Source organism: Bombina bombina, chromosome 1 (genome assembly GCF_027579735.1).
Source record: "Bombina bombina isolate aBomBom1 chromosome 1, aBomBom1.pri, whole genome shotgun sequence".
Classification (NCBI taxonomy): Eukaryota; Metazoa; Chordata; class Amphibia; order Anura; family Bombinatoridae; genus Bombina; species Bombina bombina.
In genome coordinates this window covers 1170628082-1170772260 of record NC_069499.1, presented here as the reverse complement: position 1 = coordinate 1170772260, position 144179 = coordinate 1170628082, and positions in this window count along the sequence as shown.

Below are 144179 nucleotides of genomic sequence, written 5' to 3'. Positions count from 1 at the left end.
GTCCAATATGATATTAGGACTTAAACCAATACATAGGTGTACAATATGTATATATATATGTAGATATATATAGGTAGAGTTATATATTGTACCAAAATACCATCAGAAATGTGTAGAAATATGTATTTATTAATAAATAGAACAGTGCCTGCTATGTGAAGAACATTGGAATGTGAAATAATCATATTTTCATATCAGGTTAGCACACTTGAGAACATGCAATCAGGTTTATGAGCGAGTAGGGTGTGTGCTTGTTAATGAGTGCCCGGTTTCATGTGTGTTGTGTTATAATTTTTTTTGTAATTTTCCCTTTGTACCTGTCACTCAGGTTGCTCAGGGGTTAACTGCCTGGGTTGCTGGGGACTGTACAGCTGTATGTAATTATTCAGGGCTGTGGGGTTCACATTAACTTGGGATGTGTACCCTGTCCAGTCTGAGAGTACGGTTTACTTCTGTGTTTTGTATTTACTTAAGGGAAATTACAAAGGTCTGTGACACCCTGAGGTTGGTTCTCAGTTTGAAAAATATGCATGGTCCTGGAATTACACATTTTGGCACTAAATGCAACTGACTCTCCAATTTTTGCTTTTAAATATTACTTTGAGCTTAACCAGTATTTCTGGGGTTTATACCTATATATCTATAAGAATAGATAGACAGACAGACAGCCATAGTATATACAGATACATATAAAAATAGAAATATAAATTTTAAAATAAAAATAATATTTTCTTCTTAGTGAAGTGAAGAACATAGGAATTTAAAGCATTTCTAATAAAGAAAAACATTAAAATATTAAAATTGTTTAAAATGTATATGTGTGTACTGTGTATGTGTTGCTTTGTATGTATGCACATACATATTGACTCATATTAACCAGATATACACATACACATGTATATATATGTATTTGAGAGCTTGCATTGTGTGGCTGTTTTAGAGTCCCAGGTATTGGATAGGACCTTGACGTGGTACCTGGGCTTGTCCCATTTGGCCAGATGCGGTAACTAACCTTTCCATTTTTGCTTTTAAATCTTAGCTGTGAGCTTGCTAGTGAGTGCAGGGTTTTCTCTGTGTGTTGTATTAATTTGTTTTGTAATTTCCCTTATGGTTCTTGCACCCAGACCTGTCTGGGGTTAACTGCATGGGACTCTGGTGACAGCACAGGTTCTTGTGAGTGCCACTCAGCACCCAGGGCTGAGCATGTTGCAGGGTCATGGGATGTGTACCCGGTCCGGTCTAGGAGTGGAGTCCCCTTCCGTGTTTTGTATATTTTTATATATATATATATATATATATATATATACAGTGTCCCAGAAAAGTGAGTACACCCCTCACATGTTTTTTAATATTTTATTATACCTTTTCATGTGACAACACTGAAGAAATAACACATTGCTACAATGTAAAGTAGTGAGTGTACAGTCTGTATAACAGTGTAAATTTGTTGTCCCTTCAAAATAACTCAATACACAGCCATTAATGTCTAAACCATTGGCAACAAAAGTGAGTATGCCCCTAAGTGAAAATGTACAAATTGGGCCCAATAAGTAATTTTCCCTCCCCAGTGTCATGTGACTCGTTAGTGTTACAAGGTCTCAGGTGTGAATGGGGAGCAGGTGTGTTAAATTTGGTGCTATCGCTCTCACACTCTCTCATACTGGTCACTGAAAGTTCAACATGGCACCTCATGGCAAAGAACTCTCTGAGGATCTGAAAAAAACATGTACTGTGACATACTGAAGCAGAGCATGATCCCCTCCCTTCAGAGACTGGGCCGCAGGGCAGTATTCCAACATGATTATGACCCAAACATACCTCGAAGATGACCACTGCCTTGCTAAAGAAGCTGAGGGTAAAGGTGATGGACTGGCCAAGCATGTCTCCAAACCTACACCGTATTGAGCATCTGTAGGGCATCCTCAAATGGAAAGTGGGGGAGCGCAAGGTCTCTAACATCCACCAGCTCCATGATATTGTCATGGAGGAGTGGAAGAGGACTCCAGAGGTAACCTGTGAAGCTCTGGTGAACTCCATGCCCAAGAGGGCTAAGGCAGTGCCGGAAAATATATTGGTGGCCACACAAAATATTGACACAATGGGCTCAATTTGGACATTTCCACTTAGGGGTGTACTCACTTTTGTTGCCAATGGTTTAGACATTAATGGCTGTGTGTTGAGGTATTTTGAGGGGACAGCAAATTTACACTGTTATACAGGCTGTACACTCACTACTTTACATTGTAGCAAAATAACATTTCTTTAGTGTTGTCACATGAAAAGATATAATGAAATATTTTCGAAAATGTGAGGGGTATACTCACTTTTGTGGGATACTATATATATATATATATATATATATATATATATATATATATAAATATATATATATATATATATATATATATACATACATACAGTAAACTCTCAGTTAACCAGAACTCAAGCAACCGGCACTCTCAAGCAACCAGAAAAAAAATATCAAATAAACTGTACATTAAAATGAACACTAACTTTGCTCCACAGCTTCCTTTCTTTATAGTGGGCTTTCGAAGGTGAAAACAAGCCCTTTTTATGCCACCAGACCCTACACAACTGCTCTTGAAAATTGTGAGCACAAGGCAGTCTGAGAATTAGACATGACGCTGCCACTGGGTGCCCGGGACTGAACGGAGGCGGCATTAATATTAATTAATAATTTGCTTTTTATTTACTGACTTTAAATATTAATATCAAGTAAATACAGCGTTTATAGTATAGTATTGGTTTTAAAACTAGTTAGGCCTATTTTTAATAGTAACTCTCAACCAGAAACTACAGTTATCCGGAATCTAACAATCCCCATGGGTGCCGGTTAACTGGCAGTTTACTGTGCATATATATATATATATATATATATATATATTCCAAATAGATGCACTCCATATAAAAATGTTCATCAGTGCCACGGTGCTGTATAATCAATCCAAATAGTTTAGCAAAAATAAGCACTTATTGGTCTTTGTAATAAAACTTCACATTTAATATATCAAGATTAAAAGTAGAGCATAACGTTTCAAGACCACATTGGTCCCTTTGTCAAATGCAAATAAAATCAAACAATCTTACCTTTTAAAATCCAGTACACACCCACCTTATATACCCAACAGTGCATAATTAACGAAATCCCCTTCAGCTGAACTAAGCTGAAATGTTCTTTGCATTCCACAGGAGCACATTGCGTTCCAGTGACGTCACACTCATGTGTCCGTCACTTCCTTATTACATATCAATAATCACAAGCTGCTTCTGACAGCTGTCGGAATTAACCAACGAAACAGAGAAATCATGCTCGACAGAACCATACAGTGGTGTAGTGCATGAACAGAATCTTTTGTGGCATCAATATATATAGTAAGCAAAGGGGAATGTAAGTAAAATAAAGCAATCAAAATTAAAAAACACTAGAGGAGCTATACTACGTATATATACACTCATGTCATGGATACTAAATAAATTGAAATTGAAACAATGTTACTTCATGACTAGTCAGAGGCATGGTAGAAAACTTATATAGAAACTGAGGTGCCGTATAAGTCCAGAAGTTGAACACAGGACACTTATTATGCCAACTCGTGGCCAGTTTACAGTCCATCAGGTCACATTGACATAGACACATCTAGATCCAATCGATTTATTGTGGACACTCCATATTCACATATCATTGCACAAGAGTTTCGACTGTGTATTTTATAGTGAAGAGAGCAGGATGATGGAAATCCACAGGCCAAAAGACATACTCCATTATTTGCCAAAGAATGGAGTAAAATCCAATATAGTACTCAATCCCTTAGGGGCCATTGTATCCAATGTATATATCCACCTTGATTCTAGACATAGCAATTTTTGTTCTCTATTCCCCCCCCCCCCCCTTAGAAGGGGTGGTATATGATCGATCAGCATCGTCTTAAGGCTTGATAGATTGTGTTTATACTTTGCAAAGTGGCGGGCTACAGGTTGTTCCGAGTCCCCTTTATCAATTGCTTCTCATATGGCAAATCTATTATTAGCTATGCGTTCACGGAAAGTGGTGGTCGTTTTACCGACATAAACCAATGCACATGGGCAAATGAGTATATAAATGACGTAAGAGCTCATGCATGTCAATCTGTGGTTGATTTTGTACCTCTTGTTAGAATGTGGATTTTGGAATGTAAATCCACTCTGCATGCTGTGGCACGTAGTGCAATCACCACATCTGAAGCATCCCAGCTTAGTGGGTTTAAGCCAACAGGGCTTTTGATAAAAGCGTACCGGGTCTGTCTCAACCAAAAGATCTCTTAGATTACTTGCACGACGATATGCCATCCTAGGTGGTTGCATTCTTTGGAATGGAAGGCCCTTATCATTCTGTATCAACTCCCAACGTTTCCTGTAATTCAACTGTAATTCAAAATGACAATGCCATCATCATACATCCGGCAGACAAGGGTGGTGGCATTGTCATTTTGAATTACAGTGACTACAGAATGGAGGCTATTAGACAGTTAAGTGATAATGGAGTATAATTAAAATTGAGGGGCAACCCCACAAATGTATTTAAAACTAGAATTGACCGATCCCTGAGGTCTGCATTTGAAGCAGGATACATCAATGAAACAGAACTACAATTTTTGACTACCCCTTATCCAAAAATACAGTTTTTTTATTTATTACCCAAGGTTCATAAAACCCTTATAAACCCTCCATGGAGACCAATAGTCTCTGCCCGTGACTCTATTTGCTCCAACATAGCAATTTTTGTGGATTTTTTCTTACAACCAAGTGTGAAAAAACTTTTGCTTATTTAAAAGATTCTGCAACTCTAATTAAAACTTTAAAAAGAGCAGATTGGTTACAGCCCAATGATATACTCGTCACTATACTGTAGATGTGGAGAGTCTTTACACTTGTATACCCCACATTAGTGGCATTCAGGCAGTGAGAACTATGTTATCTAAATCAGAAGTATACACAGGTCCCCCTATAGAATTTATTTTGGAGCTTATGGATTATTGTTTAAATCACAATTATTTCAGATTCGAGTCCAACTTCTATTTGCAGACCTCAGGGACCGCTATGGGCTCTAATTTGGCCCCGGCGTATGCCAATTTGTTTATGGCGTGGTATGAAGAGTTTATTATGGAACCACACTTGAATCATAATGTGATACATTATACACACTATATCGATGATATCTTCCTGGTATGGCGTGGCACAAGATTAGATCTAGACAACTGCGTAGACCATCTGAATAAAATTGACCAGCCCATTAAGTTTAAGATGGAATGTTCTACTGATGAAATACATTTTCTTGACCTCAATATATTTAAGGTGAAATCTCATTCTATGTGTCATTTTGGGACATCTCTGTTTTCAAAACCGACAGATAGGAATTCCCTTTTAGAATCCCATAGTTGTCACCCTGAACACCAAAAGAGAGGGGTGATATCCTCTCAACTCAATTGGGTAGTCAGGAATAATACTGAGGTGCCATTGATGTTAGATCAGATGGACAATATGGAAGAAAAACTTACTGCCCGAGGATATGATCCAGGAGTGATCCAAGACATAAGGACTAAGGTTCTTGACAAATCCCAGGAAGAATTATTGAGTGATAGCAACATTGTACCTACTAAGGACAATAGGTTGAATTTTATCACAACTTTTGACATGACACATACTAAGATGAACTCAGCATTAAGGAAATGTTGGGAGTTGATACAGAATGATAAGGGCCTTCCATTCCAAAGAATGCAACCACCTAGGATGGCATATCACCGTGCAAGTAATCTAAGAGATCTTTTGGTTGAGACAGACCCTGTACGCTGTTATCAAAAGCCCTGTTGGCTTAAACACACTAAGCTGGGTTGCTTCAGATGTGGTGATTGCACTACGTGCCTCAGCCTGAAGAGTGGATCTACATTCCAAAATCCACATTCTAACAAGAGGTACAAAATCAACCACAGATTGACATGCACAAGCTCTTACGTCATTTATATACTCATTTGCCTGTGTGCATTGGTTTATGTTGGTAAATCGACCACCACTTTCCATGAATGCATGGCTAATCATAAATTTGCCATACGGGAAGCCATTGATAAAGGGGACTCGGAACAACCTGTAGCCCGCCACTTCGCAAAGTATAAACACAATCTATCAAGCCTTAAGATGATGCTGATCGATCATATACCACCCCTTTCGAAGGGGGGGGAAATAGAGCACAAAAATTGCTACGTCTAGAATCAAGGTGGATATATACATTGGATACAGTGGCCCCTAAGGTATTGAATACTATATTGGATTTTACTTCATTTTTTGGCAAATAACGGAGTATGTCTTTTGGCCTGTGGATTTCCATCATCCTGCTACCTTCACTATAAAATACACAGTCAAAACTCTTGTGCAATGATATGTGAATATGGAGTGTCCACAATAAATCGATTGGATCTAGATGTGTCTATGTCAATGTGACCTGATGGATGGTAAACTGGCCACGAGTTGGCATAAGTGTCCTGTGCTCAACTTCTGGACTTATATAGCACCTCAGTTTCTATATAAGTTTTCTACCATGCCTCGGACTAGTCATGAAGTAACATTGTTTCAATTTCAATTTAGTTAGTATCCATGATATGAGTGTATATATACGTAGTATAGGTCCTCTAGTGTTTTTAATTTTGATTGCCTTTTTTTTACTTACATTCCCGCTGTTTACTATATATATTGATGCCACAAGAGATTCTGTTCATGCACTACACTACTGTATGGTTCTGTTTTGCATGCTTTCTCTGTTTCGTTGGTTAACTCTGACAGCTGTCAAAAATAGCGTGTGATTATTGATATGTAATAAGGAAGCGACGGACACATGAGTGTGACGTCACTGGAACGCAATGTGCTCTTGTGAAACGCAAACAACATTTCAGCTTAGTTCAGCTGAAGGGGATTTCGTTAATTATGCACTGTTGGGTATATAAGGTGGGTGTGCACTGGGTTTTAGTAGGTAAGATTGTTTGATTGTATTTGCATTTGACAAAGGGACCAATGTGGTCTCAAAACGTTATGCTCTACTTTTAATCTTGATATATTAAATGTGAAGTTTTATTACAAAGACCAATGAGTGCTTATTTTTGCTAAACTATATTTCTTTCATGTAATTGGCAAGAGTCCATGAGCTAGTGACGTATGGGATATACAATCCTACCAGGAGGGGAAAAGTTTCCCAAACCTCAAAATGCCTATAAATACACCACTCACCACACCCACAATTCAGTTTTACAAACTTTGCCTCCTATGGAGGTGGTGAAGTAAGTTTGTGCTAAGATTTCTACGTTGATAATGCACTTCTCAGCATTTTGAATCCCGATTCCTCTCAGAGTACAGCGAATGTCAGAGGGACGTGGAGAGTATCACCTATTGAATGCAATGATTTTCCTAATGGGGGTCTTTTTCATAGGTTCTCTTTTATCGGTCGTAGAGATTCATCTCCTACCTCCCTTTTCAGACAATATACTCTCATATACCATTACCTCTACTGATAACTGTTTCACTACTGGTTTGGCTATCTGCTATATGTGGATGGGTGTCTTTTGGTAAGTATGTTTTTATTACTTAAGACACCTCAGCTATGGTTTTACATTTATATAAAGTTCTAAATATATGTATTGTACTTATATTTGCCATGAATCAGGTTCATGTATTTCCTTTTGCAGACTGTCAGTTTCATATTTGGGGAAAGTTAATATTAAGAAATATTTTTCTTACCTGGGGTTTAGTCTTTTTTTCAATTGACTAGTTGTTTAAAAATTGCGGTGTGACTTAGGCTCGCGGGTGCGCTAAATGCTACACATTATTGCGTCATTCTTAGGGTAATAATTTTTGGCGCGAAAGGCACGTCCGTTGACGCGTTTGTCATTTCTGGTGTTGTAATTGACGCACAGGTTCACACAGGGTTGCGTTGTTAGTGACGCGAGTGTGTCATTTCCGGACATGGTTGGCGCCAACATTTTTTTCAGTTACGTTGTGCGTGATACTTGGCGATAAATTTTGTCATTATTTATTTGCCCCATTGCTTTTGCCTCTTGACGTTTTCTATGTCAGAGGGCTATGCTATTTGCATTTTTTCCCATTCCTGAAACTGTCATGTAAGGAAATTGACAAATTTTGCATTATATGTTGTTTTTTATTTAACATTTGTCTCAATCTGATCCTGCCTCAGAAGTGTCTGTTGGAACTTTGCTGCCTGATGTCGTTGGAACTTTGCTGCCTGATGTCGGTTCTACTAAAGCTAAGTGCATTATATTTCTGAATGTCATTGTATTAGTTATCATGATAAACTTTTTACATGCAGATATTGTGTCCATCAGTTAATAGTACATTTTCTGTTGTTGTTTCTTAAACTTATAATGTACATGTTATACCTATGAAATTTAAAGAATTTGTTACTGATTCTATTCAGAAGGCTTTGTCTGCTATTCTGCCTTCTAATTAATATAAAACATAATTTATGTAAGAACTTACCTGATAATTTCATTTCTTTCATATTGGCAAGAGTCCATGAGCTAGTGACGTATGGGATATACATGCCGACCAGGAGGGCAAAGTTTTTCAAACCTCAAAATGCTATAAATACACCCCCACCACACCCACAATTCAGTTTAACAAATAGCCAAGAAGTGGTGTGATAAGAAAGGAGCGAAAGCATCAACAAGGAATTGGAATAATTGTGCTTTATACAAAAAAATCATAACCACCACAAAAAGGGTGGGCCTCATGGACTCTTGCCAATATGAAAGAAATTAATTTATCAGGTAAGTTCTTACATAAGTTATGTTTTCTTTCATGTAATTGGCAAGAGTCCATGAGCTAGTGACGTATGGGATAGCAAATACCCAAGATGTGGAACTTTATAAAAATAAAAACAGCCAATTCCGCTGAAAAAAGAATCCACAACCCAAATAAAAAAGTTTTAATCTGATAAAGAAAAAAACTAAAATTATAAGCAGAAGAATCAAACTGAAACAGCTGCCTGAAGAACTTTTCTACCAAAAACTGCTTTTGAAGAAGAAAAAACATCAAAATGGTAGAATTTAGTAAAACTATGCAAAGAAGACCAAGTTGCTGCTTTGCAAATCTGATCAACAGAAGCTTCATTCTTAAAAGCCCAGGAAGTAGAAACTGACCTAGTAGAATGAGCCATAATCCTCTGAGGCGGGGTTTTACCCGATTCCACATAAGCATGATGAATCAAAAGCTTTAACCAGGAAACCAAAGAAATAGCAGTAGCTTTCTGACCTTTCCTAGGACCAGAAAAGATAACAAATAGACTAGAAGTCTTCCTGAAATCTTTATTAGCTTCAACATAATATTTCAAAGCTCTTACCACATCCAAAGAATGCAAAGATTTTTCCAAAAAATTCTTATCATTAGGACACAATGCAGGGACAACAATTTCTCTACTAATGTTGTTGGAATTCACAACCATAGGTAAAAATTGAAATGAAGTCTGCAAAACCGCCTTATCCTGATGAAAAATCAGAAAAGGAGACTCACAAGAAAGAGAAGATAATTCAGAAACTCTTCTAGCAGAAGAGATAGCCAAAAGAAACAATACTTTCCAAGAAAGTAACTTAATATCCAAAGAATGCATAGGCTCAAACAGAGGAGCATGTAAAGCTCTCAAAACCAAATTAAGACTCCAAGGAGGAGAGATTGACTTAATGACAGGCTTGATACGAACCAAAGCCTGTACAAAACAACAAATGTCAGGAAGATTAGCAATTTTCCTGTGAAACAGAACAGAAAGAGCAGAGATTTGTCCTTTCAAGGAACTTGCAGACAAACCCTTATCCAAACCATCCTGAAGAAACTGTAAAATTCTAGGAATTCTAAAAGAATGCCAAGAGAACTTATGAGAGGAAGACCATGAAATGTAAGTCTTCCAAACTCGGTAATAAATCTTTCTAGACACAGATTTACGAGCCTGCAACATAGTATTGATCAATGAGTCAGAGAAACCTCTATGACTAAGCACTAAGCGTTCAATCTCCATACCTTCAAATTTAATGATTTGAGATCCTGATGGAAAAACGGACCTTGAGATAGAAGGTCTGACCTTAACGGAAGTGGCCAAGGTTGGCAACTGGACATCCGAACAAGATCCGCATACCAAAACCTGTAAGGCCATGCTGGAGCCACCAGCAGTACCAACGAACGTTCCATTATGATTTTGGAAATCACTCTTGGAAGAAGAACTAGAGGCGGAAAGATATAAGCAGGTTGATAATTCCAAGGAAGTGACAACGCATCCACTGCTTCCGCCTGAGGATCCCTGGATCTGGACAGATACCTGGGAAGTTTCCTGTTTAGATGAGAAGCCATCAGATCTATTTCTGGAAGCCCCCATATCTGAACAATCTGAAGAAACACATCTGGGTGAAGAGACCATTCTCCGTATGTAAAGTCTGGCGACTGAGATAATCCGCTTCCCAATTGTCTATACCTTGGATATGAACCGCAGAGATTAGACAGGAGCTGGATTCCGCCCATGCAAGTATCCAAGATACTTCTTCCATAGCTTGAGGACTGTGAGTCCCACCTTGATGATTGACATACGCCATGGTTGTGACATTGTCTGTCTGAAGAAGAGGCCAGAACTGAAGAGCTCTGAAAATATTGATTGGTAATCTCGCCTCTTGAGATTTCCAAACCCCCTGCGCTGTCAGAGACCCCCAGACAGCTCCCCAACCTGAAAGACTCGCATCTGTTGAAATCACAGTCCAGGTTGGAAGAAGAAAAGAGGCCCCTTGAACTAAACGGTGGTGATTTAACCACCAAGTCAGAGATAGTCGAGTATTGCGATATCTTTGTATAATCCCTGCACCATTGGTTCAGCATACAAAGCTGAAGAGGTCTCATGTGAAAACGAGCAAAGGGGATCGCGTCCGATGCTGCAGTCATGAGACCTAAAACCTCCATGCACATAGCTACTGAAGGGAATGATTGAGACTGAAGGTTCCGACAAGCTGAAACCAATTTCAGACGTCTTTTGTCTGTTAGAGACAAAGTCATGGATACTGAATCTATTTGGAATCCTAAAAAGGCTACCCTTGTCTGAGGAATCAAAGAACTTTTTGGTAAATTGATCCTCCAACCATGTTCTTGAAGAAACAACACAAGTTGATTTGTGTGAGATTCTGCAGAATGTAAAGACTGAGCAAGTACCAAGATATCGTCCATATAAGGAAACACTGCAATACCCCGCTCTCTGATTACAGAGAGAAGGGCACCGAGAACCTTTGAGAAGATCCTTTTAGCTGTTGCTAGGCCAAAAGGAAGAGCAACAAATTGGTAATGCTTGTCTAGAAAAGAGAATCTCAGGAGCTGATAGTGACCTGGATGAATTGGAATATGAAGATAAGCATCCTGTAAGTTTATTGTGGACATATAATGCCCTTGCAGAACAAAAGGCAGAATAGTCCTTATAGTCACCATCTTGAATGTTGGTTTTCTTACGTAATGATTAAAAAAATTTAGATCCAGAACTGGTCTGAAAGAATTCTCTTTCTTTGGTACAATGAACAGATTTGAATAAAAACCCAGACCCCATTCCCTATATGGAACTGGCACAATTACCCCAGATGACTCCACGTCTGAAACACATTTCAGGAAAGCCTGAGCCTTTACTGGGTTCACTGGAATGCGTGAGAGAAAGAACCTTCTCACAGGCGGTCTTATCTTGAAACCTATTCTGTACCCTTGAGAAACAATGTTCTGAATCCAATGATTTTGGACTGAATTGATCCAAACATCTTTGAAAAATCGTAGCCTGCCCCCTACCAGCTGTGCTGGAATGAGGGGCGCACCTTCATGTGGACTTGGGAGCTGGTTTTGATTTTCTAAAAGGCTTGGATTTATTCCAGACTGGAGAAGGCTTCCAATTGGAAACCATTCCTTTAGTGGAAGGGTCAGGCTTCTGTTCCTTATTCTGGCAAAAGGAACGAAAAACGGTTAGCAGCCCTAAATTTACCCTTAGATTTTTTATCCTGAGGCCAAAAAGGTCCCTTCCCCCCAGTGAGAGTTGAAATGATAGAATCCAACTGAGAACCAAATCATTTATTACCTTGGAAAGAAATTGACTTAAAAGTCATATCTGCATTCCAAGATTTAAGCCATAAAGCTCTTCTAGCTAAAATAGCTAAAGACATATACCTGACATTGATTCTAATGATATAAAAAATGGCATCACAAATGAAATTATTAGCATGTTGAAGAAGCTTAACAATGCTATACACATTATACACATTATGATCTGGCACAAAGTTGAAGCCGCAACAACATCAGCTAAAGAAATAGTAGGCCTGAGAAGATGACCTGAACATAAATAAGCCTTCCTTGGAAAAGATTCAAGCTTCTTATCTAAAGGATCTTTAATAGAAGTACTATCTGCCTTAGCAATAGTAGTACGTTTAGCAAGAGTAGAGATAGCCCCATCAACTTTGGGGATTTTTTCCCAAAACTCCAATCTATCAGTCGGCAAAGGGTACAGTCTTTTAAACCTTAAAGAAGGAGTAAATGACCCAAACTATTCCATTCCCTAGAAATTACATCTGAAATAGCATCAGGAACTGGAAAAACATCTGGAATAACTACATGAGTTTTAAAAACCGAATTGAATGAAGATTTGTCAGTGTCAATATCTGAGGCAGAATCTTCTGAACCAGATAAATCCTCATCAGAGATAGATAAATCAGACTGCTGGCGGTCATTTAAAAATTCATCTAATTTTTTTTAAAAGACCTTTTACGTTTATTAGAAGGTGGTATAACAGACAGGGCCTTCTGAATAGAATTAGAAACACATTCTCTTACATTAACAGGAATATACTGAACATTAGATGTTGAAGGAACAACAACAGGTAATGGACTACTACTAATGGAAATATTGTCTGCTTTTGAAAGTTTATCATGACAACTAACACAAACTACAGCCGGAGGAACAGTTACCACAAGTTTACAACAAATGCACTTAGCTTTGGTAGAACCGACATCAGGCAGCAGCATTCCAGAAGTAGATTCTGATACAGGGTCAGCTTGAGACATCTTGCAATATGTAATAGAAAAAACAACATATAAAGCAAAATTATCAAATTTCTTAAATGACAGTTTCAGGAATGGGAAAAAATGCAAACAGAATAAGCCTCTGGGAACCAGAAGCAAAAAGAAACAAAGACTTAAATAATGTCAAAAAAACTGGCACCAAGTATGACGCCCACATTGACAAAAAATTTTGGCGCCAAAAATGTCTGCAACAAACACGAGCGTCATAGATGACGCAAGTACGTGAAAACTCTCGGCGTCAACTACGACGCTGGAAATGACGACATTAACGTCAACAAACGTAATTCTCGAGCCAAAAAAGTCTCGCGCCAAAAATGACACAATAAATTCTAGCATTTTTTGCACCTGTGAGCCTAACAGCCCGCAATTTAGAAAGAAAAGTCATTTTGACAAATTTTCAGGCAAGAAAATTTTTTATTCATATGCATTTCCCAAAAATGAAACTGACAGTCTGTTAAGAAGGAAATATACTGATTAACCTGAATCATGGCAAATAGAAGTATAAAACATATATTTAGAACTTTACATATAAAGTGCCAAACCATAGCTGAGAGTGTCATAAATAAAATAAGACTTACTTACCAAAAGATAGTAGTAGTAGATGGCGCTGGTCTATTGAGTGATTTTCTCTAGTAAGTGAAGAGAAAAAAGGCTTGATGCATATATTGAAGCCAATTAATATGGGTGCAGTATACTCACTCCATAAGATGAATCTTTACAGCTGAAAGGGAACGTAGCGTCAGATGGCAAGAGTCCACAGGTTCCTGGAGTCAAATACTGAATTTTCAGGTTTATCCAAAAGTGGACTATAAATGAATAGAGACCCAAATGACAAAAGTATCCAGTGTATAATTGAAAAAAATGTAGTAACTTACTCCATAAATAAGGAGATTCCAGCTCAGCACAGCAAAACAAGATCTTGACAATCTTTCAACAAAGGATAAAAGGTTTTATTTGCTCAACGCGTTTCAGCGTATTACACGTCTTTATCAAGAGCATACATTAAAACAAGTAAAACAGGTAAGTAAAACCAAGTATTGAGTGTGTTTGCTGTGGTTACAGGGCTGGTTTATATACAGGTGAACAATTAGTTCCAATTTCCTGTTAAGCACAGGAAATTGGACTCACAAAAACTTCATAAAATGTTTAATACTATATATATGCATCAATAGTAAACTATTCCTGAGAATAAAAATGAAGAAAAATATATTTTAAAGAAAATCATTAAAAAACCATCAAAGTTTAAAAATAGAGGCTTAGTTTAGTATTGATACGTTATTTAACCAATCAAAAAATTTCTTGAATATTTAGACCAATGAACAGACAGTCCTCAATCAAGTAGTCCGTTGTTTAACAGTTCCTTTTCAGGTCCGATCTGTGGTCATATGCTTCTCTTGTCCAACAGAGGACGGCTGTAATCCAAGGATGAAAGCATCAATCCGGAAGAGTCAAAATTCTGTGTACTAATAGAGGGAGTGTCCTGAATGACATCAGACATACATCTCAGCCAATAAAACAAGATAAATAATTCTGAAACAAAAGCAGGAAAAAAGTGACCAGTATTTGCTCTTCAGAATGGATCTGAAACATTTGTGACACACTACATTCATATTTCAAAAAGGGAATCCTTACTGCAAATATTTTGTTTAAGGAAATTTCATGGTGAGAGCCCACAGATCTAGTAACATGATTATAAATAAATATTTTGTTTAAGGAAATTTCATGGTGAGAGCCCACAGATCTAGTAACATGATTATAAATAAATATTTTGTTTAAGAAAATTTCATGGTGAGAGCCCACAAATCTAGTAACATGGTTGTGAATAAATATTTTGTTTAAGGAAATTTCATGGTGAGAGCCCACAGATCTAGTAACATGATTATAAATAAATATTTTGTTTAAGGAAATTTTAAATATTGTCTCTAACATAAGAAATAATAAAAATAAATAGATATGTGCAACATTTGAATAGTGAAAATTTAATTGTGCTTATTTACTATAGAAATTCCCTATGCTAATACATAATTATTAATAATGAAATGAATAAATAAAAATGAATGAATAAAAAGAAATAAAAATGTGATATCTTGAAAGTGAATGTGATGTCTTAAATATTAATTTAATCCTAAAGTATAACATAAGTTTGAATGGTATGTGTGAAGTGTTGATGAGATACCTAAATGTACCTAATAGTTTATAAGTGTGGCATTAATTTAATAATGTGTCAAGAATAGTGTATAAAATTAATAGTAATATATTTGATATGTTAGATAAAGGCTGCTATCCTAATGTCCTTGTTTAGACCCCATTGGTTGTAGGTTCTCATAGTGTGAATCCACCAAAGTTCCCTTCTGTCTAGTTCTTTTTCCAGTGTGTAGACACTCTTTCTATACCCAACCAGAGGAAATTATTTTTGTTGAAATCTTGACAGGAATTATAATGTAGGGGTACACCGTGATCTTTGTGCTTTTTCTCTATTTTATTGAGATGTTCTAGTATACGTGTTTTTAAAAACCTGGTTGTTTGGCCTAAGTATTGGATCTTACAATTGCACTGTAGAAGGTAAATGACTTTAGTGGTTTTGCATGTTATGAAATGTTTAATAATAAATGTCTGTCCTGTAGTGGATGAAGTAAATGACTTGTGTACCCTTTTTGTGTAGTTACAACCCTTACACCGACCACAGGTATAGAAGCCTTGTAGGTTCGCGATGGACAAAGGAATTTTTGGGGTCATCCCTTTAATTAATGAAGGTGCTAATTTATGTTTGAAATTGTGGCCTTTTCGGAATGTAATTTGTGGTTTGGAGGGAATAATTTTATCTAATACTTCATCACTCTTTAACACATGCCAGTGTTTGGTTATGATGTTTTTAATTTGATTATGTCCTGAATTAAATGTTGTTATAAACCTAGGGAAGGAGCTTTCTTGTGATTGTATACGTTTATGTCCTTTAAGTATCTCCCTTCTATCTAGATTTTTGGCATACTGTCTATCTAGTTCTAATGTCTCTGACTTGTATCCTTTTTGTAAAAATCTTTTTTTTAGCATGATGGACTGTTCCTCATAATCGTCTAATTGGTCACAATTTCGTCTGAGGCGTTGAAATTGGCCTTTAGGGATGGCTTTAAGCCAACTGGGGTGGTGTTGGCTGTCGTGTCTGATATATGTGTTAGTATCACATTTTTTAAAATGTGTTTTAGTGTGTATAACTCCCTCTCTGATGGAAATGGACAGATCTAAAAATGTTGCCTCTGTTTTATGAATTTCAGGGGTAAGTGTAATGTTCATATTATTGCTGTTCAAGTGAGTAAGAATTGGACTCATCCAAACAGATACTCACCATTGAGGACAGGCACACAGATGCATCACAATGTAAATCAATCAGAAAGATCAAACCAAAGGAAAAGAGAGAGAACACCCCATCATACAGGGGGGGGGAGAGGAGGTAGAAGAAAGACACATAAGGAGGAGACAGATGGAATAGGTATATATAATATATCCACTAAAGTAATTACAGAACAGGTGCAGAAGGTATTAATGAAAGGTCTCAAGTTCATACCAACACAAGGAGTCAATACATTTCAGCTATTTGTGGATGCACAAAAATTTATTAGAAATCTTACCATTAAACGTTTTTTTGCCAAAAAAGATACTATTAGCTATATTGCACCAGAACCCAGATCCAAATTTAAAAATCCATCTAACTTTTATCCTAGTCATTGTAAGGGATCTAGCATAGATGTTTTTGGTAAGTTAATCCTTAAGGATATAGAAAATATAAAACAACAACCTAAGTTTCATAATTTAACTAAATCTGAAACTTTAAAAAATCTGAATAAAAGAGAAGACATAGTGATCAAAGAGGCTGACAAGGGCGGGGGAGTAGTAATAATGGACAGAGAATTTTATTTACAGGAGGCCAACAATATATTATCTGATGTTAATACCTACAAAATTCTCGATAGGTCACCAAAAAAAGTATTTTGTGAAGAATTACATAAGGTTCTTACTCAAGCCCTTGATAGAGAGATTATATCTGAACAGGAATTTGATTTTCTATACCAGAATAATTCTAAAACAGCTATTTTTTATTTTCTACCCAAGTTACACAAAAACCCAATCCACCCCCCAGGGTGCCCCATTATTAGCGGCATTGATTCATTGACAGCGAACTTATCTTCCTTTATTGATTTTTTATTACAGCCATTTGCCCAAAACTCCAAATCTTATTTAAAAGATACTACACATATTTTGAATATAATCAATCAGATTAAATGGAAACCAAATTATTATTGGGTTACCATGGACGTTACTTCATTGTACTCTATTATAGATCATCAAAAGGGTATTGCAGCTGTGAAATGGAAATTAGAACAAGACCCCAATTTGTCTAATAAACTTTTGGAGTTCATTATTACAGCCATTGATTTTATGCTTAGCCATAATTTTTTTTGGTTTAACAATCAATATTATTTACAAATTTGTGGAACCGCCATGGGCACCAGGTTTGCCCCGAGTTATGCCAATATCTATATGGACCATTTTGAACATCTTTATGTACCGGCCAGTGGCATGCTTGGGGCGAGCCTGGTGACATCGCGGAGATATATTGATGATGTTATTTGTATCTGGAATGGATACCTAGAAACCTTATATCTTTTCATTTCCCACTTGAACAGCAATAATATGAACATTACACTTACCCCTGAAATTCATAAAACAGAGGCAACATTTTTAGATCTGTCCATTTCCATCAGAGAGGGAGTTATACACACTAAAACACATTTTAAAAAATGTGATACTAACACATATATCAGACACGACAGCCAACACCACCCCAGTTGGCTTAAAGCCATCCTTAAAGGCCAATTTCAACGCCTCAGACGAAATTGTGACCAATTAGACGATTATGAAGAACAGTCCATCATGCTAAAAAAAAGATTTTTACAAAAAGGATACAAGTCAGAGACATTAGAACTAGATAGACAGTATGTCAAAAATCTAGATAGAAGGGAGATACTTAAAGGACATAAACGTATACAATCACAAGAAAGCTCCTTCCCTAGGTTTATAACAACATTTAATTCAGGACATAATCAAATTAAAAACATCATAACCAAACACTGGCACGTGTTAAAGAGTGATGAAGTATTAGATAAAATTATTCCCTCCAAACCACAAATTACATTCCGAAAAGGCCACAATTTCAAACATAAATTAGCACCTTCATTAATTAAAGGGATGACCCCAAAAATTCCTTTGTCCATCGCGAACCTACAAGGCTTCTATACCTGTGGTCGGTGTAAGGGTTGTAACTACACAAAAAGGGTACACAAGTCATTTACTTCATCCACTACAGGACAGACATTTATTATTAAACATTTCATAACATGCAAAACCACTAACGTCATTTACCTTCTACAGTGCAGTTGTAAGATCCAATACTTAGGCCAAACAACCAGGTTTTTAAAAACACGTATACTAGAACATCTCAATAAAATAGAGAAAAAGCACGAAGATCACGGTGTACCCCTACATTGTAATTCCTGTCAAGATTTCAACAAAAATCATTTCCTCTGGTTGGGTATAGAAAGAGTGTCTACCCACTGGAGGGGGGGGGGGGAAGCTGGAAAAAGAACTAGACAGAAGGGAACTTTGGTGGATTCACACTATGAGAACCTACAACCAATGGGGTATAAACAAGGACATTAGGATAGCAGCCTCTATCTAACATATCAAATATATTACTATTAATTTAATACACTATTCTTGACACATTATTAAATTAATGCCACACTTATAAACTATTAGGTACATTTAGGTATCTCATCAACACTTCACACATACCATTCACACTTATGTTATACTTTAGGATTAAATTAATATTTAAGACATCACATTCACTTTCAAGATATCACATTTTTATTTCTTTTTATTCATTCATTTTTATTTATTCATTTCATTATTAATAATAATGTATTAGCATAGGGACTTTCTATAGTAAATAAGCACAATTAAATTTTCACTATTCAAATGTTGCACATATCCATTTATTTTTATTATTTCTTATGTTAGAGACAATATTTAAAATTTCCTTAAACAAAATATTTATTTATAATCATGTTACTAGATCTGTGGGATCTCACCATGAAATTTCCTTAAACAAAATATTTATTCACAACCATGTTACTAGATTTGTGGGCTCTGACCATGAAATTTCCTTAAACAAAATATTTAATTATAATCATGTTACTAGATCTGTGGGCTCTCACCATGAAATTTCCTTAAACAAAATATTTATTTATAATCATGTTACTAGATCTGTGGGCTCTCACCATGAAATTTCCTTAAACAAAATATTTATTTATAATCATGTTACTAGATCTGTGGGCTCTCACCATGAAATTTCCTTAAACAAAATATTTATTCACAACCATGTTACTAGATTTGTGGGCTCTCACCATGAAATTTCCTTAAACAAAATATTTATTTATAATCATGTTACTAGATCTGTGGGCTCTCACCATGAAATTTCCTTAAACAAAATATTTATTTATAATCATGTTACTAGATCTGTGGGCTCTCACCATGAAATTTCTTTAAACAAAATATTTATTTATAATCATGTTACTAGATCTGTGGGCTCTCACCATGAAATTTCCTTAAACAAAATATTTATTTATAATCATGTTACTAGATCTGTGGGCTCTCACCATGAAATTTCCTTGAACAAAATATTTGCAGTAAGGATTCCCTTTTTGAAATATGAATGTAGTGTGTCACAAATGTTTCAGATCCATTCTGAAGAGCAAATACTGGTCACTTTTTTCCTGCTTTTGTTTCAGAATTATTTATCTTGTTTTATTGGCTGAGATGTATGTCTGATGTCATTCAGGACACTCCCTCTATTAGTACACAGAATTTTGACTCTTCCGGATTGATGCTTTCACCCTTGGATTACAGCCGTCCTCTGATTGGACAAGAGAAGCATATGACCACAGATTGGACCTGAAAAGGAACTGTTACACAACGGACTACTTGATTGAGGACTTTATACTACTGTCTGTTCATTGGCCTAAATATTCAAGAAGTGTTTTGATTGGTTAAATAACGTATCAATACTAAACTAAGCCTCTATTTTTAAACTTTGATGGTTTTTTAATGATTTTCTTTAAAATATATTTTTCTTCATTTTTATTCTCAGGAATAGTTTACTATTGATGCATATATATAGTATTAAACATTTTATGAAGTTTTTGTGAGTCCAATTTCCTGTGCTCAACAGGAAATTGGAACTAATTGTTCACCTATATATAAACCAGCCCTGTAGCCACAGCAAACACACTCAATACTTGGTTTTACTTACCTGTTTTACTTGTTTTAATGTATGCTCTTGATAAAGACGTGTAATACGCTGAAACGCGTTGAGCAAATAAAACCTTTTATCCTTTGTTGAAAGATTGTCAAGATCTTGTTTTGCTGTGCTGAGCTGGAATCTCCTTATTTACGGAGTAAGTTACTACATTTTTTTCAATTATACACTGGATACTTTTGTCATTTGGGTCTCTATTCATTTATAGTCCACTTTTGGATAAACCTGAAAATTCAGTATTTGACTCCAGGAACCTGTGGACTCTTGCCATCTGACGCTACGTTCCCTTTCAGCTGTAAAGATTCATCTTATGGAGTGAGTATACTGCACCCATATTAATTGGCTTCAATATATGCATCAAGCCTTTTTTCTCTTCACTTACTAGAGAAAATCACTCAATAGACCAGCGCCATCTACTACTACTATCTATCAATACACAGTCACAAGGGAGAGACTGCAAGAAGGCTGCGGTCTGACCTAAAGGAGAGTATCAGCTCTTAGTTCATTTGTACAGAATATTGTGTGTTTTTTTCCATCTTGCACCTCTGTATATTGTTTTCCTTTTTATACTTACCAAAAGACAATCATCTACATATAGTAGATAGCCAAACCAGTACTGAAACCAGAATCAGCAGAGGTAATGGTATATAAGAGCATATCGTCGATCTGAAAAGGGAGGTAGGAGAAGAATCTCTATGATCGATAACAGAGAACCTATGAAATAGATCCCAGATAGGATGACCATAGCATTCAATAGGCAATACTCCCTTCACATCCCTTTGTCATTCACTGCACTCTGAGAGGAAAACCGGGCTTCAGCATGCTGTGAAGCGCATATCAACGTAGAAATCTAGCACAAACTTACTTCACCACCTCCATAGGAGGCAAAGTTTGTAAAACTGAATTGTGGGTGTGGTGAGGGGTGTATTTATAGGCATTTTGAGGTTTGGGAAACTTTGCCCTTCCTGGTAGGAATGTATATCCCATTCGTCACTAGCTCATGGACTCTTGCCAATTACATGAAAGAAAGTTCTTTTAAAAATTCTCATAAGGTTGATGAAATTTCAAATGACCGACAACATAATGAATTATCCTCTTCTGATGAGGATCTATCTGATTCAGAAGATCTTTCCTCAGATATTGACACTAACAAATCTTCTTATTTATTTAAAATGAAGTATTTTCGTTGTTTGTTAAAGAAGTGTTGATTATTTTGGATATTATGGAAACTAGTCCTCTTGTTATTAGAACTAGTAAATTCTGTTTTAAAACCTCTTGTGGTTACTCCAGAGGTTTTTTTCCATTCCTGATGCTATTTCTCTTATGATTTCTAAGGAATGGAATTAGCCGTAGACTTATTTTATTTCTTCTTTAAGGTTTAAAAAATTGTATCCTTTTACCAGCAATTTCTATAGAGTTTTGGGAAAAGATCCTCAACTTGATGGGGCTATTTCTACTCTTGCTGAACGTACCTCTATTTCTATGGAAGATAGTACTTAAGTTCTTTTAGATAGGAAACTTGAATCTTATCTAAGGAAAGCTTATTTATATTCAGGTCGTCTCAGGCCTGCATTTTCTTTGGCTGATGTTGCAGCTGCATCAACTTTTTTGTTGGAGATTTAGCGCAACAAGAATTGGATTCTGATTTATCTAGTATTGTTCGCTTTCTGCAACATACTAATCAGTTCTGATGCCATTTTTTTTATATCATCAAGATTGATGTTAGATCTATGTCTTTAGCTATTTTTAGCTACAAGAGTTTTGAGGCTTAAATCTTGGAATGCTGATATGACTTTTTAAGTCTAGATTGCTGTCTCTTTCTTTCCAAGGTAATAAGAGACCTAAGGGTAAATATTAAGCTTCTAAATCGTTTTCGTTCTTTTTTTCAAATAAGGAACAAAAACCTAATCCTTCCCTATGGAATCTGTTTCAAATTGGAAACCTTCATTAAATGGAATAAATCCAACCCATTTAAGAAACCAAAAAGCCAGCCCCTAAGTCTGCATGAAGGTGCGACTCTCATTCCAGCTCAGCTGATAGGGGGCAGATTAAGGTTTTTTTCAAGAATGTTTTGGATAAATTCGGTCCAAATCAATGGTTTCAGAGTATTGTCTCTCAGGGGTTTCGAATAGGATTCTGAGTAAAATCTCCTGTGAGAAGATTTTTTTTCTCTGACGCATCCCAGCAAATCCAGGTAAAGCTCAGGCTTTCCTGAAGTGTGTTTCAGACCTGGAGTTTCAGGGGTAGTCATGCCAATTCCTTTTCAGGGACAAGGTCTGGGGTTTTATTCAAAACTATGCATTGGGGGGTAGTTATCAAGCCGTCAACCTCAAATACGCTGGAATTCCGCAGCATATTTGTGGCGAGGCTGATTCGCCTTAGTTATCAAAGGCTACAGACCGGCAAAAGTAAAATTTTGTGACGTAAACATCGATCCGCCGGACTCAGTCCGACACAGATCGATTCTTACGTCACTCCAGATGTTCCGCACACAAGTGCGGCACAATCTGACTACTTTTGCTAGTTATCAAAAAACTAGCAGGTACGCTAGGCACTTTTCCGGCCCAGCGTACCTGGTTTTCAAACCGCCACCCTGGAGGCGGCGGATCCCATAGGAATCAATGGGAGTCTGACCATAGCGAAAGTACAAGTTCGCTGCTGCCAGACATCCCATTGATTCCTATGGGAGATGTCTGCACCTAACACCCTAACATGTACCCCGAGTCTAAACACCACTAATCTGTCCCCCCTACACCGCCGCAACTAAATAAAGTTATTACCCCCTAAACCGCCTCTCCCGGAGCCCACCGACACTATAATAAATATGTTAACCCCTAAACCGCCGCTCCCGGAGCCCACCGCAAGCTACTCTATACATATTAACCCCTAAACCGCCACTCCCGGAGCCCACCGCCACCTACATTATACCTAGTAACCCCTATCCTGCCCCCCCTACACCGTCGCCACCTATAATAAATTTATTAACCCCTATCCTGCCCCCCACTACCCTGCCGCCACTGTAATAAAATTATTAACCCCTAAACCTAAGTCTAACACTAACCCTAACACCCCCCTAACTTAAATATTAATTAAATAAATCTAAATAATATTTCTCTTATTAACTAAGTTAATCCTATTTAAAACTAAATACTTACCTTTAAAATAAACCCTAATATAGCTACAATATAAATAATAATTATATTGTAGCTATCTTAGGATTTATTTTTATTTTACAGGTACCTTTCAATTTATTTTAACTAGGTACAATAGCTATTAAATAGTTATTAACTATTTAATAGCTTACCTAGCTAAAATAAAGAGAAATTTACCTGTAAACTAAAAACTAACCTAAGTTACAATTACAACACTTAACATTACACTATACTTTAATAAATTATTCCTATTTAAAATAAATACTTACCTGTAAAATAAACCCTAAGATAGCTACAATGTAATTAATAATTACAGTGTAGCTATCTTAGGATTTATATTTATTTTACAGGTAACCTTGTATTTATTTTAGCTAGTTAGAATAGTTATTAAATAGTTATTAACTATTTAATAACTACCTAGCTAAAAGAAATACAAAATTACCTGTAAAATAAATCCTAACCTAAGTAACAATTAAACCTAACACTACACTATCATTACATTAATTAAATAAATTAACTACAAATAACTACAATTAAATACAATTACATAAACTAACTAAAGTACAAAAAATAAAAAAGCTAAGTTACAAAAAATAAAAAAAATAAGTTACAAACATTTAAACAAATATTACAACAATGTTAAGCTACTTACACCTAATCTAAGCCCCCTAATAAAATAACAAACCCCCCCCAAATAAAAAAATGCCCTACCCTATTCTACATTAAAAAAGTTCAAAGCTCTTTTACCTTACCAGCCCTTAAAAGGGCCTTTTGTGGGGGCATGCCCCAAAAAATTCAGCTCTTTTGCCTGTAAAAGAAAAATACAACCCCCCCAACATTAAAACCCACCACCCACATACCCCTAATCTAACCCAAACCCCCCTTAAAATAACCTAACACTAATCCCCTGAAGATCATCCTACCTTGAGTTGTCTTCACTCAACCGAGCAGCGATGGAACCGAAGAGGACATCCGGAGCGGCAGAATTGATCCTCCAAGCGGCGCTGAAGAAATCTTCCATCCGGGCGAGGTCATCTTCCAAGAGGCGCTGAAGAAGTCTTCTATCTGGGTGAGGTCATCTTTCAAGCCGGGTCTTGAATCTTCATCCCGCCGACGCGGAACATCCTTCTTTCCCGACGGACTACCGACGAATGAAGGCTCCTTTAAGGGACGTCATCCAAGATGGCGTCCCTTCAATTCCGATTGGCTGATAGGATTCTATCAGCCAATCAGAATTAAGGTAGGAAAAATCTGATTGGCTGATTGAATCAGCCAATCAGATTCAAGTTCAATAAGAAAAAGAAGCACAGAGGCGCCATATACATATGGCGCCTCTGTGCTTCTTTTTCTTATAGATCACGCCACACCAGGATGACCGTCCTATGACAGAGAGCTGCCTTCTTTCTTTTGGATTATTCTTTGTGCGGACATTTTGTTATTTGATTATACCAATATCATCTGGGTCCACTTGTGAGCATATCATCTCTAATAATCTGATATGTGTGCTAGGTTTATTGTATATTCTCTTAATTATCTATATATATCTGCTTACTGTTTGTTGCTTATTGTTAGCGCCCCCTAGGAGTGTGGTGTATGTTCTATATGCACCACCTTCCTTATATCTTTTGTTATTAGATTCAAGTTCAATCCGATTGGCTGATCCAATCAGCCAATCAGATTGAGCTCGCATTCTATTGGCTGTTCCGATCAGCCAATAGAATGCAAGCCCAATCTGATTCGCTGATTGGATCAGCCAATCGGATTGAACTTGAATCTGATTGGCTGATTCAATCAGCCAATCAGATTTTTCCTACCTTAATTCCGATTGGCTGATAGAATCCTATCAGCCAATCGGAATTGAAGGGACGCCATCTTGGATGACGTCCCTTAAAGGAGCCTTCATTCGTCGGTAGTCCGTCGGGAAAGAAGGATGTTCCGCGTCGGCGGGATGAAGATTCAAGACCCGGCTTGAAAGATGACCTCGCCAGGATAGAAGACTTCTTCAGCGCCTCTTGGAAGATGACCTTGCCCGGATGGAAGATTTCTTCAGCGTCGCTTGGAGGATCACTTCATCGGATGGAAGATTTCTTCAGCGCCCCTTGGTTGATCATTTCTGCCGCTCCGGATGTCCTCTTCGGTTCCATCGCTGCTCGGTTGAGTGAAGACGACTTAAGGTAGGATGATCTTCAGGGGATTAGTGTTAGGTTATTTTAAGGGGGGTTTGGGTTAGATTAGGGGTATGTGGGTGGTGGGTTTTAATGTTGGGGGGGTTGTATTTTTCTTTTACAGGCAAAAGAGCTGAAGTTTTTGGGGCATGCCCCCACAAAAGGCACTTTTAAGGGCTGGTAAGGTAAAAGAGCTTTGAACTTTTTTAATGTAGAATAGGGTAGGGCATTTTTTTATTTTGGGGGGGTTTGTTATTTTATTAAGGGGCTTAGATTAGGTGTAAGTAGCTTAAAATTGTTGTAATATTTTTTTAAATGTTTGTAACTTATTTTTTTAATTTTTTGTAACTTAGCTTTTTTCCATTTTTTGTACTTTAGTTAGTTTATGTAATTGTATTTAATTGTAGTTATTTGTAGTTAATTTATTTAATTTATGTAATGATAGTGTAGTGTTAGGTTTAATTGTAACTTAGGTTAGGATTTATTTTACAGGTAATTTTGTATTTCTTTTAGCTAGGTAGTTATTAAATAGTTAATAACTATTTAATAACTATTCTAACTAGCCAAAATTAATACAAGGTTACCTGTAAAATAAATATAAATCCTTAGATAGCTACAATGTAATTATTATTTATATTGTAGCTATCTTAGGGTTAATTTTACAGGTAAGTATTTATTTTAAATAGGAATAATTTATTAAAGTATAGTGTAGTTAGGTGTAATTGTAATTTAGGTTAGTTTTTAGTTTACAGGTAAATTTCTCTTTATTTTAGCTAGGTAAGCTATTAAATAGTTAATAACTATTTAATAGCTATTGTACCTAGTTAAAATAAATTGAAAGATGCCTGTAAAATAAAAATAAATCCTAAGATAGCTACAATATAATTATTATTTATATTGTAGCTATATTATGGTTTATTTTAAAGGTAAGTATTTAGTTTTAAATACGATTAACTTAGTTAATAATAGAAATATTATTTAGATTTATTTAATTAATATTTAAGTTAGGGGGGTGTTAGGGTTAGTGTTAGACTTAGGTTTAGGGGTTAATAATTTTATTACAGTGGCGGCGGCGTAGTGGGGGGCAGGATAGGGGTTAATAAATTTATTATAGGTGGCGACGGTGTAGGGGGTGCAGGATAGGGGTTACTAAATTTAATATAGGTTGCGGCGGGTTCAGGGAGTTGCGGTTTAGGGGCTAAACTATTTATTTATTTGCGGCGAGGTGCGGGATCAGCAGGATAGGGGTTAATAACTTTATTATAGAGGGCGATGGTATAGGGGGGCAGGATAGGGGTTACTAGGTATAATGTAGGTGGCAGCGGTGTCCGGGAGCGGCGGTTTAGGGGTTAATACATTTATAAGAGTTGCGGTGGGGTCTAGGAGCGGCGGTTTAGGGGTTAATACATTTATAAGACTTGCGGCGGGGTCTAGGAGCAGCGGTTTAGGGATTAATAACTTTATTTAGTTGCGGGGGGCTCCGGGGGCGCCGGTATAGGGGGTAGAACAGTGTAGTTTAGTGTGAGTGCTTAGTGACAGGCTAGCAAGAAAGCTGTCAAACAGCCGAAGAGCAGCGAGATCGGATATGTGATAACTCTCACAGTCCGCTGTTCATCGCCCCGTGGCTTTTTGACAGCTTTACTTGATAACTTAGGCGAATTTTTTCAGGTCCGCGGCGGCGATGTGAGGCGAGCTTAGGCGGGCGTATTGGGCCGGCGAAGGCAGGAAAATTGACACGTTGATAACTACCCCCCTTCGTCTCAAAGAAGGAAATTTCATTCAGAACAATTCTGGATCTGAAAATTTTGAATCATTATGTAAGAGTACCAATTTTCAAATGATGACTTTAAGGACCGTTCTGCCTTTTATTCAGTAAGGACATTTTAGGTCCATAATGGATTGCAGGATGTATACCTTCATATTCCGATTCATTCAGATCATTATCAGTTCCTGAGATTCTCTTTTCTAGACAAGCATTACCAATTTGTTGCTTTTCCATTTTGGACTAGCAACCACTCAAAGAATCTTTGTTAAAGGTTCTTGGTGACCTGCTTTATGAAAATCAGAGAGCAGGGTATTGCGGTGTTTCCTTATTTGGACGATATATTGGTACTAGCTCAGTCCTTTCATTCTGCAGAATCTCACACCAATCACCTAGCGTTGTTTCTTCGAAAACATGGTTGGAGGATCAATTTTCCAAAAAACGTTTCTTGATTCCTCAGACAAGGGTCACCTTTTTTAGGTTTCCAGATAGTTTCAGTGTCCATGACTCTGTCTCTAACAGACAAGAGATGTTTGAAAGTGGTTGCAGCCTGTCGGCACCCTCAGTCTCAATCATTCCCTTCAGTGGTTATGTGCATGGAAAATTTAGGTCTCATGACTGCAGCATTGGACGCAATTCCCTTTGCTCGTTCTCACATGAGACATCTCCAGCTGTGTTTGCTGAATCCATGTTGCAGGGATTATAATAAGATATCACAATTAATATCCTTAAATCCCAATGTTTTGACACTCTCTAACGTGGTGGTAAATCACCAGCGTTTAGTTCAAGGGGCTTCTTGTTCGGCTAACCTGGACTATGATCTCTACAGATGCAAGTCTTTCAGGTTGGGAGCTGTTTGGGGATCTCTGACAGCAAAAGGGGTTTGGAAATCTCAAGAGGGGAGATTACCAATCAATATTTTAGATCTCTAAGCAATTCTCAGAGCTCTTCAGTTTTGGCCTTTGTTGAAGAGAGAACTGTTAATTTATTTTCAAACAGACAATATCATATACAGTGGCATTTGTCAATCAGCAGGGTGGGACTCACAGTCCACAAGCTATGAAGAAGTATTTTGGATCCAGATGTGTTTTCTCAGATCGTTAAGATATGGGCTCTTCTACAGATAGATCTGATGGCCTCTCATCTAAACAAGAGACTTCCCAGATACCAGTCCAGGTCCAGGGATTTTCAGGCGGAAGCAGTGGGTGGCGCTGACACATCCTTGGTGTTATCAACCTGCTTATATTTTGCCGCCTCTAGTTCTTCTTCCAAGAGTGATCTCCAGAATCATCATGGAACAATTGTTTGTGTTGCTGGTAGCTCCAGCATTGCCTCACAGAGTTTGGTATGCGGGTCTTGTTTGGATGTCCAGCCGCCAACCTTGGCCACTTCCGTTAAGGCCACTGTCTCAAGGTCCGTTTTTCCATCAGATTTTCAAATCATTAAATTTGAAGGTATGGGAATTGATCGCTTAATGCTAAGTCATAATACTATGTTACAAGCTCGTAAATCTGTCTCTTGAAAGATTTATTATCGAGTTTGGAAGACTTACATTTCATGGTGTTCTTCTCATAAATTCTCCTGGCATTCTTTTAGAGTGCAAGAATTTTACAGTTTCTTCAGGATGGTTTGGATAAGGTTTTGTCTGCAAGTTTCTTGAAGGGACAAATCTCTGCTCTTTCTGTTTTATTTCACAGAAAGATTGCTAACTTCATGATATTCACTGTTTTGTACAGGCTTTCGTACGTATTTAAGCCTGTCATTAAATCAATCACTCCTCCTTGGAGTCTTAATTTGGTTTGGAGGGCTTTACATGCATTCTTTGGACATTTAACTACTTTCTTGGAAAGTATTGTTCCTTTTGGCCATCTCTTCTGCTAGAAGACTTTCTGAGCTATCTGCTCTTTCTTATGAATCTCCTTTTCTGATTTTTCATCAGGATAAGGTGGTTTTGCAGACTTCATTTCAATTTTTTTTTCTAAGGTTGTGAATTCTAACACCATTAGTAGAGAAATTGTTGTCCCTTCCTTGTGTCCTAATCCTAAGAATTCTTTGGAAAGATTCTTACATTCTTTGGATGTGGTGAGAGCTTTGAAATATTACATTGAAGCTACTAAAGATTTCAGGAAGACTTCTAGCCTATTAGTTATATTTTCTGGTCCTAGGGAAGGTCAGGAAGACTTCTGCCATTTCCTTGGTTTCTTGGTTAAAGCTTTTTCCAGCTTATTGGAGTTGGGTTAGGTCCTGCCTAAGAGAATTACAGCTCATTATACTAGATCAGTCTCCACTTCGTGGGCTTTTAACAATGAAGCTTCAGTTGATCAAATTTGCAAGCAGCAACTTGGTCTTCTTTACATACATTTACTTAATTCTACCATTTTGATGTATTTGCTTCTTCAGAATCAGTTTTTGGTAGAAAAGTTCTTCAGGCAGCTGGTTCAGTTTGATTCTTCTGCAGATGTTTTAAGTTTTTCTTTTCTTTATGAGAATAACTTATATTTTGGGTTGTGGATTAATTTTTCAGCATATGGCTGTTGTTTATTTTTATCCCTCCCTCTCTAGTGACTCTTGCGTGCAGTTCCACATCTTGGGTATTTGATATTAAATACGTCACTAGCTCATGGACTCTTGCCAATTACATGAAAGAAAACATAATTTATGTAAGAACTTACCCTATAAATTATAAATTAATTTCTTTCATATTGGCAAGAGTCCATGAGACCCACTCTTTTTTTACGGCGGTTATGATTTTTTGTATAAAGTACAATTATTTCCAGATTCCTTTGTTGATGCTTTTTACTCCTTTCTTTATCACCCCACTACTTGGCTATTCGTTAAACTGAATTGTGGGTGTGGTGAGGGGTGTATTTATAGGCATTTTGAGGTTTGGGAAATTTTGCCCCTCCTGGTAGGATTGTATATCCCATACGTCACTAGCTCATGGACTCTTGCCAATATGAAAGAAATAAATTTATCAGGTAAGTTCTTACATAAATTATGTTATATATACACACACACATACACATTGGAGAATTTTCCAGTCAAACACCTTGACATATACCACATCCCCTTTTAACCCTTTTAAAACCTTTTTTAAACAAAACAAATATTTTTATTACAAATATATTTATCTGAGTGTAATATTTTTATTTTAATGTAATTTACGTGTTTTGTGAAAAAAAAAATATTCCTTACACTTTCCTTAAATAATTATAAAACCCAAAAATGAACGTACCATTTAAAAAAAAAAAAAATTTCTTTTATTATCAAATTTGCTTATTTCCCGTGATGTGTTGAAGAGATACCTACATAGGCATCTGGAGCATGCAGCAAGTAGTGCTGCCAAATAGTGCTCCAGAAATGGGCCAGCTCTTAAAGGGACACAAAACCAATCAGCAGGCACTACCCATGTGCTGAACGAAAAATGGGCTGGCTCTTATGGTTATATTCCTGCTTTTTCAAATAAAGATAGCAAGAGAACGTAGAAAAATTGATAATAGGAATAAATTAGAAAATTGCTTAAAATTGCATGCTCCATCTAAATCATGAAAGAAAAAATGTGGGTTTTGTGTCCCTTTCGGCATATGTCTCTGCTTTTCAACCAAAGATGCCAAGAGAATGAAGAAAAAATAGATAATAGAAGTACATTAGAAAGTTGTTTTTAAATCGCATGCTCTATACAATCAAAGGTTTTATATCCCTTTAAGGTCTCAGGTCACACTAAATCTTTTTGCACTTTTTGTGCTTTCACTCAAGTGCAAGTCATAACTTTTAACTTGCAATATGACTGATGTTTAGCGTAGTCACAATATCAATTGAAACTAATGGGTGTGCTACAGCAATGTCGGCCACGCTAAACCTTCTCTGGTAAATCTGTTGCGCAATGGACTTGTAATATCAATTTGTGAGCTAATATTAGTACAGTATATATATATATATATATATATATATATATATATATATATATATACTGTATATATATCTGTTTATATATGTGTACATATGTATTTATGTATTTATATGTGTATATATGTATTTACAGATATATACAAAAATAAACAAATAAATACATATGTACACATATATAGACATATATAAAAGTGGATTGGAGTCTTTTGCCATCAAGTAACTGAAAACATGAAAAATCATATTTATACAATTTTCATATTTAATAAACAGCTAGATTACGAGTTTTGAGTGCTATAGGGTTTTTAATGACCGCCACAAAAGCAGCGTTATTTCAACCTCCTATAGTGCTGGTATTACGAGTTTAAAAAAGCAGGCTTGTGCAGGCGATATGGTGACGTTGAGCACCATGCCGCACCGAAAACAAGCGCTGCTGTTACATGCTCGGGCGCGATTTCCCAATAGATACCAATGGGGAGAGCCGGACAAAAAAAAGTTCTAACACCTGCGATCGCAGAATGAAAAGCTCCGTAACGTAGCCCATTGATGTCTATGGGGAAAATACATTTAATGTAAAACCCTAACACCCTAACATAAGCCCCATGTCTAAACACCCCTAATCTGCTGCCCCTAACATCGCCGCCACCTACATACAGTTATTAACCCCTAATCTGCTGCCCCTAACATCGCCGCTGCCTACATAATACTATTAACCCCTAAACCTCTGGCCTCCCACATAACTACAACTAAATAAATATATTAACCCCTAAACCTAACCCTAACGTAACCCTAAGCCTAACACCACCCCCTAACTTTAACATAATTTAAATACAACTAAATTAAAGTTACAATTATTAACTAAATAATAACTATTTTAAATTAAATACATACTTAGCTGTGAAATAAAACCTAAGCTAGCTAAAATATAACTGATAGTTATATTGTAGCTAGCTTAGGTTTTATTTTTATTTCACAGGTAAGTTTGTATTTATTTGAACTAGGTAGACTAGTTAATAAATAGTTTAGGGGTTAATAGTTTATTTAAGTATATTTAGTTGTGGGGGGCTTGCGCTTTAGGGTTAATACATTTATTATAGCGGCGGTGTGGACGGACTGCAGATTAGGGGTTAATAATATTTTAATAGTGTTTGCGATGCAGGAGGGCGGTGGTTTAGGGGATAATTGGTTTATTATAGTGGCGACGATGTTGGGGAGCGGAGGAATAGGGGTTAATAAATTTTAATAGTGGTGTCAATGTCCAGAGCGGCAGATTAGGGGTTAAAAAGTATATTATAGTGTTTGCAATGGGGAAGGGCCTTGGTTTAGGGGTTAATAGGTAGTTTATGGGTGTTAGTGTACTTAACACTTTAGTTATGAGTTTTATGTTACAGCTTTGTAACATATAACTCATAACTACTGACTTTTAGATGGCGGTATGAATCTTGTTGGTATAGGGTGTTCTGCTCACTTTTTAGCCTCCCATGCAAACTCTTAATACCGGCGCTATGAGAGTCCCATTGAAAAAGGACATTTTTAAAAGTGCGGTACTGACATTGCGTGACTGGCTAAAAGGTGTGCGGTACACCTATACCGACAAGACTTGTATTAGGAGCGTTAGGGAAAATTAAGCGTTATGGGCCATAGCGCTGCTTTTTCACTAATAACGCTAAACTCGTAATCTAGGTGAAAGTGTTTAATTGTGTATGTACTGTAAATATTTCACATTTCAATGAATATGTTCTAAGTATTTTTAAATAGATATGTCTATATATACAGTATATATATATATACAAATATATCTAATATATATATATATATATATATATACACATATACAGTATACATATGGCTCTGGCTCTCACCTATGGCGTTTCCTCAGCGTCGACACTTGTAAAAGGGGCTGGTCATGTGAACGGTGCAGGAGAACCGCCTCTGTCTTGGCAGTAAATACAATAAGTGAAATACAGATAATCTCCGCACTCAACCATCAAGGATATCCAGACTCCATAGCATAAAACTCCAAAATGTATTCATATATTTAAAAATACAGGATCCACAAAAAGTGCTTCATGTAAAAATCACTACAGGTAGCAAACTGATGTACGCGTTTCGGGCTCCTCCCAGCCCTTGCTCACTAGCTGTATGCTACTCTCTCAAGAGAACACCTTTATACCGGTGTACCATTTCCGTTAACCCTTAAATATACAATATCAAATAAACACCTTTGGAAAGTCATATGTACTATGCGCTTGAAAAAAATCTATACATACTTTTGTTTCTAAATCCTAAATGTACACTTTATATTTTATGGTATATACACTATTCATAATAAATAAATAAATAAATATATATATATATATATATATATATATAGTTACAAACATAGTACCGCAAAATTGCATGTAAAATAATGAGTGGTAATAATTCATTTATGCAATATTTTATCTACATTCTTGATTCTGAATCAATGTTATTTTACATGCAATTTTGCGGTACTATGTTTGTAACTATACTATATATATATTATGAATAGTGTATATACCATAAAATGAAAAGTGTACATTTAGGATTTAGAAACAAAAGTATGTATAGATTTTTTCAAGCGCATAGTACATACGACTTTCCAAAGGTGTTTATTTGATATTTTAGATTTAAGGGTTTATGGAAATGGTACACCGGTATAAAGGTGTTCACTTGAGAGAGTAGCATACAGCTGGTGAGCCAGGGCTGGGAGGAGCCCGAAACGCGTACATCAGTTTGCTACCTGTAGTGATTTTTACATGAAGCACTTTTTGTGGATCCTGTATTTTTAAATGTACGAAATTTTTTTGGAGTTTTATACTACGAAGTCTGGATATCCTTGATGGTTGAGTGCGGAGATTATATGTATTTCACTTATTATATATATATATATATATATATTACCAAAAAATAATCATATATATATATATATATATATATATATATTTAAGAATAAATAGAACATATTCTTCTATGGGAAGAACAATGGAATGTGAAATATTGATAATTCATGTTAGGTTTAGCGGACTTGAATAAAAGCAATCGAGTCAGCATGGGTGGGGGTTTTTCTTCATTTTTTGTGTTCAATTGAAGTCTATGGGAGAATACGTTTACACGCTCATGATATTCGAAGCTCGACTATTTGCGCATGTCAGTTTTTCGCTCGCAAGTTAACTTTTGACTTTCAACTTGTAATACAAGCACAACCCGACATGCACAAAAACCCTCCACCTAGCAAAGTTTGCCCTGTATGTGTTTCCCTCATGCAAAAAATAGTATTTGTCTAAATCTGTTACAGTGGTAACGAAACATGGGAAACCTTGTGGATATCCTTGGTCATTTACTTGGATTAGGTTCCAAATCCCACAATTCTTTATATACTATATAATATACATATTAAACTGTTAGGGCTGGGATTACAATAAGGCAGAGTAGGCATGTGCCTACAGGCACCACCCATAGAGGGTCGCATGTCTCTCTGTTTTTTCTTCTCAACTCTACTGTTTGTCCTCACTCCCCATAGTAGATTGATAGCTTTGCCCTAAAGAAAGATGGCCGCTGCGCAGCCTGCTCAGAGAGTAATGGTCCTTTAATCAGTAAATACGGACAGAGCAGCCTGACAGACAAACAGTGTTTATTTTTGATAATTTCTTTTTTTATTTTGTGTAATTTAGTGTTTATTTTTTTGTAATTTAGATCATTGTATTTTGTTAATTTAATTGATTTAATTCTATAGTAATGTTAGGTGTTAGTGTAACTCAGGTTAGGTTTTATTTTACAGGTAAATTTGTATTTATTTTAACTAGGTAACTAGTAAATAGTTAATAACTATTTACTAACTAGTCTACCTAGTTAAAATATATACAAACTTAGCTGTGAAATAAAAATAAAACCTAAGATAGATACAATGTAACTATTAGTTATATTGTAGCTAGTTTAGGGTTTATTTTATAGGTAAGTATTTAGTTTTAAATAGGAATTATTTAGGTAATAATAGTAGGTTTTTGTTTAGAATTATTTTAATTATGTTAAAGTTAGGGGATGTTAGGGTTATGTTAGGATTTAGGATAGACTTAGACTTAGGGTTACGTTAGGGGTTAATATATTTGTTTAGTGTTAGTGATGTTGGAGGCTAGAGGTTTAGGAGTTAATAGCTTTAGTATAGTGGTGGTAGCGACATTGGGGGCAGCAGATTAGGGGTTAATAAGTGTAATGTAGGTGTCGGCGATGTTAGGAGCAGCAGATTAGCGGTTAATAAGTGTAATGTAGGTGTGGGCGATGTTAGGGGCAGCAGATTAGTAGTGTTTAGACTCGGGGTTTATGTAAGGGTGTTAGGTTTAAACGTACATTTTTTTTCCCATAGACATCAATGGGGCTGCGTTATGGAGTTTTACGCTCCGCGATTGCAGGTGTTAGGCCTTTTTTTGCCAGCTCTCCCCATTGATGTCTATGGGGAAATCATGCACAAGCACGTCAAAACACTGCTTGTATTTTGGTGAGGTATGGAGCTCAATGGAATCCTATCACCCGCACAAGCTGTTTTTTTGCAAACCTGTAATAGCAGCGCTATGAAAGGTGAACGGTGAAAATAACGTACAAGTTATTAGCGAGCCAGCCATAATGCAAAACTAGTAATCTGGCTGTTTATTTCTTAATCAAGGTCCATGGGTGCAAACATACAAAGAACGTTTCAGGCCTGCAATAGGCTCTTAGTCATGTCCTCTAAATCACATACAGGTTTGTCGCTTTTATACCTGTGCAACTTTCACCAATCAATCACTATTTGAATTCTACTGCCATCATGTGGTCATTCAGTGATGTACAAGTACAAACTTTCTTACCTTGGATTTTAAATCAGCTGCAGCAGCGCCTGTCAAAAAAAATGTACAGACTTAGGCTGAGCTAAATAATCTGTGAATGTCGGAAATACATCCAATTTCTGAAGCTGTCTGTGGCTGCGCATTACCAGAGCAGCCGTTAGAGGTTGGCAGTATACCAAATAGAGAAATAGATCTGTGTATTTGTGATAAGTTAATCCAAACTCAGCTAACTTGATAAAGGCTTTACAGCCGAAATGCGTAGATTGCTGAATCTGATCATTGGAAATTTTATTTTTACCATAGCATATAGTTGCACACTGACTGATAAGGATCTGCAAAGAGGAGGGTGCTTACCTCCGTGGGCACTTTATTTAAAAAACGGCTCAGTTACATAAGACGGGACACCAATCACTAGCTAAATTGTACGGAGATCTCCGCATACTCAAGAACTCCAACAAAGCACACCCTAGATCCCAGATAGCTCATTAAATAGGGCTTATTAGAGAGGAAATCTCCAGACGAGATACCCAGAGAGTACAAGAAAACCTACACCGACTTAAACAAACATACTATTATAAAGAAAACAGGGCAGGTAGGCATTTGGCCAATAGGCTTCGTAAACGTACACAACAGAGGAGGATAGCTCTAATCAAAACTTACAGTGGGTCAGTTCATTCACCCAAGGAAATAGGAGCAGCATTCTTAAGCTACTACTCTTCCCTCTATAACATTGAAGCCTCAGAGGCAACAGATAGAGCCAGCCCTGATGACATCAGTAAGTTCCTAGAGGAACTATCCCTACCCACCCTATCTGAGTAAGCTAAAAGAGAGTTAGAGAAGCAATTCACACTAGAGGAAGTTAAAGTAGCTATAGCTAACCTCATGCCCCGCAAAGCCCCAGGCCCGGATGGGTTCACAGTCACTTTCTCTCAAACTCTCAGCTCCACTCTGTCTCAGATTCTGCTTCGATTATTTGCAAGAGTAGCTGCCCGAGGCAGCTTCATGCCAGAATTCTTAGAAGCTAACATCATTACAATACACAAAGAGGGCAAAGACCCAGCACTCTGCTCCAGCTATATGCCCATTTCGCTCATCAATGTGGATGCCAAAATATATGCCAAAGTTTTAGCAAATAGGCTAAACAGACATCTGCAGACACTCATACATTTAGATAATTTAGGATTCATCCTTAATAGACAGCGGTCAGGTAACACTCAACACCTCTTAAACATATTTACCGAGGCCGCTGATCTGGGGCTCCCCATGCTCGTCCTGTTCCTTGACGCTGAGAAAGCATTTGACAGGGTGAGGTGGGAGTACCTGTTCCAGACTCTCTCAGCATTTGTTATACCAGACTTTTTTTGTGTGGTGATTGGAGCACTGTATTCAACCCCTACAACAGTTGTGAGGAGCCTAGGGTTCTGTTCTCCCAAAATAGAGATAAAAAATGGAACTAGACAGGGATGCCCCCTTTCCCCACTCCTGTTTGTCCTGGCAATTGAGCCTCTGGGGGCTGCCATCAGGAAATGTACAGCTGTACAGGGACTCCAGATACATGACACTATACAGAAATTGGCACTGTTTGCAGAAGACCTTACAGTCTTCCTCACAGAACCCCTGGACTCCCTCCCCCAATTGCTGCTCCTGCTGAAGCGATTCAGTGAAATTTCTTACTACAAGATTAATGTAGGTAAAACGGAGGCATACTTCATTAACATTCCATCAAATGGACGAGATAAGATTCAATTTCTCCATTCCTTTAAATGGTCCACCAGAGGAGTTCGACATTTGGGTGTCTTCCTCTCTCATGTAAATCTATAACTATCAAAGAAAATTATAAGACCCTACTGAAAGAGATTACCTCTGAACTTAATTCCAAGAGGTACGGAGAGATATCTTGGATGGGCAGAGTTGCGGCCCTCAAGATGATGATTCTCCCCAAACTTACCTATTTATTCTGCTGCATACCCGTCTCGGTCCCAGCAGCCTTAAATCGGAAATTCCAAGCCCTATTCAACTCTTATACCTGGCACAATAAAAGACTTCGGGTAGCTGCCCAAATTCTTCAAGCCCCAATCGAGAGAGGGGGTATAGGCCTCCCTAATATTAGGATGTATCATGAGGCTGCGATGATAACCCATGTTTCAGCATGGGGAAACGACCTCCCCCCAACTAGATGGAAAGACCTGGTGCAGGCTTCATTGTCAGCATATGTCACCTTGGAAGATCTGCTCTGGCTTCCCCCGCACTGGCAATCTAAAATCCACATTGCCAACAGCATGATTAAGGGATGTCAAGAGAATTGGGTTAAATTGCGGCACAACGAGCTTATTGCTTCACACCCCTCACCCATACATTCCATACAAGGACTGCTACTAGGACTACCTGACACACACCTCAACACATGGGCCAGTACAGAAGTAGTCTCCTTACAAGACTTTTACTGTAACAAACAGTTTAGACCACTCACAGAAATGCTAACGCTGCCTACGCTGACCCCAAGGTTTCAGTTTGATCTACTGAGAATATGGACCTTAATGAAGTCCTGGGGTCTCTTAGAGAACACACTATGAGACCTCACCCCCTGGGGGTCATGATGGGAGACGAATCTCCAACTGTACAAACCTCTTTCAGTGCACTATAAGTGCTTACTTGAGGAATTGATCCCCCCCCAAAATGATACACATGGAGGCCTGGGAGAGAGACATACAACTGACATGCACGCCAGAAACATGGAACAGGGCAATTAACCTCACAAAAAAAACTACTCACTGCATTACCCTCTATGAGCTGTATTTTAAAATAATCACAAGATGGCAGCTAGTACCAACAAAACTACAGAAAATCTTCCCAGATCACTCATCAATGTGCTGGAGGGCGTGCGGAGAACTAGGGACTTCCCTTCACGTCTGGTGGACATGTCCAAAACTAGGAAAAAGCCTGTAATGATTTAGACTTACTGGAAACACTAACCCTGGCCCTTGCAATATTACACTTATGGATAGATAAATTACCCAAACCCAAACAAAACTTACTCCTTTGCATCCTCACCTCCCCCAAATTACTTATCGCTAGAAATTGGAAAAAGAGCCAACCCCCTAGATGGCAGGGAGTAGTGGACTGTGTAAATCATATTAAAAACATGGAAAACTATGTCTTTAGAGAACGCAGACAACTGACTGATTATTGTCTTATATGGGAACTGTGGGAATCACTTTGAATGCGCAAACATCCATAGCCAGATCGACCAAATAGACTGAAATAGTAGCCAAGGGATGTGGCCCCCTTATTCCCTATTTCCCAAGCAGTTTCAGAATTTAGTTATCCCTTGATATATGACCTTTAAATCCCCCTCCCCGCATAGACGAGCCAGGTTCGGAGGCAGCTAGACAGCCTCTCTAAGGCCTAGATTTAGAGTTCGGCGGTAAAAGGGCTGTTAACGCTCCGCGGGCTTTTTTCTGGCCGCACCATAAATTTAACTCTGGTATCGAGAGTTCAAACAAATGCTGCGTTAGGCTCCAAAAAAGGAGCGTAGGGCATTTTTACCGCAAATGCAACTCTCGATACCAGAGTTGCTTACGGACGCGGCCAGCCTCAAAAACGTGCTCGTGCACGATTCTCCCATAGGAAACAATGGGACTGTTTGAGCTGAAAAAAAACCTAACACCTGCAAAAAAGCAGCGTTCAGCTCCTAACGCAGCCCCATTGTTTCCTATGGGGAAACACTTCCTACGTCTGCACCTAACACCCTAACATGAACCCCAAGTCTAAACACCCCTAACCTTACACTTATTAACCCCTAATCTTCCGCCCCCGCTATCGCTGACCCCTGCATTACAGTTTTAACCCCTAATCTTCCGCTCCGTAAACCGCCGCCACCTACGTTATCCCTATGTACCCCTAATCTGCTGCCCTAACATCGCCGACCCCTATGTTATATTTATTAACCCCTAATCTGCCCCCCACAACGTCGCCTCCCCCTGCCTACACTTATTAACCCCTAATCTGCCGAGCGGACCTGAGCGCTACTATAATAAAGTTATTAACCCCTAACCCGCCTCACTAACCCTATCATAAATAGTATTAACCCCTAATCTGCCCTCCCTAACATCGCCGACACCTACCTTCAATTATTAACCCCTAATCTTCCGATCGGAGCTCACCGCTATTCTAATAAATGTATTAACCCCTAAAGCTAAGTCTAACCCTAACACTAACACCCCCCTAACTTAAATATAATTTACATATAACGAAATAAATTAACTCTTATTAAATAAATGATTCCTATTTAAAGCTAAATACTTACCTATAAAATAAACCCTAATATAGCTACAATATAAATTATAATTATATTTTAGCTATTTTAGGATTAATATTTATTTTACAGGCAACTTGGTATTTATTTTAACCAGGTACAATAGCTATTAAATAGTTAAGAACTATTTAATAGCTACCTAGTTAAAATAATAACAAAATTACCTGTAAAATAAATCCTAACCTAAGATATAATTAAACCTAACACTACCCTATCAATAAAATAATTAAATAAACTACCTACAATTACCTACAATTAACCTAACACTACACTATCAATAAATAAATTAAACACAATTGCTACAAATAAATACAATTAAATAAACTAGCTAAAGTACAAAAAATAAAAAAGAACTAAGTTACAGAAAATAAAAAAATATTTACAAACATAAGAAAAATATTACAACAATTTTAAACTAATTACACCTACTCTAAGCCCCCTAATAAAATAACAAAGCCCCCCAAAATAATAAATTCCCTACCCTATTCTAAATTTAAAAAGTTACAAGCTCTTTTACCTTACCAGCCCTGAACAGGGCCCTTTGCGGGGCATGCCCCAAGAAGTTCAGCTCTTTTGCCTGTAAAAGAAAACATACAATACCCCCCCCCCCCCCAACATTACAACCCACCACCCACATACCCCTAATCTAACCCAAACCCCCCTTAAATAAACCTAACACTAAGCCCCTGATGATCTTCCTACCTTGTCTTCACCATGCCAGGTTCACCGATCCGTCCTGGCTCCAAGATCTTCATCCAACCCAAGCGGGGGCTAGACATCCACTGAAGAAGTCCAGAAGAGGGTCCAAAGTCTTCCTCCTATCCGGCAAGAAGAGGACATCCGGACCGCCAAACATCTTCTCCAAGCGGCATCTTCGATCTTCTTCCATCCGGTGCGGAGCGGGTCCATCTTGAAGCAGGCGACGCGGATCCATCCTCTTCTTCAGCCAATCAGATTGAGCTCGCATTCCGATCAGCCAATAGAATGCGAGCTCAATCTGATTGGCTGATTGGATCGGCCAATCGGATTGAACTAGATTCTGATTGGCTGATTCCATCAGCCAATCAGAAAATTCCTACCTTAATTCCGATTGGCTGATAGAATCCTATCAGCCAATCGGAATTCGAGGGACGCCATCTTGGATGACGTCCCTTAAAGGAACCGTCATTCGTCGGGAGACATCGGAAGAAGAGGATGGATCCGCGTCGCCTGCTTCAAGATGGACCCGCTCCGCACCGGATGGAAGAAGATCGAAGATGCCGCTTGGAGAAGATGTTTGCCGGTCCGGATGTCCTCTTCTTGCCGGATAGGAGGAAGACTTTGGACCCTCTTCTGGACTTCTTCAGTGGATGTCTAGCCCCCGCTTGGGTTGGATGAAGATCTTGGAGCCAGGACGGATCGGTGAACCTGGCATGGTGAAGACAAGGTAGGAAGATCATCAGGGGCTTAGTGTTAGGTTTATTTAAGGGGGGTTTGGGTTAGATTAGGGGTATGTGGGTGGTGGGTTGTAATGTTGGGGGGGGGGGGTATTGTATGTTTTCTTTTACAGGCAAAAGAGCTGAACTTCTTGGGGCATGCCCCGCAAAGGGCCCTGTTCAGGGCTGGTAAGGTAAAAGAGCTTGTAACTTTTTAAATTTAGAATAGGGTAGGGAATTTATTATTTTGGGGGGCTTTGTTATTTTATTAGGGGGCTTAGAGTAGGTGTAATTAGTTTAAAATTGTTGTAATATTTTTCTTATGTTTTTAAATATTTTTTTATTTTCTGTAACTTAGTTCTTTTTTATTTTTTGTACTTTAGCTAGTTTATTTAATTGTATTTATTTGTAGCAATTGTGTTTATTTAATTTATTGATAGTGTAGTGTTAGGTTAATTGTAGGTAATTGTAGGTAGTTTATTTAATTATTTTATTGATAGGGTAGTGTTAGGTTTAATTATATCTTAGGTTAGGATTTATTTTACAGGTAATTTTGTTATTATTTTAACTAGGTAACTATTAAATAGTTCTTAACTATTTAATAGCTATTGTACCTAGTTAAAATAAATACCAAGTTGCCTGTAAAATAAATATTAATCCTAAAATAGCTATAATATAATTATAATTTATATTGTAGCTATATTAGGATTTATTTTACAGGTAAGTATTTAGCTTTAAATAGGATTAATTTATTTAATAAGAGTTAATTTATTTCGTTAGATTAAAATTATATTTAAGTTAGGGGGGTGTTAGTGTTAGGGTTAGACTTAGCTTTAGGGGTTAATACATTTATTAGAATAGCGGTGAGCTCCGATCGGAAGATTAGGGGTTAATAATTGAAGTTAGGTGTCGGCGATGTTAGGGAGGGCAGATTAGGGGTTAATACTATTTATGATAGGGTTAGTGAGGCGGGTTAGGGGTTAATAACTTTATTATAGTAGCGGTGCGGTCCGCTCGGCAGATTAGGGGTTAATAAGTGTAGGTAGGTGTCGGCGACGTTGAGGGGGGCAGATTAGGGGATAATAAATATAATATAGGGGTCGGCGGTGTTAGGGGTAGCAGATTAGGGGTACATAGGGATAACGTAGGTGGCGGCGCTTTGCGGTCGGAAGATTAGGGGTTAATTATTTTAAGTAGCTGGCGGCGATGTTGTGGGGGGCAGATTAGGGGTTAATAAATGTAATATAGGGGTCGGCGGGGTTAGGGGCAGCAGATTAGGGGTACATAAGTATAACGTAGGTGGCAGTCGGAAGATTAGGGGTTAAAATTTTTAATCGAGTTGCGCCGATGTGGGGGGACCTCGGTTTAGGGGTACATAGGTAGTTTATGGGTGTTAGTGTACTTTAGGGTACAGTAGTTAAGAGCTTTATAAACCGGCGTTAGCCAGAAAGCTCTTAACTCCTGCTATTTTCAGGCGGCTGGAATCTTGTCGTTAGAGCTCTAACGCTCACTGCAGAAACGACTCTAAATACCAGCGTTAGAAAGATCCCATTGAAAAGATAGGCTACGCAAATGGCGTAGGGGGATCTGCGGTATAGAAAAGTCGCGGCTGTAAAGTGAGCGTTAGACCCTTTAATCACTGACTCCAAATACCAGCGGGCGGCCAAAACCAGCGTTAGGAGCCTCTAACGCTGGTTTTGACGGCTACCGCCGAACTCTAAATCTAGGCCTAAGTTAATACATTTAAGCAAAAGAGAGATTTGTCATCTCCCTCCATTAGAGTTTGTAATACTGAATTGACGAGGTACTCTAGTAGACTAAATTGTTAATTCAAAGGTCTTACCTTTAATGTTTATTATAGAACAGTCAGAAGGTCCAGCGACAGAAAATATGTAAACAAAAGGTGACCTCTGTAAAAATTAGGTATTAAGAAAGGAGGTACTTCTCAACCCCCTCTTGCAAAGTTTATGTTTATCTGATTGCAGCACTATGTTTCGATATTGATAATTCTGTTTGCGTTGCATAAGATGTATAACATTTTTACAAATATCTACACCCAAATAGGAAACCTAGAAAATAATTGTACTGTCTAAAAGAGACCTTTTGGGTCTATTAACGGATACCTATGAGATACAATTGTTGAATATTTGAATGTTGATCATAGATCATAGAATTTTTTTTACACAGAGCTCAGTGGTAACATATATTTAGAAATAATGAATGGTGTATGATGTGTGTTCCATTAGTAATTTTTTAAGGATCCATTTTTATTATTTATCTTATCATTATTTTCTGCAGTCTACTTTATTGCCCAAACCTGCATATTCGTGCTATCTGAATATTTGCTCTACCTCAAATTGTTTTAATAATATTACAGCCATTAGAGGTTGGTCACATGCACCTAACACGGCTGAGAAAACTGCTCACACACTGAACTTTCTAAAGGAAGCCAGGTCAGTAAGACTGTCATTACATGGTATTACTAAGGAGGATTTATTCCTATCATGAATGAGAGGAGCCAGGTGTGCTAATAATGCCAACAATATTAATGTTGGCAATATTAGGACAATCCAATGAAGTATTATCACCAGTAAAATTAAAGGTCACATGTACAAAGGTATAAGACTCACAAGACTACTCCAGGGCTAATGGATTGTCAGACAGAAACTTTGGGGTAAGCATAAGCTTGCAAACGTTTCCTCATTAGATTTATTATTTGAGTATACATTGTTCTGCTACACCCAAATATCTCCTCATGTACTTAATCCTTTAACATATTTTAAGGTTTTTATTGGATAGTAAGTGTCCAAGCATGTCGTTTTTTGCTCTTGTGCATGTAATTTTAGCCCACTCATATCTATATATCTTGTATAGCTAATAAAAATCTTCAAATATGTTAAAAGATTAAGGACATGAGGAGATAGAAATATTTGGTTTTAGAAGAAATCTGGATACTCAAATAATAAATCTTTTACCGCAGATATTGCAGAGGTGGATTTCAAACTATCAATTAGGGTGTGGAGAGAAAACAGTAAAGAGTTGAGTGAGTAATATAAATAACCACTGCAGAACAGCTTGCTGGATTATTTTTTTGGTCTCTTTGGAAGTGTATGCAAACCCGGGAGTACTAATGGTCTTCACAGCAAGAAAAACACCATTCTTAAGAAATTTACCTAAATTTCATAATGAATTGCTTAATCCCCACCAGCAGGCCAATTATATACAGAACTGGTTCTCTTAATTAGTGACTGGGGTTTCAGGCTCCGGTACTCTCCTAACCCAGTTCCAGCGGTGGGTTCCTGCTTAAGCTCCGGCGTGGAATATCAAAGCCACTATTCCTTGTCTGTGACCTGTTTCTTCTTAGGGTCATGCACAAGGGCAGCTTTAGAATTTAAAGGGGCTATACCTAATTTTTAGAAAAATGCTAACCTAAGTGACCTCAGGTTTGGGAGTTTGCATATATACTCCTTTAGCTCATCGGTCTGGGCTTACTGATTGCAGTTATAACTGTGTCCTACAGTATTCTGTAGTATTCCATTGTATCTTGGTACCCTGATATCCTTCCTTGTGTCCTGGTCAACTGCCTTGTACCCTGTGTATACTGGTGTTCAAATACCCTGCCTTGTATCCTGCTTAGGTTGGAGGGCAACCTAAGGTCAACCATTCTGGAACATGCACAATTTGTAAACTGTGTATACTGGTGTCCAAATATTCTGCCTTGTATCCTGCTTAGGTTAGAGGGCAACCTAAGGTCAACCATTCTGGAACATTCACAATTTCTATACTATGCCCTCACAAGGTTGAAAATAAAAATGAAAGCAAGAGAATGTGTTCCATTTTAGTATCATAACACAAATCTCTCACAGTGTCAATATTTGTTCATCAACATTTTAATACTTTAGTATAGCAACGGGGTTAATCTGGAAACAATATAGCTCATTATCAGAATATAAATAAGCTGTGAGATGAGAGAATTGATGTACCTGTCTGATTTTATCTGAATGTAAATCTCAGCAGATTTGCTATGCCAGAATTACCAATGCAAAACAATTAAACTAAAATTAACATTCCAACTTCCTAAATTTGAAATATTATCTTGTAGAGGCAGTGATGCTGAACTATCTACAATGCCAAATATTGTCAGCAACATGGTACTTACTGATAAAATATATTTAAAATAACTGTCATAAAATATTAACAAATATAAAGAAGAATAAAGTCATTGATATTCATAAACTAAAGCATTTAAATTGACTGAAATAAAGAGCAGAGGGAAACATGGAGTTCTTGATACAAATCAGTATACTATTCAGAAGTAAGAGATTATTAACTTCTTATGCAGTACTAACTGTGCTAAATGTATTTAAGGTCCACTGCCATGGCCTATTGGGTTGAGCTTGGGGTGACATTTAGAAGCACTGTGCATATATGAACGTTTTGGAAAACGTCTCGCTCACGCAAGTCTAAAACGTTCAGTTCCCAAATCTGCATCAGTGGCTTCATAAATGGAGTCCATGGAGTAGCTTTATCAGCCACACAGACAAAATGAGCTTCCTGAAAGCAGGTTAGCTGTTCTCCATTCAGCTTCAGGCTCTAATAACCAGCCTAGCTAAGAAGGTACAGGATATATCCAGGAACCTTTTCAATTTGTTGAAGGGCCAAAGCTGACAAGTGTATTGGGGAGACAACACAGTAAATCTACAGTGTCAACTTTGATTAAATTCTGACTCAATGGCAATTGTGACTATGAGAAAACATTTCAAGCTGACATCAACGAATCCAGTGCTCTTTAAAAAGATTGATAATTCACTGAACATATGAAAAAATGAAACAAACAAATACGGCACTAAATGAGCCTGAAGGAGTAGCGATCAAGCTTTCCTTATTAATCAGTAGCCTATATATAGCTGTTATAGGTGTGTACAGGCACAAATTTGCAAATGAGATACAGAATGTAGAATGTTTAAAAAAGGTACACAAACTCTAATGAAATATATATATCTCTTTAGCTCACAACGGAGGGGTATATATCAATACCAATGTTCTTATTAAAGTCTAAACACCTTGGTAATTAATTGGACAGTCACAAAATAGCCCAAAGCAGTGTTATCCAAGTTCAATATAAATGCAATATGTTCATATATTTATAGGAGAGAACACTTAGCTGCAATCTTGCAAGAGGCTGTTAGGTTCCAATGATAGGAGCTGTGGTTCTGAATGAATCCTCGGTGTAATGAGGTAAGCTGAACGAACAGGGCAGAGCAGCCGGTTATTCACGGGACTCCCGCTATGTATGTCCCAAAGCGATCAGCTGTCCAAGAGAAAAAAAGAACACAGCGCATCCACGATTCACAGCATTGTTTTATTCACAACAAACAGCTCCACGTAAAATTGCACACTTACAAGATGAAAGATAAAAACTAGCACTTAGCCCACTGGCTGATGTGAAGACCGCCTGTAGTAGTTACCGGAAAGGATCACCTGGACGCCGACCAGCAGCACCTGGAGTCACACTGCTCCTTGTCTCACAGAGCGGTAACAGATTTTCAGTTGCATATAGCAGTCCCTTTACCCAACGCGTTTCCTCTGCTCACGGGCAGACTTTTTCCAGGGAGTTGTTCACCTGGAGTACTACACACTCCATATACTGACTGCTTTATAACACTTAACTTCCTCTGGCTTAATTACATCAGTTGTGTCCAGGTACCATATGTGCTCTAATAGAATAGCAAATGCCTAAATGCTTATAAAAGACGGACAAATTAAACCCATAGTATACACAACTGATAGAATAAATACATGGTTACAGCAATTCAGGATAAATGTTTGATATACATATTATAAATAGTTTCCACACCTAATAAATTAAATACATCTTTGCAAAAATTTAGATACATACTTCATCATCTAATTAATGGTTTTTCTACATTAATAACAGCGGACACTAAAAATAATTTCCAATTTCTAGATGTAAATTTAAAATATATATGTATATATCCATAGAATTAACTTAATCATATGGAGGTGTTATAGATAAACTGTATAATTAATTTCTATTAAAAACACACCATGATTAAAATTTCTAAAAGAAAATATATAAAAGATTTTAACAGACTCTTCTTAATACTTCATATTTAAAAAAACACATATAGAATTTGATTAAATAAATAAGACACTACCTACTGACTCAAAAAAACCTCAAACTTCCTTATTACGATTTCTTATTACTTGTTAGCTAGGAATACATCTAGTGAAATAACCATGGATGTAGTGCAAAGAATTCTACCTACACTATATTAGTGATCCATAAAGGCCTGAAGATCAATATCAATATTGAGGCCTTTGGGTTCCAAACAATCAAGACGGTGAATCCACTTAATCTCACATTTCCTAAGTAGTAAAAGCCTTCTATTCGCACATGGCCCTGGATTAATCTGTTCTAAAACTCTTATATGCAGGTCATTACAATCCCTGTTGTGAAAAATGTCAAAATTACTTGCAACACTATGTTTATCATACCCATTTTTTATATTTTCTACATGTTCTTACCACCTCCTCTTAATACTTCTTTTTGTGCGACCTACATATATTAATCCACATTTACATATTAATTGGTATACTACGTAAGTGGACTGACAGTTTGCACCTACAATCTAATTTGAACGTTTTGCTTTTGTCATAATTAGTGACTTCATTGCCCTTAATTATATGGTCACACATGATACATCCCTTCCTTTTACATTTATAAGTTCCTGTCGGTATAGATAACCAATTTGATAGAGTGTTTGTGTTCCAGGTGTTTGAACTTATTTTATTATTACATTTTAATTTTGAGGGAGCTATTAGGCTCTTTAGATTCCTATTCTTTTTAAAAATGATTTGAGGATGACTACCTATCTAGTCCTTCAGAATGGGATCACCCATGAGAATTTCCTAATGTTTCTTAAGAATATTTTTAGTTGTTCTTGCTCACTCATTGTATGTAGTAATAAACTTGACACCATTACTTTGGTAATCCTGATTCTTATTGTTTCTGCTGACACCCCCATCTCTAGGGAAAGTACGGCACTTTTCTTTAGCCCCCATAATTAATTCAGAACTGTACCCTTTAGTTAGTAATTTATTCTCTAAAATTTTGGCTTCCTTAAGATAATCGTCCTCATACGTACAGTTCCGTCTGAGACGTCTGAACTGTCCGTATGGGATATTATCCTTCCAACTCTTAAGGTGCCCACTGTTGGCATTCAGGAAACCATTTCTGTCTGATGGTTTTCTGTAATTCTTAGTGGCCACCTTATTCTCTTGAACAAAAAGAGTAATATCGAGGAAGTCAATAGATTCCCTGTTATTAACACCTGTAAATACAAGATTATGCTCATTTGTATTCATATATTCAAGGAAACTATTGGCCTCCTCTTCAGACCCTCGCCACACTATTAAAATGTCATCTATGTACCTAACGTACTTGTGTACTTTATCCTTAAATGGATTATTATTCCAAATATGTTGGTTTTCATAGTAGGCCATATAAATGTTGGCGTATGAAGGGGCCATGGTAGTGCCATTATGGATATATTTATAACTCATGCCCAAAAATTCCCACGTTCTACCACATCCCGAAAATCCATAAGGATCCAGTAAAACCTCCTGGAAGGCCCATTGTATCCGGGATTGGTTCAGTTTGAAGCAATCTATCGGTATATGTGGACTGGTACCTGCAACCTATGGTTAAAACTATAAAATCTTACATTAAGGATACTGCGGATATTATCCAAAAATTAGAGGGATTAGAGGGGGAACCCTATCTGATGTGGATGACGTGATGTTTCCTCCCTCTACACTAATATCCCACATGATTTAGGGGTTTTAGCCTTTAGGGATATGTGTAGAGGGTGGAATATGCCAGAAATACATATGGATTTTCTGATGGAGGCCATTTATTTTGTACTACAATATAATTATTTTCAATTTGAAGGAACATTTTATAAACAAATACAAGGAATGGCCATGGGCACTATAATGGCCCCTTCATACGCCAAAATTTTATGGCCTACTATGAAAACCAACATATTTAGAATAATAATCCATTTAAGGATAAAGTACACAAGTACTTTAGGTACATAGATGACATATTAATAGTGTGGCGAGGGTCTGAAGAGGAGGGCAATAGTTTCCTTGAATATATGAATACAAATGAGCATAATCTTGTTTTTACAGGTGTTAATAACAGGGAATCTATTGACTTCCTCGATATTACTCTTTTTGTTCAAGAGAATAAGGTGGCCACTAAGAATTACAGAAAACCATCAGACAGAAATGGTTTCCTGAATGCCAACAGTGGGCACCTTAAGAGTTGGAAGGATAATATCCCATACGGACAGTTCAGACGTCTCAGACGGAACTGTACGTATGAGGACGATTATCTTAAGGAAGCCAACATTTTAGAGAATAAATTACTAACTAAAGGGTACAGTTCTGAATTAATTATGGGGGCTAAAGAAAAGTGCCATACTTTCCCTAGAGATGGGGGTGTCAGCAGAAACAATAAGAATCAGGATTACCAAAGTAATGGTGTCAAGTTTATTACTACATACAATGAGGGAGCAAGAACAACTAAAAATATTCTTAAGAAACATTGGGAAATTCTGATGGGTGATACCATTCTGAAGGACCAGATAGGTAGTCATCCTCAAATCATTTTAAAAAGAATAGGAATCTAAAGAGCCTAAAGGCCCCTCAAAATTAAAATGTAATAATAAAATAAGTTCAAACACCCGGAACACAAACACTCTATCAAATTGGTTATCTATACCGACAGGAACCTATAAATGTAAAAGGAACGGATGTATCATGTGTGACCATATAATTAAGGCCAATGAATCACTAATTATGACAAAAGCAAAATAAATAGATTGTAGGGCAAACTGTCAGTCCACTTACGTAGTATACCAATTAATATGTAAATGTGGATTAATATATGTAGGTCGCACAAAAAGAAGTATTAAGAGGAGTTGGTATGAACATGTAGAAAATATAAAAAATGGGTATGATAAACATAGTGTTGCAAGTCATTTTGACATTTTTCACAATAGGGATTGTAATGACCTACATATAAGAGTTTTAGAACAGATTAATCCAGGGCCATGTGCGAATAGAAGGCTTTTACTACTTAGGAAATGTGAGAATAAGTGGATTCACCGTCTTGATTGTTTGGAACCCAAAGGCCTCAATATTGATATTGATCTTCAGGCCTTTATGGATCACTAATATAGTGTAGGTAGAATTCTTTGCACTACATCCATGGTTATTTCACTAGATGTACCCCTAGCTACCAAGTAATAAGAAATCGTAATAAGGAAGTTTGAGGTTTTTTTTGAGTCAGTAGGTAGTGTCTTATTTATTTAATCAAATTCTATATGTGTTTTTTTTTTAAATATGAAGTATTTAGAAGAGTCTGTTAAAATCTTTTATATATTTTCTTTTAGAAATGTTTAATCATGGTGTGTTGTTAATAGAAATTAAGTATGCAGTTTATCTATAACACCTCCGTATGATTAAATTAATTCTATGGATATATATAAATATATATTTTAAATTTACATCTAGAAATTGGAAATTATTTTTAGTGTCCACTGTTATTAATATTGAAAAACCATTAATTAGATGATGAAGTATGTATCTAAATTTTTGCAAAGATGTATTTAATTTATTTTATTAGGTGTGGAAACTATTTATATTATGTATATCAAACATTTATCCTGAATTGCTGTAACCATGTATTTATTCTATCAGTTGTGTATACTATGGGTTTAATTTGTCCGTCTTTTATAAGCATTTAGGCATTTGCTATTCTATTAGAGCACATATGGTACCTGGACACAACTGATGTAATTAAGCCAGAGGAAGTTAAGTGTTATAAAGCAGTCAGTATATGGAGTGTGTAGTACTCCAGGTGAACAACTCCCTTGAAAAAGTCTGCCTGTGAGCAGAGGAAACGCGTTGGGTAAAGGGACTGCTATATGCAATTGAAAATCTGTTACCGCTCTGTGAGATAAGGAGAAGTGTGACTCCAGGTACTGCTGGTCGGCGTCCAGGTGATCCTTTCCGGTAACTACTACAGGCGGTCTTCACATCAGCCAGTGGGCTAAGTGCTAGTTTTTATCTTTCATCTTGTAAGTGTGCAATTTTACGTGGAGCTGTTTGTTGTGAATAAAACGATGCTGTGAATCGTGGATGCGCTGTGTTCTTTTTTTCTGTTGTACAGCTGATCGCTTTGGGACATACATAGCGGGAGTCCCGTGAATCACCGGCTGCTCTGCCCTGTTCGTTCATCTTACCTCATTACACCGAGGATTCATTCAGAACCACAGCTCCTATCATTGGAACCTAACAGCCTCTTGCAAGATTGCAGCTAAGTGTTCTCTCCTATAAATATATGAACATATTGCATTTATATTGAACTTGGATAACACTGCTTTGGGCTATTTTGTGACTGTCCAATTAATTACCAAGGTGTTTGGACTTTAATAAGGACATTGGTATTGATATATACCCCTCCATTGTGAGCTAAAGAGATATATATATATTTCATTAGAGTTTGTGTACCTTTTTTAACATTCTACATTCTGTATCTCATTTGCAAATTTGTGCCTGTACACACCTATAACAGCTATATATAGGCTACTGATTAATAAGGAAAGCTTGATCGCTACTCCTTCAGGCTCATTTAGCGCCGTATTTGTTTGTTTCATTTTTTCTTGTAAATTCCGGTGTCTATACGGCTGCAATATGAGTCAGATGGGATACGTTGAAGCTCCACAAACAGTACAGATAGAGGCAATAAATACTATTTGTGATATTACTAACGAAGCAAGCAAAACTGTAACTGGAAATATGACTGAGACAATTTCCAATATAAGTAAACCTATTACATATGCTGGTATTATCAATTATAGAATTCGATCACATGACCTCTTAGGTGAACCAGAAGCTAGTAATGGTCAGGTTGAAGATGTGATAACTTTATTGAGAACATTAGAGAAATTTCTCATTAGTGATGTTAAGGAATGGCAGGATCTAACCCTCCTAGATAACTATGTTCTACATAATATTGTGCCAAGAGGCCTTAGAATATTCAAATATCCAGCATTCAGTTTGGATGATGTAGAATTTTCTTCTGAGTGGGATAGCATTCTACATGAATGTTCTATGAAACTTATAAAACTATTAATTAAATATAGAGAAATGAGAGTCAATAATTTAAAAACTAAGATTGATGAAATTGAGGTAAAGATCAAACCACATCTAAGAGATGATAAAATTAGTGAGCTACATAAAAATATAGTAACTCGCACTAATACACTAAATATGGAAATTAGGGCCAAAAAAGCCCTTAAATTGAAAAGAGATATTGAGGACTATAAGAAAGAAGATTTATTTCCGCTAAAAAAGAAATGCCCATATATGAATAGGAAAAACAATGAACTCAATAAAGCTAAAGGCATCAAAGACAATAGTAAGATCAATGAAGTGAGTAATAGACCTAATAGAGATCACATATCTGATAACGAAGGGACCTGGAAATTAGTAAGATCTAATAGTACTAAACAAAAGTCTTCTGAATATGGGAATACACATGTAACCCAACGTCAGTCTCCTCCAATTAAAAAACCTGATGGTAATGATTAGACTAATAAAAGTAATTATAATAGATATGAGGTCTTCAATAATATTACTGAAGATCAAATTAGCCAATGGTCCACAGAAGGGGCTAAACCCAAATATCAGGGACCTCGTGATAACCAGTACAGGCATACTAACAACTATAGAAACTATCCACCCACACCACCTCCTTATTTAGAGAGGGAGAGACAGAATTGGGTACCACTAGGAACACAGAGACTTCAACAGGGGAATTGGAGGCAGGCAGGGGATCTAAGGAGGGAGCCAATGAAAAGAGGAAGAGAACTAAGAGAGGATGTAGAGGAGGGGCAATGGTTCAGGGAAATAAAGAATGCAAGAATGAACTAGAAAGGGCCAAACAAGACATTTTTAATTTATCAGATAAAAAGTTAACTGACAATAAAATTAAACTTTTAGGCAATGGGTTAAAGTTCGCTCCCAAACACCCACCTTATAAGTTTGAAATGTATATTGACCTCCAAAAGTTCATTTGCAAACTAACACTAAAGAGATATTATCTGAAAGATCAGAGAACAAGAACTGCACTCACCCTTGACTCGAAAGATATTAAATCACTATCCATTCTAAAAATGTTAGAAAAAGAACAAAATGAAGATCATCAACAAATAAATATGGATTTAGCTAATTTAAGTGTATATGTAGAGGAAGTCAATATACAACATAGTGACCTTAAACGTAAATCGATGTTTAATCCCATACATGCCTAGGGAGAGTACATACGGGTGTTTAATGAGCTTGTTACTAGGGATTTTAATGCGGCTTTTGATAAAAAAGCTGAATGTTATGTACATAAATTTAATGATAACATTTCAGCTCAAGAGAGGGTGGCCCCTAAAGGAATTGATGAATGACACCAGTGTGGTCATCAGGCAAGCGGACAAGGGGGGGGGGGGTATCGTTGTTCAGAACCGACATGATTATGTTGCTGAGGCAGAAAGATTATTGAATGACAGGTTAACCTATTACAAATTACAAAGTGATCCCACTAATGAATACAATAGAGTATTGAGAAACATTTTAATAAGAGCAAAAGGAAATGAAATTTTAACTAATGATGAATTTGGATATATTTATAACTCATGCCCAAAAATTCCCACCTTCTACCACATCCTGAATATCCATAAGGATCCAGTAAAACCTCCTGGAAGGCCCATTGTATCCGGGATTGATTCAGTTGGAAGCAATCTATCGGTATATGTGGACTGGTACCTGCAACCTATGGTTAAAACTATAAAATCTTACATTAAGGATACTGCGGATATTATCCAAAAATTAGAGGGATTAGAGTGGGAACCCGATCTGATGTGGATGACATGTGATGTTTCCTCCCTCTACACTAATATCCCACATGATTTAGACGGAACTGTACGAATGAGAATGATATCTTAAGGAAGCCAAAATTTAGAGATTAAATTACTAACTAAAGGGTACAGTTCTGAATTAATTAAGGGGGGGGGTAAAGAAAAGTGCCGTACTTTCCCTAGAGATGGGGGGTGTCAGCAGAAACAATAAGAATCAGGAGTACCAAAGTAATGGTGTCAAGTTTATTACTACATACAATGAGAGAGCAAGAACAACTAAAAATATTCTTAAGAAACATTGGGAAATTCTCACGGGTGATCCCATTCTGAAGGACCAGATAGGTAGTCATCCTCAAATCAAACACCCGGAACACAAACACTCAATCAAATTGGTTATCTATACCGACAGGAACTTATAAATGTAAAAGGAAGGGTTGTATCATGTGTGACCATATAATTAAGGGCAATGAAGTCACTAATTATGACAAAAACAAAACGTTCAAATTAGATTGTAGGGCAAACTGTCAGTCCACTTACGTAGTATACCAATTAATATGTAGATGTGGATTAATATATGTAGGTCGCACAAAAAGAAGTATTAAGAGGAGGTGGTATGAACATGTAGAAAATATAAAAAATGGGTATGATAAACATAGTGTTGCAAGTCATTTTGACATTTATCACAACAGGGATTGTAATGACCTGCATATAAGAGTTTTAGAACAGATTAATCCAGGGCCATGTGCGAATAGAAGGCTTTTACTACTTAGGAAATGTGAGACTAAGTGGATTCACCGTCTTGATTGTTTGGAACCCAAAGGCCTCAATATTGATATTGATCTTCAGGCCTTTATGGATCACTAATATAGTGTAGGTAGAATTCTTTGCACTACATCCATGGTTATTTCACTAGATTTACCCCTAGCTAACAAGTAATAAGAAATCGTAATAAAGAAGTTTGAGTTTTTTTTGAGTCAGTAGGTAGTGTCTTATTTATTTAATCAAATTCTATATTTTGTTTCCAGGAAACACTGAAGCAACAAACGGACATCACACAGCTGAGGGTGGAATTCCAGAGTTTGCAGGGGAGAGGAGCTTAGCGGCTTTCTTCCCATCTCACACAGAGGGTTCCCAGAGCTGTTTCATGCTGGCGGTATAACTGCTACACTGGATTACAAAAACACTTGGAGCTCCTGAACAAATTAAGGTACTATTTCTTCACGGCTATAACCTGCGCAGGATTGCCGTTTTACACCAATCCTAAAACTTTGAAATTGAATTGAGCATCATTGTTGCAGCTCATTGTTATTTTGCTTAAATCACCAGGATTCGTTTTCTCTCATTAGTACTGCTTTTTTGCTTCCTTAACCCTGTCTGCAGCAGAGGCTAAGTATTTTGAAGTGTCTTTAGAGGTCTTCTCTCTACATAGATAGGTCACTTACAGAGAATCACTTATTTTATATAAACAAGTTTTTATGCATGTATTTATGTACATTTAGTATTGCCTTTTTATATTTATCTCATTGTATGAATTATTTCGCTTACAACTCTTTTAATACATTTAGTAAAGTCTAATTAAATTATATTTTAACATTCATCTCAATTGGCTGTTGTTTTTTTTCTTGATCATTTACCTATCATTTGTTAAAAGATTTTTTTCATATGTATTAGGACATAATCAACTCATATATTTTTTTGACCTGCCCTTTAAGACGCCCACAATACTTGTTTTTTCACTTCAATATTCCTTTTGCTAGTTTGTAGGGAACTAGTATCCATCTGTGGTGCTGGTCCTTGCTGTTGGATTTATAGCGCAAGAAGTTTAATCTTTTTTCCAATACAAACATATGCTCTACATGCCCTGTGCATCGTCATTCAAACACCAAGCCTGTGCAGAGATTAATCAGGGGTTTGTATAACACAAACTATTATTACTGACACAATACATGCCACTGTTGGCTCTTCGATCAGGTGTAGTTTTTGAATGAGGGTGCAGATTGTATGGGAAGCATATGTGCATATACTGCTGAGACAGTGATACCTTTTCCTAGAAGCATTTTTGCTAATACAAGAGTACTTTAAAAAAGACTATTCAAAATTGAAATCCTATTGTGGACATTTCAATTTTAGACTATTACACCACTTTATTATTAAATCAGAAACAGTATATACAAGCAACAACACTTATTAAATAAAAACATACTCCACTTGACAGGCAATATGGTTCTATGCACGCTGCCTCACCAGTTTTGATATTTATTATTAGATGGTATTTTTTCACACTGTGTCATCACAAGCTCCTGCTGTTTAATTTCAATCCCCATCTCTAGTTGCCATTCATAGTTTATTACTGCTCAGCTGATATCAAGCAGACAGGGGGCAGTTAACTTGGCCTCTACATTTCAAACTCAGCCGTACTCAGAGTAACATTGTATACCTGAGAGATTTTGAGCTTTCACAAAACTGTGAAGTGGAAAAAAAAACATAAAACAGTGCTATTAAATCATTTCTTGCAACAAAGGCCTTGCTCACAATCTATCAAATCCTATTTGAGTAACTGCTTAAGATCCTTAACCATCTTTATTTTCTCATTCGGTCATGTTCAATTGCAAAAAGACTTAATAGTGAAATAACATTTAGATTTTGTTTTTCTTTTAAAGTTGCTTGTTTTTTCCTCTTAATGGAAATGTATTGTCTGTTTGTACTGTGAATTTCATTTATATACGTAAATTTTTCGTCATCAGAGAAGCTATGATATTTAATTTTACATTTCTCAATAGGAGAAGAAGGTGCTAATTAGTGTGAAGTCTGTAACAACAACTTGAATGAAGTTTTCTTATCAGGGTATATTTATTATAGTGCAAGCAGACATGATACAATGTAGCGTATCATGTCCGCTGCACATCGATAAATGCCGACAGTATATGCTTTCGGCATTAATCATTGCACCAGCAGTTCTTGTGAACTGCTGGTGCAATGCCACCCCCTGCAGATTCGCGGCCAATCGGCCGCTAGCAGGGGGTGTCAATCAACCATATCGTGTTCGATCGGGTTGATTTCTGTCCGTGGCCTCAGAGCAGGTGGACAAGTTATGGAGCAGTGGTCTCGCTGGAAACAAGGGGCAGCAAGCTCCATACGGAACTTGATAAATCGGACCCATTGAGTGAAATTCACGTTGGCTTACAGGTCTATAAACAGCAACATACTGTTGGCATGGTACTTGGCAGTGAAAAAAAAAGTTAAAAGCTCCAAGAGAGGGGGCGGAGTTAACTGTCAATCTGAGAAGACGTGTTCTGTGTGAGCTCCTCACTTTATTCTATAAAACTCTGCAAATTTGGACAAGTTTTCTAAAAATATAGCAGCCATTCATATATAGTAAGGTCCATAAGGAGTTAAAAAGTTCAGAGCATCTATACTCGGGAGGACAATGGGAGATGAGCTTTGTGCCTTAGAATGCATAAACAGGGTAAACGGCACTTACAAGGTACCATTCCATCTACTCTGAGGCCAGAAGACAAGCAGCTGCTGAATTGTTGCACTCCGGAGGGTCGGGGCTCCGCTCCGGAGTGCTAAAGTGACACCCGGCTTTACCGTAGAGGGACTGGAGATAGGCTGGCCTTCTAAAAGCTCGGATCTACACGAGGCTATCTTGCATACCCGGCCTAAAGTCATATATCGCCTCTTCTCGGCAGGATTACTACTCCTGGCTTATTCCATCTGCCGGTGGGACCTGCTAAGAGGTGGCTTTACAAGCTGCAGTGGAGACTTTTGATCCTAACTGCGCCCAGCAGCTTTCCAGCACGAAACACCCTCCATCTTTACAGCGGCCTGCCCTGCTATAGAACTGAATCTAGAACACCCCGACACAGGAGCAAGCCTCTGATCTACGGCTAGTGAAAGAGGGTAAGATCTCTGCCACATAACCCATGACCCCTTTCTATACACAGCCTATAGGCCTGCCCTGGCTTGATTTCCCTCGTGGGCTGTGAGGCCCTTTCCACCTGCAGACCAAACCACACTATTCTTCCGTATATGCGGGCGGCCCCGTTCGAGGTCCAGCTAAAAACAATAAAATATAGCAGCAGAAGAGGATTAGAACCTCACATAAATACGCAGGCCCACAAATTTAGCTAATTTGGGCGAATATACTACTTTCCAAACGGCCGATGATTTTGGCATGAATTGCAGCCATATTGGAATTACGTCAAAAGAAAGTGAATGATATCAACCCCGGAGATTCTTCAACAGCTAATCAAGTAGTTACCATAGAGCCCTAAGGGACATCTTCCCGTAGGGGACATACACCGGCCTACACCGCCACATTTACATTTTTATATATCTGCTGATCCCTATAATTACTAAAAAACAACGGCCACTGGTATATATACTCACCAAGAATATAGCTAAGACTTCCTACACCACAAGTCTCTACATTAGGATAACCTAGAACAACTGGGACTTTTCTCCCTCCATAACTGCAGTATATCTTACTACCCTTGCCTCAGTTTGCAGCAGCTCAATTATTCACCTAACTTAATAATTCAGGAGTTATCACATTGAGTTTATTGAGCCTCTCCCTTCCCATTTCCTGCTAGGGAAATCCTAGTGGGTCATAATCCAATATCCCCTAACCCACATCGTCATTAGATGACGAGCTCTCCCCGGAGGAGGAGGTTTAACATTAGATCACTCTCTTAGATGTCACAGTTAACCATGAGTTGCTAAGTCGCGATTGACACCAGGGGGACTTTGTAATATTTACACTAATATTTTTGTATCCTTCAATGCCTCCTATTTTGAAATTGAATCTGCTTTAAGGTGATCTTCTCCTATTCTGCAATCCATCTCAGGAAATTTGCTCCTATAATAGTCTCATCTGCAAGGCACAAACTTAAACCAGCAACAACTACCTAAAAAAACAGTTGCAAATCATTTTAAAGAATACCCCTTTCTCAAAGGACCGCTCACCTAGATATTCAAGTCAAGATTTGAACTTAAGCTGTTCAGAGAGCAGTATGGATTCCCAATGGCCATTAGATAAAACTGTCTCTTACAATATTGTAGAGATTTTATCTAGGCGCATGACCACCTACAGGACACTCTAACAAAGAAATTAAAGGCTCTACTGCCGAATTGCGTAGAGATATAGCCACACTAGGAGAGTGCACGGATACCCTCGAGCGCAAACATGAAGACCTAGTGGTGGATCATGCAAACCTCCTATCCTACTCCCAAAATCTCTCTTTACAAATTTCAGATCTGGAACTTAAATTGGCAGACATGGAGGACAGATCTAGGTGGAACATTTAAGATTTCGTGGAATTTCAGAAGAAATCGGCTCCTCAAGATTTGGAAACTTATGTTTTGGAACTCTGTAAGCACTTGTTACCCTCTCTAGACCCCACTGGTCTGATTCTGGATAGGGTTCATCGAGTAGCAAGACCCAGAAATGTCTCACAGGATAAGCCTAGGGATGTCTAGCTAGAATTCACTTCTTTACCCACAAGAATGTATCCTTAGGGAGATGGCGAATAAGCCACAACTTCCGACTAAATTCTAACAAGTGGCCATTTATCCGGACATATCCAAGCTATATGCTCCCAAAAAAAAGGACATCAGATTAATCACTCAAACCCTGAGAGCTGAAAATATTAGATACCAGATGGGGATATCCCACCCAATTAATAATTACTAGAATGGAAGACACCCCACACTATCATTACCCCTACAGAGGGCCTTAGTATACTTAAAGAATGGGGGATGCCAACACTTACTACACCTTTGGCAAAAGCTCCCTCAACTTCTATACTTCAACCTGGGCGCCCTGAGTGAAACCCCTTGCCCTCAACAGGCCCCAATACTTGAAAGGGACACTCAATTTTCTATTTACTGTTATAATAGCACTCATATCTATGCTGCCTGGTTATCATGGTAATATCCCTCCCTCCTCTTCCTCCCCCCCCCACCTCTTCCTTCTCCCCCCCCAATAAACTTTATACTTAGATTCATATTATGACTTGTATATATGCTACAGATGTGTTTAAGTTACAGGTTAAATATGTTTTCTTCAACTTTCCCCTCCCTATCCTCAATTATACGCTCAACCTATATATTTAAAATTCATAATATGCCTTGTGAATATGTTCCAAGAATTATCATACCCACGTGTATATCTCAGTTCATCTTATGGTTATGTCTACTTTACAGGGTAAAATTTATTTTCCCCTTCCTCCCCCCCCTCCCCCTCTCCCCTATCCCTCTATAAACTCTATACCTGGATTTATATTACTACTTATATATGTGTTACATATGATTTCTTTTCCTTTTCTCTCCCCCTCCTTTTTCCCCTCCCCACCCTCAATAGTACACTCAACTCTATATTTAAACTCATAATGTGATTTATGATTGTGTTGTAAGGTATATCATATCCAAATGTATATTTCAGTTCATGTTATGGATTATGTCTATTTTTCAGGTTAAATCTGTTTTCCCTTTCCTATCCCCCCCTCCTCACCACCCCCTTTTTTCTCCCCCTCTCCTCAACAGAACACTTTTGTTAAATATGTTTTATTTTCATTTTCTCCCCCCCCCCTTTGTTCCCTTCCCTACCCTCAAGAGTAAACTCAACTCTATATTTAAACTCATAATGTGACTTTTGATTGTGGTGTAAGATATATCATACCCAGATGTATATTTAGGGTCATGTTGTGGATTTTGTCTATTTTTCAGGTCAATTTTGTTTTCCCTTTCCTTTTTTCCCCCCTCCCCCCCCCTCCTCAACAGAACACTTTCTCTGTGTAGATCCATAATGTGACTTATGTTTATGATATAGGCTGCCCAACCTACAAATCTAAAATCTCCACAGTCCATTAATGGGACTTATGTTCATATTGTAGGTTGAATTTTTTTCCCTTCCCCCCTTCCCCTCTCCCCTGCCCCTCCCCTCCTATACTAGTTTATACCCATAGCATTAGTTTCTAACAACCCTGCGGCTGGAATAATACCCAGTAAACCCTTTTAGTAATTTGATACAAAAATCTTGCCCTACGGTTCATTTCCCCCATAAAGTGTCGATCTATGTGTGGAGCCACACCTTAATAACACCCCCACCCTCCTCACATTAATACTGTGTTTGTATTATCCCATGTTACGGGGACCAGAGAGATAATAGCCTTCCCTTGGGCAAACCTCTTCTCCTAAGGGTGGACTAGTCCACCTTTATTGTTGTGGAAAATTATTTTATCTGCAACTCACCACTATATCCAAGTGTAGTCTGTTTTTGAATATATATTTACAGCAATATTTCTATTTATGTTCATTGTTTATTTTTGTCTGACCTGGAAAAATTTGTTGTTCTTCTCATAGTTGTCATTGTTTATAGACTACGAATTTACGTTTTGGCGTGAAACAGCAGAACTTGATTATACTCAGGCGGGGTAAGTACTCTAACACCCCCCTTTACTTTTCAAATACCCCATCCCTCATACCCAAATTTAAGTAAAACTAATAAACATGGAGGAATCCCCTTGAGGCATAGTCACCTTTTGCCTGTCTTAAATGTTAAAGGACTTAACTCACTTACTAGAGAGAAGTCTTTTGACTAATCTCATGAAGTCCCTTAAAGCACAAGTCCCTTTTATACAAGAAACTCATTGGACAGCCTCCCAATCATGATCCATACAGGTCCACTGAATATCCCACCATTCTTCTTTCTATCTCATGTAGATAAATCCCAGGGGGATGGCAGTCATAGTCCCATAAAACTATTAACTTTGAACTTATTCATAAGGAAACAGATGATCATGGGAGGTACTTAATACTCATTTGTAAACTAAACGGTACAGTATTTACCCTGGTCAACATGTATGTACCTAACCAAGCTCAGCCTAAATTCCTAAGGGAAGTATTGACCAAAGTAGAGCCAATCAAGACAGGAATTGTGGTAATGGGAGGGGATTGCAATATGGTTTTGGATCCATTGATGGATAAAAAAAACAAAGCAGGCAAACAAATTGATACATATACCATAAATACAGCCTCTAAATTTAGGCAGCTTATAACTCAATACAATCTATATGATGTCTGGCGGGCTCTCCACCCTACTGACAAAGACTATACATATTTTTTCTAGACCACATACCTCCTATTCTAGATTGGACTACCTATTTACTGATTCCTGGACTCTCGACAAAGTGCTGTCCTCCAGTATTCAAATATGTTCCTGGTGAGACTACGATGTACTGTTGTTTACATTCTCCACAGAACTATCTAGAACGTCTAGACCAGTATGGAAATTCCCTAAACAACTACTATACAACCAAGGATTTAGAGCATCCCTGCAAGTGGCCATCAAAGAGTTTGTGCATATCAATGGACACCCCTCACATGTCACAGCAGATAATATGGGCCCTCTCTTAAAGCTTTCTACGAGGCCTCTGTATTAAAGACTCAAGCATCTAACTGGAACCAAAGAGGCTATTCGTTGGGGCAACTAGTCGCCTCTCTGAGAAGTAAAGAGCTCCTTCACAAGACCACCCCTCATTGCAATTGGCGGATGAGATCCATACTCTTAGAAGCCAAATTAGCAGAGAAGGATTTGGAAAGAGTGCAAGAAGCATATTCGCGTTTCAAAAGTTGATGTACTATCAGGGAATAAAGCCATCGCCAGTTGCTAGCTCATAAAACCTCGGGCTTAGGACATCAGCAGCGAGAATCCTATTACCTCAGAAAATGTCTGAAGGTAGCTAGCCTGCCCTAGAGAACTAGGAGAATTGTTTGCAGAATATTACAACTGAACTATACAATATCAAATCTTCGGGAATACAATCTGAAGCCCCGATATCAATCTATAACATCCTTTCTGAATAAATTTAAACCTACCATCGCTTTCGGAAGCAGACAAAAATCACTGAGCGCCCCTTTTATGCTAGCTGAAATCTTGCTAGCTATTAAAACACACCAAAAATAATAAGGCCCCGGGTCCGGATGGTTTCCCATCGGACTTCTATAACCTTTTTAAGTCGGATATATGTAAACTCCTTCTGACAAGTTTTCGCGGAGACCGCGTGAAATATGGGTAAATTGGAGGAAGGAATTCCTTCAGGCAATTATATTACCAATCCCAAAACCTGACAAGATTTATCTCCAATGCAGTAGCTACAGACCGAGTCTCACTAATAAATGCTGATGCCAAAGATATACGAGAAAATCATGGCTAATCGCCTCAAACTCATTCTGCTGAAAATCGTAGACCCCGATCAGGTAGGGTTCTACGTTGTGGGAGAGAAGGTCCGGATAATACTTGCAGAGTCCTTAATGTTTTGACTGAAGCTGCTAGACAGGGGTCAGATGGGAATATTTATGGCGGTCCTAGAACAATTTGGTTTCCCAAATGAGGTCATATTATCTATTAAAGCGCTTTACATTAATCCTTCTGCAGTGGTTAAAGGGCTTGGCTTTTCCTCCCCGGAGTTCCCCATATCCAATGGTACTAGACAGGGATTCCCACTTTCGCCCCTGGTCTTTGTTTTAGCAATTGAGCCTCTGGCACAATTTATACGACTTTCTCTAATGGTCCGGGGAGTACAACTGGGAATGAGAGAGGAGAAGATTGCCCTCTTTGCCGATGATGTAACCCTCTTTTTGACCAACCCTTTGGGTTCAATGCCCATACTGTTTGACATGTTAGTTGAGTTTGGAAAATACAGCTACTACAAAATTAACCTTTTAAAAACCGAAGCATTACCTTTTGATATCCCATCTTTTGAATTAGAAGTTTTACAATCAACCTATTCATTCAAATGGTCTTCAGAAACCATAAGACACTTAGGGGTTCAATTGGGCCCCGACCCCAACCTAGATGTTCACAAAAATTATGATAATCTTCTCTTGGAAATTTCCTCACTTCTCAAATCCTGGGACTTCAGAGAAGTTTCATGTCTGGGTCGCATTTCCACCCTTAAAATGACTATACTTCCTAAGCTTCTCTACTATCTTAGATGTTTACCTCTCAATGTTCCTAAGAAATTGATCTGCGGAATCCAATCTCTATGTCTAAAATATGTTTGGGGATCTTCTAGACCCCGAATAGCTTTGAAAATACTAGGCAAGCAGTATGGACAAGGTGGAGTAGCCATGCCTGATATTCAGACCTATTATGAAGCAGCCATACTGACTCATATCTCTGCATGGGAAGATAAAGGAGAACCACAGAAATGGAATCTACAGAATTGCCACCTGGACTGGGACTAGAGGACCTCCTCTGGATCCCAGTTCATCGGATTCCTAGTCTAGGGATGAGAAATCCCAGTAGAAAAGATCATTTAAAAATTTGGCACACCATAAGACATCTTCCTGAGCTGGCACCTCATCCATCCCCGGTTAACTCAGTACCCAGTTTACTGGTGGATCTCCCGGACATACACTATATACATTGGAAAAAATGGAACATCCAACTAGTTAAATCAGCTCACCCTTCTGGGACTCTTACTCCCTCCACAATGCTTAGACTCCCTGATACTAGACCTGCCCCTCTTGGGCAGGTTTGATTATGCCAGATTATATAATTTCCTACTAGCTTGGGGTTCCCCTAAAGCTGATGACAGACCAGTGACAACCTGGGAAAAACTTTGGAAGTTGAAACCCTCGACTCCCTAAGACAATTTCTACATATTATAGCTTGATTCAGAAATCAACAAACTCAGAGAGAATCTGGCAACTCACAAGCATGGGAACATGACTATCTATAATCATCTCTGATGCTGACTTACACAAAGCAATGACATTGACTAAGAAAACTTTACACTGTGCAAACTCTATTGAGTCACATACGAAATTGCTTCTTAGGTGGTACTATACGCCTGCTAGATTATCTCAGATATTCCCACTCTCCTCCCCTGCTTGTTGGAGGGGTTGTGGTGAAAAAGGTACTGATTTGCATGTTTGGTGGAATTGCCCAGTTCTGACGTCATGTTGGAATAAGGTTTTCCACATATGTAAAGAAGTAGGTCTGTCACTACCAATCAAACCGGAGATAGCCCTCCTACATATGTTCCCAAAATCCACACCTCCTGTTAGATCTAAATTTTCTATTTTCATATTTGCTGCTATGAAGCTCTCCATAGCAAGAGCATGGAAACAAGCTCTACCCCCAGACATAGCGGGGGTAATCCAAAATATTAAATACTTTGCTGAAATGGAAAAAAACATCTACTCACAAAGGGATAGAGAGGACCTGTCCTGGGCTATTTGGGATCCTTGGCTCCACTACCAGGATCATCCTAGATAAACTAAATATATTCTATAAACTGGATATTCACCGATCCTACTAAATGCTTCTAGATGGCTAAGCAATATCAACTCTTGACAGCGGTGTGTGAACCCTGGATCAGATGTAAATTTCCCAAAATAAAACTAAAATTAACATTACAATTTCCTTTAAAGTTTAAAGCACTAAACATACCCCTTTATCTAAACTATAATTGCGTTTGTAACGTTCGTCGCCGTCGGTAGTTGCAAACGCATCCTCAATAGAATGTTGGCAGCGTGAGGACAAAAGAATTGCATCCAGGTGAATTCTGAAAATGGCACCACCCTGCCATTTTTGGAATCCACCGGGATGCAGCGAAGATGCATAAATGGCAGGGTGGTGAAAGAATCCACACCCTACCATTTTCGGAATCCACCGGGATGCAGCAAAGGCAAACGGAGCATTAAAAAAGCAACAACTAACCGCCTGCATCAAGTATTAAAAAAAAAAACAACTAACCACCCACATCAAGTATTAAAAAAAAATAAAAAATGCCCGCATGAAATATAACAAAAAAAAAAAAACTCCCACACAAAGTATTAACCCAAACATCACAAACCCCCACATCGATAAATATAAAAGTAATTAACCCCTCTATCAATTAACTGTCAACCACCCACATCGGAATACACCTAATTACCCTATTAACCTACTAAACCGCAAACCCCCACATCACATAAAACCTATTTACCCTATTAAACCCTAAACCGCAAAACTCCCAGATTGCAATAACCTAACTAACTTATTAACCCCCTAAATGACACAAACCCAAATTGCCAAATAACTATTTAAATAACTAAGTACCCTAACCCTTACACCCACTAACCTAACACCTCCCTAACCTAACACCCCTTATATTAACCCAAATTACCTAAACTATACATTCAAAAGTAAAAAAAAATAAGAAAAAACTAGTTTACAAAAAATAAAAAAAGGCTAACATTACAGAAAATAAAAAAAATCAAATTACCAATTTAACACATTAAACCTAATCTCTATGAAAATAAAAAAAGCCCCTAATCACTCTAAGATAAAGATACCAGTAGCCCTTAAAAGGGCTTTTTGCAGGGTAATTGCCCCCAAAATAATCAGCTCTTTTACAAAAAATACACAAAAGTCCCACCTAACAGTAAACCCCCCCATCCCCCAAAATAAAAGAATCCGAACACACTAAAAAACCTAAACTACCCATTGCGCCTGAAAAGGGCATTTAGCTCTTTTACTGCCCCATCGTAATCTAAATAAAAACAAACCCCCCCAAAAAACTTAAGAAAACCTAAGTCCAAACCCCAGGTTGCCTAATCACCGTTAGTCCTTCTTCAAGCACAACCTTCTTCTTCTTTCCAGGAACATCTTGGCACGGAGCGGAGCTGGAGACCTGAAGACCAATGACCGCGTGAGCTGAAGACCGACGACCTTGGAACTGAAGACTGGCGACCCTGGGACTGAAGAAGGCAACCACGGAGCCATGGAGCGTGGAGGATCCTCTTCGTATGATCTTCGCTGTACACTGATAGTGAATTCAAGGTAACGATTAAAGATGGCGTCCCTTGAATTCTATTGGCTGATTTGATTCTTCAAATTAAAGTCAGCCAATAGGATCAGAGCTACTCAAATCCTATTGGCTGTTCAAATTAGACAATAGGATTTGAGTAGCTCTCATCCTATTGGCTGATTTTAATTTGAAGAATCAAATCAGCCAATAGGAATTCAAGGTACACCATCTTTAATCGCATACCTAGAATTCACTATTCAGTGTACAGTGGAGATCGTATGAAGAGAATCCTCCACGCTCCATGACTCCGAGATTGCTGGTCTTCAGGTCCAGGTTTGCCGATCTTCAGTTCCAGGGTCACGGGTCTTCAGTTCCACGGTCATCGGTCTTCAGTCTTCAGCTCCGCTCCGCGCAGGATGTTCCTGGAAGGAGAAGAGGTTGCGCTTGGAAGAAGACTTCACCGCCTGGAACAGGACCTTCTCTGCCAGTCTTCAGGAACGGTGAGCAGCCACCTGGGGGTTAGACTTAGGTTTTTTTAAGTTTTTTTTTTGGGAGGGGATTTGTTTTATTTAGATTAGGGATGGGCAGTAAAAGAGCTAAATGCCCTTTTAAGGGCAATGCCCAAACAAATGCCCTTTTCAGGGCAATGGGTAGTTTAGGTTTTTTTAGTGTTAGGTTCTTTTATTTTGGGGGGTGGGGGGTTTACTGTTAGCTGGGACTTTGTGTATTGTTTGTAAAAGAGCTGATTATCTTGGGGCAATGCCCTGCAAAAAGCCATTTTAAGGGCTACTGGTAGTTTATTCTTAGAGTAGGGGGTGCTTTTATTCTGGGGGTCTTTTTTATTTTCTTAGGGATTAGGTTTAATTTTGTTACATTTGGAAATTTGATTTTTTATTTTCTGTAATGTTAGCCTTTTTTATTTTTTGTAAACTTATTTATTTTTTATTTTTTTTTAACTTTAGAATGTATTAGTTTAGGTAATTTGGGTTAATTTAAGAGGGTGTTAGGTTAGGGGGCATTAGGTTAGGGTACTTAGTCATTTAAATAGTTATTTGCGTTGTGGGTTTTGGCGGTTTAAGGGGTTAATAAGTTAATTAGGTTTATTGCGATGTGGAGATTTTGCGGTTTAGGGGTTAATAGGGTAATTAGGTTTATAGCGATGTGGGGGTTTTGCAGTTTAGGGGTTAAGAGGGTAATTAGGTTTATTGCGATGTGGGGGTTTTGTGGTTTAGGGGTTAATGTGCTTTGAGGCCTATTTATGAAAGGTCTTGCGGACCTGATCCTTTGTTTCTACATCTGTAGTTTACAAAATAATTAGACTGCCCAGGTTTATCGACTAATAAATTTATAAGTGCATTTGGGTCATTTGTGTATGAATTAAAATACTATATTTTTTAAAGGGACAGTCTACTCCAGAAGTTTTATTGTTTAAAAAGATAGATAATCCCTTTACTACCCATTCCCCAGTTTTTCATAACCAACACTGTTATATTAATATAATTTTTCCTCTGTTATTACCTTTTATCTAAGCCTCTGCAGACTGTCCCCTTATTTCAGTTCTTTTGACAGACTGGAATTTTAGCCTATCAGTGCCGACTCCTGGGTAACTCTATGGGCATGAGCAGAATTTTAGCTATTTGGCACACATGAACTAATACCCTCTGGCTGTGAAAAACTGTCAAATTGCATTCACATAAGAAGCAGCCTTCAAGGGCTTAGAAATTAGCACATGAGCCTACCTAGGTTTAGCTTTCAACTAAGAATACCAAGAGAACAAAGCAAATTTGATGATACAAGTAAAATGGAAAGTTGTTTAAAGTTCCATGCCCTATCTGAATCATGAAAGTTTAATTCTGATTAAACTGTTCCTTTAATAAAATACATTTCTAGAAAGCTATTTTAATGAGCATTTTGTCAATTCAGAATCTGTTATGAATCCGTTACCCAGAAGCCCCCAATGTTGCACCTTCTACAAGGATGTGTTTGCAGATAGCAGTCTATTCCCTGAGAACACTGCCACCCAGCCCGTCCCTCCCTACAAAGTTCGTTCATGAGCTTCAAGACACAAGCTGCACATTCTATTGTGTTTACCCAATTCTCACAGCTCTCTAGACAAACAACCAGAAAACTAATATTACAATAGAGTCCTCAGAAAAATAAGATGATGATTTCTCTCCATACTCGTGATATTTTGAGAATTAGGCCCTTAGTCTGTGACATACTAGTGTGACCAGACACTCTGAGAATCACTCATCATAGCTGAGCTTAAATAAGTTGAATTCTCATAAGTGGACTTTAGAGAATTCAACCTTAATTGCCAAAGAAATTTAACAATTTTTAAATCTGAGATATTTTTTTGTCATCTTCCTTTCATCATCTTGTTTAATTAATAGTTTAAGATGCTTTAAACATATCTTCAGCAAATTCTTGCTATATCCATGGATTTAATTAATTATTGTGAATATAAAATGTGGTTTCTTACTGACATATATTGATTTAGTCTTCTGGGAGCGGCGTGACTAAGTATTCTCTAAAAGTACCAACACATGAAGTGATTCATCTCATGTCATTCTACTCTTCACAGACTGGGGAATCAAAGCCCTGAGCTTTGTTCACGTCACTGTGATTGCAGCTATTATTCTATTTCAGCAAGAAGATAAATGTTGTCACCATGTCATTTCCACTGATAAGGGGTTTGGGATCAGAAAGCACAAGACCCCAGTTTATGAACAACTGCGTTCTCCTGTCTCAGAGATATATAAGCTTGACATGCAACTGATAAATGCAGCTGTAACTGTAATGTTAGAATTCCCAATTAGTTTGATTGTAAAATTGACATAACCACCTTGTAATTAAATGATTTTGCAATAAATAAAAATAAAAGTGAGTGTGAACTTTTTTTTAAATGCAATAACTTCTCTTTTGGTGTAATTGTTTTTAATAGCGAGCTCCCCACCACCACCATTTGCCTTAAATAGATATAAAACCTAAAGTTTTTCTTTTATTATTCAAATAGAGCATGCAATTTTAAACACATTTCCAATGTATTTCTATTATCATATTCACTTTATTCTCTTGGTATCCTTTGTTGAAAGTGCAACAATGCTAGCTGTACAAATCGGATGAGCCAATTAAATGAGGCCTATAAGTGCAGTCACCAATCACCAGGTAGCTCCCAGCAGTGCATTGATACTCCTGAGCCTATCTAGGTATGCTTTTCAACAGAGGATACAAAGAATACAAAGCAAATTAGATAAAAGAAGTAGATTGGTTTAATAATTGTTTTTGTTAGCAAAACTTTTAATGTTTTACAGTTCCTTTTGTTTATACAACGTCATTTACATGGCGGCATCCATCTTGCGTCTATACTTGCAGCAGGTGAGGCACTTGATGATGACGTCATCCGCCAATGTCAAAGATTAACAGGCAAGGTGCTAGCCAAAATAAACAGGGAACGACACTGCTTTGTATGCCCAAAGTGAAAAGGAAAGGCTACACATCAGTGGAAAAATGTAAAAACAATAATTTATTTATATCATCATAGAAAAATCTCTAAACCGGAATAGAGCTGACACGTTTCATGCCCTCTAATGGCACTTAATCATAGACCTTTTCTTTATACCACTGCTGAGACCAATTAGGAACATAAATGTTCAGGGTGTGGCTTGTGAAGTGTACAGAGTGCACTTACAGTTCTCAGAATTGCAAACATCCCATTTCAAAAATCAAAATAAATAAATAAAAAATGTTTATTGCAAAGTCAGCATAATAATAAAATATAATTTAATATTTATATTACAATTTCAAAGTATTATTAAACCACTATATTTGCAGCCTGTTACCTTTCTGATTAGGAATTTTAAACCTCCTATTAATTCTACACTTAAAATATAATTTGTATTAATAACCAATTATTAAACCATAGAAAGTAGGGAGGAAGCCTATAGACCAATTAGACGTTAAAGTTCCACTATACCCCTGGTTAAATCAATCTTGGTCCATTTAGAATGAGACTGATGTAACCAGAGCTATAGCAATAATATATCCCATGGTTAGAAAGCAAAAAATGGAGGTAAACTACACGTTCTGCAGTATAATTGAAAAATAGTATATTCTTCAGATTTAGATTTTGATCAACAATTCCTCCTTAGACAAAAGAACTGACTCCAAAGGATATTTGTTTAGAGTTTCTGAATGATGACTTCTATGATTCAGCAAACTGTTGGTGGCCATAGCTTTCTAGGCCATAGAGTGCAAAAACACATGCACTCTCCTGAGTTCATGTGAACCTACCAACTCTTCATTAAAGTATACCATGAGAACAAAGCAATTCTGATAGTAGAATTAATTTGCAAAGTTTCATGTTTTATCTGAACCATTAAAAATTAATTTGATTTTACTGTCCCTTTAAATAACAAGTAAACCAGAATATCTGGCAGATCACAGCCACACTTAGCTTAAATAAACCCAAATTGCCTTTACTTTAGTCATGTGGACTGCTCATGACTGAAAGACTGAAAGTGTGCCATAAAATGATCTAATATCAAGATGCATGGGTGTAGGAACCCGGGGGGGCGGGGGAGATAATGCATAAATCTCCCCCCCCACCCCCACCCCTGTTAAATAAGGAAGCCCACTGTTCCCTCTAAGTAGACTTACCAGGAAGTCCCAGTTTGACTGGGGATTTGTCCCTGTTTTGAGGCACTGTCCCAGTGTCCCACCCGATGTTCATTCTGCCCCAGTTTGCCAGGTGTCCGGGATTTGAACCTGACAGTCTGGCATTTCTGTTTGCTGTCCGGTAAAATACTTTTTAAAAAAATGGGACAGTTTTGTGTCCATTCTGTCCATGTGCCTTACTGACTGCCTGACAAACTTTGTTTACAGTGAGTGCACTGTCAAGCTAAGTAGTTCAGCGCTGAATAGTGCAGAAGTGAGTGACATCAGCATGAGGGTAGGCAGCATGTGAGGTACACGAGCACTATGGGGACATGCAGTTGCCATGGTTATGCAAGACGCTAACAGTCCACCCTGGGTGACAACATTAACTCCAGCAGTGCCAGTGACTAGGGCAGGGTATTTTCCTGGCATACAGGGCTTTGCGGTCACATAATGAGCATCAGGCTGCAAGCCAAGGGCTACCGCTGGTCACTGAGCAGGGTATTGCTATAGCAGCAGCTACATGCGCTCAGTAGCAGACACTGTGTAAATAGCTATATATTGTAATGTTATTTATCCTGTGTGTACAGTTGCACAGGTGTATGTTTACAAGTAAAGCTATGGAACATTAGAAAACATTTTCACTGTATACTTAGTCGTTTTCCGTAGCAACAGTGACAGAGTGCCGCATCTTGTTTTATGACCTTTGCCTTAGCAGATCATTTCTGTGTAAAGTGTTCACTACGTGCGTGAGTCTGTATTACTAGGTAAGTGCCAGTTGTAAGTTACGCATTACCTTCTGTAATATGTCATTCGGTGCTGCTCTTTAAGAGGACAGCTAAACCCAATTTTTTCTTCGTGCTTTAGATAGAGCATGCAATTTTAAGAGGCCGCTTTCTAATTTACTCCTATTATTAAATTTTCTTCCATCTCTTGGTATCTTTATTTGAAATTGCAAGAATGTAAGTTTAGATGCCGGCACCATTTTTGGTGAATAACCTGGGTTATTCTTGCTGATTGGTGGATAAATTCATCCACCAATAAAAAAGTGCTGTCCAGAGTACTGAACACAAAAAAAAGAAGCTTAGATGCCTTCTTTTCAGAATAAAGATAACAAGTGAACAAGAGAAAAATTGATAATAGGAGTAAATTAGAAAGTTTGCTTAAAATTGCATGCTCTATCTGAATCACAAAATTAAAAAATTTGGGTTCAGTTACCTTAATGGGGACATTTCCTGCCTGCCATATTATATAGTACAATCTGTGTAATAATGAGCTTGTGCAGATAGAATGCATTCTGGGAACTGCTTAGCAAAAGCTTGCCCTTTTTGATAGACAGTAATCACAAATGTTAATTACTAATTATAGGGTTATTTACCATATCTTTTCTCTGTATAGCAACCCCCTCTGGAAAATTAAGTTTCTGGTCGACAATTCACCACGCCCCCTTGACCATGCCTCTACCACTCACACCCCCCAGGCACCGTGCCAGATGGTCAAAGTTTTCACCACTAAAAATTATGGGTAAGCCTACTCTAAGGCATGGTTATTCAAACCACTGTCAGAGCACAACAAGTTAGGGAGCCATTTGTGCATTAGAATGAAGCCCTCACACCATGGTTTTTAAGCCCTCAAGATACATGTGTTATTACTGGTAGTTACCTGTGGCTGCAGCCTATAGATACACATATGCCCTCATATGACAGGTATGGGAGAAAGGGTAGGGTTTTATTTATTCAGTTATGGCATAAAAACATTTTATATACATTGCTTATGCTTTTGTTTCATATAGATCATACAATTTTAAACACATTTCCAATTTTCTTCTATTATCTAATTGTCTTCATTCTATTTGTATCCTTGTTAAAGAAGTGGTAAGCACTAATGGGAGCTAGCTGAATCTAATGATATGAGGCATATATGTGCAGCCATGTATCAGCGGCTTCTGAGCCTACCAAAGAACACTTTTCAACAAAGTAAACAAAGATAATAAAACAAAGTAGATAATATAAAATAATTGGAAAGTTATTTAAAATTGCATGCTCTATATGAATTATGAAAGAAAAATATTAGGTTCCAGTGTCCTTTTTCTATATATCATTCCCAAATAGAAAGCAAAAAGGACTGGGTTTTTTTTAACCCCCTTCGATGTGCATGACGAGACAGCTCTCATCATGCACATTGCTACCTGTAAGCGCAAGACTAGCTGTTTTCGGTGATCCCCTCAAACAGGCTGGGATCGTTGGTGACCTAGTGGGCAGCACTCTATGACTTCATGGTGTGCTGGTGACATCACCAAGTGGGCAAAACCAGGAAGCTCACTGTAGCAGCAAGGGAGCTGGATGGGGGGGGAGGTTCTTCAATCCTTCAATCCTCAGGCTCCCATAGCAGCTACAAACCGTCCAATGCCCCACATTTAAAAATAATCCCCTTTTCTTTCAAACTATGGTGGTCTTGCAGTAACACACAAATGATCCTTTAAAAATAAAGTAGAAAAAACACATGGGATTTGCTTGGGAATGGTTCATTATGGGCCAGATTACAAGTGGAGCAGTATTTAACGCTCCCGCTCACCACACTAACTTCACATGTTAGTAAGCTTTATGTGCACGTCGGGTAGCGCTTATATTATAAGTTAAAAAGTAAAAAGTTTTCACTCACTGCACTAACCTGAGACGCCCTCAAAAAGCTGAAGTTGAAATATCGCAAACGAGTTAATGTATTTCCCCCCAGTAGAAGTCAATAGAGCAAAAAAGTGGAGGGAAAACATCCTACTTCGCACGAAACACGATTGCATATTCTCAAGTGAGCTAACCCATACATGAAAATATGACTATTTCACATTTCAATGTTCTTTACATAGCAGAATATGTTCTATTATGCATCAAGACATAATTCTACATACAGTATATCTGATGGTATTTTTGTACTATATATACATCTATTCTGATATATATATTATATATATATAATATAAATACAGATATATATATATATATATATATATATAGGAATATCTATTTCAAAATACACAGAACATATTCTGCTATGTAAAGAACATTGGAATGTGAAATATTTACAGTAAACACACAGTGTAACACTTTATTAAATATGAATATTGCATAAATATCCATTTTCATGTTTTCATCTTCTTTACTGCAAAGTGCTCCAATGCAGTTAGATATACTGTATGTCTATATATGTGTACATATGTATTTAGGTGTTTATATGTGAACAATGAGGTCACGCTAACCCGACGCACGTTAATTTCTATTGTGCTCAAGTGATCGCGTTTACTTAAAACTTGTAATACGATCGCTACATCCGATGATAGCAAAAAGCCACAATAAACCTGATATCGCTTGCGCGTAACTATAATATGGCCCAATATGTGCCATAACAAAATCTGGTGTGTGTAGAGACCCCTAATAAAGTTTATTTTCTACTAGACAAGTCCCTCTCTCAAAAAGTAAATAAAAAAAATGAAGTTGTCTTTATAGCAAGGTGATCACTTTGGTAAACAGGGAACACCTTGCAAGAAAAAAGGTCCTTTTATTTCTGTACTGTACAATGGGGCCTCTCTCTTCAATATTATTAACCCCCAAAAGCTCATATAAGCCCCTATTTCACAAGTGCTACGCACGATGACAATTTACCAAGTGATCAGAGTAACAGCAGTGGTCACTTGCCCTTGGCCATTTTCAGTATTATTTACTAAAATCTAAGAAATAATTCTACTTTTTTTTTTACAGTTTTTGCCACAGCTATCTCATATGCCATGAGTTATACATTTAATAATAGTATATTGTGAATTTGCTGGGCCTGCTGACCCCCCCCCCTCCCCATATATACAGTAAATTGTGTGGGTCACTTGACTTACAATAGAGTTTAAATCTAGGTAGCAAAAAAAGCTCTGGGGTGAAAAAAAGCTTAGCACAAAAGGGTTAAAGTTATGCTGCATTTAAAGGGACACTGAACCCAATTTTTTATTTCATGGTTCAGATAGAGCAGGCCATTTTAGCAAACTTTCTAATTTACCTCCTATTATCAATTTTTCTTCATTCTCTTGCTATCTTTATTTGAAAAAGAAGGATCTAAGCTAAGAGCCAACAATTTTTTGGCTCAGCACCATGGACAGCACTTGCTTATTTGTATGCTTCCAAACAGCAAGGACAACCCAGGTTGTTCACCAAAAATGGGCCGGCATCTAAACTTACATTCTTGCTTTTCAAATAAACATACCAAGAGAATGAAGAAAATTTGATAATAGGAGTAAATGCGAAAGTTGCTTAAAATTGCATGCTCTTATCTGAATCACAAAAGAAAAAAATTGGGTTCAGTGTCCCTTTAATGTGTGCTCTGTAGTATGTGCAGTGGGTATTGGAGTAGAGAGAGGTGGTCAGAAGAGGCATTAAAGGGACACTAAACCCAAATTTTTTATTTCATGATTCAGATAGAGCAGGCAATTTAAGCAACTTTCTTAGTTTACTCCTATTATCAATGTTCTCTCGTTCTCTTGCTATCTTATTTAAAAAGCATGGAATGGTAGAAGCTGGCCCATTTTTGGTTGAGAATGTGGGCTATGCTTGCTTATTGGTGGGTAAATGTAAGCCTCCAATAAGCAAGCGCTATCCATGGTGCTGAACCTAAAATGGCGTGGGCTGCTAAGACTAACATTCCTGCTTTTAAATAAAGATAGCAAGAAAGAACAAAGAAAAAGTGTTAATAGGAGTAAAATTAGATAGTTTGCTTAAAAATGTCATGCTCTATCTGAATCATGAAAGAGAACATTTTGGTTCAGTGTCCCCTTTAAGAGCATGGGGTTTAAACATCAGTTTATGTAGAAAAGCCAGTGAGTAGAGGGGTACAGTTTTGAGCAGTGAAAGGACATAAACAACAATATTTTATAAAATATTGTAATGTGCTAGAGCATTTATTAATGCTCTATTGCTGAACCCTTCACTGCTAACTCCTTTTTTACATACCAGTGCTCAGCCAATTGTGAGCTTTTTTGCTACTTATTTTTAAACCTTATTGTAAGTCCAAATTTCAGTAAGTGGTTCCACAACAAATAATATTTTTTTTTCCACTGCCCAGCAGATTCACAATATACCATTATCTTAACATATATCTAATTCATGGCATGTGTGATATAGCTGCAGCAAAGTCTGTAAACAAACATGTATATATTGGTTTTTAGTTAATACTGTTGAAAATGGCCCACCATGCCCAGTGACCACTGCTGTTACTGTTAATCTGACTAAATTGACCTCAAGGGTAGCTAGGTGTGAAATAGGGGCCCATACAGGCTTTTGGAGGATATACTATAGATAATAACTGTGTAGTACAGAAACTATATAACTTGTAGTACAGAAATAATAGCACTTTTTTCTTGCAATGTGTTACTATTTACCACAATTATCACCTGATTATAACAGACAAATTAATATATAAGAGAGGGATTTCTCTACTATAAAATAAACTTTATAAGGTGCTCTAGACATACCAGATTTATTTATTATTCATTACAATTAATACCCTCAAGCAAATCCCTATGTATTTTTTTAAGTTTATTTTAAAACAATCTATTGTGTGTTATTGCCACCACCATTTGAGAGAGCAGACAATTCTCTTTCACATGAGGGGTCTAGGAGTTTTTAGCTGTTAAAGGAAACTGAGATTGAGGGGTTTGAAAGTCGTCACCTATTCAGCTCCCTTGCAGCTACCAGTATATATCCTTGTTCAGCCCTCTTGAAGCCTGTAGAGTGCTTACCACTAGGCCACCAACAATCCTCAGCCTGTAGTGATGGGGATCACTGAAAACAGTGTTTTGATCAGTGATCCCCCCTGCATGACGAGAAGGGGCTCGTCATGCACCTACAGGTAGCAATGCGCATAATGAGAACACTGCGTAAGGGGGTTAGACAGAATCATATGATTAACCCCTGCAAAGGGTTTAAACAGGTAGTTAAAGACAGCTCTGAAGTGGCATTGTACTACAAGTCTGGTACTAAACATAAAAGAGTTTAGTCCCACATATAAAAATGGTCCAAAATGACAGGGGTACCACTTTACTCTTCTAGTAATCATACAGTTCATCCACTAAAAATAAAATTTTAATAAATATACCATTATCTATCAGAAGGGGTTTTGTAAAGCTGATACTACAACTTAGTTTTTTGTGGAGTTTTTAGGCATATTACTTTCCTACTTATACCAACACATCAACCGCATTAATCACAGGGATTCCTTCTGGAGGTGAGCTAGCTGGAGAGCTCTTAATTACCCAGACTTTTCTAGATACACTTATATAGTGCATCTCACTTGTGAGAATGTATTGTTTTTGTGTGGTGTCTGGGATCTGTATTTTGATTCAACTTTTCCAGCCAGCAATTTCTTTAAAAGACCTTTATTCGTTAGACAGGGTCCATGGACAGGGTCCATAGGTACAAACAACAATAACTTTTCAAGCCTGCAATAGGCTCTTAGTCATGACATGACTAAGAGCTTATTGCAGGCTTGAAACGTTGTTGTTAATGTTGTTTGTACCTATAGACCCTGTCTAACGAATAAAGGTCTTTTAAAGAAATTGCTGGCTGGAAAAGTTGATTTTTTACAGTACAGTTGAGACCTGGCTAGTCTCCTTCCATGCCCCAATCTGGAGAGGGTGCTGTCTTCCCACCTTGGATTATACTCTGTATGTTGATGGTATGTAGATATTGTGCCATTGGAGTGTCTTATTTGTGTTTCTTCCAATAGACACATTATGTGGTCTTCTCCACAAAGATAACTACCAGGGGTGAGCTCCAAACTGGCCAGACTGCACTGTTTGCACTAATATAGTGCACCTCATTTGTGAGTATCCATTGTTGTGTGTGTTGTCTGGAAACTGTGCCTACATTGTTTAGAGATATTGTGCCATTGGAGTGCCTTCCCTTCTTTTGTTTTTACTGGAATTCAACATGACACTGAGCACACCAGGGGAGGCATATATGCATAGCTGACATACATCAGCCATATTCAGGTCAGGATAAGCAGCAGATCACCAGCCAATTATGTGTTTACCCAGTGGTGGTTCAAGAAATGTCATTATGGGGGGCAGATTCATGGGGACGTGTGGGTGTAAGCGTAGTTTCAGGTATTCCATGTGCTGGGGCAGGGTAGGAGGAGGTGTACTCGTAGGTTTCCTGAGGGCAGAGTTAGGTGGTCCAGGGAATCTGGTAGATAGTTCTGGGATGCCTAAAAGGACAGGGGCAGGGAGTAGTAATTGTTACCCTTTTAGCCTTCTCTTCCGCCCAATGGGGTGCAAAAAATAACTGCTACTGCTTTAACTCTTTGCGGGGGTCAAACACTTAGTTCTCTGTAAGCAATAGGGCAACAATAAAACATTCTAGGACATTACAGCCTTTTATTATTGCTCCTTTAAATCACTTAAAGTAGGGGCAAATTGAGAGCAGATGGCTTAGTACTGCCTAAGGTGTACTCTAAGCAGCTGCTATGTAACAAGAGGATAGAGGGATTAGGAGTTAGATATTTGATGAGTACAGAATGTTATACTTACTGTATTCTTAGTTACTATCAAATCCTTATTCCCAAAACTCTGCTCCCCTCTCTACCTTCAAATAAGGGCTCTTCTTTCCATGGTTGCACCTGCTGGCAGCAAACTTGTTTTTTCCTCCAGAGTAAATATAAAGTATAGAGAAGCTGCTCATGCAAAGAACAAAAATGTAATAATAACAATTAACAAAGAGATCCCAGTAGACAATTAGAAAAACAACATCAAAGAAGGCTTAAAAGAGTAATTTGTAATGGTTTCTGTAGAAAGAAAGTATGTCACGGCAAGAACGCACCATCCAGGTTGTGCATAGAGAGTAATAGCTACCAGTTACCCCAAGAGCTCTGGCACTGAACTATCCACAGAAAGGGAGAAAAGAGCAAGTACTAGGGATTATGTTACTATCTTGCTACTTAAAGGGATAAAAAGACAAAATTAAAAGTGCTTAAATACATTTCACTGTTAAATATAAGCATTTTTGTAACATACTTCCATTATGTAAAAATGCTTCCATTAAAAGTTATTACTGTTTTGAGCATCATACGCACATATGCTTGCTTGTGACTAGAAGATCATGAATTCAAACACCATGCTTACTCAAGAGCCGGTGGTGTTGTGCAGTGCTCCCAGAGAAGGTGTGGTGTTGGAATGCTGGGCACTGTGTATGCCACTTAAAAACAGCAATAACTTTTACAAGAAGCTTTTTTTTTTTTTCCTAATGGATAACATGTTTCCGAAATGCTTCTATTTAAAATTTAAATGCACCCTTTACATTTCAATTGTGACCTTTCTTTCCCTTAAAGGGACACTAAATTCAAAATTTTCTTTCATAATTCAGGTAGAGAATACAATTTAAACAACATTCCAATTACTTCTGTTATCTGATTTGCTTCATTATTTAGATATCCTTTGTTAATAAAATAGCAATGGCACATGGGTGAGCCAATCACCAAGGCATCTATATGCAGCCACCAATCAGCATCTACTGAGCCTATCTAGATATGCTTTTTAGCAAAGAATATTAAGACAATGAAACAAAATAGAAAAAATGAAGTAAATTATAAAGTTGTATTAAAAGTGACATACTCTTTCTAAAACATGAAAGAAAAAAATTGGGGTTTCATGTCCCTTTAAGTTTAGTGTGTACACTGAAGAATATGTCATAAAATGGAAAGTCTATATGGAAAGGGACAATTTAATACCTCTCACACAAAAAAAAACAAAGTTATTATTCTAATTTCATAGTCCAGGATGGTCTGTATGTGACAGTAGGGGAGCTTTCTGGCATGATCAGGGGGTGAAGGGGTGTTTTTATCTGAAGAGAAAATGGGTGGCCTGTTTTTAAAAGACCAAAGCGGCTTTAGTGGAAGAAACTAGTACTGGCTGATCCTCAGGGTAGGGATATAGGGAAGACAGGTGACAATAATTAATTTTAAGCGAAGATTAATTCCTTCTTCTACTAGCATATACATGTATTAATGCAGGGAGACTCAGGTATGGTCTGACGCTGAAAAAAACGTATGTAGCTCAGTTCAGACCGTATCTGATCTAGAATGACAGGGTGTGTACAATCTGAAACAAGAGGGGTTTGACCAGGGGGACACGCAATGATTATTATTAAGTGAAGATTGATTACGTTTATTAACATATGTATTTATTATTAAGCACAGCGTTATTGATTTTCTTCTGACACACAGTCCCATTTGACACCCTCCCCTTTAAGTTATTAATTGCTGCATCAGGTCCTTGACCTGAAAAGCAATTAGATTTAGACTAAATGTGGTAATTACACCTCACAAGCAGTTAAAGATTATTTTTTACAAAAATAAAAAAAGTCACTGTTGATCCCATAGACCTGATCACTTAGCCAGTAGATGTGTGCTAGTTTAATTTATGCTGCTCTGTTTTTCACAGACACCAACCATACCTCCTCGTGCAGCACTGTACGTGCTGCTTGTGTGGTGCAAGCATTATATCTCTAATGCCTGCTGAACTGTGGTTAATATTCCTTGCTACTGTGCAGTTCTGACAGTTTGCCAGTTACACCCATTTAGCTATGGCCCCCCAGCTGTAGACAGGTTAATATGCATGGTCTGCTGATGCCGGAGATCGATTCCGTTGTCCCAGAGGGAGGAGATTCCTGCACAAATTTGCTCCCACGTTTCAGGTGTGTCATGCTTTCCAAAAAGAAGCATTGATTTCTGCAATGTGCCAGAGGCCGCATTGATCTTTATGTAGTGCAGTGGTTGGGGTCTCTTTGCTCACTGGTAATGCATAGATCAATTTGTTTGACCTCTTAACAGCATCAACTTCAATCTTGTCTGAGGGTACCAAAATGTCATTATTTCTTACTCAACAAGAGCAGGCAAGTCATTCATTATATAGTTACTGTCTAGAAATTCTATACACAGGCAATCATGAAACAACTTCTGCAAAAATATATTGTCCCCTGAGGCTTCCAGAAGATCTATTCTTAAAGAAGGAATTGTCCTCTGAGATGTTTTTTGGATTTTTTTGTTAGAAACATAATTTGCCTGTTTTGACTAAAAACAAGCCTACTTGGGCTTAAAAGGGCATAAACGAAAAGAAAAAATAATCTCAACAATCAATGCAGATATTACATGTTTCTAATTTGTTAATTTACAAAATAATTAAAGGAAAGTGAAGTGTACTCCACACTCAATTACACTACGTGCCACTTATTAAGTAAAAAAATAAATAAAAAAAAAAAATGTCACCTCACCATCAAAACAATGCAGTCAATTAAAGGGACATGATACCCAAATGTCGAAACACTTAAAAGTGATTAGCTGTAAAAAACTGACTCGAAAAAATCACCTGATTATCTTTATTACAACGTAAAGATATTTTTATCCTCAAAATGTCCTAAGTATTCACACTCCATTGTAAAGGATTTTAAGCAGCCAATCAGTATGCCTGTCCCAGGACCTGCAAGGGAGTGTGCCTCATGCACATTCATGCAATTTCCCTATTCAGTTTAAGGACGTTTACTATGAAATCTCATTAGATCACAGTAAAACAGTTTATGACCTCAGCACTGCTGATGCTGATTGATTGCTGTTTATTTATTCCTTCTTTTTTTTAAACCTGCAGCTGGGCAGTACTTAAAGATAACTTTTACAGATCACTTACTCCATGAGCTGAGCTTTTAAAGTTATGCTGTGTCACTTTCAAGTGATTTAGCATATGAGTATTATGTCTTTTTAAAATAGATCAAACCATCAAAGAAAAAATGTATATGTGTGTGTTTTGTGTCTTTATATATACAAATATAAAGTGGGAAACTATGGCATTGTATAGAAATGTCTTAGGTGTTTTATAGTGTATAGAATGCTTTAGAGGGTATTTTACATTGTATAGAATGCCTCAGGTATTGTATAGAATGCCTAGAAAAGTATGAAATGTGCTTATTATACTCTGACCTTTTATACTTTACCTATGGATTTTAATAGAATTCCTAGGTATTCTATAGAATGTCCAGCATTTTTTTTTTGGCAAAGTATACTATAATAGAACAACAAGGGGAAGGGGGCACTTTATTAAAGAATTAAAACCAAGTGAAAACCCAAACTAATTCAAAAGATAATCAAAAACACAGATGAGTAAATTTTAATAACGAACTCGTATCAAAACCTAAACTAAATAAAATATTCTGATGAACATTACATCATTTTAGTCTTCTATATATTGCAGCAGTCTGAATTTGAATGACATAATGAACATTTTTTTTAAAGTTTACATGTTTTTTTTAAGTTGGTTTTTTTTTTTGCATTTTAAAAAGAGAAATAAACCGTGACAAAAACAGTAAAGGCATATATTATATACTGAAATGGCCATTACTTGGCTAGCAAAATGAGGAGTCAAAATTGCTAGGCCAAAAAGACTTGTGTCATATATAAGTTTGCCAGGTGCTCAGTATTTAACCAAACAGTCCAGTATTGTAACATGCTGTCCAGTAAAACCTATATAAAAATATTGGACACTTAAATGTCCAGTTTGTTAAAGTTCTTTGAGGGACAACTGCTTTTAAGTGTCTCTTATCCCTCTATGCATATCAATATGGCTCAGAAAGGAGTGACACTGTACGTGTACAAGCGTCTGTGCTAGTGGTAGACAAGGATACTAAAACAATTTAGGGCTAGATTGCAAGTTGAGCACACAATATTGCTTCCACAAAAGCGATATTTGCGCTCAACTTAGTAATACCAGCGCACGCAAATGTACGCTGTTATTACGAGTTAGTTGCAATGCGAACTCAACCACACGTTCTCATTTTACTGAAGCTTTACGTTCACGAGAGCTCGCTTCCATAGGCTCCAATAGGTAGCCTTGTTCTCTTGTAGTCAACATGGCATGAGAACTAGCGCAGCGAAGGGTTAAGGAAGCAAATAGTAAATATATATTGTAATGATTATATACATATATATATATTTATATATAGTATATATAGTATAATACATGTGTGTGTGTTAATAGTGTATAAACACATATTAACGCATAAATATATTATGTATGTTTACTTTTCAGTGCCTTCTTTTTTCTAACACCACACTCCCGCCACATTTAACCCCTAAAAATGGCCTAGTGAATATTTAAAAACGCTACTTTTTTCCATAAAAAAATTAGAAGACCCTTAAGGGATTAAATGCCATATACTCCTCTGTGGGAAAAATAAACATAACTAACTATTAACATAATAAAGTTTAATGTAAACTGTAACCTTATTTCTAATGCAGAATTGACAAACAATAACTTCTTGGTTATAAAACCCGCAGGTCACGTTTATTGTGGAAACACAAGGAACCAAATGACCAGCACAAATAAACATGGACCAGGAGGGGCGGCAATCAGGTACTAGCTAATGCAAAGCAACCCATGCTAACAAGATGGGCAGTACCAGGGATGCAGGAGAGAAAGTAGAGCGCAGCTCGATACTGAATGGCTTAGGGAGTTCTCGGCTTCAATCACATGGGAAGGGGACACCACAGACGCATGTCTGAGGACTTACCCCCTGCTGGAACTAGTCGTCACTCTACCTCGATCACATCCTGCCCCCGGACACTGTCCACCCACCATGAGATCGCCCACATATACAGGGCAACTCTCGCCACCACCCAAATTCACACAAATAGGAGTAGGGACTGTCTCAAATCCTCAATGGAACCAGTCCATTGCCATGGTTTGGATAAAGTCACCTTGTAGAGGCTCCGGTCAGCTGCTGTAATGTTTCGTGCTCCACAACAAGAGCCCCTACGCTCGAACATTAATTTTTCTCATATCCCTGTTCACTTTTTCCTGACCTGGAAAGCAGCCCCTGTGGGTTGGCCATATGCCGCCACATCAATCTGGGGATAATATTGGACTATCCCATTCTCAAACTAGGCATCCAAGCTTTGAACGTGTGCAGGTCAGACTGGATCACTGCACTCAAATCCTGTCAGGGAATTGATCCAAGATCATTTCCCCCCAAATGGAGGACCGAGACGTGGAGTTTCTCCCCAGCCACCTAAGCACCACCCTAGATGAAAAGAAGCCCAGCTTCTGTCCTCCAGGATGCGTTGACACTCGAATGGCTGCCCGGTGCACAAACGAGTGCCCCACTATCCAGACACCTCTGCAAGGCCCTGTAAAGGAAAAAAGTGTTAACTTCACACCACAACAGGGAAACATCACAACAAAAACACACCGTACTAATGTAACAGTGGGATAGAAGAGGTCTGACATATAGCTGATACCTTTTTGATTTCCACCTCCTCAGTGCATTTATACGGTCAGCTGACCAGTCTAAAGCTGCCGCTGTTGTAGATGCCCCAACCCCAAATGAATGAGGGGCAATCGTATTAGGATTCAACACAGTTTTTTTAAGCAGCCCATCGTAGGACCCTATGGAATTGAAATCTCATGAGAGGGGTACCGTCCTGATGAATTAAGAACCTATGAGAACCAACTGGACACACGTCCAGGAAGGCCTTCAACAAAGCATAAGGGCAACTTAACGTTACCTGGTTTGTAGGTAGCGACAACCATGCGCCCCTACTTTCCTGATCCACTTTGGATCTAGGTATAAATAATAAATGCTGCGGAAAAGAGCTGCACCTCATAGACTGAGGAACAGACATCAGGTTAGAACCTGGAGTAAAAGGAGTAACCTATCAGCGGTTATGGGTTCCCGAATGTCGGTCGGCGTACCTCCGACCTTCCCACCCCCATAGAATATGGCAAACCAAAAACATCTTGAAAGAGTCCGTCACGGTAACAACTTACAGAAGAAAGATACTGCCGCTAATCTCGCTATTATCACCCCCTTTTTTACCTGTCTTCCCCTAAGCTCTGCGAGCCATCACAACAACCAGTCTTGCTCACCTGCACAGGAAGAAAATCCCTGAACCTCACAGAAGAAAACCCATTCCTTCCCAATACCTCACGTATAAATTTATTCTTCCCAATACCTCATGTATGATTTCCAAGTGGAAGGTGACAGGGTAGCCTTCAGTAGCGGTATCAGTGATTGCTATCCAGTGCCACCTGCCAAAGGAAAGGAGGACAGGGAACACGAGTTGTGGCGTTAGGCGCAACCTTCCTAAAAATTATCCCCATTGAAAATGGGAAAGTGCATCAGCTATGATATTAGAAACCCCAGGAACATGACTCAACAGAAAACACAATATTCAGCTTAAGGCATCCCAAGACCAGAATCCGAAGATATCTTACCACAGCTGGGGGTGATGAGAAGAGTCTATTGATGGCAAAGACCACACTCATATTGTCTGTCCAAAAAAATAACTGGATCTGTCCCTCAGTTTGTCACCTCATATCTCCAATGCCACCAATATAGTGGAAGATTTCCAGGAGGCAAAGGTTCCCTGGTACGCCCTTTAAAAGTCCATTCCACCGCCATGTCTCCGCACTCCACTTACCATATAGTTAAGCTCCGTAGCCAAATGTTCCTTGCAGCATCCGTGAATAAGTGGATGGAAGTGTGTGCGACGGTCTGAGGTTTGTGCCAAATACAAACCCCATTGAAATTCCTCAAAACTGATCCCAGATCTGGAGATTGTCCCTCATGTTTTTGTTAACCGCAATCCTTGCCTTCAGTGAAGTCGCCCCTGGTAACAAGCGCTCCATTCATTTTAGAAAAATTCTTCCCATAGGGATAACCCGCCCCACGAATTTGAGCAACTCAACAGGGACTGCAGCTCTTTCAACGTGCAGAAGGCAGAAGAAGCAATCTTCTAACCTCTGCCAGCATCTTTTGAAATTTATCTGCCAGGAGTCTGCATTCCTCCACCACGGATTTCAATTCAATCCCTAAGAATGTAAGGCATGTACACGGGCCTTCAGTTTTTTCTTCTGGCAGGGGGACCCAACTTATCCATCAGGAATCTCTGGTTTGCAGGAGCATCTCACATTCCCTGGAACTGGGTCTTCCTACCAGTAAAAAGTAATCTATATAGTGAGCCACTCTGTCTTCCCCCACCACCTCGGCCACAGCCCAATGCAAGAAGGTGCTGAAGGGTGATCGAACACCCCATAGGGAGACAAAGATCGTCATATTTAGGATCCGTGAAAAAACAACCCATTAAGTAAAAAGAAGTTGGGTGAATTGACAATAAACAGAAGGCTGACTCCACATCCAACTTTGCCAGAAATGCACCTTGTCCTGCCTTCCACACAACCATTATAGCATTGTCAAATGACTGATAGTGCACCATGCTCAGTTCAGCAGGGATGGCATCATTCACTGACTTACCTTTGGGGAAGGAAAGGTGTTGAATCATCCTAAATTTCCCTGGGTCCTTCTTTGGCACCACTCTAAGGGGGGAATAACCAATCCCGGTATTGGCATCTCCCTAAATGGGGCCACCAATAACGACCCAGTGAACTTCCTTATCCAAGGAGAAGTCCTTCAGTGCCTCAGGGAACTGGTATGCAAATTTTAGATTCCTGCGCGTTGTGGATCCCTTAACCTTACCCTGAACAGGAATGATGAAGCCCTCCTGAAGGCCGTCCCTCACAGCAAGGCCGCCTTACCCTTATCAGGCTACAAGGCGAGCAATGGCCTAATTGCGGCCACCTTAAGTGGCGTGGCCACCCTTACCGGCAGCAGCGCCTCTAGGTCCTGCCTTTCCTGCTTCTCAAATTTTTTAATGCAATCTGCAGCTGGGTGAGGCCCCTCACAGTTGCGGCATGCGTGCCGAAAGGAACACGCAGTTCCCAGCGCACAATGCTTGTCCTGGAATTTTCAAACAGACCCCAGCGGGATGCCGACGAAGTCTGTATGCAGAACGTACCTGTGACCCACCAGTACGAGGAGCAGAAGTTCCAGGGACCCTTTCTTGACCCAGACGGGCCCAGAGCTGCATCTCGACACAGCCAAGTCCAGGAGAGGATTACCTACCATTTTCCTGCAAAATTCCTCATCATAATCAAGCCAGGCTCCTTCACGAAAGTTCTCCTCAATAATTTCCATGTTTTCCATATATTTCAATATGGCCAAACACTGACAAGGTCTCTTCTCTAAATAGCAAGAAGAGTATATCCTGAAAGATCTCCGCCACTCCCGGAATGTGTCTGGGCACCCAGTCCCATCTTCAGCTCTCTCCTTTTGCCTCAATGCTTCACAGAGAGTTTGAAGATATTAACGTACTTCCCGTCCTGAATGCGTCTGACCATCTTAGCTTTTATAAGGACCAGGAGTGCGTATCACTGTGGAGTGCCACCTTGAAGTTGGCAGACCCACGTATATCAGTGAGTCTGGTTCTGGGTTGGGATGCCCTAGCTGACCTCTCAGAAGTAACAGGTTCTGATGACCTCTGCAACCCTTTCCTAGCAGCCTCCTTATCCTCTGTCAACCGCTTCAGCATCCTATACATACGCTTATACCCTTTGGCATTTAAACCCAAATCCTTGTTGTTCTCAGAACCAGAGTCATCTGAAGATGACGTGACGCCCCTAAACCCCACTGAAACTATGGACTCACCGGCTTTTGCCCCCGTCCTTGTAGGTATAGCGACCACACCCGATTTCAATGGACGCTCATCCTCTGACAACATGGAATCAGCCCCACTCTCCAGGCCGCTGCTGGAATCACCAGTGTTAGCCATATCATCGTCCTGCAAAACAGAGTATGAGAGGGGAGTACAATGAGGGGGAAGCTCAGCTCAGCCCCTCCCATGTAGCTTATGCTGCAAAATCCCCCTCTCATTCTGTCTATGCCCCCCTGATTGTTCATCCTGTGACACATTCATAATCACACCACTCTCATCATCAGAAAAATCTTGAATCTGATCACTAAAATGTATTACTTTATTACACTGGGAAGAAGGCTTCCTTTTACTCCTTGCCGGAGCAACTTCCCTATCTAAACTGTGAAACTGTGGCACGTGCACTTGTTTAACGGCAGATCTAGTCGAAATTCTATTTTCAGATGCGCGGGCGCTAGTTGGCCCTACCACATCTTTATTGTGTCTCATAATACCTTTAGATGTGCCCTCTCCAGCCCCACATTCAAATCATCAACATCAACCGCCATCTGTGTGGGCCCAAGCTCCAAATCATTCATTTGCATGGACCCCTGGAAGTTATGCAATGCCCCACGGCCTATATCACAGCCTGTGTGCCCCTTAGTGGTTGACCTGGCCCCAGTGTGTTTATTATTACTCGCACTGCGGGAACTGCATGCCTGAGGCCTATTCCCCTGAACTCCCGCTTGGTCCTCAAAGGCTCCCACGCTAGCTAGCCCACCATCTTTTTGAAGCGGACCTACTGCCTAACCCCTGGAGCCGAATTCCCCCCCCCCCCCCCCGCGGTACTCCACTCTTACCTATATGACCGCAAGGGGAATTTGATGCGCTCCTCTTCGTGGCCGGGCGTTTAATGAGGTTCCAGAAGTGACGTCACTAGAAGTGATGTCACCGGAGGTGCCACAGCTCAAAATTCCCAAACTGGAAGAGACGCCAGAAGTAGCGGACACACTGACCGGACCTCACGGGACCATCGTCGAGTGACCAGATAGGAATGAGGACACCGCCGTAGTAACTAGCAGGATGTAAGCCAGGGTTTGTAGGAGGGACACTGCCGCTGACATACATTCACCGGAAAGGGAAACTGAAGGCCCAGGTAAGATACCGGAGCTCCCACTAGCACTTTTAGAAAATTAACTATAGATCTGATCTCTGGTTAATTTTCTGAGCGCTAATTGCTACCGTGAGCTTGCGGTAGCAATAAGCAGCCGCTTGTAATGGTTGGTTATTTATTGGGTGCCTACAAAATGGGAAAATTTACTCGTTTGTAGGTGCCCGATAAATTAGTGCTCCACTTGTAACCTGACCCATGGGCCCCTACTTATCAAGCCATTGACTTTCTTGCATTTGACGGCACCAATACGCTCACCTAAGTTCGCCTAACATCGCTGCCGCAGACCTAAATACGTTCTCCAAAATTATCAAAAAAGCTGTCAAAAAGCCGCGCACCAAGTACGGGGCGACGAACAGCGGACTGTTGTTAACTAACAGTCATCAATCTCGCTGCTCTTCGGCTTTTTCACAGCTTTCTTGCTACCCTGTCTCTAAGCACACTATACTATACTGTTTTACCCCCTAAACCGCCGCTCCCGGACCCCGCCGCACCTAAATAAACTTATTAACCCTTAAACCGCCGCTCCTGGACCCTGCCGCAACTCTAATAAATGTATTAACCCCTAAACCACCACTCCCGGACCCCGCCGCCACCTACATTATATTTTTTAACTCCTAATCTGCCCCCCCTACACCGCCGCGACTATAATATTAACCCCTAAAACTAACACCCACTAACTTAAATATAATTTAAATAAATCTAAATAAATATTCCTAGCATTAACTAAATAATTCCTATTTAAAAATAAATACTTACCTATAAAATAAACCCTAAGATAGCTACAATATAACTAATAGTTACATTGTAGCTAGCTTAGGGTTTATTTTTATTTTACAGGCAACTTTGTATATATTTTAACTAGGTTCAATAGTTATTAAATATTTATTAACTATTTAATAACTACCTAGTTAAAATAAAGACAAATTTACCTGTAAAATAAAACCTAACCTAAGTTACAATTACACCTAACCCTACAATATAAATAAATTAATTAACTAAATTAACAACAATTAATTACAATTAAAGAAAATTAACTAAAGTACAAAAAAAAACAACAACACTAAATTACATTATTTACAATTATTTAAATTATATTTAAGTTAGTGGGTGTTAGGTTTAGGGTTAGACTTAGGTTTAGGGGTTAATATGTTTATTATAGTGGCGGCGGTGTAGGGGGGCAGATTAGGGGTTAATAAATATAATGTAGGTGGCGGCGGGGTCCGGGAGCGGCGTTTTAGGGGTTAAACACTTTATTTAGTTGCGGCGGGGTCCGGGAGCGGAGGTATAGGGGTTAATAACTTTTATTTAGGTGGCGGCGGTGTAGGGGGGGGCAGATTAGGGGTTAATAAGTATAATGTAGGTGGCGACGGTGTAGGGGGCGGCAGATTAGGGGTGTTTAGACTCGGGGTACATGTTAGAGTGTTAGGTGTAGACATTCCCATAGAAATCAATGGGATATCGGGCAGCAGCGAACATGAGCTTTCGCTGCTTTCCGACTCCTATTGATTCCTATGGCACTCACCGCCTCCAGGGCGGCGGATGGAAAACCAGGTACGCTGGTAGAAATTAGATAATTTCTAAAAGTAGTCAGATTGTGCAGAACTTGCGTTCGGAACATCTGTAGTGACGTAAGCATCGATCTGTGTCGGACTGAGTCCAGCAGATCGTATGTTACGTCACTAAATTCTACTTTGCCGGTCTGTAGGGTTTGATAACTAAGGCGAATCAAGCTTGCCACAAATACGCTGCGGAATTCCAGCGTATTTGCGGTTGACAGCTTGATAAATAGAGGCCTTAGTCTTAAGTGGTATGGGCAGTTATGGGGTAAAATCTCTGCTTTGTTTTTTTATTGAGAACCATGAGGGTGCAAAATCACAGCTCTCTGTGTGCTGCTCGAAATCAGGGAGAGTCAAATCACTGCTATGTGTGTGCTATTGGCAGCTAACAAGGTAGAATCAGTGATTTTTGTTAGTGCAACCAGAGGAATAACATCATCCGTTGTGAATTTTATAAATGGTGGTTCAAGTGTGGGGCCTAAGATAGAGCATGACTCAGCATATCACCAATGTCCCGTCACCTCTCTCTTACCCGGCAAACCTATTTTTATACATCCTTGCCTTAAAGGGACACACAGTGTATCTCATTGTGCATGCACTATATTCCTTTATGCTAATACATAATCAGCAATGGGAGAAGCAGAACTATTTTAATAAAAATTAACTTTTTTTTAAAAGCACACTGAACCCAATTTTTTTCTTTTGTGATTCAGATAGAGCATGCAATTTTAAGCAACTTTGTAATTTACTCCTATTATCAATTTTTCTTCGTTTTCTTGCTATCTTTATTTGAAAAAGAAGGCATCAAAGCTTTTTTTGTTTTTTTTTTGTTTCAGACCTCTGGACAGCACTTTTTTATTGGTGGATGAATTTATCCGCCAATCAGCAAGAACAACCCAGGTTGTTCACCAAAAATGGGCCGGCATCTAAACTTAAATTCTCGCATTTCAAATAAAGATACCAAGAGAATTAAGAAAATTTGATAATAGGAGTAAATTAGAAAGTTGCTTAAAATTGTATGCTCTATCTGAATCATGAAAAATAAATTGGGGTTCAGTGTCCCTTTAAGTTTGCATTTTTTTGCATTTGAAAGAGAAATAAGCCTAGGTAAATGTTAAATACATATGTTAGGTGACATTTAAAATGGAGCTATGTGCAATGTCATATGAATATATTAAAAGGTGTGTATGCATTTGTTTTATTTGTTGTAAAAAGATGCTGAATATGGCTGCTGCCAACACCATTCGATTTTTTTCCGAGCTGGATTTCTCCTTGTGAAAGTGCAACACACAGAGATCTACATTTGCACTCTAGGGTCGTTAGTTGCCTTATGATTAGGTTTAAAGTCACTGCCCAATAGATGAAGAATGGTGAACCTACACTAGATACCCCAAATGCTGTTAGATAGCATTATGAAGAAGTTTAACTTAAAGGGACCTGACACCCCAAATTTTTCTTTCATGTTTCAGATAAAGCATAGATTATTAAACAGCTTTACAATTTACTTCTTTTGTCAATATTGCTTCATTCTCTTGATATCCTTTGTTGAAGGAGCAGCAATGCCCTACTGGGAGCTAGCTGAACACAACAGAAGCCAATGACAAGAGGCACACATGTGCAGCAACATATCAGCAGCTAGTTCCCACCTTATGAGCCTACCTAGATATACTTTTGAACAATGAATACCAAGAAAACAAAGAAAATTAGATGTAAACTGTAAAGTTGTTTAAAATTGTATGCACTTAGGTTTCATGTCTCTTTAACCCCTTAGTGACCACAGCACTTTTTAATTTTCTTACTGTTTGGGACCAGGGGCTATTTTTACATTTGTGCGGTGTTCGTGTTTAGCTGTAATTTTCCTGTTACTCATTTACTGTACCCACACATGTTATATAACGTTTTTCTCGCCATTAAATTGAGTTTCTAAAGAAACCATTATTTTCATCATATCTTATAACTTACTATAAACATTTTTTATAAAATATAATGAAAAAATGGAAAAAAACACACTTTTTCTAACTTTGACCTCCAAAATCTGTTACACATCTACAACCACCAAAAACACCCATGCTAAATAGTTTCTAAATTTTGTCCTGAGTTTAGAAATACCCAATGTTTACATTTTTTTTTTTTTTTTTTTGCAAGTTATAGGGCAATAAGTACAAGTAGCACTTTGCTATTTCTAAACCATTTTTTAAAAAAATTAGCAATAGTTACATTGGAACATTGATATCTTTCAGGAATCCCTGAATATCCAGTCACATGTACATTTTTTTTAATAGTCAACCCAAAGGATTGATCTAGGCCCATTTTGGTTTATTTCATGCCACCATTTCCGGGCCAAATGTGATCAAATAAAAAAAAAAAAAAACGTTAACTTTTTCACAAACTTTTTCACAAACTTTAGGTTTCTCACTGAAATTATTTACAAACAGCTTGTGCAATTATGGCACAAATGGTTGTAAATGCTTCTGCGGGATTCCCTTTGTTCAGAAATAGCAGTCATATATGGCTTTGGCATTGTTTTTTGGTAGTTAGAAGGCTGCTAAATGCTGCAGTGCACTACACGTGTATTATGTCCAGCAGTGAAGGGGTTAATTAGGTAGCTTGTAGTGAGCTTGTAGGGTTAATTTTAGCTTTAGTGTAGTGTAGTAGACAACCCAAAGTATTGATCTAAGCCTATTTTGGTATATTTCATGCCACCATTTCACGCCAAATGCGATCAAATAAAAAAAATCAGTAACTTTTTCCCAATTTTAGTTTTCTCACGGAAATTATTAACAAACAGTTTGTGCAATTATGGCACAAATGGTTGTAAATGCTTCATTGGGATCCTCTTTGTTCAGAAATCGCAGACATACATGGCTTTGGCATAACTTTTTGGTTATTAGAAGGCCGCTAAATGCCGCTGCGCTCCACACTTGTATTTTGCCAAGCAGTGAAGGGGTTAATTAGGTAGCTTGTAGGGTTAATTTTAGCTTTAGTGTAGAGATCAGCCGCCCACCTGACACATCCCACCCCCTGATCCCTCCATGACCCCCCTCAAACAGCTCTCTTCCCTCCCCCACCTCACAATTGTCACTGGCAGAAAGTCACCCCCCACGTCCACCCGGCCACACACCCGCCGCATCGCGCATACTACTCTGTGAACGAATCCGGAACCAACTATGGGCCACTCACCCGCCACCCTGCTACAGCTCCCACCCACCAACGATATGCACCATCGATGGCCGATGCAGAGAGGGCCACCACAGAGTGGCCCTCTATGCATCGGTGGCTAAAAAAGTGTATTGCAGTGATGCCTCAATATTGAGGCATCACTGCAATACCCTGAAAGCGTCTGGAAGCGATCACCATCGCTTCCAGAGCTTGAAACTCCAGAGGACTTATCCTTGGTCCTTAATTGTATTTTTTTGTAGTACGTGCCTGACACGTCCTTGGTTGTTAAAGGGACATGAAACCCCAAAAAATTATTTTATGATTCCGATAGAGAATACAATTTTAAACAACTTGCTAATTTACTTCTATTATCTAATCTGTTTCCTTCTCTTGTATCATTTGTTGAATGCTTTAATGGTTTCTAACTGAACACATGGATGAGCCAATCACAATAAATATATATATATATATATATATATATATATATATATATATATATACAGTATATATATATATATATATATATATATGCAGCCACCAATCAACAGCTAGAACCTATCAACAGCTAGGTTCTTTGCTGCCCCTGAGCTTGCCTAGATAAACCTTTCAGCAAAAGGATACCAAGAGAAGGAAGTACATTAAATAATAGAAGTAAATTGGAAAATTGTTTAAAATTGTATTCTCTATCTGAATCATGAAAGAAATTTTTTAGGTTTTATGTCCCTTTAAGGGGTTAAGGATGGTTTGCTCTAATGCTACTCGGTAATAACTGAATAATATTTGTATTCCTTTTTTTGTGTCAAATATACTTTTTTTCTTAACTTCCATTACTGAATGTTGGATAATGAGGTCTCTTAAAAGGTTTTCTTTTCTCTTTTTCTTCTCTTTTACACTCCTAATTACCAATTATTACCAATAGACTTCCTTTAAAGGGGCAGTAAACTGCTTGAGATTTTAATGTAAAACGTTTATGTAATGAAACTACTTTGCAATATGTGTCATCATTATTTATTTTGTCCCTTTTTATACAGTTTATCCCTGAAAATTGAGAACATTTCTATTTCTCAGAATTTGAAATGCACCCTGCTGACTTCTCAAGGTTAACTCTGCCACATACAGTATATGTCCCTAATTAGCTTAATCAGATAACAAATGTGAAACAATGTACTTTATACTAACATTATGGCAGTGGCTAGCCTTGTTGCCTGTGAACTAAAGTCCAAATTGGCTCCTCCAAATAAGGCAAATGGTGGATGGAGTTTGGCTACTATAATACTTGCAAAAAAATAGTATATTAATTTGGCTGATATGTTATTCTATAGCAATCCAACAGAAATGTCTTGCAATTGCAAGGAGTGGTAATGTCCCTTTAAATGAGATATCATTTACTAAGGATAGATATAAAACAAAGATCAGGGACACTTGTTTATGTTGTTTATAAAATGTCTGTATTTTTTGCATGCCTATTATATTAACCCTAGAGGGTGGATATTGGACATAAGATAGATCTTAATACATTACTTGTCATATTATGGATGAAAACAATGGAGTTATAAAGCCCCTAAGAAGAAATATAAGAATGTTGTCTTTTTTCTTTTCTTTATTGCATCCTTTTGCTTATCCTTGAGAAAAGCAAGATATCTTAAAGATTAATTAAGCTTGGCCTTCAGTGTGCTGAGCTTCAAACATTAATAATGGACAAATATAACCAATCAACTGAAGGTCAGGAAATAAAATATAGACAATATACTATATTTTCACTTCTTTTTTTCTGACAAATTTGCTATATAGCATAAACAGACTCCCAGATGTAAACTGTACATTAGTATAAACTTATCATGACTGTATTTTTGCTAAGTGTTATAGGTATTAGCCAGATGCTAAAATGCTGTATATTAACCTCTAATAAACTAAAAAAAGAAATGTATATACAACTGATATTTGTTCAGATTTATATTTTATTTGTAAAGGATTTCTATTTGCTCAGAGGAAGAGAATCAATCTATATTTATGGTTACTTGATGAATAATTATTTTTCTACAATATTATATATATAGAGAGAGGCCTACTAAGTCTTTTTTCCTCTATTAGTAAATACATATTAGATTGGTGGTTAATCATTACACTAAATACCAGAGGTCTTAAAGTGATGGTAATTTTTTTAAAAAACACTAGGAATTACCATAACTAAAAATAAACAGGACTTTCAGTGCTGAGTTTGTAAAAAAAAAAAATGGTGCTAAACTTACGCTTTCTGTGCCGTGGCTCCTTGCTAAATGTGATGTTTTCACCTCTAAACCAATAGCCATGCTAGTCATCTGACCGTGTTCTTTATGCTAGCATGGCTATTGGTTTTAGAGGTGGAAACATCACCTCATTGAGAAAAGAGCGCTGTGCCATAGGGCGAAGGCGCTGACTTTAGTGAGGCACAGAAAGGGTGAGTTTAAAAGCCTTTTTTTTTACAAATTAATCACTGAACGTTCAGTTTATTTGTAGTTATAGTAACTCCTAGCGTTTTTTTTTTTTTTTTTTTTTGTTTTTTTTTCAAAAAGCTTTATTGTATAATTCAAAAATACAAACATAATTTCTTACAGCAAAATCATAGTAGCAAAGTATAACATCGATATTCAAAATAATACAATAGTCTCATCCATGTTTTTTCACAGAGCTGTTTTAAACCTTTCTGTCCTGCACTCACAGTATTTCTTAGCCTGCCATTAACTACCCCTTCATTTCCCTCCCCATTCCAGGACCTGATTACTTCTCTGTATCTCCCAACAACCGGGCCTTACACTTCGTGATATTGCCCATCGTTTTGGCCTTGGTATGTTGTCCACACAGGCTTATTCTGTTCCCTGTGCCCCTATCTATGTTCATGTCCCCTGAATTAGTTGTATTATCCCTTCTGCGCTTTCTGTCTTATCATCCTGGTGGAATCTCAGGTGGCTATCATATGTGTCTCTAACCTTCACACGGAACTGGGGGGTAAACGGGTGCTACTAGGTCCATACGTGGGGAGGTTTGTATTTGTGAACGGAGGGGGAGGGGGAGGGGGGGGGGTGGGGGGGGAGAGACAGGAGGCCCCTCTCTTTATTTGGTGTGATCTTTAGATCATTAACGTTTGTTCCATATTTGCAGCATTATTTCATGCGTCTCTGCTGTGCCATTCCTGATATGGTGGTACCTCTCTAGTTGTAACATCAGGTCTACTTGACTTACCCATTCTTGTTGGGTGGGGGGTGCAACAGTTTTCCAGCGTCGGGGTATTAGAATTTTTGCACTATTCAGCAGAATCATTAACAGTTTTTTCCTCGCTCTGCATTTAATCTTGGGCAGTCCTGCGTATAGCAGTATTATTTTTGGGTCTCTGGGGATAATGATCTCTAGAGTTCCACAAATGTGTGCGAGGATGTCCGTCCAGAATTGCTGGAGTTTAGGACACTCCCACCACACATGCAGAACGGTACCCTCCATCTCGCAGCCTCTCCAGCATTTACCCGAGGTATTCGGATACAATCTTTTTAACCTACTTGGGGTGAGATACCACCTGGTGAGAAACTTGAAGTTAGTTTCTTGTATCTGTGCTGATATGGAAGCGGTCTTATTGTTAAGGAATGTGTTTTTCCATATTTTTACATTTATTTCCTCTCCTAGTTCCTTCTCCCATGTTTTGGTGTATGTTGGAAGGCTTCCTGAGTCATTTTGTCGTAGTTTCTTATATATGGTGGATATCAGGTGTGAGCGTGTCTGTCCGTCATAGCAAAGTTGTTCAAATTCTGTCAACTCTCTAAGCAGTGAGCTTTTGTCTTTGTGTGTCGATATGAAATGGGAGATCTGGGCATATGATAGCCAGCTTAAGTGTGTTTCTGTGTCCCTAATGTCTTCCCATTTTTTGATTTTGTGTTGTTGAGTCAGCCTTGAGATTGTGTTTTGCCCTACCTTCTTCCCCTGAGCTAAGTATGTCCTTGTTATACTCAACGCGAGGGCTGGGTTGTCCATATATGGGGTCATGGGGGACGTCGGTGAGGATATCCGTGTGGTTGTATGGATGATTTTATCCCACACCTTGAATAATTCCTTATAAAGAGGATATTCATCTGCAGTCCGTGGTCGGTCCTTCCCTAATGTCCACGCTAAGTACCCCGGGTTGTTAGTGTGTAGGATTGCCCTATCTATCTGTATCCATTGTTTCGAGCAGTCATTGGAGCACCATTCAACTATTCTTTGTAGCATCATGGCCTGCCTGTATATCAGTATGTTTGGTACTCCTAGGCCACCTTCTTCTTTTGACAGGTACATTGTTTGCTTATTTATTCTAGGCCGCACATCACCCCAAATGTAAGTTTCTAGGGAGCTCTGGAGTTTACTCAGAAAATCTTTCGGGAGGGGAATTGGTAAAGCCTGCATAATATAAAGGATTCTGGGGAGGACATTCATTTTAATAACACTAATTCTGCCTAACCATGACAGGTTCTTATTTTTCCAATTAGATAAATCTCCTATTATCATCTTTTCTAGGTGTTTATAGTTAGCTTCAAAAATGGCCTCTGGTTCTGCTGATAACTGTATTCCTAAATATTTCATTGTGATTGGTTGCCTACGTAGTGGGCAGAGGGACATCAATGTGGACATTTTGTCTTCCGTTAAGTTTATATTTAATACCTCTGATTTATTTACATTTAATAGGAAATTGGAATATTTGCCATATTCCTGAATTATCTTTAAAGCTTGTGGTAGTGATTCCTCTGATTTTGTAAGGGTTAACAGAATGTCATCAGCATACATGGCTATCTTGTGTTCTGTGTTATCTAACTTAATTCCCGACACTCGGGGGTCTGCGCGGATCTTTAAGGCTAGAATTTCTATAGATATTGCAAACAGGATTGGGGATAGGGGACAGCCCTGCCGTGTCCCGTTTGTGATGTCAAAGCTCGTGGACAGTAGTCCATTAACTTTAATCTTGGCTGATGGGGCAGTATAAAGTGAAAATATCATTTCAATGAAATGTTTACTGAAGCCCATCTTTGACAGAGCGAACCGCAAAAACTTCCAGCTCACCCTGTCAAAGGCTTTCTCGGCGTCCATAGACGTCAGTGTCATTGGGATGTGTTCTAGCTTAGCGTATTGTATTAACTGCAGCACTTTCAAGGTGTTATCCCTTGCCTCCCTACCCGGTACAAATCCCACCTGATCCGAATTAATTAACCCTGGGAGAACCCTGTTTATTCTTGTGGCTAGTATTTTCGCATAAATTTTTACGTCTGAGTTGAGTAGGGAGATGGGGCGAAAATTTTCAGGTCTGTCTGGGTTCTTTCCCGGTTTGGGAAGAACTGTGATATGTGCCTCCAGCAGATTCCTTGCAAACCCTCCATCTTTTTGTAGGGTATTATAAGTGTCTGCAAGATGAGGGGCCAGTATTTGTCCAAATTTTTTATAGTATGCGATGCCTAGTCCATCCGGACCCGGGCTTTTCCCCGTGGGTGAGTCTTTTATTGCTTTTAAAATTTCTACAGGTGTTATGCAGGCTTCTAATCTTTCTGCCTCTTCTGCACTAATTTGGGGGATTTCTATATCATCTATATAAGATTCCATCTCGCGGTCTATGTCCCCAGATTCTAGATTCATGTTTGGCGGTCGTTTGTTTCCTTTTAGATTATATAATGTCGAATAATACTGTCTTAACGTCTCCGCGATACCTTTGCTGTCATCGTGTTTTTTCCCCTGCTTATCTACGATTCTCGTGACATATGCCCTATACTGTTTTCTCTTGAGTGCTTTCGCTAGTGAGGTCCCAGGTTTGTTACTGTATTCAAAATAGTGTTGTTTTAAATATAAAGCTTTCGTTTGGGCTTCTTTAATTTGTAAATTTTGTAGCTCAGACCTGACCTTTTTTAGGGAAGTATATACATTTGTAGCGGTTGTGTCTTGTTTATGTTCCCTCTCCCAATACGCGAGTTGTGCTTTCAATGAGTTATAGTGTTGTCTGGACTGTTTGTTCTGTTGTGCTTTAATTTTAATCATTACTCCTCGTATCACTGCTTTATGTGCCTCCCATATCATGGAAGGTTTGCTCTGTTCTGTTTTATTAATTTTAAAATATTCCTCTAATTCTTTCGTTATTTCCATTATAATTATCGGATTGTTCAGTAGGGATTCATCTAACCGCCATATATGGGGGAAAAACGGTCTTTCTCGCCATTCAAATTCGCAGACCACAGGTGCGTGATCTGACCAAGTGATGGGCATTATGTCTGTGTAGGTGATTTGTGAGAGCATGGCTGGGTCAGCAAGTATGACATCAATTCTGGAATATAGGTTGTGTGGGTGCGAGTAGAATGTGTAATTCCTTGCCTTTTGGTGCATCACCCTCCATGTATCTCGCAGCTGTAACTGCTGTATCTGTGCTGCTATTGATTTCAGGACTTTTTTCGGAATATTAGAGGAACCGCTAGAAGTGTCTATTTTTGGGTCTAAGGGTGTGTTGAAGTCCCCTCCCACTATCATTTCCCCTTTACCTATCTCCAGGAGTTTTTGTGTCACTGCCTTCATAGTTATATGTTGCTGTTGATTGGGCAGGTATATGTTCGCTAGCGTCACATACCTATTATATAGAAGCCCCACTACTATGATATATCGTCCTCCCTTGTCCTTCTCTACGTGAGCTGCCTGGAATTGTACACTGTTGTTGATAAGGATTCCCACCCCCCCTGTCTTTGTTGGGCCTGAGGCTAGGAATGTTGTTTGATATCTGGAGCTTAGTACCCTCGGTTCCCTCCCCCTCTTGAAATGGGTCTCCTGTATAAACAAGATGTCGCCTTTTTGTTTTCGTAGGTCATTAAAGGCGATTGATCTCTTTGCCGGGCTATTTAGGCCCTTAGCATTAATAGTGATGAGACGTAGTTTATGAGCTCTATTTTGTGTTTCCCCTGTTTCCCCGTCCGCCATGTTATTTGTTTCATGTCCTGGAGGGGATTTTGATCGTTTTGCCGCATTGATAGGTGTAGCCATAGTTCAGTCTATTGTAAGGGATATCAGCCCCTGTACCGTGAGTGCAGTATTACCAATAAAGCGGTTAGTGCTACTTGTGTGCTGTGTATCACGTAGTGTCTCAGACGTCTACGTTAAAATGAGGGATGTTATCCCTTGTCCCCAGACCAGCCTTCTGATACGTATTAGCCCTACTTGTATTTAATCTTAGTTGCCCTGCCTTTTTTTCCTTCTCTTTTTTCTCTTCTCCTTCCCCTTCTCCTTCCTTCTTCCCCTCCCTGCCCAGTTCCCCTATTTTCTCAGGGTGACTAGTGTGTGCCCGGCAAAACTGCACGCCTGCTTAAAATTCTACAGGGCATGTTAGTCTAGGGTTCTCGTCAAGTTTGCGGTCATTGGCTGTTATGTAAACCCCATACCCTGTTCCATATTGCATTCATAGTTGCCTAGTGTATGGGATGAGTCATGTTGTCCTGTTGTTGTCTATATGTGTGTGCCTTTTTATATCGTACTCATTATGTTTATCATACTTTCACCTCAGTTTATGTATGTGCATGTTGAGATATCCTTTCTCCTGCTATCAACATTCTCCAGCCTGCGGCAGTGTGTGTGTGTGTGTGTGTTATTGGGCAGATTAATAGAATTAATCTTAAAACATGAAACGTATATCTATTTGCCGGGACTGTGCAGTCACCCGTATCTATTGGTATACAAACATTTAAACAGTGTATAGTGCCAGTATCTCTTCATACAGTTTCAAGTTTAACATCAACTGTTTTGTCTAGGGCACTCCCTTAAGAAATTCTGTGTGCACTTAAATCGATAAAAACATGTCCATATCCAAACATTTCAACAAATACAGCATAACGATCTAAATTTTAGTTTCTATTAAAACTACATCAGTCTTTCATATGTAAGTCCTTATGGATATATCCAGCTCACACTGAGCAAAGTACAGGAGGGCCCCTTGATAATGACCCTGTGCGAGTCTCATACCTTGGTAAGTAATTGGGTGAAGTAATATGACACACAGTATTTTACTTGCATTAATATAACAATTATCAGTGAACAACAGTTCGTCTTCTCAGTATAAAAACAAAGTTATTAATTTTAGCTATAACAGTGAGCCGGTATGTCTCAGTAAAACTTCTAACTTTGGTAACAGCCTTTTAGCTATAGTTATTACTAGAAGACCTAAACCTCAGCTGCCTTAGCAGCAACAGTGTAAAACTTTAACATTCTGGCATATATATAAAAAAAAAAAAAACAGAAAGAAAAAACTTAAAACTCTACAACTTTGATAACTTTACCCATCCTTTTACGAGTAGCCAGGTCAGTCTTTCCGTGAGGTAAGTAAGTCCTGTAACATTGTCCTTACATAGAAGGCTATGTCTCTTTTTGAGCTCTGTCTTTCCGTTCCCGGGGTTCCAGCGGGATGTTTCTATCTTGTGTAGAGCCGTCTTTGGGTGGTGCAATGTTCACTTGAAGGACTTCGCAAAATCTTTCCAGATCATCTGGGCCTCTGTATAAAGCCGTCTTGTCTCCTTTTGAAGCATTTATGCAGACTGGAAACCCCCATCTATATTGTATGTTTTTTTCTCTCAGGACCGATGTGATAAAATGAAGCTCCCTACGTTTCTGCAGGGTTACTGGGCTGAGATCTGTGAATACTTGTATGGGTATTCCTGCATGGGTGAACTGTGGCTTTTGCCTTGCATGCCGTAGTATTTCTTCTTTTTCTTGATAATTAAGAAATTTTATAATCACATCCCTTGGCGGTGCTTTCGGGGAGGGTTTAGCCCTCAGGGCCCTATGTGCCCGTTCCATTATTACTTCTGCCGCAGTACTGGAGCCTTTAAGGGTTCTGAACAAATCCTGTAGATACCCCGGAAGGGCTGAGGGTTGCACGCTCTCTGGTATGCCCCTAATCCTCAGGTTGTTTCTACGCCCTCTGTTATCAAGGTCTTCTACCTTTTCTTGTAAGCTCTGGATAGTTTCTTCTTGATTATACAGGAGTTGTGATAGATGGTGCATGTCTTGAGTGACAATATCATGACTTTCTTCAAGATTCACCACTCTATTATCTATTCTTTTAATGTCCCTTTTCATCTCTTGGAACATGTTCCTCATGTCCGCCATAGCAGATTTGATGTCTTCTTTAGAGGCTAACAGTTTCAGATCCTCTCTTGTGATTTCCACTTGTTTAAGAGGGTTGGCGGGGGTTATCAGTTCAATCTCGCTTGGCTCTGTTGATGGGGATGGGGTCTGTGTGATTTTTAGAGGGGCTTGTACTGGCTCTTCTGCAGACTTTAAGTATTGGTCCATCATCTTTGTCTTAGGGTTTATATCTGTTTTTAATATCTTTTTGGCCGGCATTACCCTTCTGCGCGTCTATAAAGTTTATACTGTAAGCAGGTCTTATTATTAACTGGTTGCTTATATTTTCTGTGGGTGCTATTGCGTATGCAACCTGAGTCTGGCCTTCGGCGTGCCAAGCGCCTGTCTAAGCTGCTGGTAGCTATTTGAGAAGTGATAATAAGGCTGATTTATACACCTAGAGAAGTGTGTATAGTACCAGTTTTCACCCGCAGTGCTCCCTTCTCTGCCTCTGAACCGCCACGTGGGGCGCTTATATGTATTTGACTCTGTGGCTGGTAAATTGTGCTTGTTTCACAATATTTCTCACTGTCAAGACTTTTTTAATCCCCTGGTGATTGTGGGGCCCTGAATTGTATAGCGTTTATCAGGCTTGATGTGAATTGTGTTAGGGCTGTGTAGTTGTCCCTGCTGTCAGTCTATAATTATAGTGCGGTTATCACTGCTTACCCTCCACCTGGCTTGCTCGAGTGATCCGTTCTTATGTCCTTGTCTGCTGTGCTTGCTCTGCAGCGATGTCAGCCGCTTTGCCCCCTCAGCCCCGTATGCCAGCCTGTTATGCTGAAGTTGTCCCTTGCGTTTTATGGCAGGTGCCGAGGCCTCTTTTATGAGCGCTTCTTTACTTCGTTTGGCCTGCGCACTCTCCCGCCTCCCGCTTGCGGCCGTATATGCTGCAGTCCTCACTACCTTAAAGTCTCCCTGTTCCGGGCAGCGGTAGGTTCCGCCAGCTGTGTATATTACGCTGGACTGTTCAGATATGACCCGGTCTTCTCCTTATTTGCAGCCGTGAGGTTGTTTTTTCCTGCTCGCCAAGTTCCGTCTGTAGTGTGCCTATAGTAGCTGCTTGGTGCCGTGTATGTGAGCCGCTGCACATGAGACCTCCGATTCACCCTGTACTAGCTATTAGGGCAATAAGGCTGTGTGGTAGGGTTTGTTTAGATCACCATTTATATTTAATTAAGCTAACCTGGGGACAAGGGCCTAGGAGCTGTGCTAACAAGCTGCCATCTCGGTTCGTGGCCAAGCTCCGCCCCCCACTCCTAGCGTTTTTAATTCTATTCCTTCATGGAAACCAAATGTCACTGACTACTATTAAAGGGACATGAAACCCAAACATTTTCTTTCATGATTCAGATAGAGAATACAATTTAAAAGTTTCCAATTTATTTCTATTATCAAATTTGCTTTGTTCTCTTGTAATTCTTTGTTGAAGAGAGATCTAGTTAGGTAGCGTGCACATGTCTGGATCACTACATGACAGGAAAAAGTGCTGCCATCTAGTGCTCTTTCTAATGTATAACATTGTTGTGCTGCAGACACATGCACACTCCTGAACTTTACTTCTTGCTTTTTAATAAGGAATAACAAGAAAATGAAGACAATATGATACTAGAAGTAAATTAGAAAGTTGTTTAAAATTGTATGTTCTAGCTTAATCATAAAAGTAAACTTTTAGGTTTTATGTTCCTTTAAAGGGACAGTCTACACCAGAATTTTTATTGTTTTAAAAGATAGATAATCCCTTTATTACCCATTCCCCAGTTTTGCATAACCAACACAGTTATAATAATAATATACTTTTAACCTCTGTGATTATCTTGTATCTAAGCCTCTGCAAACTGCCCCTTTATTTCAGTTCTTTTGACAGACTTGCATTTTAGACAATCAGTGCTTGCTCCCTGGAACTTCACGTGCATGAGCACAGTGTTATCTATATGACACACATGAACTAACACCCTCTAGTGGTGAAAAACTGTTAAAATGCATTCTGAAAATAGGTGGCCTTCAAGGTCTAAGAAATTAGCATATGAACCTCCTAGGTTAAGCTTTCAACTAAGAATACCAAGAGAACAAAGAAAAATTGGTGATAAAAGTAAATTGGAAAATTGCTTAAAATTACATGCTCTATCTGAATCATGAAAGATTATTTTGGCCTAGACTGTCCCTTTAAGCTTTAGGTTTTCTTACTTCTGGGTATAGTAAACATAATGGAGTAGATATGTGTTTCTATAAAATCTCCCATTTCAGTTAATATGTAAATGAGACTTATCTGATTTTTGACCTCACATCATGGATCATATTTTTAGCTTTTGCATTAAATATCTGATCTAACCCATGTGAATTTTATTCTCCCAGTGTCAGGTAAAATACATATTGCTAGTGGAGATAGGGGTGTCGCTTATCCTCCATAAAGTATTAGTAGCTCACATTAAATTGAATTCCCGAAGACATGAGCTAGAAATCAGACACAACTCAAAAATTGCAATATATGCAGATTATGTAGTTTTAGCATTGTGTCCCTTCATATTTATACTCAAGTATTTCAGAAGTTTAATAGGTTTAGTGAAGTTTTAAACTTTCATGCTAATTTATCTAAATCAGAAGTTTTAAATGTATCTATGGTACTAAAAATTAACATGTTTAATAAATTACAAACAGATTGCTCATATAAACATCAGCAAAGGTCAATAAAATACTTTGGAGTCTCTTTCAATTAACTAAAACTCAAGATTTATAGAAAGTTATAATAATTTATTAAATACTATACAAAAGGTTTGGTAAAACTGTAACATGAAACCTCTTTGATGGTGTATATGCATTGTATGTGTATGGTATGGATGTATGTGTGTGTGTCTGTATGTGTGTGTGTGTGTGTGTGTGTGTGTGTGTGTGTGTGTGTGTGTATGTGTGTATGTGTGTGTATGTATGTGTGTGTGTATGTATGTGTGTGTGTGAGTTTGTGTATGTGTGTGTGTATGTGTGTGTATATATGTGTATGTGTGTGTGTGTGTGTATGTATGTGTGTGTGTGAGTTTGTGTGTGTATGTGTGTGTGTATGTGTATGTGTGTGTGTGTGTTTGTGTATGTATGTGTGTGTGTATGTGTGTTTCTGTGTGTGTATGTGTGTATGTATGTGTGTGTATGTATGTGTGTGTGTGAGTATGTGTGTGTGTATGTGTGTGTATTTATGTATGTGTGTGTGTGTGAGTGTATGTATGTATGTGTGTGTGTATGTGTGTGTATTTATGTATGTGTGTGTGTGTGTGTGAGTGTGTGTGTGTATGTATGTATGTGTGTGTGTATGTGTGTGTATTTATGTATGTGCGTGTGTGTGTGTGTGTGTGTGTGTATGTGTGTGTGTACAGAAAAAGTCTTAGATTAAGAAAATCACTATATGTATTTGAAGAAAATCAATGTATTGGATTGTACGATATATTTAATTACTATACAGCAGTCTCTCATCAGAGAAGTATTGACTGGCAGATGGGGCCACCAAGTAAGAAATAAAAATGAGCAATATAAAAAGATGAAGTACTGTTGAAATCAATAGTGTTTAACAAAAAGAATAAGTATCACTTGACAAGTAGTTCAAAAAAGTTATTCTTTTATTCTAAGTAAACGGTTTTCTTGGGCAGTATCTATAATAATAATAATAATAATAATAGAAACATAAACTTATTTATTTTTGTGTTAAGGTTCTCTAGAATTTTCAAATAGTCAACCAACTAGAATTGTAGGAAATTTGTGATTTAAATATAGCTAATAAATAGTAAAGATGTTACGTGATGAATACATAACAATAGCATAAAAAAGAAATGGATTGATTTTGGGCCAGATTACAAGTGAAGCGCCATATATCGCTTTCATGAAAGCGATATTAGCACTCCACTGTGTAATACCAGCGCACCCTAATGTATGGCAAGTTGAGCTTGCGCTCGCATTACTGGGAAGCATTGCACTCAGAAGAGCGCACTTCCATAGGCTTCTATAAGATCCTCGTTTTGATGCCGTCCTAGATGGCATCAAAACCAAGGATAGGCAAGGTGTCCGTACACGGACACTGGTGTCCGTGACTGGCCCTTGCAATGTCCGCCACCCATTTTGCGGAGGGGAGGGAGTAGAAGGACAGATGAATTGGGGTCCTCACTCCTCCTTGACTAAAGTGGCGCCACACTTAGTGTCGGGAAAGTGAGGGAAGAAGCAAGCTGCCTGCAGTCAACTAACTGTGAGTCATGACCCATCCTAATTCCTTGATCTGTGCGGCAGCGTGGTGCTGGTGTCTGTGTGTAGAAGACTGCTGCCTACTCTGGCAAACCTTACGTAACCAAGTAAGTAACCAACCATGATGATCATGCAATTAACATCAAAGTGGGTGGGTTTGGTTAGGAGTTGCAGACTCTCAATATAACCCCAAAAAATAATAAAAGGTAATAACACAAGCAGTCTTTATATAAAGGTTATTTTAAACTTGTTTGATTAGAAGACTAATTTGTACTTGTGGAACTAGACCAGGTACATCCAACGTGCAGCCCATTTTACAGCAAAGCGTCGCTCTCCTGACTTGTAGAAACATAGAATATGTCGGCAGATAGGAACCATTCGGCCTATCTAGTCTACCCAATTTTCTGAATACTTCCATTAGTTCTTGGCCTTATTTTATATCTAGCATAACCTTATGCCTATCCAATGCATGTTTAAACTACTTTACTGTCTTTACCACTTCTGCTGGATGGCTATTCCACCATGTATCCACTACCCTCTCTGTAAAGAGAGTGTTTTTTGATCTTTTTAATTTGAAATGTACCTTGGTGTCCTTCACTAACGTGTGTACTTTGGAAAATGTCCCCCACAGCCTTGGTCCGTGCCTATCCCTGATCAAAACCTTGAGCAGTGAATGGGTATGTAGCACAGCGATGGGCAGCATTTTAAAATATATATGTATATGAATATATACATATATATTTATGTGTTAATATGAACTGTATATACACATGTTAACACATAAATATATATTTAATCATATACATTAAAACAAAACAAGCTGCGCACAGACACGTACAAATACTAAATATAAAAGAGTTGTAACTATATACGTAAAATACATTCTTGAGTCACTATAAAACGGTGTTATGTATTCAACTAATGCACCTGTAATAATAATAAAGGTACTGCTGCTAGTATAATTATAGTACCAATTTACCTGTGATAACAATGGTACTAATGCTAGTGAAGATAACAATACCAATTCTAGTACTAATGATGGGGATGGTGCTAGTAAAATTATAGTACCAATTTACCTGTGATAATAATGGTACTAATGCTAGTGAAGATAACAATACCAATTCTAGTACTAATGATGGGGATGGTGCTAGTAAACAATAATGGTACCAATTTTAGTACCAATTTTACTTATAGAATAAGATTAAACAATAAAGATGAAATCCACTCTATTAACTCACTTACATGACTCTGGGAGTATTGGAAGATACTTTATGGGTAGACACTTTATGGGTAGAGCCAAAGCTCCTGTAGATTAAGTAACTTCTTCCTTGGTGACAAATCCTTAGTGCAGCTTCTCCATTCACTAAGCACAAAGGAGTGCTCAGGCTTGTAATGCACTAAAAGATAAACAATTTAAACAATTAAATGCCTTATTAAAAGTATGGTACACTCTTTCCTAGAGTTCAGCTCCACATGAATCAGCAGGTAGCAACCACTGCTGCCCTTGAAGAAGTTTGCTGAGGCCAAAGGAAACGCGTAGACAGGATGGTCTAGCTTTAATTACAAACTCTGCACTTTAAAAAGGAGGTTTTTATAAAGATTTTATTAAGTTTTATACGAACTTGCTGTCACGCCGCGCCGATCTAGCCGTTGCTAGGGGTGCGGCATCTCCTTCCTGCTCGTTGCCAGGGGCAGTGTCGGACCTAACGTCTCCTTCCTGCTCGTTGCCAGGGGCAGTGTTGGCTCAGGATGCGTGTGGCGCTGACGTCATCGCCGCATGCTCCTGATGCTGCTGGAAGCTCTCTGGCCCGAATCCTGCATCTATTTAAACCCTGCACTAACGATCTGTCACTGCCCAAGTATAGGTGTTACGCTGTGTGCTCCTGGGTGTGACAGATCATTCTATACCATTGTTGCTGATCCTGCCTGTTACTGACTACTCTACCTGCCTTAACCCTTTAACTGCTGGACTGATCTTTTGTTGCTGAACCTGCCTGTTACTGACTACTCTACCTGCCTTAACCCTTTAACTACTGGATTTATCTTTTGTTGCTGAACCTGCCTGTTGCTGACTACTCTGCCTGTTTGTCCCCTGAATTGCTGGATTGATTTACTGCTGCTGAACTCTGCCTGCCTTGTCCATTCTAGTGGTTTGCCCTTGGACTGCTTTACTGTTGCCGAACCCTGCCTGCCTTGACCATTCTAGTGGTGTGTCCTTGGACTGCTCTGCCATTGCCGCTGGGGACTGTCCTGCCTGTGGTGAGTGCCTCTCTCCTCATCTTACTAACTTTCTCTGCTCTGGGATATTCCCTATCTTTCCGGCTCGACGCCGGGATAACAAAACTACTGGCCGAGTTCGGTCTGATAGAGGAGTATCCCACGAGCATTACACTTGCCAATTGGTATACAAAAACACAAGGGGAGCAGTGGTCGCTACCTGCTGATTCATGTGGAGCTGAACTCTGGGAAGGAGTCTAGCAAGGCTTTTAATAAGGCATTTAATTGTTTTATCTCTTGTAAGTGCAATAGATTGCGTGCACCAATTAAACTTATATACGTTTTTACCTTGAATCTTGGATGCGCTTTGTGTTCTTATCTTTCAGTTAATCATATATATATATATATATATATATATATATATATATATATATATATAGAAAGCAAGAGAATGCACTCTCAGGACTTTTTGCAAAAGAAACCAATTTAATGGAACGTTTTCGGGGTTCACAACCCCTTCATCAGCATGCAAAACAAACCAAATTCAACTTATTTATAGTGTTACATATCAATTACATCACATCAACCTGAGTGTCTCCAAAGGAAAAGTGCGCCAATTTTTTTGAATTTGGAACGCATCTTGCATTCCACAGTGTTATCCGAAAACCGGAAGTTGTATTGCCTCACTTCCGGTTTACGGATTAGATCAACAAACATAAAGTTAGTATAAAATTATACACTATACAATTTTAAACATATTAGGGTGACATACTAATGTAGAGCCTTGTTAAAACAAAATGTGCCACATTATCGTAAGTGCCTATACAATTTTGTGATTAATATGTGGTGTCAAATGTTACTGCGTCCAGTCGGCATGGAGACAGTCACCATGGTGATCATATACAATCCGGTTTATCCGAAAGTGTCACAACTTATGTGGAGTTTATAATTACGTGCCAGCTGTATGGGACCACTATTCTCTTAGTGTCAGAAATAACGTACTATTAAACTGTATACGATCATATCGCATATTGAAAACTTGAAAAATTAAAAAATTTAAAAATTAAAATGTTGGACCGTATAACAGTACAGGTGATTAGAGTGGCAAATTGTAAATGAGAAGCAAATACAATATTGCAGATATGGGTGCTGTGTCTTACAATGTATCACCAGTATATTGAAGCAGGATGACAATTAGCATGTGCGCTGCTACAATGTATGTGCAAGCAAATAGATATATCAAATGGGAACAGTATATAGAAAAAGCAATATATACAATATATGTAATATCGTAGGGCTGTGCTGTTATAACGCTGGGGCACCATTTTTATATGCCTTCGATTTGGCCATTTAAAGGATTGTGGCTTATATCGGCCACATGTAGATGTAAATGGCTATGCACAAGATCGTGTAAGGAAAAAAGAACCTTATTTTCAAACTCTATCCTCAATCACAATTATAAAACAAACGAGAATCTGCAAAAAGAGGTAGTTATGGTAATGGTCAAAAGGACATAAAGCTCATGTGGATACTGTCCACCTTTGGGATTTATTCAAGTGGGTGAAATAATTTTTTATGTCCATTTTTAAGACTAGTGGTGCATATTAAAGCAGTGGGTAATGGCTCCCGGCGGACCAGACTTCCACGGAGAAGGTGGAGACAAATGTCCCCCCCTAAACCATGCCATTAGGCACACAACACCTTCCCCTACATCTAGGGGAGAGTGGAATGTGGGCCAAAACGGAGCCACACTGTCCACCTGGCCTACCCCAAGTATGTAGCACCCCAGTTGTTGATCATATAATGCTTTTAAAGTCCGGCATAGTGTTCAGGCCACCTGGCTGTATTGTGCCTAATCTGAACATCCACTGGGCCTCTCGTTTCAAGAGTTGCTTGTTCCGGTCTCCCCCCCAATCCAATGGGGGTATGTGGTCTATTAGGATATAGCGGATGGAGGACACAGAGTGTGCCTTCTTAGCGCAATGTCGCGCCACTGGCTGTTCAGAGTCACCGTTTTTAAGGGCTGTCCTTATAGCGTGGCGGTGATTGGCCATACGCTCACGAAGTGTGCCAGAGGTCTTCCCTATGTAAAAGCAGGAACATGGACAAAACAATAAGTATATAACGTGAGTGGTGGTACACGTTATGGGGTGTCGGATAGAAAATGTTCGATTGGTGTGTGGGTGATGGAAAACTTTAGTACCCACTAGGCCATTGCACGTTGTGCAGCCCAAACAACGATAGGAGCCTTTTATATTCCTCTTCTTAATGGTCGAATAGCTTTGTTTGGGATCCGTTTTCACCAGAAGATCTTTAAGATTGGTTCCCCTCTTAAACCCAACCATAGGTCGTAGATTCTGAGTAAATGTGAGTTTTGGATCCGAAGACATAATTGGCCAGTGCTGTCGGAGGATCTGGCCAATATTTTTTGTCTCTGGAGTAAAAGTGGTAGACATAATGAGCTTGTCACTAGCATCCCTTTTGGGTTTGGGAATAATCAATTCCGTCTGTGTTAGTCTTGAAACGGATTCCATGGCGTCCTGTATTATCGGGATCTTGTAGCCCCTGTTCTGGAACCTCTCGCCCACTCCTTTCAATTGCGAGACCCCAGCTTCAGGATTAGAATTGTTGCGCATTGTTCTTATGCATTGTGATTTTACTATGCCTTTTAATAGGGCTGGAGGATGGCAACTATCTGCCCTTAGTATGGAGTTGCGGTCGGTGGGTTTATGATATAATGTGGTTCCTAATTTGTTGGAATCCTTGAAAACTGTCAAGTCCAAGAAATGAATGGATATGGTATCCACTGTCATCTTGAACTTCACGTTGTTGGTAGTGTTATTAAACACATCAAACCATTTATGGAGTTCCTCCAGGCCCCCTCGCCACACCAAGAAAATGTCATCTATGTATCTGTAGTAACAGATGATGGATACATTCGGCGTGTTCCACAGATACATGTTTTCAAATTGTGACATATAAATGTTGGCGTACGAGGGGGCCATGGAGGAACCCATGGCTGTGCCAGCAGTTTGCAAATAGAAACTATTTTCGAATCGAAAATAGTTTTTAAACAGGCAAAATTCAATGAGGGACAATAGAAATTCTACTGGCGGACCCTCATAAAGGGGGTTACCCGTGAGATGCTCTTGTATGGCTTTAAGTCCATCAAGATGAGGTATGATGGTATACAGACTGTCGACATCCAGAGTGACGAGTAAATCGTCTGGCTGGATGTCAACAGTCCGTATTTTACGAATGAAATCATTCGTGTCCATCACATAAGACCGTGTTTCCTTCACCACTGGCTGTAAAAGTACGTCCACATATTGTGCTACAGGCTGGGTGAGTGACTCCCTAGCTGACACAATAGGACGGCCCGGTGGGTGGTCTAATGTTTTATGAATTTTGGGGATTGAATATAAAATGGGTATTTTAGGGTATGTGGTAATACAAAAGTCACGAATGTGCTCAGTTATGTACCCCTGTTCAAATCCCAATTCAATCAATTTATCAAGTTGTGTTTTAAATGATGTAGTGGGGTCAGAAGTCAACAATTTATATGTCTGAGTGTCTGACAATTGTTTCAGGATGTCCTCTCTATAGTCACTGTAGTCTAAAAGAACAATGGCCCCGCCCTTGTCGGCGGGCCTTATGACTATAGAGGAGTCATGCTGAAGGGTTTGAATGGCCTTTAATTCATCTCTTGAGAGATTATGTTTCCATAATGCATCTTTTCTGGCTGTTTCCAATTCCTGGGTGATCAACCTTAAGAATGTTTTGGTACTTGGACTGCTGTTACTGGGTTCAAAAGAACTGGATACTTTGCATTTAAGTTCAATGTGTGATTTTTGTGAAGGCGAATCTTTGTTTTGAAAAAATTCTTTAATCTTAAGGGATCTATTCAGTTTGTAAAGGTCTAATTTGAGATCAAATTCAGAGACTGAAGTGCTCGGTACAAAAGATAAACCTTTATTGAGTACTTTGCGTTCAGTATCAGTCAAGGTATGTGTACTCAAATTGACAATTATGTCCTCTGTCGTGGTCATCTGGGGGGTCTGTGTCTGATACCCCTCCCGCCTGATATGGGGTCTGTAATGCCTCCCCCTCCCCGAGACCGTGTAGTTACCCCTAAAAAATGACTGGGGGTTGAGTGTGATCTTGGTTCATGTGAGGAGAATTGATCTTAGTGCCTATGTTGACCAGGTGGAGTAAACACAGTGCCAGAGGGGTTCCTATCGGTATCAGTGGAGTCTTCTCCACTTGTATCTACCGTGTCAAAGTGTACCCGTCTGGTTCTGTGTCTCCTCCTGGGCTGATTCCCCTGTGTGTTGGTCAGCCATTTGTATACTTTTCCCTGCGTGTAATCACTATTGACAGTATCCAGTTTTTTGTTTTTAAATGTGATTAAATCACTCTGGTATTTGTCAATTTGTAATTTAATTTTTGATAACCAGTTCTCTTGGGTGTCATTGGTGAGTGTAATGTTATGTAGAGATTCAAATGTTTGTATTTCTGTCCTAACTTTACTTAGGATTGCTGTAACCTCCTCTATAACCAAAAGTATTAGGTCTAAAGAGCACTTATTTAAAATAAAACACAATTTTTTTCTAAATTCTGGGTTATCACGTCCAATAGTGGGTATATTGTGGACTCTAAAACCACGGGGAATATGTCCTGTTCTATAATAGTCAGACAGATAGCTGCCATGTAACGCTAGATCAACCTCTCTTTTTTTTAATTTGAGTAAAGAATAATACAAATTAACTGGGGTCTCACCAATTGTTTTGGAGATGGGTGCGAATAGAATCCGATCAGCATCATCAGTAGTATAGGATACAGTGCCTGTCTGTGCTGCCATGGCCTGGCAAGTCAGATCTTCCACCTGGGTGTTGGGATCTGGGATGTTGGTATCCTCTGTTCTCAGTTGTGTTGTCATGCTGGAGGGGAGCATGAAGTGGTGTATAGGTGAAAAGGATGTTGAGAGAATTAGTTCACTGCAGCCAAAATCCAAATGCACACAGTACTGTCAGCTCAGAGGGAATTGAGCAGTCCAATAGAAAAAAGCGCTGGAGATGTAAATAAATGAGGTTAAACAAGGGGGTTCACTGGTCAAAAAAATGAATAGTAAACGATTTCCAGTTCAGCCCACCAATGGTCAACACGCCTGGGTGCAATGATATATTGTAAATATAGAAAGCAAGAGAATGCACTCTCAGGACTTTTTGCAATAGAAACCAATTTAATGGAACGTTTTCGGGGTTCACAACCCCTTCATCAGCATGCAAAACAAACCAAATTCAACTCATTTATAGTGTTACATATCAATTACATCACATCAACCTGAGTGTCTCCAAAGGAAAAGTGCGCCAATTTTTTTGAATTTGGAACGCATCTTGCGTTCCACAGTGTTATCCGAAAACCGGAAGTTGTATTGCCTCACTTCCGGTTTACGGATTAGATCAACGAACATAAAGTTAGTATAAAATTATACACTATACAATTTTAAACATATTAGGGTGACATACTAATGTAGAGCCTTGTTAAAACAAAATGTGCCACATTATCGTAAGTGCCTATACAATTTTGTGATTAATATGTGGTGTCAAATGTTACTGCGTCCAGTCGGCATGGAGACAGTCACCATGGTGATCATATACAATCCGGTTTATCCGAAAGTGTCACAACTTATGTGGAGTTTATAATTACGTGCCAGCTGTATGGGACCACTATTCTCTTAGTGTCAGAAATAACGTACTATTAAACTGTATACGATCATATCGCATATTGAAAACTTGAAAAATTAAAAAATTAAAAAATTAAAATGTTGGACCATATAACAGTACAGGTGATTAGAGTGGCAAATTGTAAATGAGAAGCAAATACAATATTGCAGATATGGGTGCTGTGTCTTACAATGTATCACCAGTATATTGAAGCAGGATAACAATTAGCATGTGCGCTTCTACAATGTATGTGCAAGCAAATAGATATATCAAATGGGAACAGTATATAGAAAAAGCAATATATACAATATATGTAATATCGTAGGGCTGTGCTGTTATAACGCTGGGGCACCATTTTTATATGCCTTCGATTTGGCCATTTAAAGGATTGTGGCTTATATCGGCCACATGTAGATGTAAATGGCTATGCACAAGATCGTGTAAGGAAAAAAGAACCTTATTTTCAAACTCTATCCTCAATCACAATTATAAAACAAACGAGAATCTGCAAAAAGAGGTAGTTATGGTAATGGTCAAAAGGACATAAAGCTCATGTGGATACTGTCCACCTTTGGGATTTATTCAAGTGGGTGAAATAATTTTTTATGTCCATTTTTAAGACTAGTGGTGCATATTAAAGCAGTGGGTAATGGCTCCCGGCGGACCAGACTTCCACGGAGAAGGTGGAGACAAATGTCCCCCCCTAAACCATGCCGTTAGGCACACAACACCTTCCCCTACATCTAGGGGAGAGTGGAATGTGGGCCAAAACGGAGCCACACTGTCCACCTGGCCTATCCCAAGTATGTAGCACCCCAGTTGTTGATCATATAATGCTCTTAAAGTCCGGCATAGTGTTCAGGCCACCTGGCTGTATTGTGCCTAATCTGAACATCCACTGGGCCTCTCGTTTCAAGAGTTGCTTGTTCCGGTCTCCCCCCCGATCCAATGGGGGTATGTGGTCTATTAGGATATAGCGGATGGAGGACACAGAGTGTGCCTTCTTAGCGCAATGTCGCGCCACTGGCTGTTCAGAGTCACCGTTTTTAAGGGCTGTCCTTATAGCGTGGCAGTGATTGGCCATACGCTCACGAAGTGTGCCAGAGGTCTTCCCTATGTAAAAGCAGGAACATGGACAAAACAATAAGTATATAACGTGAGTGGTGGTACACGTTATGGAGTGTCGGATAGAAAATGTTCGATTGGTGTGTGGGTGATGGAAAACTTTAGTACCCACTAGGCCATTGCACGTTGTGCAGCCCAAACAACGATAGGAGCCTTTTATATTCCTCTTCTTAATGATCGAATAGCTTTGTTTGGGATCCGTTTTCACCAGAAGATCTTTAAGATTGGTTCCCCTCTTAAACCCAACCATAGGTCGTAGATTCTGAGTAAATGTGAGTTTTGGATCTGAAGACATAATTGGCCAGTGCTGTCAGAGGATCTGGCCAATATTTTTTGTCTCTGGAGTAAAAGTGGTAGACATAATGAGCTTGTCACTAGCATCCCTTTTGGGTTTGGGAATAATCAATTCCGTCTGTGTTAGTCTTGAAACGGATTCCATGGCGTCCTGTATTATCGGGATCTTGTAGCCCCTGTTCTGGAAAATCTCGCCCACTCCTTTCAATTGGGAGACCCCAGCTTCAGGATTAGAATTGTTGCGCATTGTTCTTATGCATTGTGATTTTACTATGCCTTTTAATAGGGCTGGAGGATGGCAACTATCTGCCCTTAGTATGGAGTTGCGGTCGGTGGGTTTATGATATAATGTGGTTCCTAATTTGTTGGAATCCTTGAAAACTGTCAAGTCCAAGAAATGAATGGATATGGTATCCACTGTCATCTTGAACTTCACGTTGTTGGTAGTGTTATTAAACACATCAAACCATTTATGGAGTTCCTCCAGGCCCCCTCGCCACACCAAGAAAATGTCATCTATGTATCTGTAGTAACAGATGATGGATACATACAGCCAGTGGTGAAGGAAACACAGTCTTATGTGATGGACACAAATGATTTCATTCGTAAAATACGGACTGCAGTAGATTGAAACATCATGCTAAAAGACCAGAAAAATACGGACTGTTGACATCCAGCCAGACGATTTACTCGTCACTCTGGATGTCATCAGTCTGTATACCATCATACCTCATCTTGATGGACTTAAAGCCATACAAGAGCATCTCACGGGTAACCCCCTTTATGAGGGTCCGCCAGTAGAATTTCTATTGTCCCTCATTGAATTTTGCCTGTTTAAAAACTATTTTCGATTCGAAAATAGTTTCTATTTGCAAACTGCTGGCACAGCCATGGGTTCCTCCATGGCCCCCTCGTACGCCAACATTTACATGTCACAATTTGAAAACATGTATCTGTGGAACACGCTGAATGTATCCATCATCTGTTACTACAGATACATAGATGACATTTTCTTGGTGTGGCGAGGGGGCCTGGAGGAACTCCATAAATGGTTTGATGTGTTTAATAACACTACCAACAACGTGAAGTTCAAGATGACAGTGGATACCATATCCATTTATTTCTTGGACTTGACAGTTTTCAAGGATTCCAACAAATTAGGAACCACATTATATCATAAACCCACCGACCGCAACTCCATACTAAGGGCAGATAGTTGCCATCCTCCAGCCCTATTAAAAGGCATAGTAAAATCACAATGCATAAGAACAATGCGCAACAATTCTAATCCTGAAGCTGGGGTCTCCCAATTGAAAGGAGTGGGCGAGAGGTTCCAGAACAGGGGCTACAAGATCCCGATAATACAGGATGCCATGGAATCCGTTTCAAGACTAACACAGACGGAATTGATTATTCCCAAACCCAAAAGGGATGCTAGTGACAAGCTCATTATGTCTACCACTTTTACTCCAGAGACAAAAAATATTGGCCAGATCCTCCGACAGCACTGGCCAATTATGTCTTCGGATCCAAAACTCACATTTACTCAGAATCTACGACCTATGGTTGGGTTTAAGAGGGGAACCAATCTTAAAGATCTTCTGGTGAAAACGGATCCCAAACAAAGCTATTCGACCATTAAGAAGAGGAATATAAAAGGCTCCTATCGTTGTTTGGGCTGCACAACGTGCAATGGCCTAGTGGGTACTAAAGTTTTCCATCACCCACACACCAATCGAACATTTTCTATCCGACACTCCATAACGTGTACCACCACTCACGTTATATACTTATTGTTTTGTCCATGTTCCTGCTTTTACATAGGGAAGACCTCTGGCACACTTTGTGAGCGTATGGCCAATCACCGCCACGCTATAAGGACAGCCCTTAAAAACGGTGACTCTGAACAGCCAGTGGCACGACATTGCGCTAAGAAGGCACACTCTGTGTCCTCCATCCGCTATATCCTAATAGACCACATACCCCCATTGGATCGGGGGGGAGACCGGAACAAGCAACTCTTGAAACGAGAGGCCCAGTGGATGTTCAGATTAGGCACAATACAGCCAGGTGGCCTGAACACTATGCCGGACTTTAAGAGCATTATATGATCAACAACTGGGGTGCTACATACTTGGGGTAGGCCAGGTGGACAGTGTGGCTCCGTTTTGGCCCACATTCCACTCTCCCCTAGATGTAGGGGAAGGTGTTGTGTGCCTAACGGCATGGTTTAGGGGGGACATTTGTCTCCACTTTCTCCGTGGAAGTCTGGTCCACCGGGAGCCATTACCCACTGCTTTAATATGCACCACTAGTCTTAAAAATGGACATAAAAAATTATTTCACCCACTTGAATAAATCCCAAAGGTGGACAGTATCCACATGAGCTTCATGTCCTTTTGACCATTACCATAACTACCTCTTTTTGCAGATTTTCGTTTGTTTTATAATTGTGATTGAGGATAGAGTTTGAAAATAAGGTTCTTTTTTCCTTACACGATCTTGTGCATAGCCATTTACATCTACATGTGGCCGATATAAGCCACAATCCTTTAAATGGCCAAATCGAAGGCATATAAAAATGGTGCCCCAGCGTTATAACAGCACAGCCCTACGATATTACATATATTGTATATATTGCTTTTTCTATATACTGTTCCCATTTGATATATCTATTTGCTTGCACATACATTGTAGCAGCGCACATGCTAATTGTCATCCTGCTTCAATATACTGGTGATACATTGTAAGACACAGCACCCATATCTGCAATATTGTATTTGCTTCTCATTTACAATTTGCCACTCTAATCACCTGTACTGTTATACGGTCCAACATTTTAATTTTTTAATTTTTTAATTTTTCAAGTTTTCAATATGCGATATGATCGTATACAGTTTAATAGTACGTTATTTCTGACACTAAGAGAATAGTGGTCCCATACAGCTGGCACGTAATTATAAACTCCACATAAGTTGTGACACTTTCGGATAAACCGGATTGTATATGATCACCATGGTGACTGTCTCCATGCCGACTGGACGCAGTAACATTTGACACCACATATTAATCACAAAATTGTATAGGCACTTACGATAATGTGGCACATTTTGTTTTAACAAGGCTCTACATTAGTATGTCACCCTAATATGTTTAAAATTGTATAGTGTATAATTTTATACTAACTTTATGTTCGTTGATCTAATCCGTAAACCGGAAGTGAGGCAATACAACTTCCGGTTTTCGGATAACACTGTGGAACGCAAGATGCGTTCCAAATTCAAAAAAATTGGCGCACTTTTCCTTTGGAGACACTCAGGTTGATGTGATGTAATTGATATGTAACACTATAAATGAGTTGAATTTGGTTTGTTTTGCATGCTGATGAAGGGGTTGTGAACCCCGAAAATGTTCCATTAAATTGGTTTCTTTTGCAAAAAGTCCTGAGAGTGCATTCTCTTGCTTTCTATATTTATAATATATCATTGCACCCAGGCGTGTTGACCATTGGTGGGCTGAACTGGAAATCGTTTACTATATATATATATATATATATATATATATATATATATATATATATATATATATATATACACTGGGAACACACAGTTCTCATAGACCACAATGTAAAGACACTTTTCAGTGGGTTTTTTTAACAACCCCCTCCCACCAAATTTAGACCCCAAAAACTGCCTAGTGCAATTGTTTTTAATTAAAAAAAAATGCTATCATACTTGCAAATGGAGGACCAGACATCTGTTTCACTATGTTTAGCTTATATCAATATTAACTTATGGCACACTTAAAACAAAGGATAGTAATCCTTCGCCTATTTATAAGGCTTTTGGTGCTTCCAAATCTTTTTGATCTGGATCTTTATAGTACACTTTTTCATATGCTGCTTGCTCTAATGTCTGAGTCTTCTGGTCTTTTAGCATGATGTTTCAATCTACTGCATTAATATTGTATTCATTTTATAGGGAAACTAAAGGTAATGGCTAATACAAATACATACAGAAAGAGAAGCTCTCTCTCAGGAACAAACAGCTCAATAACTTGCTATATTGTGATTTACCCCCTGGCGGCAGCCTCTTTTAGTCCAATTGTGCTTTTCACAGAGAAGAACTTTCCTGAAATATATCAGTTTCATCCCACCTAGCAAGGTCAGTTCAGCCCCAAAATACCAGGCAATCCCTCTCTCAACACGGAACATGACAACCCCAGATGATTGTTTCAGCCTTTTTTTTGGGCTTTGTCAGTGAGTTGCAGTCATAGTTCTCTGAGCACACTGTGCAAGGAGTCCATGCCTTGTTTCCCCCATCACCCCAGGGAGACTTCCTTAGGGTCATTTTACAAATACATACAGAAAGAGAAGTGCTTTTTTCAGAATAGCTTGTTCTATGGTGATTGAACACTTGGGAGCAGCCTCTTTTAGCCCAATTTTGCTTTTTACAAAGAAGAACTTTCCTGAAGTAAATACGTTGATTCGCACCTAACAAGGTCAGTCCAGCCTGAAATATCAGGCAACCGCAGATGATCGTTTCAGTCTTCTCTTTCTGTAGGTATTTGTAATATGACCCGGCGGAAGTCTCCCTGTCCAGTGTACTCAGAGGAATATGGCTTCACTTCACTGACGAGGCCCAAAGAAGGTCAAAACAATTGTCTGGGGTTGCTATGATAAATAAAAATAACCTGTAATAAAAAAAAATAATAATAAAATACCAACATAATAATAGTAGTACCATATGGAACAAAAATCATATATGCACACACTTGCATGTGAAAAATTGTATCAAATAGCTTTAAAATAGTGCTGCGGAATTTGTTGGCGCTCTACAAGTAACCGATAATAATAATAATAATAATCAATAATGGAATTAATAGTGACTATCTTGAATGAAATATGTTTGATCCAAAATAACTAACAAACTGACAGAGGTAATGTCCAAAGGAATACCTTAAATATAATGGGCCAGATTACAAGTGGAGCGCAAATGTTTGCGCGCAACGATATCGCGTTTTTGCAATTGTTTGTGCACAACTAAAATTGCGCTCGTATTACAAGTTGAAAGTAAACGTTACCACATAAGCACAATCATGATTTACGCTAGAATAATTACTGCGACTTCAGAGCTGTGCTTACCTGTTTCGCGAAACACAAAACACATAAAAAATACATTACACTTATACTCAAAATAACAACATCTAATAGAAATTATTTAAAAAAAAGTTATAAGGGCTCAAATATATGAGGTCTCAGGTGTTAGAAATAAATACATTTTAATAATTATTCTTATACCCCATACTTATTGGATGCTATTATATGTTTAATATATATACAGTATGTAACTGAAGCTTCCGTTACTTTTGTACTTGGAGAGGACTGCAGGCCAGCCTCCTCCCCACCGACTATGGACCCAGGAACTTGAGGGGATTCTATGATTTGGGAGGTGGGCGCCCAGGGTACATTTGGAGTACTTTTACCCTAGATTCAGGTTTACACAGTTTCCATGAATTCCCAGAGACTCTGAGGACTAGAGGGAACTGATACAGAGTTGGGATTCCTGTGTTTTGTTGGAGTATAAGGTGACAGCCCAATTCAGTATTGCCTGCTCCAACCGACCCCCCTAGACTCAGAATGTTTGAACTTATTGCAACCTCCTGCTGTTATGTGTCTGTATATCTAGTCTAGGTGTAATACACAGAGCAGGAGATTATACACAGCACAGACAATCTAATGCTGCGCCCTCCTGCTGTTATGTGACTGTATATCCAGTCTAGGTGTGAAGTGGAGTCATCCATTGTCCTTTTGTAAGTCAGGATGTGATTAGAATCTTGTTTAACTAACCATTGTCTGATGTTTGTCTCATTGTATAATATTTGTTATAACTACCCCCCCCCCTTTGTTGGAAATGTATAAAAGCTGTGTTTTCTGTGCAATAAAGCAGTTCCTATTTTGACCCTCAAGCATTCAGTCTTGGCTAATGTTCTTGGGGATAGCTATAACAACTTGCAGCGGCCATAATTCTAATAGCAGCAGGTATCCAATGGTATCCAATGGTTAATGGATTGGTGTTTGGTGGGAGGAAGCTGACTTTAGTGGGTATACCCAGTCTGGGGTACTGAGACCCGCTACAATTGGCTGGCAGTCATCCAGTTCAGGCAGCTAAAGATGATAATAGGAAACGTCACCCCCAAATTATTCTGCTAATGGCCGTGCTGCAAGAGGACTTAGAGACACTGGGGCCACAATGACTTTGATTCAATAACAATGGGTTACATCGCAGCAAAAGACAGGTCACACTTTGTCTGTGCAGGTAGCAGGGGGGAGTGGTACATCCACTTCCAACTGCCAACATCCACTTGGATTGGGGTAGCGATAGTCATAATGTGGACGTGGGAATTATGAAGTACTTGGCTGTGATGTTCTGCTAGGGAATGTTTTGGGACATATACCTTTACCTACTCTGATGAACCCATGGATCTTTCCAGCCCATACTGTGCAGGGATTCAGAACATTAAACATACTATCATTATTCCCGGAGACCATACAGACTAACCCTTTGTTGTAGTGTGAGCTAGCCAAATCAGGATGTCAGCAGGATATGATTAAGTCCCTGATTTAATTTCCATCACCCTCTTAGGTAAACAGTATACTGTATTTAAGTCCTGTGTGTGCTCAATAAAGTTCAGTCTATTCCCCACTTTATCCAATGAGTGGCTGATATTTGTGGTGGAATTTGTGGCGTTTAAACTTCCTTGCTGTGGTTCTCTGGGAAACACTTGGCACTATGCAGTAGAATCAAATTAGTGGAAACAGCACACCAAATTCTCTCTTTCAGTGGGACACGGAGCAACAGACTTGCCAAGTCTCACCAAAGTCCATGAATTTCAAGAAACTCCAGCCACCAATTTCTTTAAAAGACCTTTATTCTTTAATCTTGGGTCCCATTGATAATACAACGTTTCAAGCCAGCATTAGGCTCTTAGTCATGTACATGACTAAGAGCCTAATGCTGGCTTGAAACGTTGTATTATCAATGGGACCCAAGATAAAAGAATAAAGGTCTTTTAAAGAAATTGGTGGCTGGAGTTTCTTGAAATTCAAACACTTGGCACTACCAGTCAAGTAGTGCTGTAAAGTAAGGCACACAGATGGATTTTCCCTGCCGGAGAAGGCATGAGCGCTGAGCCAGGGACCATTCCGCTACATATATATATATATATATATATACACATCAATATTGTTTATAGCTACTCACTATGAGTTAATACATAAATACAACACAATAAGATATCTTGCTTCTTATGTGTCGTCGTCCCCCGTCCTCTTTTTGTCTGGGTGAGAGCCTACTTGGGGGAGTTTGGGGAGTTATCAGGAGAGAGGTTTTTTGTCCCACCAACCTTCAAATCACCAGCCACCATTGTAGGCTATAAAAAGGAAAAAAAATAAGGATTCCTGTAATTTGTTATAGAAACAAAGACATCAATGTCATTTCTAACAAGAGGAACTTTACATATTGTAAAGAGGAAAACCACAGAGAATATTTGAGAATTTGTCGTAATTGCTCAGATATAGAATCATTCAAAGTAGCTGCAGATGATCTTAAAGAAAGATTGTTACAAAGAGGATATACAAAAAAGGCACTAGCAAAAGCATACAATAGAGCATTTCACAAAGACAGAATGGAACTTCTAAAGCCAAAAAGTACCCAACCATCTGATCCGTTAAGATTCATATCCACATACACAAGCCACAGTCATATAGTATCAAATATTATACGTAAACATTGGCATGTACTTAAAAGTGATGAAGTTTTACAAACTATAATTCCTGATAAACCTTTGTTCACCTATAGACGGGCAAATAATCTTAGAGACTGCCTAACTTCAATCGTAATGCTAAAAAAATCCCTATGTTCAAAGGATCTGTAGCATGCAGACACTGCAGCATATGTGCTCATATGCAAAAGAAGAAATTTGTAGTTGACAGATTCAATAAAAAGTGGTTTATCAAAAATCATATCAACTGTAAGAGTATGAAGGTAATCTATTGCCTATCATGTGAATGTGACCTTGTTTACGTTGGAATGACCACGAGAAGCCTAGGTACTAGGATGACTGAGCACCTCAGTAACATCAGATTAGCTGCTCGTGATGTGGAGAATGGTAAAAAGATTACCAGCGTTGCTAGACACTTTTTACAAAAACATAATGGTAAAACTCAGGGCTTCCAATGTTGGGGCTTAGAATCCATTAAACCTGGTATCAGAGGTGGGAACACTGAAGATGCATTATTAAAGAAGGAAGCGAGGTGGATATTCAGATTAAATTCTGTTATGCCATCTGGCATGAACGAGTACAATAATTTTTGGGTATATTTGTAATCGGTGTTTTATAACTAAGTAGTAATATAAATGTGTCATATCAAGGCCCTTAGATATAGAATAAGGGTGTTATGAACACATTACTGATGTTTGCCTTTACAAAGGAAAATGAGATCACTCATATCTGTAATAAGTGTCCTAATACTAATATACTACTAACTTAAACCGATGAACAATAACTATATCCCGGAATTGGATGTGCATCCAGAAGGGGGTTATACCTGATAGAAATTATATCACTAAGTAAATGTTTCTAGCTCTACAATGAGTAGTTCAAACTATTGTATCAAAGTTTACTATAATTAAATTATTTTTGGGTTACCTCTTTATGTATATACGTTATCCTAGACATTTCACTAAGGAAATATCTATAGCAGTATGTATTGCTATGTTCAATATATGGCCAGTTTTTTTAAGAATCATTGTATATACATTTTAAGATAATCTGTAAGTGCACATCATAATCAATATAGTACTTGACTTTCCTTCCGATATCCCACACGTATCCGAGCTAAGTATTATTATTTATTATTATTCTTCATTTATAAAACGCCAACAGATTCCGCAGCGCTGTTCATAGGTAACAAAGATAAAAGGACAGTACAATATGAGACACCAGACAAAATTTAACAAACAAATACAGGAGGAATTGGGAGCCCTGTTCCCGTGGGAACTTACAATCTAAATGGGTAGGAGGGTGAGAAACAGGAGGTGGGGACTGCAAAGGTGGGAATGATGTTAGTATGAAGTTAGATGAGGGCAACTATTAGGCAAGTGGAATTCATTAGCTACTGATTTGGTTATAGGCTTTCCTGAACAAGAAGGTCTTTAGGGAGCGTTTAAAGGAGGAGAGGTTGGGGGAAAGTCTGACAGCACGAGGAAGTGCGTTCCAGAGGGTTGGTGCCGCACAAGAGAAGTCCTGTAGTCTAGCATGAGAGGAGGTGATGGTAGAAGAGGCAAGGAGTAGATCGTTGTTGGATCTTAGGGGATGGGCTGGAGTATATTTGTTTAGTAGTTTCAGTGCTCAGAAAAGGACGAATTTTGGAGATATTGCGTAGGTGGTTGCGACAGGATGAAGAGAGCGATTGGATGTGGGGTATGAAGGACAGATTGGAGTTGAGTGTAACTCCAAGGCAGCGGACTTGGGGTGATGGGGAGATAGTGGTGTCACCGACAGTGATAGTAAAGTTAGAAACTGGAGTAGAATTAGTTGGGGGGATTAGAAGAAGCTCAGTCTTGGACATGTTGATTTTTAGGTGGTGAGAGGCCATCCAGGAAGAAATGCCAGATAAGCAGCTGCTGATGTGGGAAAGGACAGACGGAGAGAGTGCAGGGGTGGATAGGTAGATCTGAGTATCATCAGCATAGAGGTGATAGTTGAAGCCATAGCTACTAATAAGTTTACCCAGCGAGGAAGTATAAATAGAGAAGAGTAGAGGGCCTAGAACAGAGCCTTGAGGTACTCCAACAGACAGAGGCAGTGGAGAGGATGAGTCACCAGCAAATGAGACAGAAAAGGACCTATTAGAGAGATAAGAGTGGATCCAGGAGAGGGCAATGTCACAGAGCCCAAGGGAGCTGAGAGTCCGTAAGAGGAGGGGATGGTCAACAGTGTCAAAGGCAGCAGACAGGTCAAGTAAGATAAGTATAGAATAGTGGCCATTGTTTTTAGCAGAAAGAAGATCGTTAGTAACCTTGGTGAGGGCAGTCTCAGTTGAGTGTTGGGGACGGAAGCCAGATTGCAGGGGGTCAAGCAGTGAGTTGGAGGATAGGAAGTGTGTTAGGCAATTGAAAACTAGTTTTTCCAGGACTTTAGAAGCTAGCGGAAGTAGGGATATGGGGCGGTAGTTTGCAGGAGAATTGGGGTAGAGGGAGGGTTTTTTGAGGATGGGGGTGACCTTTGCATGTTTGATGATGGAAATGAACCAGTAGTAAGGGATCGGTTGAATATGTGAGTAAGAGCTGGGGTGAGGGTAGAGGACAGAGAGGGTAGTAGATGTGAAGGGATAGGGTCAAGGGGGCATGTAGTGAGGTGTGAGGAAGATATTAGGGAACTCACTTCATTCTCAGTGGTTGGGGGGAAGGTACTGAGAGTGTTGGAGGGGGTGACCGGGGGCGCAGTTGAAAGGTTGCAGTCTTGTGGTGGGATGTTGCTTCTGATGGTAAGTGTTGTTGAAAAAGTAATCTGCCAAGTCTTGAGCACTAAAGTCAGATGAGGGGGGTGGTGCAGGTGGATAGAGGAGAGTGTTGAAAATGGAGAAGAGACGTTTAGGGTTTGAGGAGTGAGAAGATATGAGAGAAGAGAAGTAGTTTTGCTTGGCTAAGTGAAGGGCAGAGGAGTAAGAATAAATAATGAACTTATAGTGTAGGAAATCGTGTTCAGAGCGGGATTTCCTCCAGGCACGTTCAGCAACACGGGAGCATTTTTGTAGAAAGCGTGTTTGCTGAGAGTGCCAGGGCTGGAGCTGACGACGTGGGGTTTTGCATATTTGTGGAGGAGCAAGGGTGTCGAGTGCAGAGGAAAGAGTATTGTTATAGTGGTTTGTAGCAAGGTCAGGGCAGGATACCATGGAAGTGTGGGGAAGGCGTTTTTGAATAAGGTTAGAAAGTTGGAGAGGATCCACAGTGTGCAGATTTCTACAGGTGCGGAGGCGGGGGGTAGAAATAGGTTTAGCCTGTACATTGAGATTATAGGTGAGCAGATGGTGGTCTGAGATGGGAAATGGGTGACAGGTGACATCAGAAGGGGAGCAGAGGTAGGAGAATACCAGATCAAGAGAATGTCCATTACGGTGAGTAGGGAATAGGGTGGATTGTGAAAGACTAAAGGAGTTTGTGAGTGAGAGACGTTTTGAGGCAGCAGGGGTAGATGGGTTATCAATAGGGATGTTGAAGTCCCCTAAGATTAGAGCAGGTGTATTTGTAGAGAGAAAGTGAGAAAGCCAGGCAGCAAAGTTGTCGAGGAATTGGGAGTTTGGTCCAGGGGGGCGATAGATAACTGCCACCTTGAGGGAGAGGGGGGAGAAAATGCGGATGCAATGGACTTCAAAGGAGGAGAAGGAGAGAGATGGATGAGGATGGAGGTGCTGATAGGAGCAGGAAGGGGACAGTAAGATTCCAACACCGCCACCATGTCTCTCACCTGGCCTAGGTGTGTGGCTAAAGTGGAGACCGCCGTGCGTTAGAGCAGCAATGGAAGCAGTGTCAGAGGAAGAAAGCCAAGTTTCAGTAATTGCTAGAAGATTGAAAGCGTTAGAAACAAACAGGTCGTGAACAGTTGTAAGTTTGTTGCAGACAGAGCGTGCATTCCAGAGGGCACAAGAAAAGAGAGGGGATAAGCGCTGTGGGTTAATGGAGATGAGATTGTTGGGATTGCGTGACCTTGAGTTTGTATTGTGGGGGATTGAGCGAGAGTGTAAGAGTGTGGTGATTGCTGCAGGGCCAGGGTTAGGACAGATGTCACCAGAAGCAAGCAGTAGTAACAGTGAGAGTGACAGAAGGTGAGAGTGAGACTTGTAGGAGCGGGTATGACTAGACACAGTAGAGTAAGATGGGCAAGTATTGCTAAGGAAACAGTAGTTCATGAGAGGACAGCATAGGGGATGAGAGGAGGGAGAGATAAGGATAGTGTGGGGATTTTTGATGTTATAAGGGCATGCAGTGAGTTTCAGGAAGATGGCAGACAGAAAGATCAGAAAGGACATAGAGAGCATTGTGCAGGTGTACAGTTAGTAAGGATTACCTGTTAGTGGGGTCTGCAGTTCCCCCTCCAGTTTCTAAACTCCATTTCTTAACTCGCCCACTTATAATTCAGAGCCACTTTGAATTTCAGAGCCAGCTCTCAGCTGTATATAGTGGTAACATTAGGGTTGGAATGATTTGATTCAAGGCAGCTGTGATTACAAGTAGACTAGTTAGGAAGACTGGAGTTACACACTTTTAAATTCAAATTAGATGGGGGGGGTGAGCAAATGGCTGGGGGATGCACACAGAAATTATACAATGGAGCTGTTAACAATTATACAGAAAAAGTCATAAATTCAGACATCAGAGGAAATGCATAACAACCAGGGCACAAAATGCAGAGAAAGAAATTCATACCAGTATATTGAAAAAACATTAAAGGGACGTGGGATAACAACCAGGGCACAAAATGCAGAGAAAGAAATTCATACCAGTATATTGAAAAAACATTAAAGGGACGTGGGATAACAAACAGGGCACAAAATGCAGAGAAAGAAATTCATACCAGTATATTGAAAAAACATTAAAGGGACGTGGGATAACAACCAGGGCACAAAATGCAGAGAAAGAAATTCATACCTGTGGAGAGATGAGATGATGAATAGTTAGAACAATGCTTCATGTTGTTAGTAGAGCATTCTAGATGATAGCATTATGGATTTAAGTAAAATTAGTTTATATAAGATAACATTGTATCACGGCATGATGATGTTTTGTGCTATGCTTCATAAACCTAGTATGTCTGACAGGGGGCGTGATGGTGGTAGGCTTGCATTGCATCACTAAGTAACCTTTGTTTATACCGCATAAAGTTTGACACATTTACAACTCATAAGCACTGACAGCCCTTACTATTTACAATAACAAGTTAATAACGCAATGAGACTCTCTGCTGTATTACTCTGAATGGCGATAGTCATACGATCCACTTATAAGCAACAGGCTGGGTCAGATTGTGGTTATATAAGATAACATTGTATTGCGGCATGATGATGTTTTGCGCTATGCTTCACAAACCAAGTATGTTGATGGTGTGATGGTGGTAGGCGTAATTACACAACACCATGAGACTCCCATCGAATGGTATATCGCCACGTCAAAGGAGGGCTTCACTTTTTACTGCAGATTAAGATTGGTTGATGAGAGGGGTGTGCCAGACACACAATACGGATTGGCTCTGATATGGATAGGGATGGTTTAAAAGAAGCCGCTTTGGACATTCGGCTTGATACTCTGAACCTATATACATTGAAAAAGGCCAGCTCAACGGCCGAAACGCGTTTGTGATGTTCCTAGAACTGTTCTTTTGTTTTTCACCCTTACTTGTGGACGTACATTATAAGCCTTGGAGGTTTGCCTCTGTCACCTGAAGCCGAAGTATCCGGTTATTGGCCAGGAATACAGGGGGGCTTCCACCCTAAGGTTTTAGTACGTTGCAAGGAGTGCTTGTTAAACTTTTCAATATTGGTTTTACCTTATCTTATATATTTTACTATTGGTGTGGATTGGGGTGATATTTATCACTTTTAATGAATAATAATAAAATGTATATGTTTTAATACCCAAATTAGACACTTAAAGTGAATGTAAATTTTGATGTTTAAGTGCCCGTTTTTTAAAACTTTGATTAAAAACAGGGGCACTTTAATTCATCAAAATTTACATTTCACTCCTGTTGTGACAAAAAAACTTACCTTTTAAACTTCACAGCAGCTGCTGCTTCCTCCGGTCTCACAAGCCATTTCTGATGTCAGAAATGATTGATAGGTCATACTCCAATCACAGATTCCCCCCCGGGGGATTCAGTGTCTGATTCACTGCTGTGATTGGAGGAAGCCAGATACCTCATTTTAGACCCAGGAAGAGGCTTTGAAACAGGTGGAGGAAGCTGGAGCTGCTGTGAAGATTAAAAAGTAAGTTTATTTTCACAACAGGAGTGAAATGAAAATATTGATGAATTAAAGTGCCCCTGTTTTTAATCAAAGTTTTAAAAACCGGGCACTTTAGCATCAAAATTTACATTCACTTTAATACTAACTGTTTCAATACAGTAGGTTACCACAATAGGAGTTTGAGTGCTAATATCCCCTCTATTTCCCAACTCTCTCCCCCTCCCTTATATTTGAACAGTATTTTAAGGGGCAGCACCAAGGTTATTTATACCTTCTAGACTCCTATCTAGAATCAGACACTGTGCCAATTGATTGCATTTTCATATTTCGAAAACCATGCATGTAAAAACAAAGCATGTAAAAGGGGAAAAAACAAGACATTCTATCCCCAAGTGAAGGCAGAGACGCTAATCAAAGCCTCTGCAACTGATTCTATGGTCTTTTCACGAGCTTTAATAGCAGAAAGTTATTAAATTGCCTTCCCTGAAAAGTATTCACAAGCCAAACACTAACCCTAACCCAAACACTAACCTTAACACAAGTACAGGTTCTCACCGAATTACCTAAACGCAAAGTTAAAAGTTATTTAACCAAAAACTAAATACAGCTAGAAATGTACAGAATTACAGAGCCAGGCTAATTGTGAAGTAGAAGGATTTGAAACAGGTAAAGGGATAATAAGCAAAGAGAAAATTACTGTATGGAGATTGTTTCACATCTGAATAGAAGTGGAAGTCAAAATAACAAGGGTTTTTTTTCTATAAAAAGCACTATTAGTTATCGCTCACCAACACTCTAAACCAACACTCCGATAAATCAACTGTGCTAAAGTTGAATGGCTTAGAAATTAGTTGAGCTTTCAACAAAGAATACCTAGAGAACAAAGCAAGTTTGATGATAAAAGTATATTGGAAAGTTGTTTAAAATTGCATGCCTTATCTGGAACATGAAAGTTTAATTTTGACTTGACTGTCCCTTTAAGAAAATTGGTTGTTTAATTTTCCAGAGCAAAATAACTATATAAGTAAAATGGATCAACTGCATAACTGTTCTTATGGATGTTATACAACAATAATACCTATATTTTTGTGTCTCTTTAATACTGTGAATCCTCTGAGCACCGCAGCACATTTTGTGGCCACCTCTGCTTCTCTGATCCTCTGACTCAGAGTTCGTTGTTCACATTTGTGGCTTTGTCATGAGAAATCGATAGCAATCTGTGGAGGGTACACCCTAGGGACCGGAATTTAACTTGTCTTGTATAACACAAAACACAAATTAGTGTTGCAGACTAGACATTGCTGAATGCTTACTGGGAAGAGTAACAATGAGACACATGGATCATTAACTTGTGGTTGTCCTGGTTGCCTATGAGCATTTGATTAGCTTTTGTAATTATCAGTTGCTACAGCAACCACACTATAGGAAACTGCTTATTACTGCAAGTTTCTCTGGTCCCTATATTTTTGGAACAAGTATTAATATATTGGAATGTTTTTGCAATTGGATGGTACTTGCTAATTTACTATATTAGCGGGATCAGTCATTTTGGATCCTGTCCAGAGAAAATAAACAAACAGTTCTATTTATTTTTTATTAATAATCAATGTCATTAATACATACTATACTGATCCCTTAACTCTTTTGACACTGAGCTGCCTTTCACACTGTTCTAATGCTATTTTTATATCATTATGCCCTTTGGATTTAAATGTCAGCCAGTGCTCAGTGAGTTACAAACACATGAATATTTTTTTCGCAGTCTTTGCATTTTCAGCGGTGATATTGTTGATGTCCCATTAAATTACTCTGTAGGGTACATACACATTATTATGTTGAACTGCAATAAAGGGCATTGTAAACAAAAGCATACAATTCATCTATTTTTAATAAGCAAAATCATTATGGTTCTATGTTTAGCTTCAACTTCAATTTTATCAGAATACTAAAAACAAAAGATGTGTTTTACCAGAAAAAAAGACAATTAACCTTCAACTAGATTACAAGTTTTGAGCGCTATAGGGAAAGTAAAGAACGCAACAAAAGTTGCGTTATTTAACCTCCTATAGCGCTGCTATTACAAAAACCTGGCTTGGGCGGGCGATATGGCTGCATTGAGCTCCATACCGCACACAAAAGCAGTGCTGTTTTGACGTGCTCGTGCACGCTTTCCCCATAGACAATAATGGGGAGAGCGTCAAAAAAAAAGTTTAACACCTGCGATTGCGGAAACAAAAGCTCCGTAACGCAGCCCCATTGATGTCTATGGGGAAAAAGAAAAGACAGTTTAAACTTAACTCCCTAACCCCCGAGTCTAAACACCCCTAATCTGCTGCCCCCGACATCGCTGACGCCTGCCTACAGTTATTAACCCCTAATCTGCTACTCCTGATATCTCTGCCACCTAAATAAAACTATTAACCCCTAATATATTTAATATATTAACCCGATGTTGCTGCCACTATACTAAAATTATTAACCCCTATTCTGCTGCACCCCAACATTGCTGCAACTATATTAAAGTTATTAACCCCTATTCCCCAACATTGCCGCAACTAAATAAAGTTATTAAGCCCTAAACCTCTGGCCTCCCACATTACTACCACTAAATAAACCTATTAACCCCTTAACCGCCAGCCCCCCACATCGCAACAACCTAAATTAAACTAGATTACGAGTTTTGAGCGCTATAGGGAAAGTCAAGAACGCCACAAAGTTGCGTTATTTAACCCCCTATAGCGCTGCCATTACAAGTTTTAAAAAACACAACTTTCGTGAGCGATATGGAGATTTTGAGCTCCATACCACACCCAAATACAAGCGGTGTTTTGACGTGCTTGTGCACGCTTTCCCCATAGACATCAATGGGGAGAGCCGGCTAAAAAAAAGCCTAACACCTGCGATCCCGGAAACAAAAGCTCTGTAACGCAGCCCCATTGATGTCTATGGGGAAAATAAAAGTAACGTTTAAACCTAACACCCTAACATAAACCCCGAGTCTAAACACCCCTAATCTGCCATCCCCGACATAGCCGTCACCTACACAATGTTATTAATGCCTAATCTGCCGCTCCCGATATCGCCACCACCTAAATAAAACTATTAACCCCTAATCTGGCGCTCCCGATGTCGCCGCCACTATACTTAAATTATTAACCCCTATTCCGCCGCACCCCAACATCACCGCAACTATATTAAAGTTATTAACGTCTATTCCGCCGCTCCCCAACATTGCCGCAACTATATAAACTTATTAAGCCCTAAACCTCTGGCCTCCCACATCACTACCACTAAATAAACCTATTAACCCCTAAACCGCCAGCCCCCCACATCGCAACAACCTAAATTAAACTATATTAACCCCTAAACCTAACCCTAACGTAACCCTAACCCTAACGTAACCCTAACACCCCCTAACTTTAACATAATTAAAATAGATCTAAATTAAATTTACAAATATTAAAGGGATATTCCAGCCAAAACTGTAATCCACATGGATGTATTTCAGCTTTAAATAGAAGCATTTCTGTAAAATACGTTTATTAGCAAAAATGCTTCTAACAAAAGCTATAGCTGTTTCAAATGTGTATTTAAGTATGCCCCGTGCACCAGCATTTTAAACACAGCACTTGCACAGAGAGCCTAAGGTGCTTGTACCATCTGGTAATGACTCAATTTGCTAATTGCTAACATGATACAAGCCCTACTGGTGCTCTGAGCAGCTGCAGTATTTAAAATGCTGGTGCACTGAGAATATCTAGCTATGCTTCACATGCACGTGCAGAGAAAAATTTTAACACAAAAACTCTGATAACGTTTACTAGAAGCATTTTTGCCAATACATGTATATAGTAAATATGTTTCTATTCAATAATGTAATTAATCTATGTGCATTTAAATTTTGATCGGAATGTCCCTTTCACTAAAGCTATGTAAAACTAAATACTTACCTGTGAAATAAAACCTAAGCTAGCTACAATGTAACTAATAGTTATATTATAGCTAGCTTAGGTTTTAATTTTTATTTCACAGGTAAGTTTGTTTTCATTTTAACTAGGTAGACTAGTTAGTAAATAGTTATTTATAGTAACTACCTAGCTAAAATAAATACAAACTTACCTGTGAAATAAAACCAAACCTGCCTTACACTAAAACCTAACATTACAAAAAATAAAAAAAACACTAAAATCCCAAAAATAAAAAACTACCATTACAAAAAATAAAAAAACTACCATTACAAAAAATAAAAAAACTACCATTACAAAAAAAACGAAATTATCCCAAAAAATAAAGATTATTCCTATTTTTAATACCCTTTAAAAAAAAAATACCCCAAAATAAAAAAGACTAATCTAGAATAAACTACCAAGGGCCCTTAAAACCCCTTAAAAAAACTCTAACACTAACCCCCGACGATCCACTTACAGTTTTAGAAGTCCCGCTTGAACGATCTTCATCCCGGCGAAGTCTTCATCCAGGCGGCCTTTTCAATTTTCATTCATGCATCTTCTATCTTGATCCCAGAGGCGCGGAACAGGCTCATCCTGAAGAAATCTGGCGCGGAGCATCCTCTTCATAAGGTTGCCTCCATACACTGAATCTTCAATGCAAGGGACACAATTCAAGATGGTGTCCCTTGCATTCCTATTGGCTGAAAAATTTGAATCAGCCAATAGGAATTAGGGCTGCTAAAATCCTATTGGCTTTTCAAATCAGCCAATAGGATATAAACAGCTCTCAATCTATTGGCTAATTCGAATTAGCCAATAGCTGACGACGGATTAGGGGTTAGTAATATTTAAATAGTGTTTTGTGATGCGGGAGGGCGGTGGTTTAGGGGTTAATAAGTTTCTTATAGTGGTAACAATGTCGGGGAGTGGCGGAATACGGGTTAATAATTTTTTTAAGTGTCAGCAATAAACGCAGCAGCAGATTAGGGGTTAATACATTTATTATAGTGTTTGCGATGCGGGAGGGCCTCGGTTTAGGGGTTAATAGGTAGTTTATGGGTGTTAGTGTACTTTGTAACACTTTAGTTATAGGTTTTATGCTACAGCTTTGTAGTGTAAAACTCATAACTACTGACTTTAGATAGCGGTACAGATCTTGTCATTTTAGGCTTTAACCGGTGCTATGGGAATCCTATTGACTGACGTTGCGGTACAGGCTAAAAGGCTTGCGGTACAGCTATACCGACAAGATTTGTAATAGCGGCGGTGCTGTTTTAACGCTGAAAATGCCATATTTTCAGTGTTAAAAGACGAATGCACAAACTTTTAATCTATGTGCATATTAACTCCTAATTTGCCGCTCCCAATATTGCCCACACTATACTAAAGTTATTAACCCCTATTCCGCCGAACCCCAACATCGCCAAAACTATATTAAAGTTATTAACCACTATTCTGCCGCTCCCAATATCGCTGCTACCTAAATAAAGCTATTGACCCCTAAACTTCTGGCCTCCCACATCACTACCACTAAATACACCTATTAACCCCTAAACCACCAGCCCTCCACATCACAACAACCTAAATTAAACTACTAACCCCTAACCCTAAACCTAACCCTACCCCTAACACCAAGAATATATGGATGTAGCCTGAGCGCCTCAACTAGAAGTGGGCTAGGATGTGAATAGGTAGTACATGTGTATTTATTAATGACAATAAATGTTGACAGTTAAAACCATTAAAACAATAATTACAACAAAAGTTTAAAACAATAAATAATATGCAAAATGTAAAGGTACCTATGTGGAATATTCAAATAGTACATTAACATGGATCCATGTTTATCAACATACAAAAAGACTGGTAACATGTGACAGTAGACAATCTTGATAATAATATGAGAATAAAAGCTGTATATACACTATATATATATATATATATATATATATATATATATATATATATATATATATATATATACCGGTATATATATATATATATATATATATATACCGGTATATATATATGGAAAAAGTACCACTAAAGAAAGTACCACTAAAGCAGTACTACACCACCTTGGTACACAAATGGGGCACTAAGCGCCCAGCGGGGTCTTGGCCGTGGTGTAGTTCCTATCAGTTCAGTGTAATTTGTAATCCCAGGCTCAGTGAAAATATGAAGTAGAATTTCCAAACGTATACTTAGGTAGAGTTCAATATCATCTATAATATATAGTTATGTTATAGATGATCCCTCATTAGTGATGGTGTAGGAGAAAAAAGGGGATGTGACTGAAAGCTAAAAAAATAGTGCAAAATAGTGAGAGAAAAAAAGATAATCCTTCAACAAAGGATAAAAATCCAAAAATGTAAAAATGTGAAAAAAAATTGAATTTTTTTTTTTTTTTTTTTAGCAGAAATTGCCAAAAGTTGCCATTGATGAAAAAATGTGTTGAAGTTAAGATAAATACATTTGTAGGTGCAATATAAGTTTAAGTGATGAAAGTTAGTGAATGAAAAATTATTCTCAAGGTTCAGTTGGGTGTTGCAAAATTAGTGCAGCTGGGTGCTGCAGGGTTAGTGCTGCGACCACAGGTGGAAATCCAGAGATTTTAGTGGATGTTCTGCTCCTATCTGGATTTATCTGTGAAAGATCTGCTCCTAGCTGGATTTATCTGTGAAAGATAATCAATATAGTGTAGTATGCTCAAAGTAGATATAGATGTAGAAATAAGGCTTACCAGATGCTTGGTCAACGCGTTTCGGCCTCTCACAGGCCTTTTTCAAGACAGGTTTGTTGTATATGCTGGTGGCCTTTTATACCTGTTTCATAATTGTTTGCTATGTGGTTATTTTTTTTTAAGTGAATCTCAAATCGTTTTTATATCTTTATGATCTTTTGGTCTGTTTGTTTATTTATGATCACCATTTAAGTGCTGATGTCACATACAGTATTTGTCTTCAAATCTTCTTTCTCAAATTGTTTTTTATATATACACACACATATTCATTTTCATTTGTTCTATTTTCAATGTATTCTAGACTTTTATGTCTATCCAAATTCAGTGTGAAAGTTTACTTTGTTTACTGCTGCCGAAATTCGGCTCTTTTCATTGTCTGTGACATCATCATCATGTTATTCTAGTGGTGGGTAGTCCTAGCCAGTTTTCTATTGGGTATTGTGTTTCCATATTTGTGATTGGGGATAGATAGCTTTTCCTCTCTTACCCTCCTGTACCTATTTTTTAAAAAAATATAAAAATGCACTTTTAAAGGCACTAGATATGCCATACAATGCAGGACAGCAATGTTTTTTGCAGCAATAGATTTCGCCATTGCAATAATCCTATTTGGTCTTATTTAGTGATGCCTATATTTGGCTATTCCTATTGGGTATGACGTCAACACCACATTGTGTTGACAATAGGTGTGTACATGCTGCCTAGTTCCAATTGGATATTAGGTTTTAACTTGCATATTCCTTAGAAAATAGAACAGTTAGTAATACGAAAAGTGATAGAGAAAAATACCCTCTATATAAATATCGACATGATAGGGGGCTGTGAGGACTTGTGATGTGGGGTTGTTCTATCTTTTTAGTGATGTTTAGTGAGAGACTATTAGTATATTCACTAATTCCTAATGATTTGGGGCTGTTGTGATTGGCTATGTCGTTACCGCTCTGTTTATATTAGCGGTGAACATATATTAATAGCCTACATCATATGTTAGTGCTGTGTATAATTATATACAGGAATCCTCTTTCAGGGTAGTAACAATGCTTATACTAGTAGTATTCCTATTAAGCAATATTGCTTGTGATGTTCGTGGCAAGCCCTGTTTACATTATTGCTTTATACAGTAATATCTGGTTTGGATACTTATGGTGGTGTATAGTATGGAGCGGTAATTTTGTGCTTTGTATAAAAACTTCTAAGGATTTCTGATCCTAAAATATTTAGACTAGAAAGCTTATCTGATAATCCTATAAATAGAGGATATAGGATATTCTAGCCTGAGTCGGCTCTTAAGTCTCGAGAAGTTGGTAGTGTGACTTGTTAGTCCTATGAGAAGCAGTATTTGCTCTATTATGCTCTTTATCTTAGCTATTTGTCTGACTAGATGCTATATGGGTTAAGCTGGATTTAAGACTTTAAAGTATGAAATACATGAATTGTATGGTATATGATATATACCTTATCGGGCAAACAGATAGATATAATAATACATGTGGTCACTTGACAAACTGGGTAGACCATAGTTTACCTAAAATTAAAGGTAAACCCCAGTATTGCTTAGTCATATAGTTGGTCTGAACCTATAGTGGAGGAGGACCATTAAACTGTGTTATGCTAAGTGTTCTTAACTGTATAGTGTCTGAGTTTTTAGGAGGGGTTGGTAACCTCTGATCAGTCGGTTAAGGTATATTAGGAGAGCGCATATTTACCAATACAGGAAAATGGATCACTACGTAAAATGTCCTTGTGCCTTAAGTATAATGGGAGACAGCATATGTTATCTATGATGGTTACTATGAATTATGTGGATATGGGGAGGTGGGCAGATAGTCATCTCTACCAGGGGACACTAAGTGTCCATGTGTCTTTTGGGGTATTTGGAGAGATTGGTGTCCTTCATTCGATTGACACAAGAAACCTTACTACGTTAGGGTTCTTGTCTATTATTCTTATCATTAAGTCTAAAGTGTCTTTCTGGATATATTTAGGAGGTGTCATAGTCCTATCCTTAATGTTGGATTATGGTAGCTTGAGGGATTAGTCGAGGGCAAATATTGGGGTGGATCCTTTATCTTCATGTTCTTTAGATGTGGGGATTTGAGGGATTTTGTAGAGGAGAAGGGAAAGAAGAAGGTACAATCTGAGAAGTGAGAGAGATTTTATATATCTCTTCTTCTATTTTAATCTTCGGTCGCATCATATACCATATTGGGAACTAGTAGGGTTAGTGTTATAGAAATTAGACCAGCGCCTAGATCTGTTTACTTGCTACACTATAAAGGACCCCCTAATTAGGTAATGGAAAGTAAGACAATACAAAGGAATTATAGGAGCGCCTAAAAAAAGGCTAAGGTAAACTACAGGTTCCTTATATAGGTTACATAAACCAATATCACCAATTTAGAGGTGTGAAAAGTCAAGATGTGATCCAATAAATACAAAAATACATTAAAAATTCGTAAAAGAAATTATTCCTCTTTTAATGACAAAAACAAATTTTAAAAATTTTCTTTTTAAAATCACAGATTTGATCACAAAGTTAGGCTCGGTGTACCTCCAAATGTAATTGGATACTAACACTTTTCCAGCCTTGTTATAGGATAGAAACACTGTCTAAAACAATAAACTCAAATAAGGCCGATAAAAAAATAGGACCGATAAAAAATACAATATTAGGTCTTATACTCAATAGTTATGAAGAAAACACAAACATCTTAGGGATCAATACGAATCCCAATATTGTTGATGCGTGTGTATTACTTTCAAGTTATTAATTAGGTCTCCTGATAACATATAAAATATATAATTCTGTGATATTATTGCAACCAGTGTAATACTAAAATCAAAAAGCAAAAAAGGTGAGTGAAATGTGAAAGAAAATAATTATGTACACATACAGAAAATCTTGGGGAAGAGTGTAACAAAAACAACAATATTAAAAATGTGAAAAAAAATTTGTGAAAAAAAATAATGTATACACAATCACTTGTGAGAAAAAATTGTATAAAAAATACGATCTAATACCGGTATGATCTGTAGGTTAGTTCACCAATAAAGTAAACATATTATCAAGGAGACAAGAAGCGTATTCCAAATGGATAACCAGAGCTATCCTTAGCTGTATTATCTAAGAACAAGGTCTGGTTGTATAAGAAACTATAAGTATCCTAAAGCATATTCTCAGGTTATTATGAGAGTAAAAACACAGTATCTAACAATAACAAAAAAAAGGAAACAATGTTGGCAATCATAAAACCAATAGGTTAAAAAAACACAAAGTCCAATGTCCAATGAAGAAATAGTCCATATGGAAACCAAATGGGGTAAAACTGATCTCTGAATCCAATAGTCCTCGGAAACCTGTGGAAAAAATAAAGTGCACTAAACAATAGGCTTAAGGGAACTGAGTCTACAGGTTTTCAACTCACCCAATAAGCCTTGATCCTGGTGATATATGAGCCTCACAAATCTCTCCAATTGTCTACGCATTTCGGCCCTGTAGTGGGGCCTTTTTCAAGACAGTCTAGTAGGGTTAAACATGTACCCATAGGGTATAGAATAGTTTTAATTTCTTCACATATTCTCCGATATTTAATTTGGTATGTCTTATATTACCATCCGTCACACACTCAGATTCAGAAGATGTGTTAAGTCCTCTTTATTGTTCAGGCCCGTTGGGTATAGACAATCAAGTTGGAATATCCATTTGGATTCAGCGGTCAATAGTTTTTTTTCATGGTTGCCGCCTCTCCAATTCTTGTTGATTTTTTGGAAACCCCATGAATTTCAGATTGTTGATATTTCCCTGATGTTTGGTGGAGAAATGGTTATACAGAGCGGTTTCCATGTTCAGTTTTTCAATCAGCAATAGATGTTCGCGTATTCTGTCTTTTAGCTGTCTTGATGTCTGTCCTATATATTGTAGGCCACACGGACATTGTAGCATGTATATCACGCCTTTATCGTGACATCTGATATGGTCATTGATCTTGTATTCTTCTTTTGAGTTGTTAGATTGGAATTTTCCAGATTTTATTCCACATTTACATGCCTTGCATGTGTGGCAGGGGAAAAAGCCTTTGATCTTCTTACCAAATACATCTTTAACTCCCATTTGTGCTTTCCTATATATGCTAGGCGCATATTTTCACTGAAAATGGGATTACAAATTGCACTCAACTTCTCACTACACCACGGCCAAGACCCCGCTGGGCGCTTAGTGCCCCATTTGTGTACCAAGGTGGTGTAGTACTGCTTTAGTGGTACTTTTTCCATATATGTATATGTATATATAGGTTTTATTCGCATATTATTATCAAGATTGTCTACTGTCACATCTTACCAGTCTTTTTGTATGTTGATAAACATGGATCCATGTTAATGTACTATTTGAATATTACACATAGGTACCTTTGCATATTGCATATTATTTATTGTTATTTTGTTTTAATTATTGTTTTAATTGTTTTAACTGTCAACATTTATTGTCATTAATAAATACACATGTACTACCTATTCAAATCCTAGCCCACTTCTAGTTGAGGCGCTCAGGCTACATTCATATATTCTTAGAGTTCCTTATTGACAGCTAGAGGTCAAGACAGCTGGAGTATATAGGATTACACAGGCGCTAGGTATATATTCCACCTAACCCTATGTCAGGATTCCCTAGGACAACCTAAGAATCAACAGAGCTAGTGAAAGATCTTTGGCAAAATAGTTATACAGAATTGATGTTTTGTCTGCTGGAAATAATCTCTCGGAATCAGTCTGTAGAATCTGAGGTATTACAAGTAGCAATTTATATACTTAAAGAAGAGAAGACACACTTATGGAAAAGTGTAAAAGTTTCTCCCCCATTAAGGTATATTGTAATATATAGTAGCCTAATTTAAAAACAAACTGAATCAGTTATGTGACTGAGCAAAGTTAATGTGAAAAATGATTGCAGGATTCACCAGAGATTAACAGGTTAATTGAGGCATGTATTAACCTTTAATGTAAGCCACACAATTTTTTCCCTTGCGAACAAGATAGAAACCCAGCTCAGGAAATACTTGCAACATTAGATCCAGAGGTATGCTCTGATACTACTTTGTATAAGAAATCACAGGATACAGTCTCCGGTATTAGTTTGCAGAGAATATAAAACCTAATGACACACTAAACCTCTGATTGGAACAGCTACTGTGTAGTAATATTAGTAAGTCTTAAGTTTGGTTAACAGTTGGTCAATTCGGTAAATGTACCTGGTAGTTGAAGAGAAGGATTCTTAAACAGCACGCTGCGAGCAAACGGCTGAGGGACAGATGCACTCCTGCGGGGCAGGACTCTGCTACCACCAAACAGCTGAGTGGCGGATGTATGACTGGCGGAGCGGGACTTCCATTCTTGAGGGCTCTGACTTGGACACTGAAGAGCTCCGATAGTTCCGGTGCTGCAGGATCCAGCTACTTAGGTTCACTCACGGACAGGAGGAGTCTTTGAGGTGCGCTCTCCGGTAAGTGATTGGTTAAGGAAAACCTTACAGGTACCTTAGATGACTTGGAATCGAGAAGTAAAGACTGGAAGTAGCCTCTACAGTGCAAATTACCAAGCACTGTAGAGAGGGAGGAGGAGCCTTATATAGCGAAGTGTTAAAGGGGAAGCAGATTAGTTACAGTGCAGTAAGTGTTCAATGATATATGTGACAGAAATCCCCTCCTCAAGGAGCCACACTGTGGATCAAGCTCTAGGGCACTGAGGTTTCCTTCGATGAAAAAGGGAAACAAGGGGCGAGGTGCTGAC